The 129,077-nt window shown below is 43.0% G+C and overlaps 5 protein-coding genes, 1 long non-coding RNA gene and 1 pseudogene across 16 annotated transcripts; 3 read left to right on the forward strand and 4 right to left on the reverse strand.

Moving 5' to 3' along the window:
• The first annotated feature begins 413 nt into the window (after nucleotides 1–413).
• LOC124039118 (diamine acetyltransferase 1-like) lies at nucleotides 414–25,278 on the forward strand. Its single transcript, XM_046355003.1, has 6 exons — nucleotides 414–608; nucleotides 18,201–18,252; nucleotides 18,349–18,432; nucleotides 23,032–23,133; nucleotides 23,235–23,275; nucleotides 24,943–25,278. The coding sequence occupies exons 1-6, from the start codon at nucleotides 543–545 to the stop codon at nucleotides 25,117–25,119; spliced, it is 522 nt and encodes a 173-aa protein (XP_046210959.1). The 5' UTR covers nucleotides 414–542; the 3' UTR covers nucleotides 25,120–25,278.
• A 5,488-nt stretch (nucleotides 25,279–30,766) lies between these two features.
• On the reverse strand, nucleotides 30,767–34,207 carry LOC124039119. Of its 5 annotated transcripts, XR_006839510.1 has the most exons (7): nucleotides 33,792–34,207; nucleotides 33,653–33,690; nucleotides 33,228–33,379; nucleotides 33,029–33,095; nucleotides 32,758–32,925; nucleotides 32,470–32,521; nucleotides 30,767–32,309 (listed from the first exon to the last, which is right to left on the reverse strand). It is a non-coding gene; the product is annotated as an uncharacterized LOC124039119 (long non-coding RNA). The 5 variants fall into 5 exon arrangements; XR_006839511.1 differs by lacking the exon at nucleotides 33,653–33,690 and having other exon boundaries at nucleotides 33,228–33,298; XR_006839508.1 differs by lacking the exon at nucleotides 33,653–33,690.
• A 5,030-nt stretch (nucleotides 34,208–39,237) lies between these two features.
• On the reverse strand, nucleotides 39,238–50,080 carry LOC124039523 (acyl-coenzyme A thioesterase 9, mitochondrial-like). Of its 3 annotated transcripts, none has more exons than XM_046355588.1 (16): nucleotides 49,922–50,080; nucleotides 48,910–49,004; nucleotides 48,680–48,706; nucleotides 47,516–47,561; nucleotides 47,190–47,360; nucleotides 47,077–47,114; nucleotides 46,920–47,003; nucleotides 46,659–46,762; nucleotides 46,399–46,472; nucleotides 46,145–46,212; nucleotides 45,951–46,062; nucleotides 43,151–43,241; nucleotides 42,975–43,060; nucleotides 42,338–42,425; nucleotides 42,055–42,205; nucleotides 39,238–41,958 (listed from the first exon to the last, which is right to left on the reverse strand). In XM_046355588.1, exons 1-16 carry the CDS (start codon nucleotides 49,933–49,935, stop codon nucleotides 41,900–41,902), a joined length of 1,308 nt encoding a protein of 435 aa, XP_046211544.1. In that variant the 5' UTR covers nucleotides 49,936–50,080; the 3' UTR covers nucleotides 39,238–41,899. The 3 variants fall into 3 exon arrangements, with proteins under 3 accessions (XP_046211544.1, XP_046211547.1, XP_046211545.1); XM_046355591.1 differs by lacking the exon at nucleotides 49,922–50,080 and adding an exon at nucleotides 49,869–49,888; XM_046355589.1 differs by lacking the exon at nucleotides 48,680–48,706.
• Nucleotides 50,081–56,231: 6,151 nt separating this feature from the next.
• Nucleotides 56,232–58,948, forward strand: LOC124039524 (diamine acetyltransferase 1-like). The gene is made up of 6 exons (XM_046355592.1): nucleotides 56,232–56,490; nucleotides 56,772–56,823; nucleotides 57,042–57,125; nucleotides 57,887–57,988; nucleotides 58,090–58,130; nucleotides 58,472–58,948. Exons 1-6 carry the CDS (start codon nucleotides 56,425–56,427, stop codon nucleotides 58,646–58,648), a joined length of 522 nt encoding a protein of 173 aa, XP_046211548.1. The 5' UTR covers nucleotides 56,232–56,424; the 3' UTR covers nucleotides 58,649–58,948.
• Nucleotides 58,949–61,936: 2,988 nt separating this feature from the next.
• On the reverse strand, nucleotides 61,937–75,323 carry apoob (apolipoprotein O, b). Of its 4 annotated transcripts, none has more exons than XM_046355596.1 (9): nucleotides 75,281–75,323; nucleotides 66,324–66,440; nucleotides 66,004–66,126; nucleotides 65,823–65,855; nucleotides 65,536–65,590; nucleotides 65,351–65,446; nucleotides 63,870–63,961; nucleotides 63,180–63,269; nucleotides 61,937–63,074 (listed from the first exon to the last, which is right to left on the reverse strand). In XM_046355596.1, exons 2-9 carry the CDS (start codon nucleotides 66,399–66,401, stop codon nucleotides 63,039–63,041), a joined length of 603 nt encoding a protein of 200 aa, XP_046211552.1. In that variant the 5' UTR covers nucleotides 66,402–66,440; nucleotides 75,281–75,323; the 3' UTR covers nucleotides 61,937–63,038. The 4 variants fall into 4 exon arrangements, with proteins under 4 accessions (XP_046211552.1, XP_046211553.1, XP_046211549.1 ...); XM_046355597.1 differs by lacking the exon at nucleotides 75,281–75,323 and adding an exon at nucleotides 71,029–71,198; XM_046355593.1 differs by lacking the exon at nucleotides 75,281–75,323 and adding an exon at nucleotides 68,412–68,505.
• Nucleotides 75,324–75,900: 577 nt separating this feature from the next.
• LOC124039526 lies at nucleotides 75,901–97,431 on the reverse strand (annotated as a pseudogene). Its single transcript, XR_006839599.1, has 10 exons — nucleotides 96,854–97,431; nucleotides 96,612–96,699; nucleotides 92,827–92,965; nucleotides 92,540–92,728; nucleotides 89,776–90,000; nucleotides 89,423–89,584; nucleotides 81,825–82,034; nucleotides 79,637–79,827; nucleotides 79,267–79,526; nucleotides 75,901–79,175 (listed from the first exon to the last, which is right to left on the reverse strand). The product of XR_006839599.1 is annotated as a kelch-like protein 15 (transcript).
• Nucleotides 97,432–99,761: 2,330 nt separating this feature from the next.
• LOC124039527 (eukaryotic translation initiation factor 2 subunit 3-like) lies at nucleotides 99,762–109,187 on the forward strand. The gene is made up of 11 exons (XM_046355598.1): nucleotides 99,762–99,855; nucleotides 100,605–100,668; nucleotides 105,060–105,187; nucleotides 105,363–105,579; nucleotides 105,708–105,866; nucleotides 106,861–106,995; nucleotides 107,087–107,181; nucleotides 107,374–107,518; nucleotides 107,621–107,790; nucleotides 108,199–108,371; nucleotides 108,457–109,187. Exons 1-11 carry the CDS (start codon nucleotides 99,778–99,780, stop codon nucleotides 108,518–108,520), a joined length of 1,428 nt encoding a protein of 475 aa, XP_046211554.1. The 5' UTR covers nucleotides 99,762–99,777; the 3' UTR covers nucleotides 108,521–109,187.
• Nucleotides 109,188–129,077: the final 19,890 nt, after the last annotated feature.

Here is a 129,077-nt window from a genome sequence, read left to right on the forward strand (position 1 = left end):
TTACTGGTTGGTAGGTGATCAAATACTTATATCATGCAAAAAAATGCAAATGAATTACTTAATCATACCATGTGATTTTCTGGATTTTTGTTTTAGATTCCGTCTCTCACAGTTGAAGTGTACCTATGATAAGAAATTACAGACCTCTACATGCTTTGTAAGTAGGAAAACCTGCAAAATCGGCAGTGTATCAAATACTTGTTCTCCCCACTGTATACATACATACAGTTGAATTCGGATGTTTACATACACTTAGGTTGGAGTCATTAAAACTTGTTTTTCAACCAGTCCACTGTGTAATGAAGCCTCTCTGACGCATTTATGACAGTACAACAGACACGCCTTGTGTAAAAACAACCCGCGCGTGGGCTGGCTCACACAACAATGGGATAAAAAGGCGCTCCCAATCTAACCTCTCCACAATGTCCTTCAATATATCTAGCGAACATTTTGCTTAAAGGGACTTGGTTTGAATAGAACCAGCAAGGTAGCTAACTAACTAGCTTTTAAGTCGACTGTTCAGCTCTTATTAATATAAGAAAATGACAGATTTTATAATACGGAAAGCTGAACCCAAAGATGTGCCTGACATACTGCGACTGATAAAGGTAAGCCGCAAACTAAAATCACTGCTTGCTTAGCTAGAAAATTGACTTGGTTTCACCCTTCGTCACTCTTCTCCGGCGACAGTATTTCCGTGTGTATCGTTGATTTGCTATCTAAAGATGCTTGAGAAGTTAGCTAGTTAAATACCAAAATACAACTATCTATGAAAAGCTTGTGATTTTAATTTTAATTTTACCTTTATTTAACCAGGCAAGTCAGTTAAGAACACATTCTTATTTTCAATGACGGCCTAGGAACAGTGGGTTAACTGCCTGTTCAGGGGCAGAACGACAGATTTGTACCTTGTCAGCTCGGGGGTTTGAACTCGCAACCTTCCGGTTGATGGATGAAGCAAATCTTGCCAAGAGAAACGGGACAATTGACAGCAATTAAAATTGTACTTCCTTCGGGACGTTTGACATGCCTGTACATACCGTAATGTTAATATAAGTGAGCAATTATCTTTGGAATATAACGTACGAGTAAAAGCGCTCTCAAATTCGTGGTTGTGATGGGGAACCATAGTTGAACTTAACTCATGAGGCATTTCAAAGTTATGTTCTTCACGAATCAGCAGTGGCGACCTATTTTTTTTTCAGATTTGAGCCCCACATTCTTGGAAAAAAACAAGAAAAAAAGATTTATCTATCGGTGCTCATCGGCCATAAACATTACACAACAAGTTGGAAATCGCTAATTCAACAATGAGGGGTTTGGAAGGTATCATTGGCAACTGCAAGCATTGAAAATCAATCATTGCTATTCAGTGGAGTGGCTGTGGATCCCAAGTCTGAGGGTCTCTTTTCCAAATTTAAAATGATAAACATTCAACATTGGCCATGCTGTTAATGAAGCATGATTTGTGCCACGCTCAAAACAACTCAACTCAGAACTGCAAAATTTGACTTTAGTGAGTTCAAGACAACTGGGAACTTGGGAAAAACGAGCTACAACTGGCAAAATAAGTTTTGAACTTTCATCCAACTTGGAATTGTAAATCCGGAACTCGGGCCTCTTTCTAGAGCTACGACCTGAAGATCACTGACATCATAATGATTGGACCTTTTTTTTCCCCCGAGTTCCCAATTTTCTTGAAAGCACCATAAATCCAGGGAATGCCAGACTTTGATAAAGTTTGACAAAATCTGCCCACGAAGGACTGCCACACCACCTTTACTGGCATGCATCCCACTCATTTTTTTTTTTTTTTTTTTTGACGCACCAGGATTTACTTTCTAAAATCAGTAGGGTATTTATTATTCATTTGAAGATGTACTATACAAAAGGCACTTGCACATCTGAGCAATCTAATTTGCAGGTGCATGGCGACAATTGAACAAGATGAAGGAAAAGGGAAACTGCACACTGCTCACAATGCAGTTATGTTGTGAATTTGAGCATGAAATATGTGTCTCTTGTAGATTATTCTGACGTTTTTCGTACGATGTACCCAGTGACTAATGAACTTGCTATGTCCTCATTGAGATTTTACACACGTGTTTAATACGCCTTACTTATACACTTTTGTAATATTTATGAAATGCATATTGTTATATTTGGTAGCACTTGTTTATTTTCCCTTTGCCACCAACCCCCTTCGATGTGTAGAACGGATGTGGGTGGGGCCAGGTGCAACTTTCAAAAAATCCCCAAAGCTCTGACGAAGGCTGTGTGGCCGATTCGTAAGCTTATTAAAGATCAGTGGTACTATCAAGAGCAGTGTGCGGTTTCCTTTTTCCTTCAAGATGCACTATACAGAAATATCTCCGTCATTTCCTGGTTGTTCAAATTCTAATAGTTATACTGAAATTAGTTTGTGACAAAATAAGCAAGTATACTGTACAGCAGCGGTCGGCAACCTAAGGCACACGTGAGGGTATTTGCCTTGGCTTGCCAAGCACCCCCTATTTTTGACAGTTAATTGTTTTTATAAACTGGAGAAAATAATTGCATGTATTGGTTATGAAATTGCATTGATATTCAGTGCAATGTTGTACAGTAATTCAAGGTATGTCAATCCTGATTAGCCATTGGGCTTTCATGATTTTGCAGGAGTTTCATGTTATTAGTTAAGCACAAGACAACCCTCCTCGCCTCTACCTCCAAATTCAAAACCATGTCGGCACTAAAGATAAGATTAGTTTTCACATGGCTAGCAGCTAGCAAACTTTCTGTTGTTATTTAAAAAAAGTTCAGGGTGCAAAAGGTCATCAGCCAAGAAAAATAAGGTAGATGTCCACTCAGAGCCGGTCCTGACCTCCCTGGGGCCCTCCTACCTGACCCGTGTAAACCATTTGCCATTGTCACACCTGTCACAGTCACAACTGACACCCCAGTGCTCCCACTACAATCCTCCCTCCTTTAAAACAGTTTGCTCCATCTGTCGGTCTAAGAACAAGTAAACCTATACAGAACAGAATGGGGTATAAACAAACAATATTTCTTGGAATATAATATTTTCTATAGAATCTTAAGATAAGAAATTGTAGAAAATATAACACTGAGCTTTGGCTCTACTGCCTGGTAATTAGTCCAGTCCTCACAATATTATACAATTAGCTTTGTCTATACGATGTAAACATAAGCCTATAGGCTATGGCTACAGCTGTATGTCTTAAAATAGCAAAATAAGCTGCAGCTATATGTCTTAAAATAGCTAAATAAAATGTATACAGCTGTGTGATTAGCTTTGGTTCCCTCTACAGCCTGGGCATTTTCAGCATCAGCATGGGAACCAGTCTGTCTGGAAGAAATGGAAAGTATGTCATGACAGGAAAGTATGACTGCTTAACTAAATATTGTTTAGTTAAGCAGTCATTTACACAAATGCACTTCTGCCATACAATCTTAAATGTTACTAAGTGTGTAAATATTTGAATGTTTGAATTAAAATCTTCCTCTTCTGCACTTTCTTGAGGCAAAATCATCAATGATGTCATCATAGGACATGTGTTTCCCCACATCATGATTTACACTGGGGCGGCAGCGTAGCCTAGTGGTTAGAGTGTGGGACTAGTAACCGGAAGGTTGCAAGTTCAAACCCCTGAGCTGACAAGGTACATATCTGTTGTTCTGCCCCTGAACAGGCAGTTAACCCACTGTTCCTAGGCCATCATTGAAAATAATAATTTGTTCTTATAACTGACTTGCCTGGTGAAATAAAGAAAAAGCTCATGATGGCCAGACCACTCAAACGTTCCTGTGACATGGAAGACCTCGGTAGCTTTTGATGAGCTTTTATGTGAAAAGCTCCTCTGCCGACGTTACTGGTAGGGTGACTGCAATTCTTAGGGCTATCCAAAGGCTAGGATAGAGTTCCTCCAGGTTTTTCTCACAGAGAAAGGAAAGCAGCTCACAGGCAGTCATCTTATCTGATGGCAGATCAGGTAAATTCTGAATCTCGTGTGCCAGATCCATTCCACTGATGTCAGTCATCGCTGAAGGTTAGTGTCTTCCATGCAGTGAGCCTTTAAAGATGCACTGCTCCCTCCCGGGTGGCACTGCATCTCAGTGCTAGCTGTGCCACCAGATACTCTGGGTTCGCGTCCAGGCTCTGTCGCAGCCGGCCCGTGGGGCGACTGGGAGGCCCGTGGCCGGTAGGGATATCTTTGTCTCATCGCGCACCTGCGACTCCTGTGGCGGGCCGGGTGCAGTGCACGCCAACCAAGGTTGTCAGGTGCACAGTGTTTCCTCCGACACATTGGTACGGCTGGCTACCGGGTTGGATGTGCGCTGTGTTAAGAAGCAGTGCGGCTTGGTTGGGTTGTGTTTCGGAGGAAGCATGGCTTTCGACCGTCGTCTCTCCCGAGCCCGTACAGGAGTTGTAGCGATGAGACAAGATAGTAATTACTAACACTTGGATACCACGAAAAGGGGGTAAAAAATAAAAAAGATTCACTGGACATCTGAGAGGCAGTGCTGAAGATCAGTAGCACTCCATATTTGGTTTTCACCTGGTTGAGTATTTCAAATCTCTCATCCATGGATGTCACAGCAGAGTCGACCTCTCAGTGTACAGTTCAATATAATGAAGTACTTTGTCTCTTACTTGAGTCACTACAGCTTCCAGAATCTTGTCACTCACAATCTGTATCAGCTCATTCTGTGTGCGCTTCCTAAAGTAATGAGCATGTGTCTCGCCATCTTTAATTTTGCTGAGATTTTCCATACAGGTCAAATTTTTGCCAATAATTCAACCTTTTTTAGGATGTTTCCATTGTCTGGTTGGAAGAGTTTGTCTGAATGCTATGCTTCTTTCAGCCAGAGGCTGTGTGATCCTTATTAAACGTGTAAGGACATCCTGCCATGTCTTTCTTTCAGCCTCCAAAATTGTCATTTATATTTGGTCAAGAGTCTGTCCCCGACTTAGGAGCAGATCAAGTTCTCTTCACTTAATCATATTTTCTGTGTGTTCAGGACTACCCTCGTGGTGTTTCAGAATGGTGTTGATATTTGACCAGTCATTCACACCTTCCTTTATTATTTTGTAGTCTTCTGTAGAAAAGAGCTTACAGCTAAAACAATACACAGCGTTGTTTTAGATTGTGTTTTTGCTATCAATTGTAAATAATACTTGTAGGCCTATGTAGCCAAATTGTATTTATGATCTTATGTTATCCATTCATGTTTTTTTTATATCTCTAAATCAAGCCACAGCCAGCCATGATTACAGAAACCTGTGTCCTTTCAGACTATATAAACTAGTGACATGCAGCGTTTGTCATTATACCCTGATGAAGACAGCTTGGCTTTTGAAAAGATGGTTATATAATGATTGCTTCTGAGCTCCTAGTGTGCAACTCTATTTTTTCCAAGGGTTCTACTCTGCTAGCTATCACACCACTCGCGTTAGGTGTGCAAGCGTTGCAAAATAAATGAGTTCATTCGGAAAGTATTCAGACCCCTTTACTTTTTCCACATTGTGACGTTACAGCCTTGTTCTAAAATGGATTCAATAAAATGCATCTTCAAATCTTCCCACAATACCCCATAATTATGACGTGAAAAAGGTTTTTAGACATTGTTGCACATTTTATAAAAAATTAAAAACAGATGCCTTATGTAAATAAGTATTCAGACCCTTTACTATGAGACTCTAAATGGAGCTCAGGTGCATCCTGTTTCCATTGATCATCCTTGAGATGTTTCTACAACTTGATTGGAGTCCACCTGTAGTAAATTCAATTGATTGGACATGATGTGTAAAGGCACACCTGTCTCTATATAAGGTCCCACAGTTAACCGTGCATGTCAGAGCAAAAACCAAGCCATGATGTTGAAGGAATTGTCCGTAGAGCTCCGAGACGGGATTTTTGTCGAGGCACAGTTCTGGGGAAAGATGCCAAAACAATTTTGCAGCATAAGAAGGTTCCCAAGAACACAGTGGCCTCCATTTCTTAAATGGAAGAAGTTTAAAACCACGACTCTTCCTAGAGCTAATCGCCTGGCCAAACTGAGCAATAGGGGGAAAAGGGCCTTGGTCACTCTGACAGAGCTCCGGAGTTCCTCTGTGGAAATGGGACAACCATCTATGCAGCACCATCCACCAATCAGGCCTTTATGGTAGAGTGGCCAGATGGAAGCCATTCCTCAGTAAGACACATGACCGCATGCTTGGAGTTTGCCAAAAGGCTCCTAAAGGACTCTGACCATGAGAAACCAGATGCTCTGGTCTGATGAAACCGAGATTGAACTCTGGCCTGAATGCCAAGCGTCATGTCTGGAGGAAACCTGGCACCATCCCTACAGTGAAGCATGGCAGTGGCAGCATCATGCTGTGGGGATATTTTTTAGGGATTTGGAAGCTAGTCACGATCGAGGAAAAGATGAACAGATAAAAGTGAAGAGATATTCTTGATGATAATCTGCTCCAGAGCACTTAGGACCTGACTGGGGCGACGGTTCACCTTTCAACCAGACAACGACTCTAAGCACATAGCCAAGACATCGCAGGAGTGGCTTTGAGACAAGTCTCTGAATGTCCTTTTTTTGGCCCAGACAAAGCCCAGAATTTAACCCGATTTGGCATTCTGGAGCGATCTGAAAATAGATGTGCAGCGACGCTCCCCATCAAATCTGACAGAGCTTGAGAGGATCTACAGAGATGAATGGGAGAAACTGCCCAAATACAGGGGTGCCAAGCTTGTAGCATCATACTCAAGGTTGTAATAGCTGCCAAAGGTGCTTCAACAAAGTACTGAGTAAAGGGTCTCAAGACTTGTGATAATTAATTTTTATATTTAATGCATTTGTATAACCTTCGTAAAAACCTGTTTTTGCTTTGTCATTATAGGGTATTGTGTGTAGATTGATGGGAAAAAATATTTATTCCATTTTAGAATAAGGCTGTAATGTAACAAACAACATGTCTAAATACTTTCAGAACACATTATATATGAATTCATTAGGCCCTAATCTATGAATGTTCTTGACTGGGAATACAGATGCATCTGTCATAGATACCTTTAAAAAACGTAGGGGTGTGGATCATAAAACCAGTCAATATCTAGTGTGACCACCATTTGTCTCAAGTACCGCAACATCTTCTTCGCATAGAGTTGATCAGGCTGTTGATCGTGGAATGTTGTACCACTTCAATGGCTGTGTGAAGTGGCTGGATATTGGCGGGAACTGGAACACACTGTCGTACACGTTGATCCAGAGCATCCCAAACCTGCTCAATAGGTGTCTGGTATGCAGGCCATGGCAGAATTGGGACATGTTCAGATTCCAGGAATTCTGTACAGATCCTTGCGACATTTGTTTCTCCATAAGAATGACCATTCAGTTTCTGAGGTGAGCCATCCTTACCTTTTTACGCAACGACAAATCAGACTTACAGATGCTGTCCATGTTCACTTCATGGATCTCTTTTCTTGCCACAGTCATTTCATTTTTAAGGAGTTATTATACACCCAGTGGATTATGTTTGTGTGCTTATGTGTACTATTTAGGTTGAGTGTGCTTTTTCAGTGTAGGCCTGTTATGAGAGTTAGTGATAAAGGTTGTTGAGCCTACAGAGTATGTTTCCTTCAGTATTATGCCCCACCCATTCCGGTGTCTTGTAGGATCCAGTGAGATTCCACCATTCAGTTATGTAGTGATGCACTAGTCATTGTGTTACTACTCCCACCTAGTGGTGCTTTAGATTAGGCCCTTTATGTGTTTACCTGTTACAGTGATGACACCACTTACAATAAAGGCAAGTAACGTCATTGTATAATTGCTGTATATTTTTTCTGGTTATTGTTAATGGCCGTCTGCTTCCTCCTATAGGACAACCACACAAATAACTATCCCCTTTCCACAGTTATGGTTCAGAGGTACAAGCAGTAGCTTTTCTAGGGTTCAAGCCATAGCCCTGCACATATTGTGGTGTTATTTACACTATTCCTTCAGTGAACTACAAGCCAACCGTTCACTGTGTCTTTCCATCATTGCGTTATGACCAACGCCCAGAGGGGAACACACCCAAACTAGAAACCTAAGAATATTACAGTCCTTTAGCCCTCCACTACACATATTTGTAAACTGACCATCATTTCCTTATAACTATACGGCATAAAATGCTTACAATTTGGAGTCTGAAAATGACCTCCCTAAACATTGGTCCTTCTTGACTGTCAGGTACTCATCGCAGCTGGTGATATCACCAAGATCGAAAGAATAAAGGGAAAGTCAAGAAGAACATAGGACCCAATGCCAAGAACACAGAACATTGAGACAGATTTCAACGGATGTATAAATGTGAAGCATCTGTTTCGCGTTTTCCTCTCACTACCAAATATGGTAGTGAGAGGAAGCCCTTTGGGCGGGAGTGGGAGAAGATGGCGCGAGATGGATTTTGACATTCTGAACATTCTCATCAATGAAACATTTGATTTCCTACAGTTTTCTGTTTCCAAAACTAGAATCAGTCCACTCTGTTACAAAGTTTGGTAGACTTGACTTACCTAATCGTTTATAGAGAAGACTTTGTTTAGGATAAGTGCACTAGATAGTGGGTGTTTTCCAATGAACGTCATGCATATTCAAATGGTCCTCATCCTCTTCTTGGCGATAGCTAGCTAGCTTGCTTCTCCCAAGTAGATATCTAGCTAAATCACAACTCCCAAAGAACAGAAAAAAACATACTTGGCTTATATAGCTAGAAATCGATGTTTTGCCACTATTAGTACTGCGTCTGTGAATCAACTTTTTATAACGATAAGAAACATGTCATCAATAAATACCTTGTTTAGTGTCAAATGTTATCAGGGATTTTGTTTAGGGCGAGGAGAAGCAATAAATAAAACACATCATTATGCAAAAGGCTCATTTCCAACTTGATTATTACATTGTTGAGCTGGAATCTCCTGTTTCTTGTCAAAGATACTGATAACTACTGCAATTATTATGAATATGAGGCTATGTGTAGCAATCGGCTGCAATGCAGTCAAGAAAAAGGGAGAAATCCTTTTTCCAGTTTCCAACAGATGTTGAAAGGTATGTAATGTTTTTATAATTTACATTTTTTACTTAACCTTTATTAAATGGCCAAACCCGGACGACGCTGGGCCAGTTGTGCGCCTCCTTATAGGACTCCCAATCACGGCCGAATGTGATTCAGCCTGGATTCAAACCAGGGACTGTCGTGTCACCTCTTGCACTGACATGCTGTGCCTTAGACTGCAATGCCAATCGGGAAGGTAATGTATAGGTGTGTAATAAATAATGAGACAATGCATTTTGAAGTAACTATTGCATGGTGAGGCACACGTCATTGATTGTGCAATCAGTAGTGTGCTGTATTCATGACTACCCATCGAATCGATCACAAAAGCAATTAAAACATCTTTGCCAAGAAGGGTTATGGTTGATTTACCTTAATGTTTCACAAGAGTGAGACAGAGAAAGATGAGCAGACAAAGAGCGTGCATGTAAGAAAGAGGCAGGCAAAGAGAAAGACACAAAGCGAGATGGAGAGACAGCCAGAGAGAGAGACTGAGAACGAAAAACCGAGAGGGAGCGACAGATCCAGAGAGCCAAAGCAAGAGATTCAGAGAGAGAGAGCCAAAGAGAGAGATTCAGAGAGAGAGAGCCAAAGAGAGAGATTCAGAGAGAGAGAGCCAAAGAGAGAGATTCAGAGAGAGAGAGCCAAAGAGAGAGATTCAGAGAGAGAGAGCCAAAGAGAGAGATTCAGAGAGAGAGAGCCAAAGAGAGAGATTCAGAGAGAGAGAGCCAAGAGAGATTCAGAGAGAGAGAGAGAGAGAGCCAAAGAGAGAGCCAAAGAGAGAGATTCAAAGAGAGAGATTCAGAGAGAGAGAGAGAGAGAGCAAAGAGAGAGATTCAGAGAGAGAGCCAGAGAGAGATTCAGAGAGAGAGAGCCAAAGAGAGATTCAGAGAGAGAAAGAGAGAGATTCAGAGAGAGAGAGCAAAGAGAGAGATTCAGAGAGAGAGCCAAAGAGAGAGATTCAGAGAGAGAGAGCCAAGAGAGAGATTCAGAGAGAGAGAGCCAAAGAGAGAGATTCAGAGAGAGAGAGCCAAAGAGAGAGAGCCAAAGAGAGAGCTTAACACATTGGAAAGAATACAAAAACCGAGTAAACTAGAATGCTATTTGGCCCTAAAGAGAAAGTACAGTGGCAGAATACCTGACCACTGTGACTGACCCAAACTTAAGGAAAGCTTTGACTATGTACAGACTCAGTGAGCATATCCTTTCTATTGAGAGGCTGCCATAGGCAGACTTGGCTCTCAAGAAAAGACACTGTGCACACTGCCCACAAATGAGGTGGAAACTGAGCTTTTATTTTATCTTTATTTTACCAGGTAAGTTAACTGCGAATACATTCTCATTTACTGCAATGACCTGGGGAATAGTTACAGGGGAGAAGAGGGGGGATGAATGAGGCAATTTATACATTTGGTGATGATTAGGTGTCCATGATTGTGTGAAGGCCAGATTGGGAATTTAGTCAGGACACCGGGGATAACACCCCTACTCTTACGATAAGTGCCATGGGATATTTAGTGACCACAGAGAATCGGGACACCCGTTTAACGTCCCATCCGAAGACGGCACCCTACACAGGGCAATGTCCCCAATAACTTTCCTGGCAACCAGTGAACCATAATGACATTTGAAATGGATTTTATTATTTTGGAACTTTTGTGAGTGTAATGTTTACTGTTCATTTGATTTCACTTTCATTTTCTGTTTCACTTGCTTTGGCAATGTAAACATATGTTTCCCATGCATATAAATCCATTTGAAATTGAGAGCCAGAGAGAGCAAGCCAGAGAGACAGGCAGCCAGGCAGAGAGAAAGCCCAAGAGGGATATACAGGAGAGAGAAAGAGACAGACCGACAGTGCAAAGCCTCACCTGTTTTGAACCCCACATTTTTAGCAAAAAAATAATAAATAAATAACAGGTCTTGCCTGTTTTGCATGTTATTTTGGCAGTAATACGTGTCACATCAGTTTGTAAACAATGTACAAAATAATATATATAATTGAGTTAATTAAGCCGCATACAAACATGGTCTCTTATTTTATTTCTTCTTAAGGCAGCTCAAAAATGCCGGCGTTTCCGCCTAGCTCAGTGCTTTCTGTGGTGGCGGGGCAAGCCAGCAGAAAATACAGAGCTTTACCGCTGTGATTGGCTCTGTGTTCTGTCACTCATGGGGAAGCTACATCACCGCAAAGTGTAAGGTGATATATCTCGGAAATTCTAGCCCTTTGGCTACTGACATAGCGTTACATTAAAGTGCCCATCCAAGAAGGCTCAAGGTCATTGGCCACAGATAAAATTACGTCAAATCACGTTATATGTACAGTAGCTTTGATTGGAATGATCATGTCAAAATCATAGCTGGCAGTCATCATGAATCAAGTCGACAATCTACTGGCAAATCCTTTTCAATCCTTGTCATATGAAGAGAAATTATAGATAAAACGTATTGGTGCTCATTGGTTTAAGAGTCTCTTTTCATTGTTTAAAATGATAAACATTGGCCATGCTATCAATAAAGCACAATTTGTACCGAGCTCAAAACAACTTAACTAGGAACTGCAAAATCTGACTTTAGTGAGTTCAAGACAACTGGGAACTCGGGGAGGAAAAACTAGCTACGACTGGGAAAATATGTTTTGAACTTTCATCGAACTCAGAATTGTAAATGGGGAATTGGGCCTCTTTCCTGAAGATCACTGACGTCGTCATGAGTCTAGATTTTTTGTCTCCCCCTGAGTTCCCAGTTGTCATGAAAGCACCATAAATCCAGAGAATGCCAGACTTTTAAAAAGTTTGATAACAGAATTTGCCCACGAAGCACCGCCGTGCCACCTTCCTGTTCAAGTGAACACAGCACAACAAGGTGAGTCCAAACATGTATTGTATGCTGCTGCATAAATTATGTAATATGCCAGGGAGATATGTATACTGTAGCTAAGAAATTAATACTAAGTGTATGTTGTGTAGTAAGCTGTTAGTAGCCCATGTGCCTCACCCTAACCATTTGGTCTATTTTTCACCTCTTAATTTCGCCTACTGTTCTGATTTGGTGCACAAGTACCCTATAAACTGTTTTTGAATAATGTAATCATCGACTATTGTAAGCTTTCATTGTCTGCTTATATGCCCCCTTTATTTTATTTATCCCACGGTTCTGACTTGGTGTACAGGAAGAACGGTCCATGTTATGAAATTTGTCGCTGTAAATTTCAAAAGTGCTGAACAAATTGTCCTATTGACTACGTCCGTCCTAGCTTGCTCATTGTCTTGATTGAAATTACAGATTGCCTTTTATCCACTTGTCGTCCCCTTATAACATAGTTTGTACATCTCAATTGTCAGTAGAAACCACATTTGTTTAAGCAAGTCAGTCATGACAGGTTTTTTTTTAAAGCAGTAAATGAGGCTGAACTGTTTCGCTGCCAGAACTGTTTCGCTCCGCTGATAGCCAGGTGTAGCAGTGGTATAGTGCAATTAATGTGTTGTTTAGTGTTGTTGTGTAGTGGCTTTGCTGGCATGCATCCTACTTTATCTATTTTCTTTTGTCCCACCAAGATTTGCATGCTAAAATCGCAACTGGTTAAGACTACTGTATCATTGTAGATGTATCTGATGAGCAAGGTGTCTGTGGCTCTAGTGGCAATGAGTCAGATGTCTACAGAACAGGTCTATACTAATACACACACACTTCTCTATCTTATATGATTTAGTTTCTTTAACAATCTCAAGCCCAATGCCTAGGCTTAAAGAGGATATTTTAGTACACAAGCATTAGTAAGGTTTAATCGAAAATGCCCTCACACTCTGCAGCAGCACGTCAGCCACGCCTCTGTGTTCGTTCTCGCAGACATACGTCAGCTCTGTCTCCCGTCGGCTTGGACATTGAGCAAACAGTTCGATGTCGGCCCGGCCTTGATGAGGAAGTCGACCACCTTCAGGGTACCCCATCAGCAGGCCAGTCAGGGCGGTCTCCTGGGCCTCACCTGTCTGACCATTGATGTTGGCACCTGCAGACAACAGAGGAAGGATACAAGAGGGTTCTGCTTGGAACACACTTTAAAGTACCAATCTATTCCCACTGTTGGCTATTTCAATCTGTTTTGGAAAAGCCAAAAAGCCATCAACTCAATAAGTTTGAAACTGTATCTGAATATAACTGTATTTTGTTTCCAAGAGAGGGGTTTGATATTTTGCCTCAACACTGAGCTTTGATAGTAAATATGGTAGGTAAAGTCGTTCAACAAATGCACTGGTTTATTTCAAACCCACACAGAGAAGCCCATACCTCTTGCCAAAAGCAGGGGGCTAACTAGGATAGGAGTGCGTGACTGGCAGGAGGCTACCTAGGATAGGAGTGCGTGACTGGCAGGAGGCTACCTAAGATAGGAGTGTGTGTGACTGGCAGGGGGCTACCTAGGATAGGAGTGCGTGACTGGCAGGAGGCTACCTAAGATAGGAGTGCGTGACTGGCAGGGGGCTACCTAAGATAGGAGTGTGTGTGACTGGCAGGGGGCTACCTAGGATAGGAGTGCGTGACTGGCAGGAGGAGCTTGTGGAAGGCTACCTGAAACGTGTGACCTAAGTTAAACAATTTAAAGGCAATGCTACCAAATACTAATTGAGTGTATGTGAACTTCTGATCCACTGGGAATGTGATGAAAGAAATAAAAGCTGAAATATATAATCCTCTCATATTATTCTGACATTTCACATTCTTAAAATAAAGTGGTGAGCGTAACTGACATAAGACAGGGCATTTTTACTGGGATAACATCAGCTTTCTTTAGCTTTCTCTTGAAGTCAGACTAGGGTCGCTAATGTTAGCTAGCTAGCTCTGGATGAGGGAAATTGGAGTAGTTGTCCACAAAGCAGCACTAGAGCTGTCTAGCTCCCGCCTATCCTTTTTTTTGATTGGTGGATACATCTCATTATTGTAATACTTATTTTGAATATTCAATGAGGGTTGTTGACGTCAACGGCCTATATTCAGTGGAGAGATGCTATGCTACTAGTCTCATGTCATGAATATGCATAGCCATCTCAGGACCGCTCCGATGTAAAGTGTCCTACTAAAATCAGTACACTCGTAACAATTTAAGCATTACAAAACTTATATTGGCTCAAATAAACCTAACATATCAAATAAGCAAGTTTTGGGGTGACCAAATTCAACACTCTTAACTCTTCCTCAGTGATCTCGTACACCCAGGTACTTCTCTGCAGCTACCACCTACACCCATTAAAAACCCACATCGCCATTCCACTGGTTGGAAGTACTGCCAAATCGCCGGTTGGAAGTACATCGCCGGTTGGAAGTACTGCCAAATTCTCTAAAATGAAATTGGTAGTGGCTTATGGTGGACATTCCTACGGTCAGCATGCTCCTTCAACTTGAAACATCTGTGGCATTGTGTTGTGACACAACTTCACATTTTAGAGTGGCCTTTTATTGTCCCCGGCACTTTTTTTTGTTTTTTGTGTGTACTCACACACTTGATTTTATATATATATATATATATTTTTCCCCCCTAACCCTACCACCCCTCCCCTAACCCTACCACCCCTCCCCTAATTAGAGTAAAATAATGGACAACACTTAGGCTTCTATTTCCAGCTTATACATACTACATACATTTTACAATAGTTATATTTTGTTTGTTTATTGTCCCATCTTTCAGCTACCCTTAACTTCTATCTATATCTAAAGACCATCTAGTTTTGATTTAATATTTGCCGTATAAACTCAGCAAAAAAAGAAACGTCCCTTTTTCAGGACCGTCTTTCAAAGATAATTCGTAAAATCCAAATACCTTCACAGATCTTCATTGTAAAGGTTTTTAACACTGTTTCCCATGCTTGTTCAATGAACCATAAACAATTAATGAACATGCACCTGTGGAACGGTCATTAAGACACTAACAGCTTACAGACGATAGGTAATTAATGTCACGTATGAAAACTTAGGACACTAAAGAGGTCTTTCTGCTGACTCTGAAAAACAACAAAAGAAAGATGCCCAGGGCCCCTGCCTATCTGCGTAAACGTGCCTTAGGCATGCTGCAGATGTGGCCAGGGCAATAAATTGCAATGTCCGTACTGTGAGACGCCTAAGACGGCGCTACAGGGAGACAGGATGGACAGCTCACCGTCCTCGCAGTGACAGACCACGTAACACCTGCACCAGCTTTGCGCACACTTGGCATTCTCTCAACCAACTTCATGAAGTAGTCACCTGGAATGCATTTCAATTAACAGGTGTGGCTTCTTAAAAGTTACTGTGTTTGAGCCAATCGGTTGTGTTGTGATAAGGTAAGGGGGATATACCGATGATAGCCCTATTTGGTAAAAGACCAGGTCCATATTGTGGCAAGAACAGCTCAAGTAAGCAAAGAGAAACAAAGTAATGATGGACTGTCAAGACATGAAGGTCAGTCAATAAGGAACATTTCAAGAACTTTTAAAGTTTCTTCATGTGCAATCGCAAAAACCATCAAGTACTATGAAAACTGTCTCTCATGAGGACCTCCACAGGAAAGGAAAACTCAGAGTTACCTCTGCTGCAGAGGATATGTTCATTAGTTACCAGCTTCAGAAATTGCAAACCAAATGATTGCTTCAGAGTTCAGACACATCTCAACATCAACTGTTCAGAGTAGACTGTGAATCAGGCCTTCATGGTCGAATTGCTGCAAAAAAACTAAAGGACACCAATAAGAAGAGGAGACTTGCTTGGGCCAAGAAACACCAGAAATGGACATTAGACCGGTGAAAATGTGTCCGTTGGTCTGTAGTCCAAATTGGAGATTTTTTTTCTCCAATCGCCGTGTCTTTGTGAGATGCGGTGTGGGTGAACGGATGATCTCTCTGAATGTGTATTTCCCCATTGTAAAGCATGGAGGAGGTGGTGTTCTGGTGCTTTGCTGGTGACACTGTTTGATTTATTTAGAATTCAAGGCACACTTAACCAGCATGGCTACCACAGCATTCTGCAGCAATACACCATCTGGTTTGGGCTTTTTATTGTTTAACTAGGCAAGTCCGTTAAGAACAAATTCTTATTTACAATGACAGCCTACCGGGGAACAGTGGGTTAACTGCCTTGTTCAGGGGCAGAACGACAGATATTTACCTTGTCAGCTCAGGGATTCAATCCAGCAACCTTTGGTTACTGGCCCAACGCTCTTCCTACCACCCCAGCAGCTTAGTCCAACCATAATTTGTTTTTCAACAGGACAATGACATAACACACCTCCAGGCTGTGTAAAGGGCTATTTTTACCAAGGAGAGTGATGGGGTGCTGCAGAGTAGACTGTGTGATAACTTGGCTTCCACAATCCCCTTACCTCAACCAAATTGAGATGGTTTGGGATGAGTCGGACCGCAGAGTGAAGGAAAAGCAGCAAACAAATGCTAAGCACACTCCTTCAAGACTGTTGGAAAAGCATTCCAGGTAAAAGCTGGTTGAGAGAATGCCAAGAGTGTGCAAAGCTGTCATCAAGGCAAAGGGTGGCTATTTGAAGAATCTCAAATATAAAATATTTTTATTTTAACACTTTGGTTACTACATGATTCCAGGTGTTATTTCATTGCTTTGATGTCTTCACTATTATTCTACAATGTAGAAAATAGTAAAAAGAAAAACCATTTAATGAGTAGGTGTTCTAAAACTTTTGACCGGTAGTGTATTTTTCAACTGTGCTGTGATGTTTCACAAAAGTTCTGAACCTTTCCAATGTCATAGTTTCTAAAGATTGTAAAATAAAGAAACATTTTTGCTTAAGTTTATTATATTATTGATCGATTGACTAGTACTTCAAATCACCCAATAGTGCTATTTGCAGAGTTAGCTCCAGGTAAATGTTGCAATTCTTCAGCCATTCCTGAACCTGCGACCAAAAACAAGCAAATGATCTAATGATTCTCTTTGCAGAAAAATCTGCGGAGCTGGGATGGCTGTGTCCTCCATATTCAGAATCTAACATTCTATTGTTTGCAAGAATTTTATATAATAGCTTACACTGAAACTGTTTTGCATCTGGCGTAGTTTTGTGTATCAGTTCATAAACCATGTGCTATAGAATCAGTATATCAAAAATCTCTTCAACGACTTTGCAATCTATATGGCACAACTGTCAATTTTTAGGTCTTTTAAATAGAGAAGTATACCAGTTTCATTTATCACAATCCTCTTAAACCAATTTTGATCTTTAATGCAGGGCCGACAGACAAGTTCCTTACTTTCCCCCTTCCACTTGCCTCGTCCATTTTTGCGGTAATGCTGCAATTAGTTAGTTGTAAATTTGGGTAGAGCAGACGTTTCCATATATTGTCGTTATAAGCTTTTTGTGCGTATGGAACATTTCTGGGATCGTTTATTTCAGCTCATGAATCATGGAACCAACACATTTTATATTTTTGTTCTGTGTAGTTTAACACCATCTCCTCTCTAATTTGCTCATGAAACAGCAATTCAATAAAATCTAAATGCATATTCCAATTTAAACTGATTGAGACCATGCAGACGCAGTTTGAATATTTCACTGGTGAAACCTGAATAATTATCATTCACGATTGACAGTGATGATGCCATGGACTATTTTGAAGTTAAGCCTAACTTAGTGTTTGCAGATATAAAAAAAATAAAACGTTTTGAGACAAAAGGCAGATGATGAATTGGAGGATGAATTGTATGCATATTCAATATGTCGGTACAAATGGAGAAATGTGATTTATTTGCATTGCCCTACGGGTGGTGGTTACAATGACCAGGGAAAATCCAGCCTGTTGTCCCCCATTTGGGTTTTTTAAATGTGCTCATCCTAACTGCATTCAGAGATCAACTCTGCAAACTTGTCTGTCTTGAAGGTGATAAAAACAGACCATTTTCGCTGGATATCCGTCTGTATCACAGTTAGCTCTGTAATTTTGTACCTTTTTGTGTTTATTACGTTGGCAACAGGTCCGGTTTCCTCCATTTGATTGTGTTTTATAAAGTTAAATGCTGTTCTCTTCGTTGACTGTCACTTATCTCAGTGAACGATAAACTTTCCCTATTGACTCGCTGTTCTTGGTTTTGAATCTGAAATGTTTCTTCTGGCCAGGAACTGGCTAAATATGAGGGAATGGAAAACCAAGTGAAACTGACTGAGGAAGGTGAGTCTGAATGAAACTAAAGCATTTCTGTCTCGGTCACCATGTGATTGACTTCAGTGCATAGATTACAAGGCATTTCTAACGTTGCAAAAACAGATCTGCTCGAGGACGGATTCGGTGACAACCCATTATACCACTGCGTCATGGCAGAAGTCCCCAGTGAGCCGCAGAGCAACAACGGTAAGGAGATTCTGTATATCAAATGATCTTGTCTATTCCCTGGAGAACACCTGTCCATCTCAGAGGATTGGATGGATGTGTTGAGTGTGACAGACAGATATTGTATTATAGCAAACTATATCTGATGGGCTTGACTGAAACGGTGCCTCTCCTAAGCATAGAAGAACGTGTCTGCCCCATGGGGATCCCTGGTGTGTAGCTACTGACCCTATGCCAAACAAATCAAACCTGTAATTAGGGATGTTACGTGACCATATTACCGCCACACCTGCAGCCATGAGTCATGATGGCAGTCAAATTCCATGTGACGGTATTTAGGCTTCTCAAAGCTCTGATGCTGATGGTCATTAGAAGCCAACCAAACTTGCTAACTGCCTGGTACTCGGCAGTCTATTGTCCCTCTAACCATTCTGACATCAATGCAAATGTAATCGGAAATCTAATCAAACGCTTCATGAGAGCCCATGAGCTCATGTTTGCGCAACATTTCTATAGGCTACGAACCTGCGTGAGAAAACAGAGTGCTGGCCTCTACTGAAAAGAGGAAGATCAGCTTTCTATAGGCAATGCCTACTATATTTATTTCTCAACATTCCTAATATCAAGTGCATTGCTTCTCTGTACAACAGGAGTATAGCCTACCTGGCTGGCATGAAAATGAACCATGGGAAATGGTCCTCCATTCTCTATTTAAGCCCCCCCCCCCCTGTTTTGAGAGGGGTGCATGATAATGGTCCATTCTAAATCAAAACAAATTTCACAAAAATACTAAATGTATGTAAAGACTAAATGAAATCAAGAAGAGTCTGATAGGTGACACTATTAGCCTATCACTTGTGAATGATGCCCAGCTTGTATGCAGTAAGGCAATAAACTGTGCATCCCTTTTTTTGGGGGGTGCAACTTTTTCAAATCCTACTGTAATTGCACACCTCATGTAGCCTAGTTCATAGGCCCATATGTTTAAGGTTTGTATCACAACTAAAGTGGCCAAATAATAACTTCTTTACAACGTGTGTAGAGCCTAACTGGCATGCATACGCAGCGCTTGAGGAAGAATCATCACCATAAAAATGCACCTTTCAGTTGGTAGAGCATGGCGCTTGTAACGCCAGGGTAGTGGGTTCGATCCCCGGGACCACCCATACGTAGAATGTATGCACACATGACTGTAAGTCGCTTTGGATAAAAGAGTCTGCTAAATGGCATATATTATTATTATTATTATTATAAAATAAATACATGCATAATTGCAATTTGCGGTTACTTTTGAGAATTGAATTTTGGAACATTTGTGCTTATAGCCTACTGCCATCTGCACATTGCTGCACTTATAATGTAATGAAATAAACTATTAGGTGATAGCATTTTAAGCTAAACATTTTGATCTGTTGCATCCGCCTCATTGCTTAAAGGTTTTTTTTATGCTAGTGGTTGTATTCATTTGGGATCTATTGCATCACACAACTGTCCCAGGCTATGTTTGGAATATTTTTTTCTCACAGGTCAACCTTTGTACTATGGGGGATAGTAGATTGATATAGGCTAGTGCTTTTGCGGTTTGTTAGGCCTACTCATCTTGCTGGCTGACTAAAAGTAAATGTGGATAGTTCTTCCTATATCTTCAATGTGCGCCTCGGAATTGGATAAGGATGCACGCGATTGTGTGCCTGATGTGTGTCTTCACTTGTAGCCTCTGAGAAAGACCCGATCACGTGATAGGCCGAGAGAGCCATGTCAGTGAGAGGTGCTTCGGAGCACGCAGCCGGGAGAAGGGAATGATAATTATTATATTCAGCCCAAGGGCACAACGGCCTCAGGCCGCAAAAGGCATGGATGTATTTAGGGTGTATTATGACCACCGAATGTGGAATCAGCCGGGAAATTTGAGGCATTATCAAGTGTTTGTCAAATTGTCAATGAGAGGCTGATGAAATGTGTGCAGCCTGCACAAATAACAAAGCAGAACTCATGCCTTTTAATGGAACTTTTTTCAAATCATCATTAGTTGCTTCATGCAACCTTGGAATATATCAAAAATACAAACGTCGAGTTATATGTTTTCATCACAACTAAAGGTTAATTAAAAATATATAAATTAAGCATATAGGAAGACCTGTTTTTGTTAACAGCTCAACACAGAATAGCCACATGTCCTCCAGAAATCTTTGAGAAAACATTTATTTTATTCAGCTATGTTCAATTGAATTTCAAATTTATAAAATAAAATAATGCCATGGAATTCTAAGCAAATCTTGTCTGCTAAATGAACTAGTGTAGCCCAAAGCCATACCAAGGTCAGGACCTTTTTTAATTTTTAATTTATTTTACCTTTATTTAACCAGGCAAGTCAGTTAAGAACAAATTCTTATTTTCAATGACAGACTGGGAACAGTGGGTTAACTGCCTGTTCAGGGGCAGAATGACAGATTTGTACCTTGTCAGCTCGGGGGTTTGAACTCGCAACCTTCCGGTTACTAGTCCAACGCTCTAACCACTAGGCTACCCTGCCGCCCCAACCTAACATAAGGGCAAGGTGTATGCTAATCTGTTCTTTTGAAATAGACTACATTTTCTTCATATCATGTTTCTTTAGACCAGTCTAAAATACATAGATGTATTGTGATGGTGTACACTATATTACATGGATTTGTTAGACTTTTTAAAATGTAGATGTTCTTAATGTCAGCATCAGTGGCTTGCGTGGAAGCCAGGAGATGCTAAATTTGTTTGTTAATTAACGGTCAAGTACCAGTTATTTGCTTGACAATGACCAGCTGATTTCATGACTGCCACAGTCCTTACTGTTAGCCCAGTTTGTACTGCCCTTACTGTTAGCCCAGTTTGTACTGCCCTTACTGTTAGCCCAGTTTGTACTGCCCTTACTGTTTGCAAAGTTTGTACTGCCCTTACTGTTAGCCCAGTTTGTACTGCCCTTACTGTTAGCCCAGTTTGTACTGCCCTTACTGTTAGCCCAGTTTGTACTGCCCTTACTGTTAGCCCAGTTTGTACTGCCCTTACTGTTAGCCCAGTTTGTACTGCCCTTACTGTTAGCCCAGTTTGTACTGCCCTTACTGTTAGCCCAGTTTGTACTGCCCTTACTGTTAGCCCAGTTTGTACTGCCCTTACTGTTAGCCCAGTTTGTACTGTCCTTACTCGATACAGAGACACCTTTTTCCTTACAATAGTTCCAGTGCATTCGGAAAGTATTCAGACTGCTTGACTGCAATACCCCATAATGACAGTTTCTTGGAAATTTCTCACATGGAATAGCCTTAATTTCTCAGAACAAGAATAGACTGACAAGTTTCAGAAGAAAGTTCTTTGTTTCTTGGCCATTTTGAGCCTGTAATCAAACCCACAAATGTTGACGCTCCAGATACTCAACTTGTCTAAAGACCCGTTTTATTGCTTCTTTAATTAGCACAACAATTTTCAGCTGTGCTAACATAATTGCAAAAGGCTTTTCTAATGATAAAGTAGCCTTTTAAAATTAAAATTATAAACTTGGATTAGCGAACACAACGTGCCAATGGAACACGGAGTGATGGTTGCTGATGGGCCTCTACTCCTATGTAGATATTCCATAATCAGTCGTTTCCAGCTACAATCGTCTTTTACAACATTAACAATGTCTACACTGTATTTCTGATCAATTTGATGTTATTATAATGGACAACAAATGTGCATTTCTTTCAAAAACAAGGACATTTCTAAGTGACCCTAAACTTTTGAACGGTAGTGTGTATATGTATTTATTTATATAAATGTGCAAAGATGTATAACTTGGTTTTGCTTAGTGTGTGTGTGTGTGTGTGTGTGTGTGTGTGTGTGTGTGTGTGTGTGTGTGTGTGTGTGTGTGTGTGTGTGTGTGTGTGTGTGTGTGTGTGTGTGTGTGTGTGTGTGTGTGTGTGTGTGTGTGTGTGTGTGTGTGTGTGTGTAGATTGAAGACATTTATTTATTTAATCCATTTTAGAATAAGGCTGTAACGTAACAAAATGTGGAAAAGGGGAAGGGGTCTGAATACTTTCCGAATGCACCGTATATTGATGTGATGAACAATGACATGACAGGGGGTGTCTGGGAGGAGACAAACATTTCAGTTACACTTTGGCACATTCTCTGAGAAGTAACTAGATGTCTTGTTTGAAATGTTGTTGCTGTACACACAGAAACACATACAAACGCACGTCTCTTTGATCGAAAGGCCGGTGTGTATAGTGTCTAGGCCTACTGCTGTTGTGGATGTCACTCACATGTAGGCCAGACACACTTGTATGACACACACCCGCTACAACTGCCGTTGGAAGCTTCTCTGAGCCAGAGCAGCCTGTCTCCACGCGTCAGTTCTCACAACACAACCAACATCTCCTCTTTACACAGTCCCCTGGCAACCAGACTGAGTTAACTGCTGAAAGTACAAGTTAATCTTAACCATGGATATATGCGCAGCTCTGCCCCTCCAAGTCCTAAACACCCTTAAACATTTAGGGAAATGCTCAACTGACCATAGATTAGCTACCCGGGTAACTCCGGTACGAGCTCTGTTATATTAAATCTGGCTTGTTTTTATGTTTGTGGGTTTACTTCTGTGTCCAGCTCCTGTGGTGATTGGGTTTGCCATGTACTACTTCACCTATGACCCCTGGATCGGCAAGCTGCTTTACCTGGAAGAATTCTTTGTCATGGAAGAGTACAGGGGTAAGCAAAGTAACTCTTTTCCTCTCCTACTCTGTCGCTCTCTTTCCTCTCTGACCTGACCAGTAACCATAATCTCTCCTTCTCTGTCATCCTTCCACCAGAGATCGGCATCGGCTCAGAGATCCTCAAGCTCCTCAGTGACGTGAGTAATTGTGGAGTTATGACTCTGTAAACATAGTAAAAAACTAGATGGGCGCTGTCAGTCAGTTGTTACATGGCTCTGGCCAGAATCCTGTTGTAGGTCAATGCCTCTAACAGAATCCCATTTTGAGCCCATTTCAGTGAGTTATGATTTTTTTGTACATACCGTTGATTCTGTTCTTCTTCTGTGTGTTTTGTTTGGTTATTGCTGTTGAAATAGTCAATGAATGTGCGTTGGGAAAAGAGAACATGTACACTATATATAAAGGTATGTGTAAACCCCCTTCAAATTAGTTGATTCGGCTATTTCAGCCACACCTGTTGCTGACAGGTGTTTAAAATCGAGCACACAGCCATGCATTCTCCACAGACAAACATTGGCAGTAGAATGGCCTTACTGAAGAGCTGTGTGACTTTCAACATGGCAGAGTCATAGGATGCCACCTTTCCAAATGTCTACCCTGCTAGAGCTGCCCTGGTCAACTGTAAGTGCTGTTATTGTAATGTGGAAAGGTATCGGAGCAACAACTGCTCAACTGCGAAGTGGTAGGCCACAAGCTCACAGAACGGGACTGCCGAATGCTGAAATCGTCTGTCCTTGGTTGCAACATTCACTACTGAGCTCCAAACGGCTTCTGGAAGCAACATCCGCACAAGATCTGTTCGTCAGAAGCTTCATGAAATAGGTTTCCATTGCTGAGCAGCCGCACACAAGCCTAAGATCACCATGTCCAATGCCAAGTGTCAGCTGGAGTGGTGTAAACCTCACCACCATTGGACTCTGGAGCAATGGAATCGTGTTCTCTGGAGTGATGAATCACACTTCACCATCTGCCAGTCCTACGGACAAATTTGGCTTAGACGGGTGCCAAGAGGACGCTACCTGCCCCAATGCATAGTGCCAACTGTAAAGTTTGGTGGAGAAGGAATAAGGGTCTGTGTCACGTTCTGACCTTTATTTCCTTTGTTTTGTATTTATTTTGTATGGTCAGGGCGTGAGTTGGGTGGGCAGTGTATGTTTGATTTTCTATGATTTGGGATTTCTATGTTTCGGCCTAGTATGGTTCTCAATCAGAGGCAGGTGTCATTAGTTGTCTCTGATTGAGAATCATACTTAGGTAGCCTGGGTTGCACTGTTTTTTTGTGGGTGATTGTCTATGTTAGTGGCTTGTGTCAGCACAGGTCTCATTTGTAGCTTCACGGTCGTCATTGGTTTATTGTTTTTGTTACTCTTTTGTATAGTGTTGCAGTGTTCTCTTTATTAAAATTCACTATGAACATACCACGCCGCATATTGGTCCTCTGATCCTTCTCGCCTCTCCTCTTCAGATGAAGGGGAGGAAGACCGTGACAGTCTGAGGCTGTTTTTCATGGTTCAGGCTAGGCCCCTTAGTTCCAGTGATGGGAAATCAACAACACAGCATACAATGACATTCTAGACGATTCTGTGCTTCCAACTTTGTGGCAACAGTTTGGGGAAGGCCTTCTCTTGTTTAAGCAAGACAATGCCCCCGTGCACAATGCGAGATCCATACAGAAATGGTTTGTCAAGATTGGTGTGGAAGAACTTGACTGGCCTGCACAGAGCCCTGACCTCAACCCCATCAAACACTTTTGGGTTTAATTATGTGTGCTAACACCTGCTCTCCCTTCCTCTCTCCCCCTCAGATGGCATTCGAGACTCGCTGCAACAGCATGCACTTCGTCGTCGCCAAGGACAACCAGAAGTCAATAGAGTTCTACAAGCGTCGTGGGGCGGCCGACATCACTCTGGATGAGGGATGGAGACTCTTCAAGATCAACAGGAGCTCCCTCTTCAAGATGTCCTCCGGCTCCAAAGAGTGAGCTGGCCTCAAGACACATAGAAAGATGGACAAGAGTGACAGACTTGGTCAATTTATATTACTTAATTATTTGCCTGTCTTTCACTTCAGCGGTGGGGGGTGTGACTTCTGACAGTAGATTATTATTAAAAGGGGCATTAAACATGTGTGTGTGCACCAACTTTCTCAATCTAGTCACTCATTTACGTCACGTATTTTATCTGAAGCCATCGTTTTAGTAGTTGTAGTTTTTAATCAACACACCTTAGGATTCCTAGCGTTCTCTCAGTTCTGCTAATCAACACACCTTAGGATTCCTAGTGTTCTCTCAGTTCTGCTAATCAACACACCTTAGGATTCCTAGTGCTCTCTCAGTTCTGCTAATCAACACACCTTAGGATTCCTAGCGTTCTCTCAGTTCTGCTAATCAACACACCTTAGGATTCCTAGTGTTCTCTCAGTTCTGCTAATCAACACACCTTAGGATTCCTAGTGTTCTCTCAGTTCTGCTAATCAACACACCTTAGGATTCCTAGTGCTCTCTCAGTTCTGCTAATCAACACACCTTAGGATTCCTAGTGTTCTCTCAGTTCTGCTAATCAACACACCTTAGGATTCCTAGCGTTCTCTCAGTTCTGCTAATCAACACACCTTAGGATTCCTAGCGTTCTCTCAGTTCTGCTAATCAACACACCTTAGGATTCCTAGCGTTCTCTCAGTTCTGCTAATCAACACACCTTAGGATTCCTAGTGTTCTCTCAGTTCTGCTAATCAACACACCTTAGGATTCCTAGTGCTCTCTCAGTTCTGCTAATCAACACACCTTAGGATTCCTAGTGTTCTCTCAGTTCTGTTAATCAACACACCTTAGGATTCCTAGTGTTCTCTCAGTTCTGCTAATCAACACACCTTAGGATTCCTAGTGCTCTCTCAGTTCTGCTAATCAACACACCTTAGGATTCCTAGTGTTCTCTCAGTTCTGCTAATCAACACACCTTAGGATTCCTAGCGTTCTCTCAGTTCTGCTAATCAACACACCTTAGGATTCCTAGCGTTCTCTCAGTTCTGCTAATCAACACACCTTAGGATTCCTAGCGTTCTCTCAGTTCTGCTAATCAACACACCTTAGGATTCCTAGCATTCTCTTTTTCATTTATTGACCAATATATATATCTGTAGTTTGATTGTGTTTATGTTGGTGGTTATTATGTTCTATGGTGACTGATTTCTGTGGGGCTAGGAGGGAAGTGGGGTGAGTTCATTGCTTTACAATGAAATCCCTGGCCCCCCATTAAGGTAGGCTTAGGTCAGGGGTCAGATGTTATGGGTCATGATAGTGTGGGAGGGGGCGGCTTTACAGAACATGCATCACTCCATATGCCCTCCCTCCCCGTCATCCTCCGTCTCTCGTGGGAGTAATTTCAGAATGGTGACGTCATCAAGAAACTTAAATAACAGCCTTGTCCTCTTTCTCCTCCATCTCTCTTGTCCCCTCTGTCATACCTTCTCTTTGTGGAAGGGGGATGTGTGGTCTGTTATAACAGTCTATGGAGAGCAGAGGAGTGGAACACTTTTAGTTACTGCACTGACCTTGGAAAGGCGCCAAACTGTCACAGTATCTAATGCTCAGACACACACACACACATCTTAGTCAGATCTAGCAGAAACCAGGGATGTAGAAATGCATATCAGTGGGATGTCTGGTGTTCACTGACTGTATTTTGAACATTCACTGCAGCAATGCCTAAACAACAAACACATCCAGAACCCAACCCTGTAGTGGCCCAGTAGAGTTTAGATAATATTAAAAACACTGTCTCCTGTCCTGTCCTCTCCTCCCCCAACCCCTTGCCCAGGCAGAGACAGATCCTCTGTGTGCTAGGAAGTGCGGAGAGTATAGGGGAGTTGAGAAGAGACAGCATCCTTTATCCCCAGACAGGCCATAATATTTTCATTCTAGACTCCCATGAGCCTCGCTGAACTTCGAAACTGACTTGTTTATGTCCAGAGCTCTAAACGGTGCCCCGTTACTGACTAACCATTGGCATTTATTTAAAGACACACCAAGGAGATTAACTTTTTTATTTACAGAAGAACCTTGGTAACCTTCTATTCTAGGACACACAGGTGTTCATCACTCTGTTGTACAAATAGACACATAATCATGACCCCAGTGAGTCACAACCCCCACTGCATAATGGTCAAGGGTCAAGTTACACTCAGAGACACTCCCACCCCCACCTCTGTACCAACTTGCCTTTCCCACAGTAAGTGTTGGTCGAGGAGTTGGCTAAAGCACGTCAAGATGTGGGACCAGGCCAAATAGTAACTTTCCATGTTTTTTCTATGGTTAAATGTATTTTTTTTAAATATATATACACACCTACTCATTCCAGAGTTTCTTTATTTTTACTATTTTCTACAATAGTGAAGATATCAAAACTATGAAATAACACATGGAATCATGTCCAAGCAAAATATTTTATTTTTGAGATTCTTCAAAGTAGCCCCCTTTGCCTTGATGACAGCTTTGCACGCTATTGGAATTCTCTCAACCAGCTCCGAGGTAGTCACCTGCAATGTATTTCAATTAACAGGTGTGCCTGGTTAAAAGTTCATTTGTGGAATTTCTTTAATTCTTAATGCGTTTGAGACAATCAGTTGTGTTGTGTCAAAGTAGGGGTGGTATACAGAAGATGGTCTTTTACCAAATAGGACTAAGTCCATATTATGGCAAGAACAGCTCAAATAAGGACAGAAATGACAGTCCATTATTACTTTAAGACATGAAGGTCAGTCAATCTGGAAAATTTCAAGAACTTAATGTTTTTCTTTGAGTAGGTGTGTAAACTTTTGACTGGTACTGTATTTTTCCAATATGTAATTTATAAACAATACAAAACATGACTACATCATACAAACATTACTCCTGCCCACTAGCCCACACCCCTAGCACCCTTATCATGTTCTGCCACATGGCCTCAAACTACATGATTTTGTTTCTTTGTCGCCTACACACTTTCATATTGGAGGTAATAAAGCATTTGAACTTTCCATTGGGTGAACGACAGAGGATTGGCTGATTTTCAGTTTGAGTATTGGGACCCCTTACCTTTCCCACATTTTGTTACATTACAGCTTTATTCTAAAATAAATTCAATAGTTTTTTTCCCCCTCGTCAATCTATACAGAACACCCTATAATAAAAAAGCAAAAACAGGTTTTTACACATTTTAAAATAAGAAAGATTGCATTTACATAAGTATTCAGACCCTTTACTCAGTACTTTGTTGAAGCAGTGATTACAGCCTAGAGTCTTCTTGGTATGACCCTACAAGCTTGGTACACCTGTATTTGGGGAGTTTCTCCCATTCTTCTCTGAGGATCCACTCTAGCTCTGTCAGGTTGGATGGGGCACGTTGCTGCACAGCTATATTAAGGCCTCTTCAGAGATGTTCAAGTCCGGGCTCTGGCTGGGCCACTCAAGGACACTCCGAGACTTGTCCTGAAGCCACTCCTGCATTGTCTTGGTGGTGCTTTGGGTTGTTGTCCTGTTGGAAGGTGTACCTTCGCCCCAGTCTGAGGTCCTGAGCACTCTGGAGGAGGCTTTCATCAAGGATCTCTGTACTTGGCTCTGTTAATTCTTTCCTCGATCCTGACTAGTCTCCCAGTTCCTGACGCTGAAAAACATCCCCTCAGCATGATGCTGCTACCACCATGCTTCACTATAGGGAGGGTTCTAGGTTTCCTCCAGACGTGATGCTTGGCATTCAACCCAACGAGTTCAAACTTGGTTTCATCACACCATAGATTCTTGTTTCTCATGGCCTGAGTCCTTTCGGTGCCTTTTGACAAACTCCAAGTGGACTGTCATGAGCATTTTACTGAGAAGTGGCTTCCGTCTGGCCACTCTACCATAAAGGCAAGATTGGTGGAGTGCTGCAGACGGTTGTCCTTCTGGAAGGTTCTCCCATCTCCACAGAGGAACTCTGTTGGTCTGTCAGAGTGACCATTGGGTTATTTGTCACCTCCCTGAGTAAGAGCATTGAGCATCAGTAAGAGCATTGAAGATGGGTCGTGGCTGGGTCTTCCAGCATGACAACGACCCGAAACTCACAGCCAGGGCAACTAAGGAGTGGCTCCGTAAGAAGCATCTCAAGATCCTGGAGTGACCGAGACCGTCTCCAGACCTGAAACCCAATAGAAAATCTTTGGAGGAAGCTGGAAGTCCGTATTGCCCAGCGACAGCCCCGAAGGATCTGGAGAAGGTCTGTATGGAGGAGTGGGCCAAAATCCCTGCTGCAGTGTGTGTAAACCTGGTCAAGAACTACAGGAAACGTATGATCTCTGTAATGCTTTTCTGATGTATCAAATACTTATGTCATGCAATAAAATGCAAATAAATTACTTTAAAATCATACAATGTGATTTTCATTTTAGATTCCGTCTCTCACAGTTGAAGTGTACCTATGATAAAAGATTACAGACCTCTACATGCTTTGTAAGTAGGAAACACTGCTGATTTTGCAGGTTATCAAATACTTGTTTTCCCCACTGTATGTGGTGCCAAACTGGATCAGAACATGTACTGCTTTCTCAGTCCGGCAGGAGGCCACTTCCTGCTGTTGATGATCAACCCAGAACTGTGTGAGTGTTTGCCTCAAAAAGCATCTTGCTTCAATCAGCTTATTCCAGAATAAAATAATTACTTCCATTTTAACAGCAACAGTTCCAACCTTGACTTGTTTTCAACAATAACTTCTACAGTAAGATGTACAGTAGGCCAGATCATTTTTCATCTTCATCTGTACTGTTAGGGTTGCACTAAGTACAGTAGCTCACTTGCTTTGGCTAACGTTAGCTAGCTATTGGCGATAGTACTGTACTCCCTTATTTCTGCTTATCATCACCTGTTAGACAATTACAACAATGCTAGCTGACTTACTTTTCCACTGTCGAAGCACTGTTTCCTGAAGCATTGTGCCCAGACAAAGAAAGTGGAGTGGTATACACCTTCAGCGATTGTAAATGGAGCTTTGTAGTATTCTATACCCTGAAGGTGAAGTATGAACCCACCCACACCCGTGAACACCTACTTATAACCTTGAACCTTATTCCCATCATCAGCTCATATGCGGCTGATGTTTCTGTAGATATAGTTGAACTAAAACATTAGATTGTGATTATAAAGACCGGTTAGAGTACACTAACAGGCTGACTACGCGAGCTCGCGTGCACTGCAAAATAAATGTAGAAATCTATTTTATTCAATTGTTGCACACACACTGGTCGCCAGCACCAACTCGTGTCTGCGTTGCCAAGGGCTAAAATAGAAGTCAGTTCTATTTGTGACTGCAGATCGCGCTGCAAGTCCTGCTTCTCCAATCTCCTCATTGGTTTATGGAAGCAGGTACCCAAGTACCATCTCCTCATTGGTTATACCCACGTGGGTGACTGAAAAAACAAATGGGTTGGTGGCTGTAATGCACATAATTTATGAAAGTTGCCAATCGCAATATAAAGTCAAGAGAAGAAAAATCCTGGAAGGAGAAATGACTAGAAACGATTCGGTTGACCGTTTTATGTGTGGATTAATTGGTGGAGTAGAAGACCTTGTGCATTTCAGGTCAAATAACAACTCAATGTTTATCCCTGGACAAATTCGCTATTTATCCTTTGCTGCCTGACGGGCAGTAATTAAACTTTGGTCAATTTATGTTGTTCCTACCCAGTGTGTAGGTGTTCTGATTTTAACTCCCTGGGTTTTACCGTCATGCTGTGGAGGTTTGGTCAGGACATGTCGTTTTAATTTGTTCGTTTTGAGAGAATAATTACTAAGCACATCCCCGCACAAAACACATTGTGGTCGCTCCTCGTTATCTCTCAAAGTTTATATGAAACCAAGAGACAGCGATGAGTTTATGAGCTGAATCAGAACTTGTGGTTAGCTTGAGTCCATGTGCTGACAGCGGTGAGTGATGGCGAGTGAAAATGACGTCAGTGGCTGACAGCACATCATCTGCTGCTGGCTGATGAACGACAGCGCTGCAGCGTGTGGGTCGCGAGTGATCTTAAATAAAACTGCAGAAAAACGATCCGGTAAACCGCGAAGCACACGGGCTTCTCTCTCCCACTCACGCAGCTACCATATTGAGCAGTGACACTTCTATGGGGAATGAAAAGTGCCATAAAATACCGCCATGAATTAACGTGAACTGTCAATGGAAACAAGTTTTTTTCCTAAGGCATCAAACTGCCGACGTGTACACGTCATGTACATGTAGTGTTCACATCGTGTAATGTGGCATCGACCACCTCACGTCAGTTTGCTTCTAAGGTTGTTATGAAAGATCTTACCGTGGATGCCTTAAACGACTACATCTGTTATGAGTCACGTGCTTGTTTGTCTGTTTAGTTTAGAAAATATCTCACCATGAACACCTTACAAACATCTACATGATTTTGTCATATTTTTCATTGCCAGAATAATCTAGTCAATTTCATTTGTCGATTTAGCTAAAATAGGCCTATTACCTCGCTACAAAAAATATTAGCCTAGTTGATATCACAGACATTCACCTTTACTGTGTAGATATGATTATTTCTCACATCAATACAGACACAAGGACTTCTTTGTAGGAGCTAGCCATATTCAGAGATAAGAAGTACACTAGGTCTCTAGGGGCACAATCAAAACAACTCAGAACTTGGCAATCTCTGACTTCAGTGCTTTCATGACAACTGGGACTCCAAAACAAAATAAACTCTGGGACTGGGATTTTTGGTTCTTGTTTTTAAGTCATCCAACTTGGCATTCCAATTCAGAAACTCTGGCATCTTTCTCTGACCTTAATCACTGATGTCCTGATATGACTTCATTTCCCCCCCTGAATTCTGGTGTGTGGAATAGAGAGGACGTGGGTGCTGTGTGGATGGGAGCTCACTTGTTTTCAACAGGCAGTCAGTCTCGGAAGGGAGACTATAAAGTCAAGGTGCTGCTGCTGGCTTTGTTCTGAGAGTTTGCAGTGCTAGTGTTTTTAGTTAATCTGTGCGTCTCACATTATGTGCCCAGTATGATAGTTTTCTTGCTCTTTCTTAGCAGATAATGACATGACAATAACAGTAGCTAATGTAATGAAAAGTTGGAGGGTGGTGGGTAATGGAGGACATCAGGTGGCTCCATGTCTGGGTGTTGGGCAGAACCCCTAGGTTCTGGAGAATAGGAGCAGAGTAAAGGGAACAGGGTAGTAGACATGTAAACAAGCAAACACACAGGTTACAGGTATGTCAAAATACAGTTACCGAATTATTTAATTTAAATGTTTGGTTAGACATGCGATATCGTTAATGGCAGACAGAAAATAAAGAATACCTGTCTGTAATTGTTTGTCAGTGGGGTTGATGAGGGAGGTAAGGGATGGTCCCTGGAAAATATAGATTAGTTGTGAGAAACTCCAGGTTGATGTCGTGACCACCGGAGTCATACACCTTAACAGTACCTACCTGGAAGCAGTGGTTACTTAACAAGTCCCAGTCGTTAGCCTTGAGATTGACTATTTGGAGAAACCCCTGGGCCAGTACTGGTACTGCTGACAGCATGGCGATGCTGCCCACCACAAGGAGGCAAATGCAAATAGTTATCTGAGATGTTTATATTCACCTTAACAGATGGTGAGCCCAGCTTTGAGAAACAGAGCAGCAAGGTTTCCCAGTTCTCGCCTTCCTTTCATCCTTCTTCCAAACCATTCACCCAGATTTTGAAACACTTGGTACCCTTGATTCTCCTCCAATGGCAATCCTGTTTCTCCTGCGCTATGTTCAGTCTCACCTTGATTGGTAATAGAAATCAATTATATTTCATATTACTACAAATACATCTTATATCGCTTGGAAGGCCAGAAAATAAATTGACAGCGGAAAATAATTTCTACCTGATCCACATCCTTCTCAGCCCATGCCTGAAGGTGGTCCTCGAGGCCTTCTGATCTGGTTTGACAACTTCCACCACATCAGGTGGAGTTTCAGTGATCTCAAAGTACGTTATACAAAAATAGCAATAGACACTCACTAAACACACATTTTTTATACTACAGTATATGCAATAATTGTATATACAATTGCATTGTTTACCTCAGTAAACAGCTGCAGCTCCCGTCCGTACAGCAGGCGATAGGGTGAGTACTCTGGAGGCCTGGACACTGCTGTTGTGTGCGAAGATAATTACCTTCAGATTGGCCTCCCACCATTCCTGGTACCCGTCAAGAGACTTGCCCATGGCAGTCCTGTTGGTCCGTTTATACAAACCTGGAGTCACCATACATCTACACATTTTATATAAACTCACTGTACTATCAGTGTCGAAAAAAATATAAATTACTGGAGGCCTGTGAAACAATTCTACAACCATTACATGTTAGCTAACATTGACTCAAACCAACTAGCCTAGCGCTAACTAACGCTTAGTCAAGCTACATTTGGTTAGCATCAAGCTAGTGAACTGTTAAACGCTATTTTCATACAAATATTAACACTAACACATTGTGACATCACATTACCTGAGCATTTTTTTCATAGGAAATAAAACAAATTGGATCTAAAATATTGTTGGAAAAAAAAGTACAGAGTTCGGTCGCCATCTTAATCCCTTCTCTTACATGTAAACCATTAGCAACCTAGCCAAACTCCATTACTTACAATGGGGAAAAAAAACAACCCGTTTTTCACTCGGTTAAAAATCCCTTCAATTGCCTTCAAACATGAAACTCGTGGACTAGGTAATTAACCATGCTACCTCAATATTTTGAATCATATTACACAACTGAATTAATAGGGTAAAATGATGAGACGCAGAAACGTTTGTCTTCAGTAGTACTCATTCTCCGAGATTGAAGAAATCTCCAAGGCACTGTTGCCAACTCCTCAGGAAAGGAAAGTAGCTATCCTAAAAGTCGCTAAATGTCATAATCGCCTAATTTGCATAATTGTCAATGTGCATGTAATTGTGATGGACGCTGTGGGAGAGACAAAAAGGGAGTAAAAACACCCTAAATATGTTAAGAACTACAAATGAACTTTCTTCTGTCGATTCTTGTATTTTTTAAATGTCACAATTCCACCCCTCCTCCTTTATCTGGATTTGGGACTGGCAAAAGTGACCCAAAAGAGACACTCTGGTGGAGTTACTTTGTTTTTTATTTAATTTTTTGTTTTTTGTTTAGTTTTCTTAATTTGGTTTGGTTTTTAACCTTATGGTCCACTTAGGAGCCTACAAGTCACAGTAAAACATTTTTTACATTTTTTTGTATACAATTTAAATGGACCAAAAAGAGACCATAGAAAAAAACTGTCAATGGCAATGTGAGAAAATTATGGTAACTAGTCTGGCTCTAATTCATTTTTTTGTTGTGTTTTATTAAACTATGCAGTCTGGACGCGGAGGGGTGAACATCTCCTGCTCTGACTGCAGCGTGAGGACTGGGCCTGTGAGTGCTTTGGTACGGGGGTGGGGCCCACTGCAGCACCCGCTGCTTGTTGAGAAGAGTAAGAGTGCTTTCACGTCAGTCTCCAATAACACCAGAAAAGGTCGCTAGATTTTTCCCAAGTCGCTTTTTTGAAAATGTGTCGCTAGAGGGGTAAGAATACTCGCTAAATATAGCGACTAAGTCGCTAAATTGGCAACACTGCTCCAAGAGCTCACTAAAACACTCCAAAGACGTCACAGCTCCCCTATCAGCAGTAATTATATACATACATTAAATGTAAATACCTGAAAGGCCTATAAAATGATAAAAGAGATGGCTCCATAAAATAAAGTAAAACATTGAAAATATGATCATACATATCTGTGTGTGTGTGTCACATATACACATGGCATATGCTTGGGTACCACCTTAACATCTCTGATCTGCTTGCCTCAATAAATTAATGCTAGAACACATTATCATTTGTTTGCATGTGAGCTTGTCTTTTATTTGTCGGTCCTGTCAATGTTGAGTGATCACACATAGAAGGTTACTTTGCCTGCTTGCAAATGTGTGCTAAAAGTGGAGATGTTTCATAGTATTTCTGATTATCTTAACTCCCCACCATCAATGACATATTTGATTATTTTATAGAAAAACACGGAGTCTACACTCAGATAAAAAGATGCTATCTACAAACTAAAAGGATTCTTCCACTGTCCCCATAGGAGAACCATAACCTTTTTGGTTCCAGGTAGAACCCCTTCTGTGTTTATGTAGAACCCTTTTTGGCTCCATTCCACAGAGGGTTCTACAAGGAACCAAAAATACTTCTACTTGGACCTAAAAAGTGTTCTCCTTTGGTGACAGCCAAAGAACCCTGTTGGAACCCCTTTCTCAAAGAGTGCACTCAACAAGTTTAGCCTGTTTAAAAGTTTACACCATTTCATTCTGTACTCAAACATCTGCCTGGTACTCAAGATAACACGCAACATAGCACCAGCACCTTTGAAGGTTTTCGTCAACCTCGGCTCAGAATTAAATAGCAGTGTTCCAAGAATCTCCACCAGAGGTGCCTGTAGTATCCTCAAACGGACAAAAATGGGACACGAGGGCACCCCACACTCATTTTAGATCCCATGGGGTCTTTATTTTAAAACTGTATGCTCTCACTCATCTCCTTTGCCATCTTCTCATGTCTTTTCTTGGAACTCCATCCACACACATACATACTACTGTAGCATCTTGTTTACATTTCTCACATTTTAGGCATCCAGCTGAGGCCTTGGATGGATCACGTTGCAATAAGATGGGCACATGTACAGTCCTTTTCAGTGTGGCGGAAAATTAGTTGAACAGGAGAAGAGGATGTGGTTGCTTGTGGAGGGCGAGCACCACTGTGAAATGTATGCTCTCGTTGGCTGGCCCTCGCTTCATATTCATCACCAAGCCCACTGGCTCCAGGTCATCTATAAGTCTTTGCTAGGTAAAGCCCTGCCTTATCTCAGCTCACTGGTCATCATAGCAGCACCCACCTGTAGTATGCGCTCCAGCAGGTATATTTCACTGGTCACCCCCAAAGCCAATTCCTCCAGCTAACAGATCATTGCACCTGTACATAGCCCATCGGTAAATAGCCCATCCAACTACCTCATCCCCATATATATATATATATATATATATATATATATATATATTTGCACCTGTGCACCCCAGTATCTCCACTTGCACATTCATCTTCTGCACATCTATCACTCCATTGTTTAATTGCTAAATTGTAATTACGTCGCCACTACGGCCTATTTATTGCCTTACCTCCCTAATCTTACCTCATTTGCAGACTGTTTATAGACTTTTCTATTGTGTTATTGACTGTACGTTTGTTTATTCCATGTGTAACTCTGTTGTTTGTGTCGCACTGCTTTGCTTTATCTTGGCCAAGTCGCAGTTGTAAATGACAATTTGTCCTCAACTGGCCTACCTGGTTAAATAAAGGTGAAATAAAATGTATAAAAATAAACATACAGTTATTTACATTAAGGCCTCCTGAGTGGTGCAGCAGTCAAAGGCACTACATCTGTGTTAGAAGTGTCACTACAGACCCTGGTTCGATCTCGAGCTGTATAACAACCGGCCGTGATTAGGAGTCCGGGGAGGCCGTCATTTCAAATAAGAATTGGTTCTTAACTGACTTGCCTAGTTAAATGTAAAAAATATTGTAGAATAGGCTACTCCTGTATCCAAACTAGATTAGGACACCGTTATGATTTCATTGGTCTCGTCAGGCATGGTTTTAAGGTCTTCAATCAAAGTTTTATGTCGTACCTCGTTACCTTCTTCAGTGAAAAGTAGCTATGCACCCCCCATTCGGTTCGCGTGTGAATGTGTAGGCCTAGTGACAGTGGAAAAATAAACCCATAGCTCCAGCACAATGTCATGTAGGGGTAGTGTATTACAATGTAAAATATGTATGTGGTAGAGTTAAAATGGTTATTCCATCAAACTTCATATCATTAGAATAGTACACAACGCAGAACAGAACAACCAGGTTGAGGGTCAGTGGCCAAAGCCCGCTAACAGGAATATTCCAAGTTCAGACAGAAGGGGGAGTCAGATCGCTATGATCGCCAGGAACTTTACTTTTGGTGTCTATTTTTAATTGTTGCGCTACTGGTGCTGCCTGTTGATGTTAGATAGGCTGCAACAGTAGCTGAATGATGTTAACATCTTCGGGTTTTGTTTCATTAAATATTTGATTTCATCTGGGTGCTTGTGTCACCTACTAACACCCTGGTACTACCTGTAGCTCCCGTTCTCCTCAGTCCGAGAAAACACTGAGAGAGAAATAACAACTTGTCAGATGGTGCATTGGAGACTGATGTGTTCCTGTCCTGTCTTTTCACAATACTATTGCAGATCAACATAAAAGCTTAAAAGACAGCCGTGGTGTCGCTCTTCATTTCTTGGTTCTCCTGTGGTACATATAAGACCCGCTACATGTATATATCCATTAGCACCACGTGTGTATATTTTCATGTATAATTGAATTAATCCATGAAATAAATAATACTATCACATAAAATTACGTTATTGTATACTAGCCTACTCCCCTATCGACACAGTATGTAAATAATATTGCCTACGTGCTTTCGACAATACGTTATCAACTCGTTATAAACAAAAAGTAATTATTTTCAAATAAACCAAATGTTCCTTTTCAATACAGTTGGCATAAAAAAATCCGAACGATATCACAACTTAAATATAGACTACTTACTACTCAATCGGATCAAGGACATCTTGGTAATTATTTTCAGTCTCTAGGAAACTATCCGGGGCAGATACTCTCGAAGCGTCTGTCGCTTGTACATATATATTTCATGAATTTCATATGAATTTCTGTGTCGCGGCTGAGCTCTCAAATACCGTGTCCGTCTCTCACTCTATGACCGGTCACTGCTATCCGGATGCCTTGGGACATCTTTACCCTAAACTAATACTAAACTTAACCATTTTACATTTCTACTTGATTGAGGAAGACCCTCACGGAAAGCCTATGAACTCCTCTATTCGACAGAAAGCCATGGACACAACTGTTATTGGTTGTCCGATGTAGGCTACTGGGAACTGGTAACACAGTCCGTGTTTGGCTAACAACATTTAGATCTGTATACACCTATAGATTGGAGATAACATTTTCTAGGCAATTGGCGATAACAGGAAATACAGAAGCCGTACGGCCATACTATAGCTCAAGGCGGCTACTTCGGAATGTCTGCTTGCATGGTAAAAACTGTAAATTTCTGACATTTGTGGTTGAAATGTAATTTACATTGAATTAAACCTATGCACCTTGTGACTTTCATTAACACGCAGGCGTTGGTATGACAACATGTTAGTTTACACGCAGGCGTAATGCAGACGTTAGTAAGGCGTTGGCGTTGTCAGACGCTCAATGGTAAACGACAGCCACACGGTGGTACGGTCGCCTAGGCTTAATTCTGGCCCATATCAATGTTTATAGCATATTTATTTGCTGTTATTGTATTTATAAGTAGCAGCCATATAACAAACAGCCAAGGAAACGAATTGTTTTCACTTTATGACAGAACATTCATAATCTGCCAGACTGTGGCATTCTACCTGATTTGTTTAGGATTTTCTTGTGACAGTGCCCCACAATTTTGGACCCCCTAAATGTGGAGTATGAAATAATTTTCACATAACTAATTTTTGCTATCGTTCCGTTATTAGACAATGGCAGCAATGATGATTATGGAACATGGTCTTTTGCCTGCAATGCAGTGAAGAAAACGATATGACAACAATAACATCTAATGTAACTGGTCCCTCTAACAGTACAACTGGCCCCAGCTTGGCTCCCCCAGTTGAAATGGTCTAGAACCGCCACTGTCTCCCTTTACCTACTACCTGCCTGTTTCTGCTGCCACTGGTTTTTCACTCACTCCCCACACACCCAGAAACTTGAATATCATTAATTATCATTTCGTCTTTATGAAAAGCCCTCTGACCAGTGTTTTTTACTTTCTCTATAGTCATTATGGATATTGTCTGAGCCTGCTGGCCATTAATACTGGTATTGTGCTTTCTTTATTGAAATGGGAATTAAGGAAGACTGCTTTAATTTTCAATTAAGATACATTAAATCTAACAATGTCTTAATTGTATGCTTTTATATGGTCTGTATTACAAGTTAAATAAAGATTTGTGCAAACTGGAAGTGTGACTTCTTTCCCCAAGGATTTCCTCAGGCTGAGGTACTTGTCAGTTATGAGTTATTCCATACAAAGGCTAGATGGGGCTGAATGGAAACAACACCACACAACTGCAATGCAACTAATTAATCTCATTGGAACATGGAATATTCAGACTGAACAGTCATCAATTAAAATATGGATTTCTTGGCTGAATTAAAGTTGAATTAAACCTTCAAAAAGGGATACACACCTACACAATGAAAGTAATTTACTGCATCAATTATAGTCACAGCCTCTCCCCTTCATTTGATTAACTAAAGGAAAGGGATGGATATTTGATTTATTAGAATCCCCATTAACCGACAAAAGACTACATACATTAACATGTAGTGTGTGTGCATCTATTATTATCAGTTCCACACACATGTCAGTACATGCACACAACAAGTAGGGGGTGTTGTGCCGTCAGTGGTGGTTTTGTTTTTTGAAAACAACTTTGCTGTTCACTTGCACTATATAAGATAGAAGGGAGTTCCATGCACTCCTCTCTGTATAATACTGTACGTTTACTTGAATTTGTTCTGGACCTGGGCACTGTGAAAAGACACCTGGTCGCATGTCTGGTGGGGTAAATATGTGTAAGTTGACTACGCAAACAATTTGGAATTTCCAACAAATTAATGTTTCTCAAACTATCTTCAACTCTCAGCCAAGAAAGACTGGCATGCATAATATTAATCTTTGCCCTCGGATTACAATGAAGCAAGACGTGCCGCTCTGTTCTGGGCCAGCTGCATCTGAACTAGGTCTTTCTTTGCAGCACTTGAGCATATAAATGGACAATAATGAAAAGATTAAACTAGGGCCTGCAGGACTTGCTTTGTGGATTGCGGTTTCAAAAAAGCAGTTATCTTTATTACGGACAGACATCCCTTTATCTTTACAACCATTGAATATATCTTTTGACCACGACGGTTTACAATCTATGGTAACACCAAGTAATTTAGTCTCCTCAACTTGTTCAACAGCCACACTATTCGTTACCAGATTCAGCTGAGGTCTAGAACTTAGGGAATGATTAGTACCCAATACAATGCTCTTAGTTTTAGAGATGTTCAGGACCAGTTTATTACTAGCCACCCATTCCAAAACAGACTGCAACTCTTTGTTAAGGGTTCCAGTGACTTCATTAGCTGTGGTTGCTGATGTGTACATATATGGTTGAATCATCAGTATACATGGACATCTATGCTTTGTTTTAATGCCATTGGCTGTAAAAATAGTAGAGCAAATTGGGCCAAACAGCGCAACACTCCAGGCAGAAAACGGAATGTTCTATTCTCAACCAAACCCATCTTTTCAAAGAAAACGTCATTTAATTATCCTGTATCTGTATTTCTAATGTATTCCAAACGCAGATGGTAACCAGATGATCCCAATCATTTAGGCAGTAAACGATGCCCCAGCCTGGTCTGTTCTATTGTGAATTGTCTGGGACTCATTGTTTTCCTGTTCACCTCTCAAATATATTTGACTTAATGTTAAAGACGAAATTAACTGCTACACAGAACCACAGCGGACCCATATTAAAGTAAGTCTTTATCCTATTCCTTTTTATAATAACTGTGTCCCTGTGCAACATGCTGAGCTCTGCCCACTGGGGCGTGGCTTAAGGAGCGCTTTTTGAAGTAAGCGTTTGTATCATGGGAGGCTTGATATATAAAGCAGGCAAACAGGCATCCCGCTACTGTTTCGATTGAACATTAGAATGGGCAAAACGAGTGACCTAAGCAACTTTGAGTGTGGTTTAATTGTCAGTGCCAGGCGCTCTGGTTTCAGTATCTCAGAAACTGCGGCCTCCTGGGCTTTTCGTGCACGACATTGCCTAGGGTTTCCTGAGAATGGTGCAACAAACAAAAAACATCCAGTCAGCAGCAGTCCTGTGGGTGAAAACACCTCGTTGAGAGGTCAAAGGAGCCTGGCAAGACTCTAACAAGCGGGCCACAAACAGGAAAATAACGACGCAGTACAACATTGGTCTGCAGAACGGCATCTTGGAACGCACAACTTGGCGGTCCTTGTCACAGATGGGCTTACTACAGCAGTCGACCACACCGGGTTCCACTCCTATCAGCTAAAAACAAGAAGAAGCGGCTCCAATGGGCACAAGATCACCAACACTGGATCATTGAGGAGTGGAAAAACATCACCTGGTCCAACGAATCATGCTGATGGTAGAGTCAGAATTTGGCGTGAGCAGCATGATTCCATGGACCCATCCGGCCTGGTGTCAACAGTACAGGCTGGTTGCGAACTGTAATGGTGTGTGGAATGTTTTCCTGGCACACGTTAGTTCCCTTGATAGCAATTGAGAAACGTTTCCATGCCCTGAAGAACTCAGGCTGTTCTGGAGGCAGAGGGGGGTCCCGACCTGGTACTAGATGGGTGTACGTAATAAACTGTCACTAAGTGTATATAGTACATAGTGAGAAACAAATGAAGACATATTGTTCATGCAAATACACACACACACACACAGCGTACAGTAAGGATGGCGGTTGGAGTGGCTGGACACTAGGGCTTTGGCAGGCAGTTGTTGTGTTGGGTCAGGGTTCATCTTGTCTCACTGAGACTCCAGGGTCTGGTTAAAGTGTCTCTTCCCATCCAGGTACAACATGGACTCTATAGAGACAGATACACATGAGACCAATGTTAGACTGTGTGGAATCAATAGACGTTAACTTTAACCTCTTTGTGTTGGCACAAACGTAAGAGTACCTCCGTAGCTCTGCGGTACTATGTTGGGGACGTCTTTGTCTGTGACGAAGGTGAAGTGGAAGACGTTAGTGGTGTTGTGATGCCGGGTCAGGGGGTCAAGAACCTCTGTATGAACTCTGACCTGGATGTAGTTCCCCTCTGTGTAACACACCTGGAGACACAGAGAAGTCGCTCTGGATAAGAGCGTCTGCTAAATGACTTAAATGTAAATGTAAGGACATGTCAGCACTGAAACTGGAGCAGATCAAACAACACACCAATGCATATGCACACACACACACACCTGTGATGAGAGCAGTAACAGGGAGCCAATCTCTACAGGCTTCTGGAAGAGGATATCGTCCACGGCAACCAGGTTAGGCCGACACCCCCTGGAGGGAGGGAGGAACACACACACAATGAGGATGCACAGGTGTATGTGGTGCACCGGGACAAATGTATATCTTCTCTAACAAACACACACAATCTAGCAAATCAAAATTGGTTCTGTGAATGTTCAGGGAATGTTATTGGATAAATGTACATTTACATTTGAGTCATTTAGTAGACGCTCTTATCCAGAGTGACTTACAGTAGTGAGTGCATACATTTTCATTTGTACTGTTCCCCAGTGTGAATCGAACTTGGCGTTGCAAGTGCCATACTCTACCATCTGAGCCACCCGGGACCAATTATGTATGTCATAACATCACACTATAACTTTATGAGTCTTGTGGGAACGCTCCTTGCTTGTTGATATGGGAATTTTGAATAACATCAACATTAATAGGACATTCCTGTAATATTTTCTCATAACCAATTTCATTAAATACAGACATAATTTCTGAGGTGTGTTTATGGTAAATGTTTCATGTTACAACATCGCACTGTAACTGAGAATGTTCTTGGTTTGCTGGGAACAGACTTGCTCACTCACTCACCCGTAGGTACATGCGTTAGCCCAGCCCAACTCGTAAGCTTTCCTCATCAGAAACCCTCCAAAGATCCTGTTAAAGATATTCCTCTCCTGAAAACACACATCTTAGTCAGCACAAATTAGAAAAGTTTCAGGTTGTAAATCTCGCTCCCTCCCTCCCTCTCTCCCTCTCTCTCTAACCTGTGGATGGCAGATCTCCAATCCTTTGACTTTGGCGTCCTCCATCCATACGGAGTTAGGAGGCAGAACTCTGCTACGGAAACTCACTGTCCTACCAAACACACACACACACCATCACTCACAAAAAGGTTTTCCTGGATTATATGTGTCATAATTAATTATTTGTCATAATTAAGATGTAACATTCATATTCGGACAGTGAAGCTAAAAAATGCAGAATATTTTAACAGCTTATGTTTCAATGAGGTAGAGTTTGCTATTGTAAATAGTCTTTCTTCCTCTCCTGTGGCGGTCCTCATGAGAGAGTTTCATCATAGTGCTTGATGGTTTTTGCGAATGCAGTTGAAGAAACTTTAAAAGTTCTTGAAATGTTCTGGATTGACTGAGCTTCATGTCTTAAAGTAATGACTGTCGTTTCTCTTTGCTTTCAATAACTTTTAAAGTTTCTTCAAGTGCAGTCGCAAAAACCATCCATCACATATGATGAAACTGGCTCTCATGAGGACCGCCACTGGAAAGGAAGACCCAGAGTTACTGCATAAGATGACCTGGCCTACACAATCACCCGACCTTAACCCAAATGAGATGTTTTGGGATGAGTTGGACCGCAGAGTGAAGGAAAAGTAGCCAACAAGTGCCTAGCATATGTGAGAACTCCTTCAAGACTGTTGGAAAAGCATTCCAGGTGAAGCTGGTTGAGAAAATGCCAAGAGTGTGCAAAGCTGTCATCAAGGCAAAGAGTGGCTACTTCGAAGAATCTCAAATATAAATATTTTTTAATTTGTTTAACACTTTTTGGTTACTACCTGATTCCATATGTGTTATTTCATAGTTTTGATGTCTTCACTATTATTCTACAATGTAGAAAATAGTAAAAATAAAGAAGAACGCTGGAATGAGTGTGTGTGTGTGTGTATATATATATATATATATATATAGTGGGGCAAAAAAGTATTTAGTCAGCCACCAATTGTGCAAGTTCTCCCACTTAAAAATATGAGTGAGGCCTGTAATTTTCATCGTAGGTACACTTCAACTAAACTATGACAGACAAAATGAGAAAAAAATTCCAGAAAAATCACATTGTAGGATTTTTAATGAATTTATTTGCAAATTATGGTGGAAAATAAGTATTTGGTCAATAACAAAAGTTTATCTCAATACTTTGTTATATACCCTTTGTTGGCAATTACAGAGGTCAAACGTTTTCTGTAAGTCTTCACAAGGTTTTCACACACTGTTGCTGGTATTTTGGCCCATTCCTCCATGCAGATCTCCTCTAGAGCAGCGAGGTTTTGGGGCTGTTGCTGGGCAACACAGACTTTCAACTCCCTCCAAAGATTTTCTATGGGGTTGAGATCTGGAGACTGGCTAGGCCACTCCAGGACCTTGAAATGCTTCTTACCAAGCCACTCCTTCGTTGCCCGGGCGGTGTGTTTGGGATCATTGTCATGCTGAAAGACCCAGCCACGTTTCATCTTCAATGCCCTTGCTGATGGAAGGAGGCATGATGTTTCCACCCCCATGCTTCACAGTAGGTATGGTGTTCTTTGGATGCAACTCAATATTCTTTGTCCTCCAAACACGACGAGTTGAGTTTTTACCAAAAAGTTATATTTTGGTTTCATCTGACCATATGACATTCTCCCAATCTTCTTCTGGATCATCCAAATGCTCTCTAGCAAACTTCAGACGGGCCTGGACATGTACTGGCTTAAGCAGGGGGACACGTCTGGCACTGCAGAATTTGAGTCCCTGGCGGCGTAGTGTGTTACTGATGGCAGGCTTGTTACTTTCGTCCCAGCTCTCTGCAGGTCATTCACTAGGTCCCCCCGTGTGGTTCTGGGATTTTTGCTCACCGTACTTGTGATCATTTTAACCCCACGTGGTGAGATCTTGCATGGAGCCCCAGATCGAGGGAGATTATCAGTGGTCTTGTATGTCTTCCATTTCCTAATAATTGCTCCCACAGTTGATTTCTTCAAACCAAGCTGCTTACCTATTGCAGATGCAGTCTTCCCAGCCTGGTGCAGGTCTACAATTTTGTTTCTGGTGTCCTTTGACAGCTCTTTGGTCTTGGCCATAGTAGAGTTTGGAGTGTGACTGTTTGAGGTTGTGGACAGGTGTCTTTTATACTGATAACAAGTTCAAACAGGTGCCATTAATACAGGTAACGAGTGGAGGACAGAGGAGCGTCTTAAAGAAGAAGTTACAGGTCTGTGAGAGCCAGAAATCTTGCTTGTTTGTAGGTGACCAAATACTTATTTTCCACCATAATTTGCTAATTAATTAATTAAAAATCCTACAATGTGATTTTCTGGATTTTCTTCACTCATTTTGTCATAGTTGAAGTGTACCTATGATGAAAATTACAGGCCTCTCATCTTTTTAAGTGGGAGAACTTGCACAATTGGTGGCTGGCTAAATACTTTTTTGCCCCACTGTATATATTTATATATATATACACACATTTCATTTTTTGTGACATTCTTGAAAACAAGATGGTGCATCGAGATAAATAATTGTGTTCGTTCAACGGGGTGCACCTCTCTCAAGTGTCTTGTTTCATATCGTCTCAACATTATGAAGTCAATTAAGATCGACACCTTCAGTGAACTGCTCTCATTTTACAGGGAACATCAATGTGACAACAATGTGATATAACTCCCAATAAGTCCTTTATGGTGATATTTGTTCTAAAAATGATAATTGTGATTTAAAAATACTTTATTGAAGTAAAGTTGCTAATTGTTCATGTCATCATTTTACTGACGCGCGTGTGTGTGCATTTGTGTCATACTTGGTGTCCAGGGTGTTGAGGAACAGGCTGTGTACGATCTTCCTCTCCTCAGCAGTAGGGGCCACCTTCAGTAGAGACGCTGTACTCAGCTCTATACGACGCGTCTTATTGACTGGCAGGACACACACACCGTAAATAATAGAAACAAACACAGTAATATATATATATATATAAACGCATGTAATGTGTCTTACTCTCTCCCTGCTGAAACAGTTCCTCCTCTTCAGGCCCCTCTGGTTTCAGAGGATTAACAAACGCTGCCCTGACAGACAAACAGAGAGAGCCAGACAGATAGATAAACAGAGAGAAACAGAGAGAAGACAAACAGAGAAACAGAGAGACAGACAGAGTAATAGAGACAGTTAATAATGGTTGGATACTATAGATGGATGAATGGCTGGAATGACGGATGGATGGTTGGGGTGATGGATGGATAGTTGTTGTGTACCTCTTGTTCTCAGGGTCTCTGGCCACCATAACAAACGTAGCATCCAGAACTGGAGTGTAGGCCCCATCATGGTACTATACATACACAGAGACATAACATCACCATTGTGGACTTTAGTGTGTGTGTGTGTGTGTGTGTGTGTGTGTGTGTGTGTGTGTGTGTGTGTGTGTGTGTGTGTGTGTGTGTGTGTGTGTGTGTGTGTGTGTGTGTGTGTGTGTGTGTGTGTGTGTGTGTGTGTGTGTGTGTGTGTGTGTGTGTACCTGAGACATGTGCATCTTGGCTTCGATGGAGGTCTTCCCCACCCAGGTCACGTGACCAGTGAACTTGATGTCACAGTCAGGGTGTATGACTTGTTTCCTCATGTCTGTGACATCACATACAGGGAAAATAAGCCACACCTACCAGAATACAACAGCAACAAACTATTCAATGATACTGGGAAATGTATCCCAGGATTAGACTTGAGAAATCCTGGTCTACGCAGTACATCCTGGTGTTGTATCAGCATTGTTGTGTCATACCTATCTTGTCCACCAGGGCAGTGACGATGGACAGAGGAGATCTCTGAAGTGCCTTGTTATGGGTGTGAGAGTAACAGATCAACACTGAGGAGAGAGAGAAATAACACTATAATAACATGTACCAGTGTACATTGTGGTTGAGGTGATGATGTCATACCTGCTAGACTGTCCAGATCCTCCAGGATACGGCCAAACCTGGAATAGAGAAACCGGACTGAGAGGGGGGAAAGGGTGTGTGTGTGTGAGCATGTGTTTGTGAGCATGTGTTACCTGACACCTTTGTGGTAGTTAAGGTATTTCTCTCTAAGGGTAGGGTCTGTGCCCAGGGGAAGGTGGACCTCTATGTAGCTGTCCTTCATCCTGCGGACAGGAAGCTCATCTTGAGAACCAGCCAGCTGATTGGACAACGACAAACGGTCAGCTAACGCCTGCTGGTGGTCCCTACAGGATGGGAGGAGAGATAGGGAAAGAGATTCATCAGGAATGAGCTGTGAGTTTAACAAAGTCATGAACATATCTAACAGTCAACACAGGTCTTCCTTGTCGTGGTATCACTATCTCAATACAAAATAGGTATACTGGTTCTGTTATTGTACCTCCAGTTAGTGGACGCTCCCACAATCTCCCTCAGCCGGTTGCGCACTGAAAAACAATCCACACAGTTGATCAGCTCTCAGTGTTTGTATGTACTGATACTGTTCTCAGAACAGAACATTCTGGTTAAATGACGAGCACAGGAATGAATTATTTTGCAGACAGGGCGTATTTGATGAGAAGACTTGGTTGAGTGCGCTGTGGCGGAAGAGTTCAGAGCAGCGCTACGGTATTTAATATTGCTCAATTTATTTTTAAAGCCTGGGGGAAAAGGAGAAATGTGTTTATATAATGTGACAAAATGGTAAATTGCGAAATGTAATTTTGTTTTTTTGCACATATTACAGCCAATGTGGGCTGGGCACCAATAGGTGTATGACACTAAAATGAATCCTAATCAATCAAAATACAACGGGAAACGTATGATCTCAGACAGAATGATAGCAGCAAGCTCCAGAGAGTAGAGAGGTCTGGATGGGATACTCTACATCAGTTCTACTGTTGTTCCAGCTGGCACATGGAACCACAGTGGCTCTGCACTGCAGCCTGAGGGTATGTGTGCAATGGGGAGATGTCAGTACTGTACTGACAAGTTAATACAGTGTAATTTGAGATTTGCCCATTAGTTTGTGGCCCACCTGACTGGAGTCGCTGTGTTGTCATAATGTTGAGACGATATGTACCCATATGAAACAAGACGCTTGAGAGAGGGATAGCCCTAAAATCACCAAGGCAGAAGCCACCTCAAAACATGGGTCCATCTCTGAGGAACATACAGTAGTGTAGATACAGTACATAATGCAAGTTTGTATAGAGAACATTAAAGGTCTGTCTACTAAAATATACTACAGGAGGGTTGCAGCATCTGTAAGAAGAGCTAGCCACTGCCACAGGCCAGGGATGCATTCACAGTTCAGTGTGTAGAAAATGGAAGAGGGTAACAAGCCCGTACAACCAGGCCAGCTCAACACAGAAGGCTGCTGGATTTAACAACAGAAAGTGACAGGGTGCTGGATATCACAAGAGAGATTGACAGTGTGTGAGAGTTTGTTAGCAAGACAGTGTGCTTGAGAGACAGTTAGCTAAGCTACATGCAGGCAGATTTATGTTGAATTAAAACATAATTAAGAAAGTGCTTTAGGATTCAGGTTTGTTTACCAACACACCATTTGACACTAGCAAGTGAGCATTCCCTGTGGAGACAAGACAAGTCATGGGTCAGAGGTAACAAAAGGAGACTGGATTGAGACTCAATGTCTTGCCATCATACCTCACAAGTAGTTCATGTTAGGTTCATAACACTGCGTGAGGCAGCTAATCAATCCACCAACCAATATATCAAACACATTTGATATATTGGTCAGTCAGTCAGTCAGTAAGGTGGGTATGGCTTTACCCTCAGACATGTCCAGGGCCTTCCCCTGCAGAGACACAGGGCCCAGGGAGAACGCCCTCGTTGTCAGAGATGCCACCGATCTTAGAAAATGGAACCTGTGGAATGGAATGAACACCGAAATGTCAACACAACAAGCCCACAACATTCTAACTCAAGAGTTCCAATTGCAACACCCCTGTCCCGTAAACCCATTAATAGACGTGTATGGGAATCCCAGATGTCTGTCAAGTCCCTGGCACATAGCCCACTGATAATGCCAGTTACAGCTGCTCAATGGGATATCTGGTCAGTCAGAGGGTGCATCTCAATACTCTGGATGTTGCCGTCAACAAACATAATTTTACAGTAACGTTTAGGTTACAGTCGTAGCTAGTAACTAGACAGACTTAACAGTCTATAGCAGCCAAGTGGTTAGATCGTTAGGCCAGTAACTTAACCGAGCTGACAAGGTAAACATCTGTCAGTCTGAGAAAGGACGTTAACCCACTGTTCCCCGGGCGCCGAAGACATGGATGTCAATTAAGGCAGCCTCTGTGATTCAGAGGGGTTGGGTTAAATGCGGAAGAAACATTTCAGTTAAACAGTTGACTAGGTATCCCCCTTTCCCTTTATATAGCCAGGGGGGTGGAACGAAGCCTCTAATATATTTATGACAGTAAAACACACGCCTTTTGTTAGGGTTAGGGTTTCAGCAATGTATCTAACAATATATTTAGGTTAGGACTAACGTTAGCTACGTAGCCAGGCTAACTAGCTAAATGTTCTGTCAAATCGTCTGTTTGACTCTTATTAACCTAAAAGAAAATGGCACATTTTTAAACACGGAAAGCAGAACCCAAATATGTGATTGACATACTGCGAGTGGTAAAGGTTGGCCGCAAACTAAAATCACGGTTTGCTTAGCTAGAAACCAACGTCGGTCAATAGCCTTAGCTAGCTAACGTTACTACACAAAATACCATAGTTAGCTTTTCTGTCAAATCGACTGGTTTAACTCTTCTCCACCCCATACCTCGGCAACAACATGTCCGTGTGTATCGTTTGTTTGCTATTAAAAGACGCTTGAGAAGTTAGCTAGCTAAATACAACTCTGAAAAGAGAGGACAGATGAAGCAAATTTTGAAAAAAGTGGCAGCACTGAAAAGTGTACTTCCTTGGACATTTGGCCTGCCGGTGCATACCGTAATGTTAAAAATAAGTGCGCAATTATTTGGGGAATATAATGCACGGTTTATAAGCAATATATATATATGCCATTTAGCAGACGCTTTTATCCAAAGCGACTTACAGTCATGTGTGCATACATTCTACGTATGGGTGGTGGGGAATATACCCTGGCGTTACAAGCGCCATGCTCTACCAACTGAGCTACAGAAGGACCATATCAATATCAAATTCGTGTATTGTGATGGGGTACCACTGTTGAATTTAAAGCTCATGAGGCATTTCTAGGTTATATAACATTCACATATGAGCCATCATTAAGACTCACTTAGATAATTTCATTCATTATAGAACAGTAGCAATAAAATGATATAACATCTATATTGAATCTTTATTCAACTAGGCAAGTCCGATAAAAACAAATTCTTATTCATAATGACTTCTACACAGGCCAAACCCGGACGCTGGGCCAATTGTACGCCTCCATATAGGACCCCCAATCACGGCCCGTTGTGATACAGCCTGGATTCGAACCAGGGTGTCTGTAGTTACGCGTCTAGCACTGAGACCGCTGCTCCACTCGGGAGAATATAGAAGGGACAGGAATGCTTATGGGGAAAGTGTTGCTATGTTTATTCAGAACCATATCCCAGTAATGCTTAGAGATAGATTTAATGTCAAGTGTTATTGAAGTACGGTGGCTGAAGGTTCACCTGCTTCATCTATTTGAAAAGAAGATCGACGACATCCGATCCTCGTTTGCTAAGTCAAACAACACCGCTGGTTCTGCTCACACTGCCCTACCCTGTGCTCTGACCTCTTTCTCCCCTCTCTCTCCAGATGAAATCTCGCGTCTTGTGACGGCCGGCTGCCCAACAACCTGCCCGCTCGACCCTATCCCCTCCTCTCCTCTCCAGACCATTTCCGGAGACCTTCTCCCTTACCTCACCTCGCTCATCAACTTATCCCTGACCGCTGGCTACGTCCCTTCCGTCTTCAAGAGAGCGAGAGTTGCACCCCTTCTGAAAAAACCTACACTCGATCCCTCCGATGTCAACAACTACAGACCAGTATCCCTTCTTTCTTTTCTCTCCAAAACTCTTGAACGTGCCGTCCTTGGTCAGCTCTCCCGCTATCTCTCTCAGAATGACCTTCTTGATCCAAATCAGTCAGGTTTCAAGACTAGTCATTCAACTGAGACTGCTCTTCTCTGTATCACGGAGGCGCTCCGCACCGCTAAAGCTAACTCTCTCTCCTCTGCTCTCATCCTTCTAGACCTATCGGCTGCCTTCGATACTGTGAACCATCAGATCCTCCTCTCCACCCTCTCCGAGTTGGGCATCTCCGGCGCGGCCCACGCTTGGATTGCGTCCTACCTGACAGGTCGCTCCTACCAGGTGGCGTGGCGAGAATCTGTCTCCTCACCACGCGCTCTCACCACTGGTGTCCCCCAGGGCTCTGTTCTAGGCCCTCTCCTATTCTCGCTATACACCAAGTCACTTGGCTCTGTCATAACCTCACATGGTCTCTCCTATCATTGCTATGCAGACGACACACAATTAATCTTCTCCTTTCCCCCTTCTGATGACCAGGTGGCGAATCGCATCTCTGCATGTCTGGCAGACATATCAGTGTGGATGACGGATCACCACCTCAAGCTGAACTTCGGCAAGACGGAGCTGCTCTTCCTCCCGGGGAAGGACTGCCCGTTCCATGATCTCGCCATCACGGTTGACAACTCCATTGTGTCCTCCTCCCAGAGCGCTAAGAACCCTTGGCGTGATCCTGGACAACAAACTGTCGTTCTCAACTAATATCAAGGCGGTGGCCCGTTCCTGTAGGTTCATGCTCTACAACATCCGCAGAGTACGACCCTGCCTCACACAGGAAGCGGCGCAGGTCCTAATCCAGGCACTTGTCATCTCCCGTCTGGATTACTGCAACTCGCTGTTGGCTGGGCTCCCTGCCTGTGCCATTAAACCCCTACAACTCATCCAGAACGCCGCAGCCCGTCTAGTGTTCAACCTTCCCAAGTTCTCTCACGTCACCCCGCTCCTCCGCTCTCTCCACTGGCTTCCAGTTGAAGCTCGCATCCGCTACAAGACCATGGTGCTTGCCTACGGAGCTGTGAGGGGAACGGCACCTCAGTACCTCCAGGCTCTGATCAGGCCCTACACCCAAATAAGGGCACTGCGTTCATCCACCTCTGGCCTGCTCGCCTCCCTACCACTGAGGAAGTACAGTTCCCGCTCAGCTCAGTCAAAACTGTTCGCTGCTCTGGCTCCCCAATGGTGGAACAAACTCCCTCACGACGCCAGGACAGCGGAGTCAATCACCACCTTCCGGAGACACCTGAAACCCCACCTCTTTAAGGAATACCTAGGATAGGATAAAGTAATCCTTCTCACCCCCCCTTAAAATATTTAGATGCACTATTGTAAAGTGGTTGTTCCACTGGATGTCATAAGGTGAATGCACCAATTTGTAAGTCGCTCTGGATAAGAGCGTCTGCTAAATGACTTAAATGTAAAAAAATGTAAATGTAATCTAAAGCCTATAATTTGGGGGCGTTGCTATTGGCTAGCAGTCAGTATCTGCAGTACCAGTCAAACGTTTTGACACACCTACTCATTCAAGGGTTTTTCTTTATTTTTACTATTTTCTACATTGTAGAATAATAGTGAAGACATCCAAACTATGAAATAACACATATGGAATCATGTAGTAACCAAAAGTGTTAAACAAATCTAAATATTTTATTTTTGAGATTCTTCAAAGTAGCCACCTTTTGCCTTGATGACAGCTTTGCACACTCTTGGAATTCTCTAAACCAGCTCCATGAGGTAGTCACCTAGAATGCATTTCAATTAACAGGTGTGCCTTGCTAAAAGTTCATTTGTGGAGCTTCTTAATGCGTTTGAGCTGATCAGTTGTTTTGTGCCCAGGTAGGGGTGGTATACAGAAGATATTTGGTAAAAGACCAAGTCCATATGAGGGCAAGAACAGCTCAAACAAGCAAAGAGAAACAACTGTCCATCACTACGTTAAGACATGAAGGTCAGTCAATCCGGAAAATTTAAAGAACTTTTAACGTTTTTCTTTGAGTACGCGTGTCCTAACTTTTGACTGGTACTGTATGTTTCCAATGTGTATTTTAGAAACAATACAAAACATACAAATGACTACATCATACAAACATCACTACACCCCTCCTGCCCACTAGCCCCCACCCACTCTCTAGCACATGGCCTCAAACTGCATTTAAAAAAAATCTTTGTTGATATTATGGCAAGAACAGCTCAAATAAGCAAAGAAAAACAACACTCCATCATTACTTTAAGATATGAAGGTCAGTCAATCCGGAAAATTTCAAGAGCTCTGAAAGTTTCTTCAAGTGCAGTCACAAAAAACATCAAGTGCTATGATGAAACTGGCTCTCATGAGGACCACCACAGGAAAGGAAGACCCTGAGTTACCTCTGCTGCAGAGGATAAGTTCATTAGACTTACCAGCGACAGAAATTGCAGCCCAAATAAATGTTTCACAGAGTTGAAGCAATAGATACAGCTCAACATCAGCTGTTCAGAAGAGACTGTGTGAATCAGGCCTTCATGGTCAACTTGCTGCAAAGAAACCACTATTAAAGGACACCAATAAGAAGAAGAGACTTGCTTGGGCCAAGAAACAAATCAATGGACATTAGACCGGTGGAAATCTGTCTTTCTTGGGACCTGAATACTGGTTTTCATCAAGCTGTCTGCTCAAGAGGAAACTTCTCAACGTAACTAGTGCCTGTAATCTCGTTCAGGTTATTAAGCCTGAATGCCAAGCGTCAAATCTGGAGGAAACCTGGCACCATCCCTACGGTGAAGCATGGTGGTGGCAGCATCATGCTGTGGGGATATTTTGCTGAGGCAGGGACTGGGAAACTAGTCAGGATCGAGGGAAAGATGAACGGAGCAAAGTACAGAGAGATCCTTGATGAAAACCTGCTCCAGAGTGCTCAGGACGATCAGACTGGGGCGAAGGTTCACCTTTCAACAGGACAACAACCTTAATAAGTGTAACAGGGATGGTTATGTTTCCACTTGCCTCTAAAGAAATATGTATTTAATGTTCAAGCATTCTTATTGGTTAGTTCAACTCTGATGACAATAAGGTGTTTTGTGATTGGCCCTGCTTGCAGATAGCGGGAGATCGTGAACGTCAGGTCGTCAGGTCTTCCCAGTATGAAAATGTGATGCAAGGGGTAGGTCACGTTCTGAATATTGTTTTCTATTTTCTATTTTACAATGTGTACAGGTTTGCTGTACGTTACTGATTTATACATGTGTGGGTATATGGTATCTGTTAGGGATTGAGGGGCTTTCTGGGATGTGCTCTGGCATATAATTGCTGTAAATAAGTGTGTTAGCTAGCATACACCTATGTAAGGGTCACATAAGCCACTACTAACACAGTTGTCTTCATGCTACAGATTTTGCCATCAACAGCCATCAATACCGTTAAGCCTTGCACAACTAACCTGCTGTTTCCCATTTAACAACGGGTATTTACACATGTTATATTTTGTATTATATTTTTGTATTTTGTTCACCCAGTATGAAAATGTGATGCAAGGGATTTTGCCATCGACAGCCATCAATACCGTTAAGCCCTGCACAACTAATGTGCCGTTTCCCATTTAACAACAGAAATCAATTATGCTCAACTGGGACCACTGGCCAAAGTGATTTATTTTGAGAAAACACAACGCATGGAGAGTACATATACATCTGTTACATAAGCACACAGCCAAGACAATGAAGGAGTGGCTTCGGGACAAGTTTCTGAATGTCCTTGAGTGGCCCAGCCAGAGCTCAAACTTGAACCCATTCTAACATCTCTGGAGAGACCTGAAAATAGTTGTGCAGCGAAGCACAACAGGGTAAAGCATTATGGGGTATTGTGTGTAGATTGATGGGGGGAACAATTTAATCCATTTTATAATAAGGCTGTAACATACATTTTGGGGTGGGAAATGTCAAAGGGTCTGAATACTTTCTGAATGCACTGTACATAAATACATGTAAAAAGGAGTAATATTGGCCAGTTGCAGGATAAATAGATTAATGGTAATGGAAATCAATCATCAATCATTTAGAGAGTTACATCAGACATCTATTGTCTCCATCACATAGATCATTTGTAATTACCATCTAAATCTCCTCATTATGCCTTGGTCATGAGGCCTTTGTCATAAATAGTAGTTATCCACATTCAATGAGCTATTCCGGGCTGGGCTCATTATCATTCTATGGTTCCTCACTTGCTACCAGAGGTGACACATAGTTAATTACAACTACTCTAGTTACAGTAATGGATTTACTTTTCTGAGTACTTATATTACTTATAATATTTTTCAGTAACTTTTCCTCTACTTGAGTAGGATATTTCAGTACTCTCCAACTCTGGTAAGTGAGTGAGTAAGTGAATATTTAATAGTATATTTAATTTTTAAATGAGCTACTATTAATTTTTACTTTAGTCGTTTTTTTAACCAATAATTGTACTTCTACTTGAGTCAAATGTAATTAAAGTAACATTACTTCTACTTGAGTATATTTTCGTACTCTTTCCACCCCCTTATTTACAAACACTTGAGAGTAAAGTCTGAATTGCATTGGCTACAATCCAGTAACAACATCCGGTCCTTCATTTCACATGTACATTTCACGTTTTATGTCATGTAGCAGACGCTCTTATCCAGAGCGACTTACAATTAGTACATTAGTATTAAGATAGCAAGGTAAGACAACAACACATCACACAATCTTATCAACTACCTTTTCCCTCAACAAAGGGAAACAATGAGCAGGCCGTGACTACATTCCACTGTAGTCAAGGCCTTTGCGAAATTTACCACATTTATTTAAAATATTACAGTAATTATATTATAGTAATTACATTTAAAAACGTGCTCAAATACAGAGTAGGCTAGATACAGTTAGTAAACTATAATTTGTTGTCAATATCTCGTGACCGGAGAAAGCAACCAATGAAAACAACAGCGAAACTCGTGACGTCTCCTAGATCCCTCATTCCAATTGGCCAAAAATGACCGAGTTCCGGTTAACCGCCCCAACCCCCACGAGCCCCTATAAAACCCTTGTGAGAGACAAAGAACGATCTAGTCCAGCTGATCCGACCCAGACAGGTCCCTGCTGCATGAAAACTCTCCCGACATAGGCGTCAGGATCCCAGACTGACTGCGGAGGTTTAAACTCCTGGGACGCGAATGAAGAAACTTCTCCTGCTTCACTTCACATACAGAGGTTTAGTGAGAAAAGGGAAAAAGAGTAAAAGAAGAAAATGGATCGTTTTAAATTGCGAAAAGCTGAACCCAAAGATGTGCCTGACATACTGCGACTCATAAAGGTAGGCCTAACCCCCCCCCCAAGGAGTTGACCCGTACCTTGTTATCTTGTAGCCCTGGCTAGACTAAATACCGGCAATTTCTGCTGCATATCCGTAGGTATCATAGTTCGCGCTGTAGTTTTGTACCTTTGCCTTTATTACATTGACAACGAGCCAGTTTCTCTGTTTGTGGTTATAATGTTAAACGCTTTTCTCTTCGTTGCCGGTCAGTTCTCTGACTTTTAAACTCCTCTTAATGACCCTCTCTTGGGTATTGATTTTGAAATGTTTCTTCTGTTCAGGAACTGGCTAAATACGAAGACATGGAAGATCAAGTGATACTGACTGAGAAAGGTGAGCGTGAATTATAGCTAATAATTTCTGTCTCGAGCACGGTGTGACTGCAGAGTTTATAAGGCGTTTTTTGTTTTACGTTTGTGTTAACATTTGTAAGTCGCTCTGGATAAGAGCGTCTGCTAAATGACTTAAATGTAAATGCACACATGACTGTAAGTCGCTTTGGATAAAAGCGTCTGCTAAATGGCATTTATTATTATTATAAATGTTAACAGATCTGCTCGAGGACGGATTCGGTGACCATCCATTTTACCACTGCATCGTGGCGGAAGTACCCAGTGAGAAGCAGAGCAACAACGGTGAGATTCTATATCTCCAATAATACCATCTATTCCCTGGAGCACACCTGTATATCTGAGGATTGGCTGGATATGCTGAGTGTGACATAAAAGTAGTATAGCAAACTATCAGATGGGTGTGACTGACATGGTGCCTCTCATATGCATATGTTCCTGCGCCATAGGAATCCTTAGTATGTACCTTCCCCTATGCCATACATACATCAAACCTGTTAGCCCAGTTTGTACAGGACATACAGTAATGTTCTGTCCTTACTCTATACAGACACACCCATTTCCTTACAATAGTTATGATGTGATACATAATGATATGACAGTTGTCGTCTTTGAAACATTGTTGCAGTACGCTCTCACATTTCTCTCAGCGAAGGCTGGTTTGTATGTCTAGGCCTACTTCCTGTTATGGTGTGGATGTCACGGTGATGTAGGCCAGACACACTTGTGTGACACACACCCGCTAACCAACTTCCGTTGGAAGCTTCTCTGAGCCAGAGCAGCCTGTCTCCACACGTCAGTTCTCACAACACGACCAACATCTCCTCTTTACACAGTCCCCTGGCAACCAGTTAACCGCTGAAAGTACAATTTAATCTTAACCATGGTTATATGTGCAGCTCTGCCCCTCCAAGTCCTAAACACCCTTAAACATTTAGGGAAATGCTCAACTGACCATAGATTAGCTACCTGTGTAACTCCGGTACGAGCTCTGTTACATTACATCTGGCTTGTTTTTATGTGTGTGGGTTTACTTCTGTGTCCAGCTCCTGTGGTGATTGGGTTTGCCATGTACTACTTCACCTATGACCCCTGGATCGGCAAGCTGCTTTACCTGGAAGACTTCTTTGTCATGGAAGAGTACAGGGGTAAGCAAAGTAACTCTTTTCCTCTCCTACCCCTTCGCTCTCTTTCCTCTCTGACCTGACCAGTAACCATAATCTCTCCTTCTCTGTCATCCTTCCACCAGGGTTTGGCATCGGCTCAGAGATCCTCAAGCTCCTCAGTCATGTGAGTAACTTTTGAGTTATGACCCTGTACAAACATGGTAACAACTGGGAGCTGTCAGTCAGTTCCACATCTCTGGCCAGAAATCCTGTTGTATAATTAGGTAAATGACTCAAACAGAATCCCATATTGAGCCATTCCAGGGAGTTATTCTTTGTAAAGACTTCTGTTCTGTGCGTTTTTGGTTATTGCTGTTGAAATGATTCATTAATGTTTTGGGGGGAAAAGAGCTGTAGGTATAAGATGGTGTTTGCAGGAAATGCTGATTAAGATGTTAGGGGGAGGCTCGCTGTCAGATGCATGTGTGCTAACACCTGCCCCCCTTCCCCTCTCCCCCCCCTCAGACAGCAGTCAAGACTCGCTGCAGCAGCATGCACTTCATTGTCGCCGAGGGCAACCAGGCGTCGATAGAATTCTACAAGCGTCGTGGCGCAGCTGACCTCTCTCTGGAGGAGGGATGGAGACTCTTCAAGATCGACAAGAGCTCCCTCCTCAAGATGTCCTCCGGCCCCGAAGAGTGAGCTGGCCCCAAGACACATAGAAAGATGGGAGTGAGAGACTTAGGCTAAATAAATTGACCCGTCTCTCACTTCAGCAGTTGGGTGGGGTGGTGTGACTACTGACAGATTACTATAAAAAGGGGCATTAAACATTACTAATCATATGTGTACTAACTTAATTTAGGATTCTGTTTAGATTTTATCTGAAGCCATCGTTGTAGTAGTGGTATGTATGTAATTTTTTTCTGCTAATCAACACCTTAGGATTCCTAGCGTTCTCTATTTTGAATGTTTGTTGGTGTAATTAAAAGTTTCAGAGCACATTTGTGTGTTGACTGATTTCTCTAGAGCTAAGAGGGGAAATTAAATCCCTGGCCCCTAATGCAGGTGAGGTTGGGGATCATGATGGTGTGGTAGGGGAGGGCTTTACGCAACATGCATCACTTCATATGCCCTTCATCCTCCGGCTCTCGGGAGTCATTTCAGAATGTCAAGACACTTGTATGCAGCCTTGTCTTTCTCTTCCACCTCTGTCATACCTTCTCTGTGAAAGGGGATGTATGGTCTGCACCGACTGTGGCAAGACACAACTGTTGGTGTCTAATGCTCACACACACATCCTAGTCAGATTTAGCAGAAAACAGGGGTGTAGAAATGCATATCAGTGGGATATCTATTGTTCAGGCATTGCTGCAGTGAATGTTCAAACGGTCAGAAGCCAAACCTGTAGTGGCCCAGTGGAGTCTGTAATTTTTCTCTAAACACTGTCTCCAACCTCTTGCCCAGGCAGAGATAGATTCTCTTTACTGTAACCCTGTCAATCATCTAGACACGTGTACTCCACTCAATCTTCCTAAGAACTCAAATAGCTCCTGGAAATGTTTCTTTGGCGTTACTCCATTAAATACAACGAAGGACATCAATGGGGCAGGACCAAGTGTGACTTAGTTTTCCCACATTTTGTTACCTTAGCGCCTTTACTCGAGTTGCGTAAATTCAATTTTCTTCAGTCTACACACATTACCCCATAATGGCAGTGAAAACGGGTCTTCAGAAAATGTGGCAAACAAAATTTCAACAAACCTTACTTGCATTAGTGTTCAGATCTTTTACTATGAGACGCAAACTTGAGCCGAGGTGCATCCTTTTTCCATTGATCATCCTTGATGTTTCTACAACTTGATTGGAGTCCACCTGTGGTAAATTCAATTGATTGTACATGATTTTGAGGCACAGTTGTCTGTGTAAAAACCAAGCCATGAGGAAGAAGGAATTGTCTGTATAGTGCCGAGACAAGATTGTGTTACGGGAAGGATATTGAAGGACCCCAAGAACACTGGCCTCCATTCTTAAATGCAAGTTTGGAACCAAGACTGTTCCTAGAGCTGGCCGCCCGGCCAAACGAGACAATCGGGAGAATGGCCTTCGTCAGGGAGGTGAGAAAGAACCTGATGGTCACTGACAGCGCTCCAGAGTTCCTTTGTGGAAATGGTTCTTCTGGAAGGTTCTCTCATCTCTGCAGTACTCCACCAATCAGGCCTTTATGGAAGAGTGGCCAGACAGAAGCCACCCCAGCCCGCTTGGAGTTTGCCAAAAGCCACCTAAAGGACTGACCATGAGAAACAAAATTCTCTTTGGCCTGAATGCCAAGCTTCAATTCTTGCGGAACATGGAACCATGCCTAAATTGAAGCATGGTGGTGGCAGCATCATGCTGTGGGGATGTTTTTCAGTGGCAGGGACTGGAAAACTAGTCAGGATTGAGGGAAATATGAACAGACCAAAGTACAGAGATCCTTGAAAACCTGCTCAATATCTCAGACTGGGGCAAAGGTCTGTTGTCCTTCCAACAGGACAACGACCCTAAGCACACAGCAGTGGCTTTGAGATGAGTCTTTGAATGTTCTTGAGTGGCCCAGACTTGAACCCGATCTACCATCTCTGGAGACCTGAAAATAGCTGTGCAGCGACGCTCCCCATCCAACCTGACAGAGCTTGAGGATCAGCAGAGAACAACTCTGAGAAACTCCCCAAATACAGGTGTGCCAAGCTTGCAGCATCCTACCCAAGAAGATTTGAGACTAATCGCTGCCAAAGGTGCTTCAACAAAGTACTGAGTAAAGGGTCTGAATACTTATGTAAATGTGATATTTCAGTTTATTTTTAAAAATATCTAAAAACCTGTTTTTGCTTTGTCATTATGGGCTATTGTGTGTAGGTTGATGAGGGGGGAAACAATCAATTTAATCAACCTTAGAATAAGGCTGTAACGTAACAAATTGTGGAAAATGTTAATGGGTCTGAATATTTTCCGAATGCACTGAACATCTGAGACAGAAGAGAAGAGGGAAAAAGAGACAGCATCCTTCATCTCCAGACAGGGAATAATATTTTCATCCTAGATTCCCCATGAGCCTCGCTGACCTTTGAACCTTACTTGTTTATGTCCAGAGTTCTAAACGGTGCCCCGTTACTGATTAACCATTGGCTGAGGCTGAGAGAGAGCCTGTGATGTTTCCATCTATTTAAAGACACACCAGGGAGATTAAACACTAACTCCCCATGAGGCCTTGAGAGCTTTTCTAACCCTTTTCAAACTAAACACAATGTTCTATTCTAGCACAGGTGTTCATCACTCTGTTGCACAAATAGACATGATTATACACAGGCATTCACAGCCACGCAAACATGACCCCAGTGAGTGACACATGCCAAGGCATGATGGATAAGGTTGAGGGTCAAGTCATACCAACCAACACTCCCACCCCCAACTCACATATCACTCACTCGCTCACCCTCACTGCAGAGTTAAACTGGACTGTCTACATCAAAACAACTAGTAAACATTGTGTAACTCCCACCACAGGGTTACAGCAGATTCAGTACGTTCAGTAGTGTTGTTAACCTGGTCCCATCAGGTAGTGTTGGAAGAGGAGTTGGCTAAAGTACATCAAAATGTGGGACAAGCTAGAACTGCTGTAGTTCCTCGCCGTATCTTTTTCTCCGGATGAACGTTTTATGGTTAAATGGTTTTACAGGCAGGGAAGATAAATCCCTGTTTGAATAACCAATAACACACATCTGGAAAAATAGCCTTTGGACATGACCCACTTTGTGAGAACACCAGAGGCATACACAGACCATGACTTTCCATGTATCCAGCACCAGTAAGTTGGTGTTTTAGGGCCATATCTGTTTATAGACAGTAGTTTTCTGGGAACAGACAATCAATACAAAAAAAAATCTACCAATTCAAAATGAAAATCATCACCTGAAACACAAAATACTTCAAATATACACCACATTTAAATATTCTTCAGTAGAAGTACATCTTTAACTTTTTTAATAATTTATGCAACATTATCGTAGTGCACTCTGTGGTGGATCAATGATGGAGGAATGTCTTTAGAAATAAATACATAAACATAACCAAAACAAACATGAGCAACAAGATGTAGACAAACACAGAAACGAGGTCAGAGGACAGCTGACAGGAGTCTCCTGTGTCCATTGGCATGGTTACAACAGGTTGGCATGGTTAGTTGGCAAGGTAACTGAGCAAGAGGGAATGTGATGTATCATGTTACAGGAGAGACAGCGGTATGTTAAGGTGCTCTGTCTAGGGTGTGTGTACACCATGGAGGCGCGGTGCATTTAGGAGTGTTGAATGTGATTTCTATCTACACTGTTGCAGCACACCCAGAACTACAGACTTTATATCACCTCTAGTAAGCCAGGTTATATCACTGAAAACAAATTGTATTTTTACGACAAGAGCCTGGTTCCAACCAATTTAGACATACAGTAGATTATGGTAATAACATGCTCTCACCACTGGTGGGTGTGATGACATGATGTAACGTCCTTCAAAATTCAAATACTTTTCTGTTTTGTGTGCCAACACTACGTGCACCGTGAGGAGCTTTGTGTCACACCGTTGCCACCTAGGGAAACACACTCGGGAAAAGAGGGCTGTTGTGAATATAGGTGATTCTGTCAGAAGTTGCAGTCCAACTCCTCTGACAACCGTTGTTATCATGCCAAGAATCCTAATCCCCTATATTAACATCAGTCATTGAGGATTTCACAATTTCATGAAACAAAAGGCATAGGAGAACAGGGCCAGCAACAATCCACACCTAGGAACACCACATGATTGAACATACACACCCAAACACACTGACACAACATTAGGCCCACAACATGAACACACACAGTCAAATAAAAACGCCCTGGGTTTTACGGCCAATATAGATGGATAATATCGGTGAAACAATATACCGGCCGGGCTCCAATTATAACCTATCCTCTACGTTTGAACCAAATGTTCCATGACGCAACAAAATGTGATTGTTTTGGGACCTTTGATGCCATTAACTTTAAAAACTCATGCGATGTGTCCAGGCTCTGTCTCAGCTAGCAGTGCTCTTGTCCTCGGTCTTCTCAGCCTGCCTGAGGGGAAACAGGAAGCAGGAATACACATCATTATTACTGAACACACCTCAGCTGAATCTCAAACATATTTTTTTCGATTCTTTGTAATGATGACTAACCTTGCCCTTGCCAAATGGCAGGTCCTTCCAGAGCGTCTGCACAGCATCCCGACCCTGCTGACTCCAGCTGTACACAGAGTCCCTGCTCACCTGAGATAGAGACAACCACACACACACAAAATTGAAACACCTTCTATGAAGTCTGACCTCAATCAGATAAACCATGTGACAGATTTAGTGCACAAAATGTCATTTAAAAACACCCAACACACACTAATCACTCATTAAGTGTCTAAACTATTCATAACTCACAGAAATACAACCATTAAACCCCCCCAGTCAGCAGTCCCAGCTTTCCTCCCTCCCTCTGAACGGCTGTCTCCTCATCACTTTCCTATCCTGCTGCTGTATCATACATCCTGTCTGTCTGATCTGGCTGTGTTGTGGCACACAGAAACACACACCTGTATCCTCTCTATCTCTGGGTGTGCCTCTCTCAGACAACAACATTAAACAGGCCTAAAATATACCAGGAATCCACACCAGAATAGGGCACCCCGCTTTGAAACCAAAGGGCAGACTATCAATCACATACCCTCCCCACACACAATCGCTCTTATTTCACAGCCAGAACTTCCTACAGGAAACCACAGCCTTTCCCGTTAGAGAGAGGGGAAAAAGGGATGGAAGACACACACTAACATTGTACCCCACACCCACACCCACACCCACACCCACACCCACACACACCTTGGTTAAGGAGGCAGCTTGCTGGGGGTAGAACATGGAAGCACTAAGAGCCATCAGCCCGACAGGAAACACCAGCCTCTTCACCCTGGAACCTAGAGACACAGAGTAGTGCTGAGCGATTAGTGCTTTTGAGGTCAGTTCCAGTTCGGTTTTAGAAAAATAGTCCCGGTTTTAGATGATTTATTATTACATTAAATGCATTGTGGGTTGAATGCTGTAACAGAAATAAACAATGAATAAAAGTCCCATGATGGTTGTGACTGCCCATTACTGCTTATCACTTAATAACAATAATTTGTTCACCTTAGTTTAAAGCTAGAATCCTTAATTGAAACATTAAAGTGGACATCCTGCCTCATCTGTGGTAAAAAGCTGAGGGATGGGCCTGGATGTGGACACCTGCTCTTCGAACATCTCATTACAAAGTCATGGGTGATAATATGGAGTTGTTCCCTTTTGCTGCTATAACAGCCTCCACTCTTCTGGGAAGGCTTTCCATTAGATGTTGGAACATTGCTGCGGGGACTTGCTTCCATTCAGCCACAAGTGCATTACTGAGGTTGGGCACTGATGTTGGGCGATTAGGTTTAGCTCACAGTCGGCGTTCCAATTCATCCCAAAGGTCTTCGATAGGGTTGAGGTCAGGGTTCTGTGCAGGACAGTCAAGTTCTTCCACACCAATCTCAACAAAGCATTTCTGTATGGACCTTGCATGCGCAAGGGGGCATTGTCATGCTGAAACAGTAAAGGGCCTTCCCCAAATTGTTGCCACAAAGTTGGAAGCACAGAATAGTCTAGAATGTCATTGTATGCTGTAGCGTTAAGATTTTCCTTCACTGGAACTAAGGGGCCCGAACCATGAAAAACAACCCCATGACCATTATTCCTACTCCACCAAACTTTAGTTGTCACTATGCGTTCGGGCAGGTAGCGTTCTCTTGGCATCCGCCAAACCCAGATTTGTCAGTTGGACTGCTGAATGGTGAAGCGAGATTCATCACTCCAGAGAACGCATTTCCACTGCTCCCACGTTGAAAGTAACTGACCTCTTCAGTAAGGCCATTCCACTGCCAATGTTTGTCTATGGAGATTGCATGGTAGTGTGCTCGATTTCATACACCTGTCACGACTAATGTGAAGGGGTCTTCACATACCCGTGTATATCAATGGATGTGGCAACTAAGGATTCTAAGTAATCATCACATCTCTGCTCAGGCTGTAGCAGCCAGCCAGCCATCTACAGACTTGCCAGGACAAGTGGCAGCAGTTCGCAATGAATTCTGGTCATTGTAGTTAGTGACTATGTTGAATATTGGCCTGCTGAAAACTACAACTTCCTACTACATGGCAGAGTTCTTCCTTGATCTGATCTCTCTCTAGAGTAATGGCATATCGAGCTCACAGAAGAAGAAAAAATGACATGGATTTCAAATAATTGAACCGACGTCAATAAATTAGTTGTGTGTGCGCGTACACATTACCTTTGGCCAGGTACAATCCTAAGAAGCCAGAGAAGCCAACCACCCCGACGCTGGGATAGAGGTCCGGAGGAGGATCATTGAGGAACTCATATGTCCCTGAGAAAGAGAGAAACAGAGAGAGAGGACACAGTTTTGTGTATGTATGTGTATATAAAGGTATCTGCATGATATGAGTGTCTTCTCACCTCTCACTGTCCTGGTGGAGGCGCTCACAGTGGGCTCTACAGTCCTGTAGACCTCCTGTTTCACAAGATATGACATCACAAAGAGGAGATAGAGAACTTTAATCTATGCTTCAATCATAAGAAGCTGCTGAGCGGAGGACAGCTCATAATAATGGCAGGAATGGAATAGTCTGGATCAATGTGTTTGATAGCATTCCATGTATTCCGTTCCAGCCATTACTATGAGGCATAACTCATTGAGTGTATGTTAGTGTGTCAAGTCTTGGTAGACAGTGTCTGTCACCTACCTCAGCTTTCTCCAGGGCAACCAGACCCGTTACCTACAGGAAAACAAGAACCACAAACCTTAAATCTGAGGATTCCAAAATAAAATTAGAGAGGTGCCACATGAGACTGCCTAGATTCACCCATTGTGTTCCAGTTGACAGGTAAGTAAGAGGCATACATCTCTGAGGAAGAGGGGTGTACCTGACACTGGTTGGTGTAAGGCTCGGCCCATTTCCTCAGCTTGGCCACGCCCTGTTCCACTGGCCCCACCTCTGGCTCCACATACCGGAGCTGCGGCTCTGGAGTAACATAGAGGGACGGGAGCTGCAATACACACACACACTTTTCAATCGAGCAGCCTACAGCAACGTTGTCCTGTCTAAGTCATTTTATCTGCAAAGTGCAGCTCTCCCAAACAGCTCTTATTAGCAGATGAGCTTGGACACGCATGTCACCTGTCCCTTCATATAACTGCCAAATAATTGTTCTCGGAGAGGAGACAGAACAGCCATACTAGCTACCTCTTCAATACTGAGACTTAGAGCTGCAGGTTTCTTCTTCACCTCGCTGGTGGCCAGGACAGTCGCAGTGCCCGTCATCAGACCCAGGACCCCTGACACAGCGGCAAACTGCGGCACCTGGCATTGGTTACACATCATAATGCAGGATCATTACTTTATGGTAAATGGGTAAATGTATGGCAAGAGTCAGGACATTCATGGCAGGTATTCAGACCCATTGACTTTTTCCACATTTTGTTACATTTACAGCCTTATTCTAAAAAGGATTAAATTAAAAAATGTCCTCAATCTACACACAATATCTCATAATGACAAAGCAAAAACAGTTTAAAAAAAATGTTTGCAAAACTATTACAAATAAAAAACAGAAATACCTTATTTACATAAGTATTTAGACCCTTGCTATGAGACTCGAAATTGAGCTCTGGTGCATCCTGTTTCCATTGATCATCCTTGAGATGACTTGATTTGAGTCCACCTGTGGTAAATTCAATTGATTGGACATGATTTGGAAAGGCACACACCTGTCTATATAAGGTCACACAGTTGACAGTGCATGTCAGAGTAAAAAACAAGCCATGAGGTCGAAGAATTGGCCGTAGATCTCAGAGATGGAATTGTGTCGATGCACAGATCTGGGGAAGGGTACCAAAAAATGTCTGCAGCATCGAAGGTCCCCAAGAACACAGTGGCCTCCATCGTTCTTAAATGGAAGAAGTTTGGAACCACCAAGACTCTTCCTAGAGCTGGCCACCCGGCCAAACTGAGAAATCAGGGGAGAAGGGCCTTTGTCAGGGAGGTGACCAAGAACCCGATGGTCACTCTGACAAAGCTCCAGCGTTCCTCTGTGGAGATGGGAGAACCTTCCAGAAGGACAACCCTCCCTGCAACACTCCACCAATCAAGCCTTTATGGTAGTGGCCAAATGGAAGCCACTCCTAGTAGGAGTCACATGACAGCCCGCTTGGAGTTTGCCAAAAAAGGACTCAGACCATGAGAAACAAGATTCTCTGGTCTGATGAAACCAAGATTGAACTCTTTGGCCTGAATGCCAAGCGTCGTACCGGGAGGAAACCTGGCACCATCCCTACGGTGGATGGTGGTTGCAGCATCATGCTGTTGGGATGTTTTTCAGTGGCAGGGACTGGGATACTAGTCAGGATCGAGGGAAATATAAACAGTTCCAGACTGGGGCGAAGGTTCACCTTCCAACAGGACAACGACCCTAAGCACACAGTCAAGACAATGAAGGAGTTGAGAATGTCCTTGAGCCAGAGCCCGATCAAACATCTCTGGATACTTGAAAATAGCTGTGCAGCAACACTCCCCATCTAACATGACAGAGCTTGAGAGGATCTGCAGAGAAGAATGGGACAAACTCTCCAAATACAGGTGTGCCAAGCTTGTAGCATCATACCCAAGAAGACTCGAGGCTGTAATCGCTGCCAAAGGTGCTTTAAAGTACTGAGTAAAGGGTCTGAATACTTATGTAAGCCTTATTTTTTATTTCTACTAAATTTGCAAAAATGTCAACCTGTTTTTGCTTTGTCATTATAGGGTATTGTGTTGAGATTGAGGGGGGGAAACAATTGAATCAATATTTGAATAAAGCTGTAACGTAACAATATGTGGAAAGACAAGAGGTCTGAATAATTCGAGTGCACAAAATAAAGAATAAGGCTAATATATTAAGTAGATTTAGAAACCGGCACATACCCGGTTTGTCCAGTAATGTCATGGCCAGATTTATTAATAAAAATACGTTTTACGAGATTAACTATATTTTTGATCGCGCATTAAGATCGTAAAACGTCTTCTCTTTTAGCTCGTCATACATATGGCTAGCTAGCTAGCTAATGTCGAATATTGAAACCATAAACAGAAGGGGTTAGTTAACTTCATTGACCCTGGCCACACTTGTTGTAGTGGTTTGGTTTGCTGACGTTAGCTAGCTAGCCTATGCTCAGCCCAACCAACATCACTCTTTTTAAACAGTATTTTACGGTTGTCATTTTGTAGTCTGTACTATTCTAAGATAACCAGAATGTATCATACAAGATACAAAAAAAACAACAGTTTAACCGTTACCAGTTTCCAAACGTTTGACATTTCTCTTCCTGGTGACTTTGCTTTTGTACGGCAAGTCGGACGGCAATAAAAACACTATTTCGGCATTGTGGAACGATCTCAACAGCGACATCTGGTGGTGGAACACTATAGTGAGCATCACAGGTGAGAGCATACGACACACTTCCCCAACACAGTGGTGGAAAAAGTACACTTTTGTCATACTTGAGTAAAAGTATAGATACCTGAATAGAAAGTTACTCAAGTAAAAGTGAACGTCACCTAGTAAAATACTACTTAAGTAAAAGTCTAAAAGTATTTGGTTCTAAATATACTTAAGTATCAAAAGTAAAAGTAGAAATAATTTCATAAGTATTGTATTAAGCAAAGGGCTTGTCTCTGTCATAGCTCAGCATTTATAATCAGCCCTCAGTCTCAGTAGGATAAAATTATAGAATATTGTGGATAAAAACACCCTGTACGATGACTATTTCTAAAATATAAAATCAGATAAACAATGTATTTACTATAATCTGAGTAGACACTGCTATTTCAAACACTTTGTAATTTATATCCAGAAATAAATGTTCATACTGTTAAGCTTTTCTGCTTTACTTGAGTGTTTTATTGAGTGTGTTGGCAGTGGTGTAAAGTACTAAACTAGGTCGTTTTGGGGGGTATCTGTACTTTACTATTTATTTTTTTAAATAAATTTTACAGTGCCATCTCCTTTGCTTAATATAAGGCATTTGAAATTATGAATACTTTTACTTTGATACTTAAGTAGATTTTGGACCAAATACTTTTGGACTTTTACTCAAGTAGTATTTTACTGGGTGACTAACTTTTACTTGAGTAATTTTATATAAAAGGTAGCTATACTTTTACTCAAGTATGACAATGAGTACTTTTTCCACCACTGTGTTTGGGAAAAGTGTCTGTCGTGTGCTCTCACCTGTGATGTGCACTATAGTTTGCCACCACCAAATGTCGCTGTTCCACAATACCGAAATCTGGTGTTTTTATCCCCGTTCGACTTGCGGTACAAAATAGTGATGTTGGTTGAACTGAGCATTGGCTAGCTAGCTAGCTAGCTAACGTCAGCCTCAGCAAACCAAACCCCTACTACAGTAGTGTGGCCAGGGTCAATGATATTAACATAGACCGAAGGGGTTAGTTATAAATAGTCACTACAGTCCCTGGTTTGAATCCAGGCTGCATCACATCTGGGCGTGATTGGGAGTCTCATAGGGCGGCACACAATTGTCCCAGCCTAACCCTGGTTTGGCTGGGGTAGGCTGTCCATTGTAAATAAGAATTTGTTTACACACACACACACCACACTGACCAAAAAGTTATTTTGTTGGCATTTACTTATGTCCCCATTACCAGTAAAATGTCCTCAAAACCTATTTCTTTCATTGACTTGCTGTGCTGTTTCGTTGTTAATTTGTTCTGTAGTTTCATTCTCAACCAGGATTTCTATGGAACGCCTTTTGGGTCTTTGCGTGTCAAAAAATATACTATTTAACACTATTAGACGTGTCATATGACTGCACGTAACATAATTTAACGCGTTCATACATTTTTTACGTAGTTATTACACATTGATTACACTATCACTCGTATATGTCACAACGACTCATCGATACGTATGCTATGATGCTGGTAAAGTTGTCTCGCACACCTACAGTGCTGGTCATAAAAAAAGTTAGCTAGCTCATGGATGCAAACAATGTTCTTCCCCAAAACATAGCAAAACGACATCTGTTTCAGTAGCTATAGTTAGCTTGCTAACTATATAGCTAGGTTTCATCATCTAAAATATCCCTAATTTGAGACAGTTCTTGTTTGATTAATGGTGGTCTATGTGAGGCTAGCCACAATAAGGATTAGCCACAATAGTGGACTTTGCGTTTAGCCTTCAAAATGAAAGAATGGCATAGTTCTACTATTTGTATTAATTTGCATCACTGTCAATTACTTACTTTTATTTTGAAGGCAAACTGCAAATTCTACTATTGTGCCTAATCCTTATTGTGGCTAGCTTCACAACCCGATCCGGTCGAGCGTCACTAGCCAGATGAAGCTTTGGGGAACAGAGTTAAGTAGCTGGCTAGCTATTTATTTTCATGACCTGAAGTTCAATTTAAATAGGCAAACAACAAGTGGCAACCAAGCTAATACGTACTCACAAGGATTCCTAAATCATTACTAAGAATAATGAAAATGACTGCAGTTTCTACTGGTCATTGTTTTCAGGCTGGTTGTAATTTGTGCTAGCTAGGTACCCCAGAAGTCGAACTAATGATACTTTATTACCAAAGCGGTATTGTAAATACATCGTTTGTGGCCGGTGTTTGCAGACTTTTTTGTACAGCTTTGACTGTGCTACTGTATCTTTTTTGATATGCAAAGACTCAAACGGTGTTCCATAGTATTGTAATGAAACAGCAGGGAACAGGTCTCAAACCCTCGACCTTCTGGTCCAAAGTCCAGCGCACTATCGACTGCCGCTCGAGTGGCAGTGGATCGATATCCGCACTTATAAACCCAGGGTCATTACACTACTCCTTCTTTTCAAAGAGTGCGTCCTCGCGCTAGCTTGCAACTCTATGTCTTACAGGAACACACTCACAGGCCAAGCTCACGCACAGTCGTGGATGCAAGGTCCGATCTCTTCTGACACCAATGTAATGAAACGGTGCTCGACCAGTCGGGGGAAAAGACATCACCCACGACAGAGAACGGTTGATTGCTTTAATGAACTTCGCCCTTGAGTTGTCTCGCTGAAATATTCATACCCTTTTAAATGACTGCTCGAACCACACAACAGACGTGGGCTAGGTTAGGGATGCTGTGTTGCACGTGCAGTGCAACATTTTACGTGGCGTCATTACGTCATGTTATATAGGTATGCACGTCAGGTTTGACATAGGTTTTGCACATCGGCTGATACCGATGTTGACATTTTTAGCTATTATCGTCCGATTCCGATATGTTCACCAATATATTTGGGGTGGCAGGGTAGTCTAGTGGTTAGAGCGTTGGGCTAGTAACCGAAAGGTTGCAAGTTCAAATCCCCGAGCTGACGTTCTGTCGTTCGTGCCCGTGAACAGTCAAGTTAACCCACTGTTCCTAGGCATTCATTGAAAATAATAATTTATTCTTAACTGACTTGCCTAGTTAAATAAAGGTAAAATAAAAAAATCATGCATCCCTAATAAATATCTTTGGCATTTAACTTTAGCTATCTAGCCATATTTATGACTAGCTAAAAGACGTTTTATGGTCTGAATTTGAGAAGAAAAAAATTTCTCACAATTTTAATTCACAAATATGGCCATGGCATTAACGTTACTGGACAAAACGGGTGTCACATTATTTAAAAAAAAATACTTGTAGCTAATGTTAGCGTTATTTTTTGTTTTGTGCTAAACTTTGCCCTTGTTATGTAAGCTAACGTTAGTGTAACTTACTTTCAATACCTGTAAATAACATGAGCAAGTCTACTTCTGATAAGCTTCCCAGTAAAGCATTAAAAACTATTTTGTGTATGTCCATTACATGAAATCCAAATGAAATCCATTCAAATTACAGGTTGTAATGCAACAAAATAAGAAAAACACCAAGGGGCGTGAATACTTTTGCAAGGCACTGTATGTTCGTCAAAGTGTTGACATGCTTGTCAAATCTTATCTACTATTAAGAGCTGTTTGGGTGGGTGCAGGCTCCCACAAGGCACTTTGCAGATAAAATTAATTACATGACAAAGTTGCTGTGGCCTGAGTCTCAGTATTTAAGAGTTAGCTCGTATGGCTGTCTGGTCTCCTTTCCAGGAACAATTATTTTGCAGTTAAATGAAGGGACAGATAACATGTGTGTCCAAACTTATCTGCTAATAAGAGCTGTTTGGGTGGGTGCAGGCACTTCGCAGATAAAATTACTAACAGGACAAAGTTGCTGTAGGCTGCTCGATTGAAATATGTGTGCGTGTTGCAGCTCCCGTCCCTCTATGTTACTCCAGTTACAGTCAGAAGTTTACATACACATTAGCCAAATACATTTAAAATCAATTTTTCACAATTCCTGGCATTTAATCCTAGTAAAAGTTCCCTGTGTGGTCAGTTAGGATCACCACTTTATTTTAAGAATGTGAAATGTCAGAATAGTAGTAGAGTGATTTATTTAAGCTTTTATTTCTTTCATCACATTCCCAGTGGGTCAGAAGTTTACATACACTCAATTAGTATTTGGTAGCATTGCCTTTAAATTGTTTAACTTGGGTCAAACGTTTTGGGAAGCCTTCCACAAGCTTCCCACAATAAGTTTGGTGAATTGTATCCCATTCCTCCTGACAGAGCTGGTGTAACTGAGTCAGGTTTGTAGGCCTCCTTGCTCGCACACGTTTTTCAGTTCTGCCCACAAATGTTCTATGGGATTGAGGTCAGGGCTTTGTGATGGCCACTCCAATACCTTGACTTTGTTGTCCTTAAGCCATTTTGCCACAACTTTGGAAGTATGCTTGGGGTCATTGCCCATTTGGAAGATCCATTTGCAACCAAGCTTCCTGACTGATGTCTTGAGATGTTGCCTTAATATATCCAGATCATTTTCCTTCCTCATGATGTGATCTCATTTGTGAAGCGCACCAGTCCCTCCTGCAGCAAAGCACCCCCACAACATGATGCTGCCACCCCCGTGCTTCACGGTTGGGATGGTGTTCTTCAGCTTGCAAGCATCCCCCTTTTTCCTCCAAACATAACGATGGTCATTATGGCCAAACGGTTCTATTTTTGTTTCATCAGACCAGAGGACATTTCTCTAAAAAGTACGATCTTTGTCCCCATATGCAGTTTCAAACCATAGTTTGACTTTTTTATGGCAGTTTTGGAGCAGTGGCTTCTTCCTTGCTGAACAGCCTTTCAGGTAGTCTATATAGGACTCATTTTACTGTGGATATAGATACTTTTGTACCCGTTTCCTCCAGCATCTTCACAAGGTCCTTTGCTGTTCTGGGATTGATATGCACTTTTCGCACCAAAGTACGTTCATCTCTAGGAGGCAGAACACGTCTCCTTCCTGAGCAGTATGACGGCAGCGTGGTCCCATGGTGTTTATACTTGCATACTATTGTTTGTACAGATGAACGTTGTACCTTCACAGGCATTTGGAAATTGCTCCCAAGGATGAACCAGACTTGTGGAGGTCTACATTTTTCTGTTTGAGTTCTTGGCTGATTTATGTTGATTTTCCCATAATGTCAAGCAAAGAGGCACTGAGTTTGAAGGTAGGCCTTGAAATACATCCACAGGTTCACCTCCAATTGACTCAAATGATGTCAATGAGCCTACCAGAAGCTCCTAAAGCTGGCATTTTCCAAGCTATTTAAAGGCAAAGTAAATTTAGTGTATGTAAACTTCTGACCCACTGGAATATAGCAAATAAGTTAAATAATTTGCCTGTTAACAATTGTTGGAAAAATTATGCACAGGGTAGATGTCCTAACCGACTTGAATTTGTTCTTAAGCATCTCCAATCCAAAATTAAATCTAGAATCGGCTTCCTATTTCGCAACAAAGCATCCGTTACTCATGCTGCCAAACATACCTTCGTAAAACTGACTATCCTACCGATCCTTGACTTCGGCGATGTCATTTACAAAATAGCCTCCATCACTCTACTCAGCAAATTGGATGCAGTCTATCACAGTGCCATCCGTTTTGTCACCAAAGCCCCATATACTACCCACCACTGCGACCTATACGCTGTCGTTGGCTGGCCCTCGCTTCATATTCATATTGGGGCGGCAGGGTAGCCTAGTGGTTAGCGTTGGACTAGTAACCGAAAGGTTGCAAGTTCAAATCACCAAGCTGTCGTTTGGCCACTGTTCCTAGGCTGACATTGAAAATAAGAATTTGTTCTTAACTGACTTGCCTAGTTAAATAAAGATAAAATATTTGGCTCCAGATCATCTAAGTCTTTGCTAGGTAAAGCCCCGCCTTATCTCAGCTCACTGGTCATCATAGCAGCACGCGCTCCAGCAGATATATTTCACTGGTCATCCCCAAAGCCAATTCCTTCTTTGGCCGCCTTCCTTCTAGTTCTCTGCTGCCAATGACTGGAACGAACTGCAAAAATCACTGAAGCTAGAGTCTCATATCCACCTCACTAATTTTAAGCACCATCTGTCAGAGCAGCTCACAGATCACTGCACCTGTACGTAACCCATCCAACTACCTCAACCCCATACTGTTATTTATTTTGCTCCTTTGCACCCCAGTATCTCTACTTACGCACTCCTCTTCTGCATATCTATCACTCATGTTTAATTGCTGTATTGTAATTATTTCCACACTACGGCCTATTTGCCTTACCTCCCTTATCCTACCTCAATTGCACACACTGTATATCTAGACTTTCTCTATTGTATTATTGACTGTATATTTGTTTATTCCACGTGTAACTCTGTTGTTGGTGTCGCACTGCTTTGCTTTATCTTGGCCAGGTCGCAGTTGTAAATGAGAACTTGTTCTCAACTTGTCTACCTGGTTAAATAAAGGTGAAAAAAATACTAAATAAAATAAATAAACAGCCAACATTGTGGGCTAAGTTAGGAATGCTGTGTAGCACAACATTCATATGGTGTCATTACATCTTGTACCTATGTTATACAAGTATACACGTCAGCGTTAAACTAGACATCGGCCAATTCAGATGTTGGCATTTTTAGCTAATATCGGCCGATTCCAATATGTACACCGATATATTGTGCATCCCTATTTTAAACAGTATTTTACTGTTGTCATATTGTACTCTGCCATTAGCTACGTCTGTACTATCGTAAGATAACCTGGATGTATCATACAAGAGAAATGTTTAACCATTACCAGTTTCCCAATGTTTGATATTTCTCTTCCTGGTGACTGCTTTTGTACGGCAAGTCGAACAGGGATAAAAACACCAGATTCCTCAATTGTAGAACGATGATCATCAACAGCGACTTCTGGTGGTAGCAAACTATAGTGAGCATCACAGATGAGCACACACTTTTCAGCATCAGTGACGGAAGAGGTACCCATTTCTCATACTTGAGTAAAATGATTAGATACCGTAACAGAAAAATACTCAAGTAAAAGGGAAAGTCACCCAGTAAAATACTACTTGAGTAAAAGTATAAGGTTGTAAATATACTTAATTATAAATCATTTCATATTTCTTATTAAGCAAAGCAGATGGCACCATTTTCTTGTTTTTAAAATGTACGGATAGACAGGGGCACACTCCAACATAATTTACAAAAGTTGCATGCGTTTAGTGAGTCAGCCAGATCAGAGGCAAAAGGGATGACCAGGTATTATCTTTTAGAAATGCTGTGAAGTAAACGTCATAAAAATATATAAATAGTCAAGTACAGATACCCCCCAAAACGACCTAGTTGTACTTTAAAGTATATTTAGTACTTTACACCACTGCCAACACGCTCAATAAAACACTCAAGTAAAGCAGAAAAGCTTAACAGTATGAACATTTATTTCTGGATATAAATTACAAAGTGTTTGAAATAGCAGTGTCTACTCAGATTATAGTAAATACATTGTTTATCTGATTTTATATTTTAGAAATAGTCATCGTACAGGGTGTTTTTAATCCACAATATTCTATAATTTCATCCTACTGAGACTGAGGGCTGATTATAAATGCTGAGCTATGACAGACAAGCCCTGTCCCAAATAAAAACAGCAGGACTAATACATGTTGACCAGCAGAGGGAAACCGCTGTTTAAAGACTGAAGTTTGGCATAATATTGGCCCGTTTGCCAGACGCATACTATTCCTGGACTAAAAAAAAAACCACTTTGTGGAGATTCTCTATTGCTTTTTAGTCCAGAAGTAGATTTACCGTCTGGAAAACCAACTGGGCCTAAGTGTTCATGATATCGATAGTAATTTTTACATGTAAAAAATAGACAAAAGACACAGATGGGAGATGACAGAATACCTTATTACATCTAAGCTGCCTTAGTGATGTTAACAGTCCCTGTTTATACTCTACTGCACACATCTTATTCTGTCAAATGGAGCCACTGCCTGTGAGGGGGGTCTGCCTGGTATTTATACAGTACCACAAACCGCTCTGTGACTTGACTGGGGGAAAAGGCATGTTTGTATGCTACTGCATAAATACTGCACTGCAGGTTTGATTGAATAGAGTCGTGAGTGCAGACAAGAGGACGCTGGGTAGAGGAAAGGAGGGAGGGAAAGAAGAGGGAGATGTGGGATCAGAAAGAGTGACACAATCTCTCAAAGTATCATAAAGACTATGCTCTATTGAAAGGCAAATCACATCAACCCAACATCCCGACCACAATCACACAGAGTTAGCTGGTGGTGGATGGATCTCCATAAACACACATACAAAAAATGTCTGACAGACAGAACTGCAGAAGAACGTGCTTTAGCCCTTTTCATTGTTGTTCATTAAAAGAAGAACGAGAGAGATGAGCAGGTTCATATGCTGCAGCTGGCTCCGTCAGAAAGACAGACAGACAGACAGGACTAAGCCAGGGTAGGGCTTTACAAAGTAGGATCCATAAGTTAGCCAGATCACCTTTGACACTCAAAATATGATCAAGCAAAAATAGTTAATGTGTTACTGGGAGTTTTGAGCCTATTTCAAATTGATCTTTAATATTAACTCCTTTTCTGTATCAACTTATTTTGTTTTTTTGAATCAAAAGTTGTTTCTGGTTCATTTGTGGCCAACTCCGACCATCTAACACACCCTCCAGTCGTCTGCCACAGCAACACTCAGAGCAGATGGTTAACGTCAATAAATAAAGTGAAATCTTACATACAGTACTGCCAGAGAGACGGGGACCTTCACACTGCAGTCATCCCTGACCTCTGAACTGTTACATGGCTCTCTGTCAGCAGGACAGTGTTATTGCAGTGCAGTCATGACAATGCTAAATCATCACCATGATCATCTTTCTCACAATCCCAATAGTATGAGTGCATATTTTTTAAATATTTTGCTCATTCATGTATCTCACACACACACACACACACACACACACACACACACACACACACACACGCACACACGCTCCACAGACTAATGGTGCTTTCAAGAGAACTGGGAAGGTCAAATCATGACGTCAGTGACCTTCAGATCGGAAAATAAGACCTTTAAGATTATCCCAGAGTTTCCGACTTTCGAATTCCGAGTTAGAGGACCGTTCAAAACTATTTTTCCCCAGTCGGAGGTCGCTCCCCCCTGATTTCCCAGTTGTCTTGAACGCACGTCTTGAAGTCCTGTGTAGCTCAGTTGGTAGAGCATGGCGCTTGTAACGCCAGGGTAGTGGGATCGATCCCCGGGACCACCCATACGTAGAATGTATGCACACATGACTGTAAGTCGCTTTGGATAAAAGCGTCTGCTAAATGGCATATATTATTATATTTATTATTAAGTCAGAGGTAGGAGATTTCCGAGTTCCCAGTTGTCTTGAAAGCAGCATCAGAGAAAGGGTTACAGAGAGACTACATGACATCACATGAATATGACACAGCATGGTTGAGACATACAGACAGACATAGTTCAGACCAATGACGTGAATAAACCCTGGATTGCTGATGCTATCAATTAGCCAATAAAATTGACAAAATCACATGTATTTAAGTATTTCCTTGTAGTAGTGGGGACAGTAACATTAGTACTCTATAAAGTACTTACTGTAAGGAATATGTTATCAAACTTTTTTTTGTATTTTTAGTTCACATAATTAACATATATTATAATATACCAGTAAAAAACATGTAGACATTGAAACATTTATTTCTATAGCTTCCCACCCAAAATGGCTTCAATACAGCGCCCCACTGTCAGTCATCCAGGGTTTATACATTATTAGTTCAGTCAGACAGGGACTGTAGGCTGAAACGGAATCATAATAACAATATGAAACTGACCTCAGTCCAAAATAAACCAGCTGAATCATGAAAAATCTTCTCAATTTTTCCCTTTTTCTGAAAAGCTTATTTTGAAACAGATCAGCTTGAGTTGCCCACCACCACTGATCACTAGCAAAGCTCAATTTTCTGCCCGTGTGGACAGATTACTATGGCATGTCTGTGTCTAGTTGAAAAGCTTCTGTGTTAGAGAGTGTTAGTGTCACACCTGTAAACACCAATCCTCCACCTCCACACCTGGGGCCTGTAGGAGGAGTTGGTCTTAAAAGGGGGGCATTCCCAAACCTTAAAGGGGTGTGTCTGAACTGAACCAGACCTCAGCTGCAGCGCCGGACGTGCTCCAGGACGTACTCGGGGAAGTGCAGAGTGCAGACCTGCAGCCCATCCAGTTTGCAAGGCATCCTGGGATACTCGTCCTCCTTCCACTTGTTGTCATCGGGGTCAAAGGTCAGGATGGAGTCAGAGTAATGTCCGTTATAGCAGAGGCCCCCCAGTACCATGATCTGTCTGTCCAGCACCGCGACGCCATGCCCACTGCGCCCGATGGGCATCGACGCCAGGATGGTCCACTCGTCTGTCTCAGGGTCGTAAACCTCCGTGGATGGGCAGCCCTGCGACTCGAATGACGCCCGGAGGATCACACAGACCCCCCCCCGAACACGTACAGCTTCCCGTTATGGGAGATCATCTTGTGGAAGCAGCGAGCGTAATTCATCTTCGACTTGTTCTCCCAGCAGCTGGTGTGTGTGTTGGGGAGGAGGGGGGTGCGGGCTGAACGCGTCCTGTGTGTGTCCGTTGTTTCCACAGAGCCTGCTACACACAACCCTCCCCCTGCATCCCGTCCAGGGTCGAACACACACACCCCTCCCCCCGCGTCCCGCCCCGGGTCGAAAAGACACACCCCCCCCCCCTCATCCCGCCCCCGGGTCGAACACACACACCTGTTTGGAGGTGGATGAGGAGGTGATTCCTCCGGTGATGTAGAGTTTACCGTTTAGGACCGTGCCCTCGTGACCGTACTTGTTGACCGGGTACGGGTCCACAAACTCCCAGCGGTCCGCCGTGATGTCATAGCGTTCCGTGGAGTAAAATGTCTCATCCCGCGTCCGCCCAGCCACCGCGTAGATGAACTTACCGATGACCCCCACTGCAAACTCTGACCTTGAAGTGAAGACAAAAAATAAAACGTTTTTCCTCCCCTTTTCTTTACACCTAATAGATCTTGTAGAAACATGAAACCATGTCACAGCTGGGAAGTGACAAGTACAGACCTGGGCACAGACATGTCGGCCATGCGTAGCCAGGAGTTCTGGCGGGGGTCGTAGCGGTAGACTTTAGAGGAGGCGTGGAACTCCCCATCAGGCCCTAGCTCCTCCCCCCCCAGCAGGAAGGCAAAGTTGTTGACGATGGCCAAGCAGTCTGGTCGGAGAGGAACCTGGGGACCTTCCAACTCCCACCACACCTACGGACAGGTCATACACACATTACAAATATACATTATAGACACATTATAAACTGACATATATACATTAGACAGACATTAGGCACATTATCAACATATTATACACATTATAGACATTATAGACATAGCCACATTATAGACATAGACACAAGCAGTTTTCGAATACTCAGACTAACCGCACTATTTGTGACGTAAAATTAGTATGGATATAGTCAGTATGCTTATTGGTCATAGTATGGATATAGTTAGTATGCTTATTGGTCATAGTATGGATATAGTTAGTATGTTTAATGGTCATAGTATGGATATAGTCAGTATGTTTATTGGTCATAGTATGGATATAGTTAGTATGTTTATTGGTCATAGTATGGATATAGTCAGTATGTTTATTGGTCATAGTATGGATATAGTCAGTATGTTTATTGGTCATAGTATGGATATAGTCAGTATGTTTATTGGTCATAGTATGGATATAGTCAGTATGTTTATTGGTCATAGTATGGATATAGTTAGTATGTTTATTGGTCATAGTATGGATATAGTTAGTATGTTTATTGGTCATAGTATGGATATAGTTAGTATGTTTATTGGTCATAGTATGGATATAGTTAGTATGTTTATTGGTCATAGTATGGATATAGTTAGTATGTTTATTGGTCATAGTATGGATATAGTTAGTATGTTTATTGGTCATAGTATGGATATAGTTAGTATGTTTATTGGTCATAGTATGGATATAGTTAGTATGTTTATTGGTCATAGTATGGATATAGTCAGTATGTTTATTGGTCATAGTATGGATATAGTTAGTATGTTTATTGGTCATAGTATGGATATAGTCAGTATGTTTATTGGTCATAGTATGGATATAGTCAGTATGTTTATTGGTCATAGTATGGATATAGTCAGTATGTTTATTGGTCATAGTATGGATATAGTTAGTATGCGAAAAGTTCCCGGATGTCGTACTACATTCGCCAAAATATGCAGTATACAAACTGTGGACACTATTTCCGTGCTTTTAGGACCCATAATTAAATTCTTCAGAAAATGGGAAAGGCTTCACAACATTCAGATTTGAAGAAAATGTCTGAAAATATACAGCCGAAGTACGACGAGAGCGAATACAAATTCATTGCTTTAACTAATGACAATTGTTAAGAATTGAGCAATGTAAGAAAGTAAGGACTTTTCAAATATGTTACGTTATGCTGGATGACAATTTGTTAGCTATGCTAGCCTTACGGACCACATATCATTACAGCAGTTACTTGTATGTACCGGTACGTTAGCTAGCTACCTCGTTAGTTGGCTACTAATACACCAAACTTGGATATAAATTAACTACATGCTTTCTAGCATTTATTGACTTTATTATTCACGTCATTCTTATCTTAGCTAAGTGGTGTAATCGTTGTGCATTCTCAATGGACATTGTTAATGAAGTTGTAAGATGTCCATCTAGTAGTTTGTTAGACATGCTAACAAGCTAGAAAGAAGTTGCATAGCAACAGCATCAACTTCCAGTAGACAGGCGAAGAGCTAGTACACTCAACTGAAAAGACACGGTTTGTTTACAGTAAACTAAAATGAAATAGTATGTATTCATTAAGTATGTAGTATGTTAGTATGGGTATTACCACCCTGCATCCCACTGCTGGTTTGCTTCTGAAGCTAAGCAGGATTGGTTCTGGATGGGAGACCAGATGCTGCTGGAAGTGGTGTTGGAGGGCCAGTAGGAGGCACCTTTTCCTCTGGTCTAAAAAAAAGATCTCAATGCCCCAGGGCAGTGACACTTCAGTAGGAGCCTTGGTACTCCTCTGGTACCAACACAGAACCCTGCGGCTGTATCCTTGGGTCTGTGCGGCAGTAGGATCGTACCTTGGGTCTGTGCGGCAGTAGGATCGTACCTTGGGTCTGTGCGGCAGTAGGATCGTACCTTGGGTCTGTGCGGCAGTAGGATCGTACCTTGGGTCTGTGCGGCAGTAGGATCGTACCTTGGGTTTGTGCAGCAGTAGGATCTTGCTGTTGACCATGCTGTGTCCGATCATGCCCCTGAACACGGCAGTCTGCGGGCGGACCGAGCGGATGCGGTTGGACCGCGTCTCGACCAGTGGCTGCTCGTTGACGTCGTGGAAGTAGCTGAGAGCCTGGTCCACCTCCTGACGCAGCTGTCGAGAGTAACGATAGAACTCTGACGTCTTCACCTGAGGGAGAGGACGAATTAGTCAGAGGTGATGTCATAGAGGAAGGCAGAATGCTTCATCTTGCAACAGTATCAGTGTGTGTGTGTGTGTGTGTGATATATATATATATAACTCAGCAAAAAAAGAAACGTCCTCTCACTGTCAACTGCGTTTATTTTCTGCAAACTTAACATGTGTAAATATTTGTATGAACATAACAAGATTCAACAACTGAGACAAACTGAACAAGTTCCACAGACATGTGACTAACAGAACTGGAATAATGTGTCCCTGAACAAAGGGAGGGGGGTCAAAATCAAAAGTAACAGTCAGTATCTGGTGTGGCCACCAGCTGCATTAAGTACTGCAGTTCATCTCCTCCTCATGGACTGCACCAGATTTGCCAGTTCTTGCTGTGAGATGTTACCCCACTCTTCCACCAAGGCACCTGCAAGTTCCCGGACATTTCTGGGGAGGAATGGCCCTCACCCCCGATCCAACATGTCCCAGACGTGCTCAATGGGATTGAGATCCGGGCTCGTCGCTGGCCATGGCAGAACACTGACATTCCTGTCTTGCAGGAAATCTCACACAGAACGAGCAGTATGGCTGGTGGCATTGTATGCTGGAGGGTCATGTCAGGATGTGCCTGCAGGAAGGGTACCACATGAGGGTAGGAGGATGTCTTCCCTGTAATGCACAGCATTACGATTGAGCTTGTTGTCATTGCAAGCAGTCCGATGATGCGGTGACACACCGCCCCAGACCATGACGGACCCTCCACCTCCAAATCGATCCCGCGCCAGAGTCCAGGCCTCGGTGTAACGCTCATTCCTTCGACGATAAACGCAAATCCGACCATCACCAATGGTGAGACAAAAACGCAACTTGTCAGTGAAGAGCACTTTTTGCCAGTCCTGTCTGGTCCAGCGACGGGCCCATAGGCGATGTTGTTGCCGGTGAAGTCTGGCGAGGACCTAACTTACAACAGGCCTACAAGCCCTCAGTCCAGCCTCTCAGCCCATTACGGACAGTCTGAGCACTGATGGAGGGATTGTGCGTTCCTGGAGTAACTCGGGCAGTTATTGCCATCCTGTACCTGTCCCGCAGGTGTGATGTACGGATCCTGTGCAGGTGTTGTTACACGTGGTCTGCCACTGCGAGGACGATCAGCTGTCGGTCCTGTCTCCCTGTAGCGCTGTCTTATGCGTCTCACAGTACGGACATTGCAATTTATTGCCCTGGCCACATCTGCAGTCCTCATGCCGCCTTGCAGCATGCCTAAGGCATGTTCATGCAGATGAGCAGGGACCCTGGGCATCTTTCTTTTGGTGTTTTTCATAGTCAGTAGAAAGGCCTCTTTAGTGTCCTAAGTTTTCATAACTGTGACCGTAATTGCCTACCGTCTGTAAGCTAATAGTGTCTTAATGACCGTTCCACAGGTGCATGTTCATTAATTGTTTATGGTTCATTGAACAAGCATGGGAAACTGTGTTAAAAACCTTTACAATGAACATCTGTGAAGTTATTTGGATTTTACGAATTATCTTTGAAAGACTGTCCTGAAAAAGGGACGTGTGTGTGTGTAATATACACACACACACACACACACACACACACACACACACACACACACACACACACACACACACACACACACACACACACACACACACACACACACACACACACACGTGTGTGTGTGGGCTTGCCACGATACCAACATTTTACCAATGATACAATGGCAGGCCAAGTATCGTGATACCACGGTGGAAGAAAATCACTGACCCATCATGCTGTTCGTCCCGGCCCCCGGACGCTTGTTCCTGTTGTCTAAACCTTCTCCAAAAACCTGTCACTGAAATTCACACTCCTACTCAATACAACACATTCAATTTAACTTCACACGGTTCAGTGTATAATACTGTATAGATTGACTGATTTGCTCATATTTACCTGTGATTTGGAGGAATGGGAGGAAGGAGTATACATCAGTGGTGAAGGGAGGATGGATCATAATAATGGCTGGAACGTCACAAATGGAATTGTATCAAACACATAAGCCATGTGTTTGATACCATTCCACTCCAGCCATTACCACGAGCCCGTCCTCCCCAGTGAAGGTGCCACCAACCTCCTGTGATATATATGCATAATGATCTGCATGCCTCTCAGAACGATCTTCGTGAAGTTAACGGGTCACTCAACAAAGACTGCTCTCTGTGTCACGGAGGCGCTCCACTCCGCCAAAGCTGACTCTCTCGCCTCTGTTCTCATCCTCCTAGATCTAGCTGCTGCCTTCAACACCGTGAACCACCCGATCCTCCTCTCCACCCTCAGGGCTGGGCGTCTCAGGCTCTGCACACTCTTGTATTGCATCCTACCTGGCAGGCCGCTCCACCCAGGTGACGTGGAGAGGATCTGTGTCTGCACCATGTACTCTCATTACTGGTGTCCCCCAGGGCTCGGTTCTAGGTCCTCTCCTTTTCTCTCTATACACCAAGTCACTAGGCTCTAGAGGTCAACCGATTATGATTTTTCAACGCCGATACCGATTATTGGAGGACCCCCAAAAAAAGCCGCTACCGATTAATCGGACGATTTTTAAATGTATTTATTTGTAATGACAATTACAACAATACTGAATGAACACTTATTTTAACTTAATATAATACATCGATAAAATTCTAATTAGCCTCAAATAAATAATGAAACATGTTCAATTTGGTTTAAATAATGCAAAATCAAAGTGTTGGAGAAGTAAAATGGCAATATGTGCCATGTAAAAATGTTTGAGTTCCTTGCTCAGAACATGAGAACATATGAAAGTTGGTGGTTCCTTTTAACATGAGACTTCAATATTCCAAGGTAAGAGGTTTTAAGTTGTAGTTAATATAGTATTTATAGGACCATTTCTCTCTATACCATTTGTATTTCATATACCTTTGACTATTGGATGTTCTTATAGCCACTATAGTATTGCCAGTGTAACAGTATAGCTTCCGTCCCTCTCCTCACCCCTACCTGGGCTCGAACCAGGAACAACAGCCACACTCGAAGCAGCGTTACCCATCGCTCCACAAAAGCCGCGGCCCTTGCAGAGCAAGGGAACAACTACTCCAAGTCTCAGAGTGTGTGATGTTTGAAACGCTATTAGCGCGCACCCCGCTAACTAGCTAGCCATTTGACATCGGTTACACCAGCCATTAGGCTGATAGGCTTGAAGTCATAAACAGCGCTGTGCTTGCGAAGAGCTGCTGGCAAAACGCACTAAAGTGCTGTTTGAATGAATGCTTACGAGCCTGCTGCTGCCTACCATCGCTCAGTCAGACTGCTCTATCAAATCATAGAGTTAATTATAACATAACACACAGAAATACAAGCCTTAGGTCATGAATATGGTCGAATCCGGAAACTATAATTTTGAAAAAACTAAACGTTTATTCTTTCAGTGAAATACGGAACCGTTCGGTATTTTATCTAACGGGTGGCATCCCTAAGTCTAAATATTCTTGTTACATTGCACAACCTTTAATGTTATATCATAATTACGTAAAATTCTGGTAAATTATTACGCAATGAGCCAGGCTGCCCAAACTGTTGCATATACCCTGACTCTGCGTGCAATGAACGCAAGAGAAGTGACAATTTCACCTGGTTAATATAGCCTGCTAACCTGGATTTCTTTTAGCTAAATATGCAGGATTAAAAATATATACTTCTGTGTATTGATTTTAAGAAAGGCATTGGTGTTTATGGTTAGGTACAGTCGTCCAACGATTGTGCTTTTTTTGCAAATGCGCTTTTGTTAAATCATCCCCCAGCGTTGCATCGATTATATGCAACGCAGGACACGCTAGATAAACTAGTAATATCATCAACCATGTATAGTTAGCTAGTGATTATGTTTGATTGATTGTTTTTTATAAGATCATTTTAATGCTAGCTAGCAACTTACCTTGGCTTATTGCATTCGCGTAACAGACAGGTTCCTCGTGGAGTGTAATGTAAATCAGGTGGTTAGAGCGTTGGACTAGTTAACTGTAAGGTTGCAAGATTGGATCCCCCCGAGCTGATAAGGAGAAAATCTGTCTTTCTGCCCCTGAACAAGGCAGTTAACCCACCGTTCCTAGGGCGTCATTGAAAACAAGAATGTGTTCTTAACTGACTTGCCTAGTTAAATAAAGGTATACATTTTTTTTTTTTTTAAGGCAAAATCGTCGCCTGAAAATACCGATTTCCGATTGTTGTGAAAACTTGAAATCGGCCCTAATTAAATCGGACATTCCGATTAATCGGTCGACCTCTACTAGGCTCGGTCATATCCTTACATGGTCTCTATCATTGCTATGCGGATGACACTCAACTACTTCCGCCGCCTTCTGACACCCAGGTGGCAACATGCATCTCTGCGTGCCAGGCAGACATCTCAGCTTGACTGTTGGCCCACCACCTCAAGACAGAACTGCTCTTCCTCCCGGGGGAAGGTTTGCCCGCTCAAAGACCTCTCCATCATGGTTGACAACTCCAGTGTCCCCCTCCCAGAGTGCAATGAGACTTGGCGTGACCCTGGACAACTCCCTGTCGTTCTGTGCAAACATCAAAGCAGTGACTCGCTCCTGCAGGTTCATGCTTTACAACATCTGTAGAGTACGACCCTACCTCACACAGGAAGCGGTGCAGGTCCTAATCCAGGCACTTGTCATCTCCCGTCTGGACTACTGCAACTCTGTGTAGGCTGGGCTCCCCGCTTGTGCCATCAAATCCCTGCAACTTATCCAGAACGCAAGTTCTCTCATGTCAGCCTGCTCCTCCTCACACTCCACTGACTTCCAGTTGAAGCTCGCATCCACAACAAGACCATGGTGCTTACCTACGGAACAGCAAGGGAACCTGCCCCCCCCCCATCAGGCTATGCTCAAACCCTACACCCCAACCCGAGTACTCCGTTCTGTCACCTCTGGTCTCTTAGCCCTCCCACCCCTACGGGAGGGCAGCTCCTGCTCCGCCCTGTCCAAGTTCTTCTCTCTCCTGGCACCCCAATGGTGGAACCAGCTTCCCCCTGAAGTTAGGACAGCAGAGTCCCTGCCCATCTTCCAAAAACATCTGAAAGACTACCTCTTCAAACATGATAATGACAAAAATACACCCCCCCCTCCAGCTCTTACTCCACTGAGTTATTGAGGAACATTTTACTTTCTATGACTGTGATATGTGGTTGTCCCTCCTAGCTATCTTAAGAGCTTCTGCTAAATGACCAACATTTAAAAATGTAAATACAATTGTGTCAGTAAGGGAAAATTAAACCTTCTTTAGTTAAGACACACACTCTCCCTCCCTTCCTCACACACTCTGTCTCCACCTCTCTCTCAGTCTCCCTCACGCTCATAAACACCCCCCTTATCTCCCTCACAACCCCCTTATCTCCCTCACAAACACCCCCTTATCTCCCTCACAAACACCCCCCTTATCTCCCTCACAAACACCCCCCTTATCTCCCTCACAAACACCCCCCTTATCTCCCTCACAAACACCCCCCTATCTCCCTCACAAACACCCCCTATCTCCCTCACAAACACCCCCCCCTTATCTCCCTCACAAACACCCCCCTTATCTCCCTCACAAACACCCCCTCTTATCTCCCTCACAAACACCCCTCTTATCTCCCTCACAAACACCCCCTCTTATCTCCCTCACAAACACCCCCTATCTCCTAAACACACACCCCCTATCTCCTAAACACACACCCCTCTGTCTCTCCCTCCCACAAACACACACTTCTCCCAACTTTTTAAACATTTGGCACCAAACAGAATTGAAGGAGCACAAGAAATAAATAGATTTGATATAGTTCAAGCTTCCATTAGGACAATATGAATCCTACCTTTTGAAGCACAACTCATGAGTAGCAAACCCCTTTCCTTTCTTCCTGTATCAGATGTGCCTAAACCTACTGTCTAGTTACCAGTTGTTTGTTATCAAACCAATAATTAGTCAACCCGGATTAGTTTAAAATGGCCTGTAACATTTGTGAAATAATATAAAATGTGTGTGAATTCTGATACAAAGAAAGAAAGGCATCTCCTGTAATATGGCTCATATGTTTTTAACCGTTTCGAAACAAGCTGTTTTCTTTGCTGTACAGCATGCCTGTCGCCAAGCAGTGCTCCATTTCCCCTCTCTGACACGCAGAGGCTGAATCACAGTGAGCTTTCAAAGTCTATTCAGACTGGTCTGTGCTCTTGGTTAGAACAGGCAATTAAATGATACAATGTGTCAACACTGCTCGCTTTGCACGCTGCTCCAAAATAACAAATGTACAGCAGAAGAGTCAGAGTCTGGGTCTGCATCTCCGCTCGCCATCACGGCTAAATTATATTTTTCAAAACTGACAGCTGAATAGATGAGCTTGAAGAGCGGACGGAGAGAAGCAGGCGAGTGAGGGCAGGTAGGGGATGTGAAGAGCGGACGGAGAGAAGCAGGCGAGTGAGGGCAGGTAGGGGATGTGAAGAGCGGACGGAGAGAAGCAGGTGAGTGAGGGCTGGTAGGGGATGTGAAGAGTGGACGGAGAGAAGCAGGCGAGTGAGGGCAGGTAGGGGATGTGAAGAGCGGACGGAGAGAAGCAGGCGAGTGAGGGCTGGTAGGGGATGTGAAGAGCGGACGGAGAGAAGCAGGCGAGTGAGGGCAGGTAGGGGATGTGAAGAGCGGACGGAGAGAAGCAGGCGAGTGAGGGCTGGTAGGGGATGTGAAGAGCGGACGGAGAGAAGCAGGCGAGTGAGGGCAGGTAGGGGACGTGAAGAGTGGACGGAGAGAAGCAGGCGAGTGAGGGCTGGTAGGGGATGTGAAGAGCGGACGGAGAGAAGCAGGCGAGTGAGGGCTGGTAGGGGATGTGAAGAGCGGACGGAGAGAAGCAGGCGAGTGAGGGCTGGTAGGGGATGTGAAGAGCGGACGGAGAGAAGCAGGTGAGTGAGGGCTGGTAGGGGATGTGAAGAGCGGACGGAGAGAAGCAGGCGAGTGAGGGCTGGTAGGGGACGTGAAGAACGGACGGAGAGAAGCAGGCGAGTGAGGGCAGGTAGGGGATGTGAAGAGCGGACGGAGAGAAGCAGGTGGGTGAGGGCTGGTAGGGGATGGGGCTGGTTCATTACAGCTGCCACACGTGATATACACATGAAAGTGAAGTGGATATCATTGGACCTGTGCATACCAGAGAATAGTCAATGTTGCTTCAATTCAACTGACTTTATAAACATATTATAACAGGCGCCAGCAGGTTCTTTAGATCGGTAGGGCTGAAAAACTTGGTAGTATCATCTGAAACATTACTACGGTACTCTAAAATGTTGGTTTCATAAGCATCAGTACCGTGATACTACCGTAGTACCGTGTAACACTATTTGTGTGCGTCCTACCTTCTCGAAGACGTTAGCGGCGGTCATGAGGCAGAAGCGTAGAGACTGGACGACAGTGTCTGTGTGCCTCCAGCGGCGGCGGTCGTGTCGGAGCCAGGCCTGGACAGACTCATACAGCTCTATCTCTGGGAACCGACTCAGGGCATCACTGTCCAGGTACGCCTGACACACACACAATAATATATCACCTGTTTTAAAGAGCTCAAAACATCACTGTTCAGGTACACACACACACACACACACACACACACACACACACACACACACACACACACACACACACACACACACACACACACACACACACACACACAGAGTTAACTAGGGGGTGCCAGTCAGTTCATCCACCACACCTGCAGTCTCTCCAGGCTGAGGTAGAGCAGGAAGTCAGGTTTGCTCATCAGAGGAACAAAGTTCTCCAGCAGGAAGTTGTCAAGCTGCTCCTGCACGCCCTCCACCCCCACGCTGAAGTCCTCCAGAAGTCTCATCACCTCGGCACAGTTCTCCAGACAGATCTTAGACAGCAGGAAGGAACAGCAGAACTCTACCACCTCCGTCAGCTGGACATACATGGCAGCCTAGAGGGTGAGGAGACAGTGACGGATCTTAGTCAGCTGGACGTACATGGCAGCCTAGAGGGTGAGGAGACAGTGACGGATCTTAGTCAGCTGGACGTACATGGCAGCCTAGAGGGTGAGAAGACAGTGACAGATCTTGGTCAGCTGGACGTACATGGCAGCCTAGAGGGTGAGGAGACAGTGACAGATCTTAGTCAGCTGGACGTACATGGCAGCCTAGAGGGTGAGGAGACAGTGACAGATCTTAGTCAGCTGGACGTACATGGCAGCCTAGAGGGTGAGGAGACAGTGACAGATCTTAGTCAGCTGGACGTACATGGCAGCCTAGAGGGTGAGGAGACAGTGACAGATCTTAGTCAGCTGGGGCCAGTTGCACCAGTTGGTCATAAGCAGTGGTGGAAAAAGTACCCAATTTTCATACTTGAGTAAAGATACCTGACTCAAGTTAAAGTCATCCAGTAAATGACTACTTGAGTAAAAGTTAAGTATATTTAAAACCAAATACCTTTTAAGTATCAAAAGTAAATGTAATTGCTAAAATACACTTAAGTATCAAAATTAAAAGTATAAATAATTTCAAATTCTTATATTAAGCACAAACGGCATAATTTACAAGTTTTTTTATGGAGAGCCAGGGGCACACTCCAACACTCAGACATCATTTACAAATGAAGCATGTGTGATTAGTGAGTCTGCCAGATCAGAGGCAGTAGGGATGACCAGGAACGTTCTCCTGATAAGTGTGTGAATTAGACCATTTTCCTGTCCTGTAAGTATTCAAAATATACTTTGGAATGTCAGGGAAAATGTATGGAGTAAAATGTACATTATTTTCTTTAGGACTGTAATAAAGTAAAAGTTGTCAAAATTATAAATATTAAAGTAAAGATATCCCAAAAACCATTTAAGTAGTACTTGAAAGTATTTTTACTTAAGTACTTTACACCACTGGTCGTAACTCTACGCCCGGCGTAAAATGCGTTCTACACTGGACCTAAACATTATACCTGTTTACTTTCTGACGGGCCACTCCCAGGTGGTGAGGATAGGCAACAACAGGGTAGGCAACAACACACGCTTATCCTCAACACAGGGACTCCTCAGGGCTGCGTGCTTACTCCCATCCTGTACTCCCTGTTCACCCACGACTGCATGGCCGTGCACGACTCCAACACAATCATTAAGTTTGTCGACGATGCAACGATGGTAGGCCTGATCACAGATGACAATGAGACAGCCTATAGGAAGGTGGTCAGAGACCTGGCATTATGGTGCCAGGACAACAACCTCTTCCTCAACGTCAGCAAGACAAACTGTGAACTAGAGGAAACGGAGGTCCTTTCACATCGATGGGGCTGTAGTGGAGTGGATCGAGAGCTTCAACTTCCTGTGTCCACATCACTAAGGAACTATCACGGTCCAAACACACCAACACAGTCGTGAAGAAGGCACCCCAATGCCTCTTCCCCCTCAGGAGGCCAAAAATATTTGACATGGGCCCTCACACTCACTACACTGACACTCCAACACACACACACATAATGACGCCACACACTCACACACTCTTCACATACGCTGCTGCTACACTTTATTGTCTATCCTGATTACCTAGTCACTTTTACCCCACTTGCATGTCCATACTGTATTACCTCAACTACCACGTATCCCTCCCTGCACATTGACTCGGTACCGGTACTCTTTGTATATAGCCTCATTATTGTTATGTTGTGTTACCATTTCCTTTTTTATTTGGCAAATGTTTCTTACTTTTAAAACACTGGAATGTTGGGAAAGCGCTCATAAGTAAGCATTTCACGGTCTACACCTGTTGTATTCGGCACAAGTAACTTTCTCAGCCATTTTGTCTGGCTGATTTTCTGGGAACCCCATTTGTTTTGCAAGAAATTCTGGCAACCCCACCCCAAATTGTATGACAACCTTAAAAATCGTCCAATTTAGATGTCCAAATCAGTAAACAACCTTCAAAACGCTTACATTTTCATTCCTCTATAAAAAAGAAAACCAATAAATACATTTACTAAATTCTTTTAATATTTTTAAAAAGTTTGTATATTGTCTCATAAAATAAAATGTACTCTTAATGTAACCTCTAACAGTCTATTAGCTAGAAAAGTCACTTTAGACACAATAGCAGCTGTTTAACTGGTTAAACAAAGGTTAGCCATGTGCTGGAAAAAATATAGGTCCAAGAAGTTGCCGCGACTTACTAGCAGGTTCTTTTTCAATGTCACATACTCCAGTGAGTAATTAGCTCCAATGAGTAATAAGCTCAATATTAGGAGTTGAGAAATAAAGTTGATGTCATTAGAAGATATTCTTATTTTCTACTGTATGTACATAATTCATAATGTATTTATTCTCTTCTTGTTTGCGATATTCATAAAAACAGTGGGGGAATAAAATCACTTTTAAAAATATATTTTTGCGTACCCCCTACAGTACCTCCACGGACACCTAGGGGGCCCCAGTCCCCAGGTTGAATACCCCTGGCTCAGAGGGTTAAAGGTCTGTGTGTTACCTGTAGTATCTCCTGCACAGTGACCATGCTGAGCTCCAGTGAACCGTAGTACATGAACCTCAGGACGTGGCCGAAGCCGGCAGCCGTTAACCCCTTCATGTGGATCTTGTCCTGATCTCTCTCTCTCATGTCTGCTGTGAACATGACACGGAAGTAGTCACTCTGGGTCGCCAGCAGGGCCTTGTGTGCCTGGAGGAGGGGATAACATTCAATTACATGTTAGTGAAAGTGTGCGTGTGTGTGTGTGCGTATGTATATGTATGTGTGTGTATGAGTGTGTTGCTAACATGGAAGTGGTGTTCCTCTATCAGCAGCGTGACGTCCAATAGGAGCCTCTCCTCGTACAGCGCCCGGAACCCTGAGGACACGCTTCCATCATGAACCTGGGACAGGTACACCTCCACCTCCCCCCCCGACATCACACACCTGGAGGAGGAGATATGAGCTTAATAACACTTACCTCCAGTAAGGAGAGGGATCAATAACACACTGGTAGTATGACAGTACTAATGCTTTACCGTTCAACCACAGACCGATGAAAGAGTAGAAAACTATGTCACTCAAAAGGGATCCGTCACACTACAGACCAAACACAATGGTGTTTTTCTCTCTAACACGTGCGACGTAAGACGGTCTCTGGAATAACGTCAAGAACATTCAACACTCACACTTCAGCAGTTCAGCTCTCGCACACACAGGCACTGAATTTACACACCCACACAGAAATGGGTGCTGCGTGCGTACACACGCGCGTGCTTACGCTTCAAACACCCCGACAGCGTCTGAGCTAAATAGTACGCAACATCGGTATATGTGTGCAACAACATTTCAACATTCACCTTCTGCTACCATTTGTGTCAAGCCGTCTACGCATAGAGTTTGATGCATATGTTGAACAGTATGCACCACACTGAACGCACTGCAACTGCCTCTGCAACACAATGCTGCAAGGCAAATGCAGTGTTTCATTGGAAATTAATGTAATTCTGGTGTACCAAAATGCAATGACTGTCGGTGTGTTCGAAGCGTCACACACTAGCAGCAAACCCATCCACAAACAATCAGATACAAATGCATGCACAAACACACTATTCACTCCCACACACACACACACACACACTGCACACTCACCTCTGATTGGCCACGGGCATGTCAGAGGGGGTATTCCGAGCCAATCAGAGGACAGTGGCCCTTGTGTCCGGGGAGAAACTAACAACGCCCTTCTCTGAATCACCTGGACGACAAACCCAAAATTAAATTGTTCATCAAAACTGTATGTTGAAAATCAATACAAAAGATTATTCAAACCAAGCCGTGGCCTAGACCTAAAGCTACTGAGAATGTTTGGTCAGATGTGTGAATATAACTTTTTCCTGAAAGAGGAGAACGCGTACTGAGACTCCAAGGACCCCATTCCTATACTAAAATTATATTTCTTCCATTCTTTCCTCCTGTCCGGATAAAAAGGCTGCTAGAAGGCCAGCATCCCTGACTCTTCACTGTTGACGTTGAGACTGGTGTTTTGCGGGTACTATTTAATGAAGCTACCAGTTGAGGACTTGTTTGGCGTCTGTTTCTCAAACTAAACACTCTAATGTACTTGTCCTTTTGCTAAGTTGTGCACCGGGGCCTCCCACTCCTCTTTCTATTCTGGCCAGTTTGCGCCATTCTGTGAAGGGAGTAATACACAGCGTTGTAGAGAGATCTTCAGTTTCTTGGCAATTTCTCACATGGAATAGCCTTAATTTCTCAGAAGAAAGACTTTTGTTTCTGGCCATTTTAAGCCTGTATAATCGAACCCACAAATGCTGATGCTCCAGATACTCAACTAGTCTAAAGGCCAGTTTTATTGCTTCTTTAAATCAGGACAACAGTCTTCAGTTGTGCTTACATAATTGATAAAAGGGTTTGATCAATTAGCATTTTAAAATTATAAACTTCCATTAGCTCACACAACGTGCCACTGGACCACAGGAATGATGGTTGCTGATAATGGTCCTCTGTACGCCTATGTAGGTATTCCGTTTCCAGCTGCAATAGTCATTTACAACATTAACAATGTCTACGCTGTATTTATGAACAATTTCATGTTATTTTAATGGACAAAAATATGTGCTTGTCTTTCAAAAACAAGGACATTTCTAAGTGACCCCAATCTTTTGAATGGTAGTGTACATTATGGGAAACATTCCTCATTCAGTCATAATTAGCAGTAGAATAATGGATTGGCATGTATTTGCCATCGTCAACTTTTAGAAGATCAGTAGGAAAGTTAAGCTAATCATTTAAACCACCAACATTTATTCACATTCACTGAACATTTAGTATTTAAAACTCAAACATTCATTTTCCAGATGCTTTTTATATAATCCTGCAGACCATTTATCATTCTCCTCCATACTTTATATTCCAATGCATCCAACATTAGGCTTGCCCACCATGGTATTGGACAGATGGTGAAATTAGAAAACTAAACCTAGGGGCTCCCGAGTGGCACAGCGGTCTAAGGCACTGCATCGCATTGCTAGAGGCGTCAATACAGACCCGGGTTCGATCCCTGGCTATATCACAACCGGCCATGATCAGGAGTCTCATTGGCCCAGCGTCATCCGGGTTAGGGGAGGGTTTGGCTGGAGTGGATTTACTTTGCTCATCGCGCTCCAGCGACCCCTTATGGCAGACCGGGTGCCTGCAGGCTGACCTCTGTTGTCAGTTGAACGGTGTTTCCTCCGATATATTGGTGCTTCTGGGTTAAGCGGGCGGGTGTTAAGAAGCGCGGTTTGGCGGGTCATGTTTCAGATGAAGCAATTGAGAACAAGAGAACATTGAAATTGGGCATAATATATATATATATATATATATATATATGTGTAAATAAAATAATTAAACCCTGGTTATCTTATTGCAGCGCACATTGTATACATTTTGCCCAGCTGTTTTTAGAGAAGATTGTATTACAAGGTATGCGATATGTGTAGGCTGCGTTTATATCCTAGATAGAAGCAGGTCATTGGCTGCCTTCATCATGAGGGGAATGTACGGGAGTTCTGATTTGTTCTAAGCTTAGCAGTTCGGCAAATTTGCCTGAGCAGACAGTGTGAAAATATACTTTGTATTTAGGAACATATACACAAATAATCAGCTCCTCCCTCGTTTTTCAGCCCACCACCTAAAGTCATCGATCACATGACACCATTCAATCCTACATGAAGACTCAATAACAGAGTTTCTAAACCCAGAGCTTAAACATTGGGAGACTTCCAGGAACGCTTGCGAAACAGACCAGGTCGGGGTTTGAGAAGTCAATGAGAGAAGTGAAAAATTATTCCTTAGTTCACTTTTTCAAAATCTGAAGGCACAACCTAGATTCGAGCCAACGTCTTAAGTATTACTCCAACCGTTTTCATTTTTTGTCAAAAACAACTTTTTATGGAAGGAGTGGCTTTGATTTGACGCCCTGCACATGCGTAGTTCAGAGCGAACGACTGTTTATATGCATGAGCTTAGCTAGCCACGCCTACACGTGTGATCAGGGATTTTTATTGGAGAAGCAGTTTCTGATAGCGCACTGTCTTTGATAGCACATTGAAGCCACATTAAATCAGTTAAGACGGTGTCTCGTGGAGACTTAACATTCGCAGTTTGAGCTACTCCAGGAAGTGACGTTGCAGGCTAGCTCAGTACTGCCCTCTCTCATTGAGAAACTCCAGTTGAGGGCCGACAGGGGTACTGTTTTTTTATTTAACTAGGCAAGTCAGTTAAGAACAAATTCTTATTTACAATGATGGCCTACTATTAGCAACTCAATTATCTTTAACTTTTTCTGAGTGCGATTTTTTTTTAAATATATGTTTCAGAACATGTATTAGAAGCAATTATTGGTACCATGATTATCTTCTAAACTTTTTTTTTTTTACAAGATGATTGCCATTTTTCCATTCACTAAAATTGAGGGTTCCTGTTTTTTGCTAACAATGCATGCAGTATCGCAGTCGGAACTTCCGTGGCTTTAATGAAAGGGGACATTCGTTTTCCCCTGGAATGGATGTTATGGTTGTCATGGAGATGGTACCTTTTGGGGGCCTCGAGGCCAGTCTCGAGTTTAGCTGACAGCATGCTGAGGGGACGCTCACATTTCCTTTGTTTATGTTTGCCCTGATCTAAAGACAGACACACAGAGAGAGACACAGAGAGAGAGAGAAAAAATGATTTTCTTCAAACCTAGTTAGAAATAAAAAAAATTATATGAATTAAATCATGATTGTAATTTTGCTAGTGCATTTAATTGGCTCAAAAACACGTCTATAGACTCACCATGTAATCTTTGATCTAATCGTGTCGGCTAGCAAACTAACGTTAGCTAAACCAGTCATTTATTTTGTCAACTCTTGAGTTTAACCAGTGAGCTCGCGCAGTCGAGGGAATCACAGCTTGATTATTTTCCACGCAAGGCCATGACAGGAGTGTCAAATTGATAGTCAATGTAGCTATCCAACTTGCTAACGGCAATACACACTGAATTGCAATCTAAACTCTTCAAAATATAACGGTCACGAATAACAGTGACTGGTAGCTCACGACATCCCGTGAATTACCTAGCAGCTCGTTTAGCAGACTAAAATGTCTCTCACCTCGGCGCTGCGAGTCCCCACAACCCCTCTTCGACCAGACAGACTGGCTCCTTCTGACATGGGCTGCGGGTTTATAGCCGAGATCAAGAAAAAGGACAATAAAAAACCATCGCCGAAGATTCCTTATCGTCCATTTAGAATCCCCCTGCGGCTTCAATTTTTCGTTCTTTTAACTGGATATCAAAATACTGTTTGTCCATGAAGTCCATAGCCATTGCAGACGCCATATTATTCTCTGCACTGACGTAATTTCCTGAGGTATAGCCCATTCGAACGGAACTGTAGTGGCGTCGTTGTGCATTGAAGTGAGCCTGTCAATCAAAATCACCAAGCAGGTGTACTATACTGAGCCAACCTGGGATTATAGACCTGCAGTGCAGAATAATTGAGGAGCGATTATAGAGCTGCAGTACAGAATAATTAAGGCGTCTCTTCCTCATACTGACCTTGTAATGAACTATTCTCTCTCTCACTCTCTCGCTCTCTTTTTGTGTTGACCCTTGTATTTTATTTGTATTTCTTTCTATGCACACTCACTTGTCCTTACACACTAACACACAGTGACACTCCAACACACACACACAAACACTCACTATATAATTTGCTCATGCACACATAATATGCATATACATTTATACTGACTCTACACAAACGCACACCCACTCACATACAATCATCTTATACGCTGCTGCTACTTTGTTATCATATATCCTGATGCCCTAGTCACCTTACATATCTACCTCTAACACTCCAGTATCCCTGCACATTGTAAATATGGTACTAGAACTGACTGACCCTGTATAGAGTATGCTTACTTACTCTATTCTTCTTATTTCTTGTGTTTTTGTTCTACCTTGTTATTTGTTGTATTACATAATTATTGATAACTGCATTGTTGGGTTTAGAGCTTGCAAGAAAGGCATTTCACTGTACGTGTGCACATGAGATTAAAAAAAGATGAAACTTGGAAAGAGTGCAGTCATTGATCGAGGTTCAGAGGCCTCTTGGCAGAGGCAATAGCAAGTAGCATGCTCACACCCCATCTTCCATAATAATGTAGCGACCCACACAGACAGCTGTGTGTTATGTGTTAGACTATTAGTTGGTTGTGTTGTACCTACCAGTACCCAGTGCTCGCGGGGTCGCTATCTGCCAATCACGGGAATGCCTGGAATGTTCTGATGCCGGGCATCCTGATGGTTGGCAGGGCGGCGTGGCGTGGTGGTGGTGGTGGGGGGGGTTAGCCATTGTTCTCTCCCTTACCTCTGGCCTTCACAAGAGAAGGTCACGGTTGTTTTATAGGGTATCCTTCATTTATTTGGCGTGGGCTACGGTCGAATAGTAGCCTCTGTGAAGTTGGGTTAATAAACCGTAAACTCAATCCTCTGTCTGGACAATTGTTCCCTTATGATCTAGTCAGGTCATTAAAATAACAATAAAGGCAATTGAATCACTGCATGGTAGACATTCTTGTCTACAATAGGACACAGTGTTTATGAATCTGTCCCCAGACACATTTACAGGTGGGGAACAAAATTGAAAACTGTACACTACTGAGCAGAGCTGTAACCTACTGTTCTGGTCATACATATGCATCGATCACAGATTATGGAAACAAGGATATACTGTATATTAGTTTGTTACAGATATATGGTGGAAAGGAAAATGTAAAAATACAAAATAAACTTAGCCAGTATAGTTCAGATCAGCATGATAGTGTGAAAAGGGTCATATCTATCTATATAACTCTCCTTCCGTGGCCTCCAACTGCTCTTAAACGCTAGTAAAACTAAATGCATGCTCTTCAACCAATCGCTGCCCGCACCCGCCCGTCTAGCATCACTACTCTGCACGGTTCTGATTTAGAATATCGTTGTTTGTGCAGCACTGCTTTGCTTTATCTTGGCCAGGTCGCAGTTGTAAATGAGAACTTGTTCTCAACTGGCCTACCTGGTTAAATAAAGGTGAGAAAAAAAATCACATACTCATAAGTACAGCCCCATTGACAGCTAGAGCAAAACATAATGGCCTAGGGGGGATGAAGATGTTAAAAATATTTAGCCTTTCCCTATATGCAGGTGAAGGATTGAAGGGATACGGAGAATGATAAACTATGGATTGGCAAAGCGAGCGAGAGAATTTATAATTGTACCAGGGCGGACCCTATGAAAAAACTACAAATGGAAACATTATGAATGACGTCGTCAAGAAAGGACGGACCCAGGTATCTGAATTTCTTTCTATGTTATTTTGTGATGGAGGAATACATCAAACAAAAGTACAATGAAGAAACTGAATGAATTGTATACAGTTATTCACAGTAGCTGTCAACCGCAACAGTGGATATTGTGTAAGAGGGACATTGAATTGCGTGTGAATTAGAATATTGCATCATCCCTTGTAGGACCCTTTTCTTTTTATTCATTCATCAAAGAAAAACTAAATAATACATATCTATAGTAAAATTCAAGAGGACACATGATAAAACAGCTGATTGTTGATAACTGCAAAATTTTTACTAATGATCATACAATAAGAAACTCTTACTGCGTATAATTCAGTGTTAAATCATTCAGGCAATCTCCACAGCATACTGAAATTCCTTTTATGTTCAAGATGGCGGGTGATGAGTCTGGAATAACGCTGGGTCAGCCTCATCTTTCCAAACAAGATTTAAATTCGCTGGTGAGTGTTTATCTTTTCAACAGTGGTGATAAGGATAGTGATGGTTTGGTTCCCTAAAAGTCATCAGAAAAAAATGTGAATCATGTTGTTGCGGGCACCGGGAAAGTGGCTGTTCTACCGGCACATGCTAACAGTAACCTAACCTAACGTTAGCTTGGTTGTCAGCGTGGAGATTGTCCATTTTCAGCCCCGCCTAATGAGTAAATGCAGTTTCCTCTTTCAAATACAGAAATATTAGCTTTCTAGACCTACAGGTCTATTTGTTGTTTATGTGCATTTGTCTGTTGAATTATAACAGCTGTTCTGTACATCATATTCCCTGACTGCACAGGAAATGTCGCAGCAGCACATCTGAACAACAGCCCATTCATTTGTATGAACGACCTATAATCAACACAAAAAAACTAAGATAAGCGGGAATTCAAATATGTTTAGCTGTAAAATTTGTCGATATTATTGCTGTGGATGTCATCACTGTACCATCTGCACCTGATGGTCACATCAACAGAGTACGTCGTCAAGTAGGCTAAACTCGCAGCCTTTGCCAGGTCCCGTTTACTAATGCAGAATTTATTACCCTTTCAGGTTATAATACAAACGGTCCTCTTGTCTGTTTCACAATGTCTTAGCTCACAAAATTAATCATCCATTCCTTATTTCTCATGGCTACATCTCTCATTGTTATTTAGCCCACTCCAGAGTAAGTACCATGCCTTTAATTAATTGACCTGTGTGTGTTTTCTCAACAGGATGTGTCCATCCTGACCCCTCTCTCCCAAGAGATCATCAGCAGACAGGCCACCATCAACATTGGTGAGTGAACCAGTCCCCTATAGCAGCTAGTGTTGTCATGATACCAGTATTGTGATAGCAGAATTTCCTTGGCAAAAAAAAGTAAACACTAAGCAGACTCCACTCTATGGTCATTTAAATGTTATGTGCCGAATGCAACAGGTCTAGTAGATCTTACCGTGAAATGCTTACTTACAAGCTCTTAACCAACAATGCACTTTTAAGAAAATATTTACAAAATAAACTAAAGTGTAAAAAAATAAGACAATAAAATAAAAATCCAGTGATGTACTGGGCCATACGCACTACCCTCTGTAGCGCCTTACGGTCGGATGCCAAGCAGTGGCATACCAGGTGGGGATGCAACCGGTCAGGATGCTCTCGATGCTGTAGAACTTTTTGAGGATCCGAGAGACTACTGCCAAATATTTTCAGTCTCCTGAGGGGAAATGGGGCATTGTCGTGATACTTTTGTACAGTATCGTGTGCTATAGCTTGGAAAATAAACATGTGACAACAAGGCTGTTTTTTTACCAACTTTAGGATTGTTTTCCTCAAGAAATGAAGTCTGCTTCATGTTTTGTTGTTCTTTGCTTCCTTTCTAGTATTGCGACACTGGCATGGTGACAACACTAATAGCAGCAGTGATATTTTTTATTTCACCAGGTAGGCCAGCTGAGAACAAGTTCTCATTTACAACTGCGACCTGGCGAAGATAAAGCAAAGCAGTGCATCACAAACAGAGTTACACATGGAATAAACAAACATACAGTCAATAACACACTGGAGTGATAGATGTGCAAGTAGAGATGCAAAGGAACAAAAAATAAATAACAGGATGAGGTAGTTTGATGGGCTATTTACATGTGCAATGATCAGTAAGCTGCTCTGACAGTTGATGCTTAAAGTTAGTGAGGGAGATATGTCTCCAGCTTCAGTGATTTGTTTTTGTTTTTTCAATTTTTTTTTTTTCAATTCGTTCCAGTCATTGGCAGCAGAGAACTAGAAGGAAAGGCAGCCAAAGGAGGAGTTGGCTTTGGGCGTGACCAGTGAAATATACCTGCTGGAGCATGTGCTGCTATGGTGACCAGTGAGCTGAGATAAGGAGGGGCTTTACCTAGCAAAGACTTATAGATGACCTGGAGCCATTGGGTTTGACGGCAAATATGAAGCGAGGGCCTTTGGTTACAAAACAGATGGCTCTGTGATAGACTACAACCAATTCTCTGAGTAGTATTGGAGGCTATTTTGTAAATGACATCGCTGAAGTCAAGGATCGGTAGGATAGTCAGTTTTATGAGGGTATGTTTGGCAGCACGAGTGAAGGATGCTTTGTTGCGAAATTTGAAGCCGATACTAGATTTAATTTTGGATTGGATTCGCTGAATGCGAGTCTGGAAGGAGAGTTTACAGTCTAACCAGACACCTAGGTATTTGTAGTTGTCCACATATTCTAAGTCAGAACCATCCAGAGTAGAGCTCGGCCGATTATGATTTTTCAAAACCGATACCGATTATTGGAGGACACCACAAAAAAAACGATACCGATTAATCTGCCTATTTTTTACGTGTGTGTGTGTGTGTGTGTGTGTGTGTGTGTGTGTGTGTGTGTGTGTATACACACATTTTTGTAATAGTGACAATTGCAGCAATACTAAATGAACAATGAACACTTTTATTTTAACTTAATATAATACATATGGGCTTTTGGATGGGTGTTCTTAAGGTGATTCAACAGGTTGGTGGTATTGTTTGATTTAGCCGTTGCTGACCCCATGCTTACATCTTTATCACAAATAAGACACCTTGCTTTCCCTGGTGCCAATTCCATGTAATAGTCCCACACTGGTGCTCTGCTTTTCTCTGTCATCTGTAAAACACACACAGCTCTGAAGTGACAATGATACTGAAGAATCTGCTTAGGAGACAAATACTCTCAACTGTTTGAATAAAAATAGAGTTTAAGTTACCTGTGATGAATGTTGAAAACAAAAACTAATTTCTATATGCAGGAAATCCTATTTTAATAACGGACATGGTAAGAATTGACTACCAAAGTGCGAGTCATAATTCCCATGACACCTTCTAGCAAAATCTGAAAAGCGGTTCCTTCATTCATTTATTCCATAGGATATTTTCAGATTCACTTAAAATAAGGTCTGTGTTTCGTGTAGGCTTACACCAGCTTGCCAATTTTATAACTGTGTAGATATCCATAGGACAAGGTAACTCTGATCGATATTGGCTAAATATAAGCAAACATTTTTTTTGTAGAGTGGATATATGAAAATATGTTGACAAACGTTACCTTATTCTAGTGAGATTTACACGGGTATCAAAATGCTGAGGCGGTTTAAGCACGAAACACAGACCTTATTGGAAGTAGATCAAGATATTCTCTATGGAAGACATGATCTGTAAAATAACAAAGGAACCCCTTTCAAGTTCAGCCGCAAGTTATTACAGGAATTATAACGCGTCGACTATTTCTCTCTCAACCATATACCTTTGACTATTACGAGCCAGCTGCTGCCTACCACCCCTCAGTCAGACTGGTCTATCAAATATCAAATCATAGACTTAACTACAATAAACACAGAAATATGAGTCTTAGGTCAAATCTGGAAACTATCACCTCAAAAATTCCGTTCCGTATTTTATCTAACGGGTGGCATCCATGAGTCTAAATATTCCTGTTACATTGCACAACCTTCAATGTTATGTCATAATTACGTAAAATTCTGGCAAATTAGTTCGCAACGAGCCAGGCTGCCCAAACTGTTGCATATACCCTGACTCTGTGTGCAATGAACGCAAGAGAAGTGACACAATTTCACCTGGACTAGTTAACTGTAAGGTTGCAAGATTGGTTCCCCGAGCTGACAAGGTAAAAATCTGTCGTTCTGCCTCGTTCCTTGGCCATCGTTGAAAATAAGAATGTGTTCTTAACCGACTTGCCTAGTTAAATAAAGATTAAATAAAGGTGTGTACATTTTTTGTTGTTGCAAAATCGACGCCCAAAAATACAGATTTCCGATTGTTATGAAACCTTGAAATCGGCCCTGATTAATCGGTCGACCTCTAGTCTGGAGGTTTGTTAACGGTGTCCAAATAAGGGCCAGACGTATACAGAATGGTAGAGTTGGATCAGATAATCACCAGCAGCAAGAACGACATCATTGATGTATACAGAGAAAAGAGTCGGCCTGAGAATTGAACCCTGTGGCACCCCCATAGACTGCCAGAGCTCCAGACAACAGGCCCTCTGATTTGACACACTGAACTCTATCAGAGAAGTAGTTGGTGAACCAGTTGAGGCAGTCATTTGAGATAAGAATGCGCTGATTGATAGAGTCGAAAGCCCTGGCCAGGTTGATGAATACGGCTGCACAGTATTGTCTTTTATTGATGGCGGTAATGATATCGTTTAGGACCTTGAGCGTGGCTGAGGTGCACCCATGACCAGCTCTGAAACCTGATTGCATAGCGGAGAAGGTACGGTGGGATTCGAAATGGTTGGTGATCTGTTTGTCAACTTGGCTTTCGAAGACTTTAGAAAGGCAGGGTAGGATAGAGATAGGTCTGTAACAGTCTGGGTCTGGAGTCTCCCCCTTTTAAGAGGGGGATGACCGCGGCAGCTTTCCAATCTTTAGGGATCTCAGACGATACGAACGAGAGGTTGAACAGGCAAGTAATTGGGGTTGCAACAATTGTGGTGGATAATTTTAGAAAGAGAGGGTCCAGATTGTCTAGCACAGCTGATTTGTAGGGGTCCAGATTTTGCAGCTCTTTCAGAACATCAGGTGGGTGAAGGAAAAGTGGGGGAGGCTTGAGCAAGTTGCTGTTGGGGGTGCAGAGCTGTTTGCCGGGGTAGCCAGGTGGAAAGCATGGCCAGCTGTAGAAAAAATACTTTTTGAAATTATCGTAGATGTATTGGTGGTGACAGTGTTTCCTAGCCTCAGTGCAGTGGGCAGCTGGGAGGAGTTGCTCTTATTCTCCATGGACTTTACAGTGTCGCAGAACTTTTTTGAGTTTGTTCTACAGGATGCAAATTTCTGTTAGGAAAGCAAAGGCTAGCTTTTTCAAACTGCCTGTGTGTATTGGTTCCTAACTTCACTGAAAAGTTGCATATTGCGGGGGCTGTTCGATGCTAATGCCTTACGCCACAGGATGTTTTTGTCTAACTGGTGTCTTGTCGAACATGAGATCTGGGGACCTCAGCCATATATAGTCTGCCCCTTACCTGATCTCCCAATTTTAGCCTTTGATTAAATGTGCAAATTTGACATTGGGAAAATAAGGATTCAAAGGCTAAATATTGACAATATTATACTGTGAGTGTTGATTCCTAACACCCATCTCTACTGTCTGAGCACCTCCAGTAACACCCTCTGTTCTTTCCTGGCCTGTAGGCACCATTGGTCATGTGGCCCACGGAAAGTCTACGGTGGTCAAGGCCATCTCAGGGGTTCACACTGTCCGCTTCAAGAACGAGCTGGAGAGGAACATCACCATTAAGCTAGGTTACGCTAACGCCAAGGTAAGTAAACAACGCACTGTTTAGGTCCAATACATGAAGGTTGAGTACCCATAACGTAGGAGCACCCGTAACTGTTGGCAACACACGAGGATGGGGTGTGACATGGGTAGAAGGAGTGAATGGAAATGGTACAGTACCAAAAGCATAGATTATGTGGTTCCCCTCCCTGCTCTAGGTGTATAAGCTGGATGACCCCAGCTGTCCCAGGCCAGAGTGCTACAGGTCGTGTGGCTCCAGTACTCCTGATGAGTTCCCTACAGACATCCCTGGAACCAAGGGCAACTTCAAACTGGTCAGACATGTGTCCTTCGTGGACTGTCCCGGTCACGATATTCTGATGGCCACCATGCTGAACGGAGCAGCTGTCATGGACGCTGCCCTCCTGCTCATTGGTAAGACACACTTCTGCTGATCAATACTGTATAATAATCCTACTCCTGACATTACTGATTGAACAATAATCACACTCCCCATCACCTGATCAGCTCTCGGTAACTTAACCCACATCCCTCTCTTCCAGCGGGTAACGAGTCATGTCCCCAGCCCCAGACCTCTGAGCACCTGGCTGCCATAGAGATCATGAAGCTCAAACACATCCTGATCCTCCAGAACAAGATTGATCTGGTCAAGGAGAGCCAGGCCAAGGAGCAGTACGAACAGATTCTAGCCTTCGTACAGGGTCAGTGGCTGGAATAGCTCACTCTTGTAAAGCTTTGTGTGTGTTTGTCTGAGGGAAGTATGTCTGTTTGTTTAACCCCTCTGCCTTCTTAAAAGTGTGTAACCTCTCTCCTCGTGTGTCTGTGTGTAACCTCTCTCCTCGTGTGTCTGTGTGTAACCTCTCTCCTCGTGTGTCTGTGTGTAACCTCTCTCCTCGTGTGTCTGTGTGTAACCTCTCTCCTCGTGTGTCTGTGTGTAACCTCTCTCCTCGTGTGTCTGTGTGTAACCTCTCTCCTCGTGTGTCTGTGTGTAACCTCTCTCCTCGTGTGTCTGTGTGTAACCTCTCTCCTCGTGTGTCTGTGTGTAACCTCTCTCCTCGTGTGTCTGTGTGTAACCTCTCTCCTCGTGTGTCTGTGTAGGTAACCTCTCTCCTCGTGTGTCTGTGTAGGTAACCTCTCTCCTCGTGTGTCTGTGTAGGTAACCTCTCTCCTCGTGTGTCTGTGTAGGTAACCTCTCTCCTCGTGTGTCTGTGTAGGTAACCTCTCTCCTCGTGTGTCTGTGTAGGTAACCTCTCTCCTCGTGTGTGTGTGTAGGTAACCTCTCTCCTCGTGTGTGTGTAGGTAACCTCTCTCCTCGTGTGTGTGTAGGTAACCTCTCTCCTCGTGTGTGTGTAGGTAACCTCTCTCCTCGTGTGTGTGTAGGTAACCTCTCTCCTCGTGTGTGTGTAGGTAACCTCTCTCCTCGTGTGTGTGTAGGTAACCTCTCTCCTCGCGTGTAACCTCTCTCCTCGCGTGTAACCTCTCTCCTCGCGTGTGTGTAACCTCTCTCCTCGCGTGTGTGTAACCTCTCTCCTCGCGTGTGTGTAACCTCTCTCCTCGCGTGTGTGTAACCTCTCTCCTCGCGTGTGTGTAACCTCTCTCCTCGTGTGCCTGTGTGTAACCTCTCTCCTCGTGTGTCTGTGTGTAACCTCTCTCCTCGTGTGTGTAACCTCTCTCCTCGTGTGTGTGTGTGTGTAGGTACTGTGGCAGAGGGGGCACCTATCATTCCTATCTCAGCACAGTTGAAGTACAACATAGAGGTGGTGTGTGAATACATTGTCAAGAAGATCCCTGTCCCCATCAGAGACTTCACCTCAGAACCCAGACTCATCGGTAAGAACAGACACACGTGATGACTTGAACCCAGCGGTCTCTGTTATGCTTATAATAATGTGTTGATGTGGCGTGCGTTTACGTGTTTCAGTGATCCGGTCATTTGACGTCAACAAGCCGGGTTGTGAGGTGGATGACCTGAAAGGAGGTGTGGCTGGAGGCAGTATACTAAAAGGCGTGCTCAAGGTAGGACACCTGCTTCTTCCCTTTGCCTCAAAGCATCATGGGCAAGTGGTTCAATGGTGCAAAGTTCTTATGAAGCTCTCTGCTTTTCATTAACCTCTGCCATTCGTTCATCCTCTCTTTTCTCTCTCCTGTCTCTTCCTCTCTGTTCTCTCCCTCTGTACTTCCCTCCCTCTTTTATATCTGTCTCTCCAGGTGGGACAGGAGTTGGAGGTGCGTCCAGGCATTGTGTCTAAGGACCATGAGGGGAAGCTAATGTGTAAACCCATCTTTTCCAAGATCGTCTCTCTGTTCGCTGAACACAACGACCTGCAATATGCGGCACCCGGGGGACTCATTGGTATGAACCTGTGTGTGTTGTGAGTGTATGGTGGGTCAGGTGTGTGTTTCTAATATGAATATGAGTATAAACACTAAGGTGTGTGTTCTCTTTCCTATCCAGGTGTTGGCACTAAGATTGACCCGACCCTGTGCAGAGCTGACCGTATGGTTGGTCAGGTGCTGGGAGCGGTCGGAGCGCTACCAGAGATCTTCACAGAGCTGGAAATCTCCTACTTCTTGTTGAGGAGGCTTCTGGGAGTCCGCACTGAAGGAGACAAGAAGGCTGCCAAGGTCAGCACTGCACCCTGGTCTTGGTGTTGAACTGGTGTAGATGGAAATGGACTGGATTTTTTTATACTGATTAAAAAATATAAAAAAATTAGAGGAAGCATCTTTAGATTACTGAGACACAGTGCGAGGCGGCGGGCGGGCAGGCAGTGCGAGGCGGCGGGCGGGCAGGCAGTGCGAGGCGGCGGGCGGGCAGGCAGTGCGAGGCGGCGGGCGGGCAGGCAGTGCGAGGCGGCGGGCGGGCAGGCAGTGCGAGGCGGCGGGCGGGCAGGCAGTGCGAGGCGGCGGGCGGGCAGGCAGTGCGAGGCGGCGGGCGGGCAGGCAGTGCGAGGCGGCGGGCGGGCAGGCAGTGCGTCTTTTCTGTTTTTACTCAAGCTGTCTTTCCTGTGTTTGTCTTGTTCCTCCCCTCAGGTCCAGAAGCTGTCTAAGAACGAGGTGTTGATGGTGAACATCGGCAGTCTGTCTACGGGCGGAAGAGTGAGTGCAGTGAAGGCTGATTTGGCCAAGATCGTCCTGACCAACCCTGTCTGCACTGAGGTCGGAGAGAAGATTGCGCTCAGTCGTCGTGTGGAGAAACATTGGCGGTAAGATGGAAGAGGGGTTTTCACTGGATTTTGTGTGTTTGGCTGTTTATCCTTTTGTCTCATTGGTTCTCTTCCCTCTCTGCAGTCTGATTGGCTGGGGCCAGATCAGGAGGGGGGTGACCATCACCCCCACGGTGGACGACGACTGAGGAACTAGACCAGAAGTGTCTTCATGGCAACACCCTCTCAACCAGACGACATGCCCAATGTACTCTTTTTCATACACCAACACCTGTTCAAGTTGAAAAAGAGGAATACCTGCCCCAGGAGGGGGAAGGGAGGAGGCTGCATCGCAATAGTCTAAACTGGCTTCATCACCCTGTCTTCTCTCATCTGCACTGATAAATAAACAACTGGGGCAGGTGGAAGCAGATTACTCATATTAGAAATCTACTGCTTACCTGTCTTTTTTTTCAGATCAGTGCAGACGAAGGAGAATAGACGAGGAGAGGAAGCCACAGTAGAGTATTGAGATATGTCCAGGGAGGGTTAAGGGAAGGTAGCTGGTCAGTGGTTTTAAGATGAGTCTCCCAAAGCAGGACTGTGACTGATTGAACAGGGAGCAACACTCACAATGCTCACAACACTCACAGATAGAAATGTAATGGATAGAGCTGAGATGACACGAGTCCCTATTCATTCCATTTGATGGAAGATCCTGTCTTGCTATATTTCTATCTGACTGTACAGTAAGCGTTGCTCCCTCCTGAATAAGCCCTGCCACAGACGGGAGAGGAACAGAGGCTTCATAGTGCTGTGTGTTCTGCTGTCAACTGCTTTCAGTAGAATCTAATAAAATGGACATTTGGAACAAAAGCCTGTTAGTGTGTGTTTTTTTCATATGCTATAGAATGTGATTGGCCCCTTTTATTATTCAATGTTCTATTTAGGTATGTTTCTGTCCAATCGAAGCAGTCTTGGGGCAAGCATAAAAAGGGTTGTGAAATGGCTTCCATCTTTGAAGCTCCTGTCCTATTGTGGATTAGTCCCAGCTTCTGTAAAGCCTAAATTCAGCTACAGTATAAACACTAACGATTTACCTGTAAACTTCCCCGCTAACTCAATTTAGGGTGAAATTCAGCTCAGTCTGAGCCAATGGAGAGCTTAGATTAACAATTGCTGAGCAGGAGGACAAGACAGTAAGGAGATTTCAATAGTACCTGAAAAAAAGGGTGTGCTGGATGATTTTTGTCCCCACCGCTAGAGAATGCAGGGAGGGAGTATACAATGGGGAGGCCCATGGACTGGAGGGGGCTGTGGATATGATGAGGGAGGCCCATGGACTGGAGGGGGCTGTGGATATGAGGGAGGCCTAGGGACTGGAGGGGGCTGTGGATATGATGAGGGAGGCCTAGGGACTGGAGGGGGCTGTGGATATGATGAGGGAGGCCCATGGACTGGAGGGGGCTGTGGATATGATGAGGGAGGCCCAGGGACTGGAGGGGGCTGTGGATATGAGGGAGGCCTAGGGACTGGAGGGGGCTGTGGATATGATGAGGGAGGCCTAGGGACTGGAGGGGGCTGTGGATATGATGAGGGAGGCCTGGGGGCTGTGGATATGATGAGGGAGGCCTAGGGACTGGAGGGGGCTGTGGATATGATGAGGGAGGCCTAGGGACTGGAGGGGGCTGTGGATATGATGAGGGAGGCCTAGGGACTGGAGGGGGCTGTGGATATGATGAGGGAGGCCCATGGACTGGAGGGGGCTGTGGATATGATGAGGGAGGCCCATGGACTGGAGGGGGCTGTGGATATGATGAGGGAGGCCCATGGACTGGAGGGGGCTGTGGATATGATGAGGGAGGCCTAGGGACTGGAGGGGGCTGTGGATATGATGAGGGAGGCCCATGGACTGGAGGGGGCTGTCGATATGATGAGGGAGGCCTAGGGACTGGAGGGGGCTGTGGATATGATGAGGGAGGCCTAGGGACTGGAGGGGGCTGTGGATATGATGAGGGAGGCCTAGGGACTGGAGGGGGCTGTGGATATGATGAGGGAGGCCTAGGGACTGGAGGGGGCTGTGGATATGATGAGGGAGGCCTAGGGACTGGAGGGGGCTGTGGATATGATGAGGGAGGCCTAGGGACTGGAGGGGCTGTGGATATGATGAGGGAGGCCCATGGACTGGAGGGGGCTGTGGATATGATGAGGGAGGCCTAGGGACTGGAGGGGGCTGTGAATATGATGAGGGAGGCCTAGGGACTGGAGGGGGCTGTGGATATGATGAGGGAGGCCTAGGGACTGGAGGGGGCTGTGGATATGATGAGGGAGGCCTAGGGACTGGAGGGGGCTGTGGATATGATGAGGGAGGCCTAGGGACTGGAGGGGGCTGTGGATATGATGAGGGAGGCCTAGGGACTGGAAGGGGCTGTGAGGATCTCACTAGAGATCCTGAGGAATATGAAGTTCAACAGTCTTGCTGAAAGACTACAAATCGAAAGCCAAACAGGTAATGACTCGCATTATGTTAGTAATTCCATTTATTTCTACTCATTAACATTGTGATACACAGGTGTGACAAAGTGAAATGTTGGTGTTCATATTACCAATATTAAAACTGAAACCTTTTATTTCAGCCATAACAGAGGTGGTAACGAGTGATCAGATAAACAAACCTCAACCTTAGGAGGAAACTGCTTCTGAACCTCTTCCACCGGAGGAGAAAAAGCCTCCCAAACTGACTCTCCCAAAGGAGGAGTGCTCCTGTCCTGTGTCCCATGACATCTTCAGGGATCCTGTCATCCTGCCACGTGGTCACAGCCTCCTGTCTGCAGGAACATTGGAGAGAGAAGGAAAGAATGTCCTGTTAGTAGAAGAAGAGATCCAATAAATCCAACTAGCGATCCAAAAAGTCCTACGGGATTGGAGTAGTTCTGCAGTCTGCACAGTGAGAAACCATTCTGTCTGGGGGATAAACAGCTAGCGTGTGGTGTGTCGGATTTTTTTTTAAACACAAGTTCAGACCAATAGAAGAAGCTGCACAGGACCATAAGCTACAATTGGCTAAATATGTTAAATTTAACACTGAAGTTGTTCATATAGATTAACAAAAATACAGTGGTGTAAAGTACTTGAGCAAAAATACTTTAAAGTACAACTTAAGTCATTCTTTTGGGTCTCTGTACTTTACTATTTACATTTTGGATTACTTTTACTTCACTAGATTCCTGAGTAAAATAATGTACGTTTTTACTCCATACATTTTCCCTGACACCCGAAAGTACTAGTTACATTTGGAATACTTAGCAGGCCAGGAAAATGGTCATTCCTTGTCATCCCTACTGCCTTTGATCTGGCGGACTCACTAAACACAAATGCTTAGTTTGTAAATGATGTAGTGTGCCCCTTGCTATCTGTAAATTATTTTAAAAATATCAAAATAAAAAACAAGAAAATGGTGCTGTCTGATTTGCTGAATATAAAGATTTTGAAATGATTTATACTTTTGATACTTAAGTATATTTTAGCAATTAAATGTATATTTTGATACTTAAGTATATTGAAAACCAAATACTTTTACTCAAGTAATATTTTACTGGGTGACTTTCACTTTTCACATCAAGGATATTGAGTGAAGAGAGAATTCTGTGATCTCTACATACTGTAGATGCCTGGGATTACCTGATAATAACTACCATTCATTTCACTGTCTCCAGAGCACAAGCCCAGCAAACAAAGAGACAGATTAGGGAGGAGTTTGATAATCTTCACCAGTTTCGACGAGATGAAGAGGAGGCCAGGATAAAAATAATAATAATCAGGAAGCCAGTGTAGAGAGGCTAGCACTGAAGTAATCAAATCAAAATCAAATCAAATTTATTTATATAGCCCTTCGTACATCAGCTGATATCTCAAAGTGCTGTACAGAAACCCAGCCTAAAACCCCAAACAGCAAACAATGCAGGTGTAAAAGCACGGTGGCTAGGAAAAACTCCCTAGAAAGGCCAAAACCTAGGAAGAAACCTAGAGAGGAACCGGGCTATGTGGGGTGGCCAGTCCTCTTCTGGCTGTGCCGGGTAGAGATTATAACAGAACATGACCAAGATGTTCAAATGTTCATAAATGACCAGCATGGTCAAATAATAATAAGGCAGAACAGTTGAAACTGGAGCAGCAGCACAGTCAGATGGACTGGGGACAGCAAGGAGCCATCATGTCAGGTAGTCCTGGGGCACGGTCCTAGGGCTCAGGTCCTCCGAGAGAGAGAAAGAAAGAGAGAATTAGAGAGAGCATATGTGGGGTGGCCAGTCCTCTTCTGGCTGTGCCAGGTGGAGATTATAACAGAACGTGGCCAAGATGTTCAAATGTTCATAAATGACCAGCATGGTTGAATAATAGTAAGGCAGAACAGTTGAAACTGGAGCAGGAGCATGGCCAGGTGGACTGGGGACAGCAAGGAGTCCTCATGTCAGGTAGTCCTGGGACATGGTCCTAGGGCCCAGGCCAGTTGAAACTGGAGCAGCAGCATGGCCAGGTGGACTGGGGACAGCAAGGAGTCATCATGTCAGGTAGTCCTGGGGCATGGTTCTAGGGCTCAGGTCCTCCGAGAGAGAGAAAGAAAGAGAGAAGGAGAGAATTAGAGAACGCACACTTAGATTTACACAGGACACCGAATAGGACAGGAGAAGTACTCCAGATAAACAAACTGACCCTAGCCCCCCGACACATAAACTACTGCAGCATAAATACTGGAGGCTGAGACAGGAGGGGTCAGGAGACACTGTGGCCCCATCCGAGGACAAGTAATATGTTCTAATTTTGGGGTTCTAGTCATGATTCCAGCAACTGTATTTAGCACTAGCTGAAATGCATTTAGTGCTTTATCCAGGTAGACGGAGAGTAGAGCATTGCAGTAGTCTAATCTCGAAGTGAGAAAAGCATAGATTAGTTTTTCTGCAACATTTTTAGACAAAAAGGTTCAGATTTTTTGCAATGTTATGACAATGGAATAAAGGTGTTCTTGAAATATTTTTTACATTAGTCAAAAGAGAGATCAGGCTAGGCTTCAGAGTAACACCGAGGTCCTTCATTGTTTTATTTGAGTCGACTGTAAAACCTTTGAGATACATTTTCAGATCAAACAGAAGATCTCTTTGTTTCTTGGGACCTAGAACTAGCATCTCTGTTTTGTCTGAGTTTAAAAGTACAACATTTGCCACCATCCACTTCCTTATGTCAGAAACACAGCCTTTCAGGGTAGGCAATTCTGGGACTTCATCATGTTTACTCTAAATGTATAGCTGTGTGTCATCTGCATAGCCATCGCTAAGACATAGCATATATACTGAACACAAAAGTGGTCCTAAAACGGAACCTTGAGGAACACAAACTTACCATTGATTTTTCAGAGGACAACCATCCACAGAGACGAACTGATATCTTTCCGACAGATAAGAACTAGCAAGAACTTGTCCGCATAGACAAATTCGGGTTTCCAACCTCTCCAAAAGAATGTGGTGATCGATGGTGTCAAAACCAGGTCTCGGAGCACAAGGAGAGACACAGAGCCTTGGTCTGACGCCATTAAAAGGTACTTTACCACCTTCATCAGTGTGGTCTCAGTACTATGATTGGGTCTAAAGCCAGACTGGAGTGTTTTGGATACATTATTTGTCTTCAGGAAGGCAGTAAGTTGCTGAGCAACAGCTTTTCCCAAACATTATCTGACACTGATAACTACACACATTCACACACACTTTCACTGAGAGAGTATTTCCATTTATTGGTAATGGTTGTAGTCTCCATCCTCCTTACCAATGTAGGCCTCTGTGCAAAAGTACAGCACCGTTTGTCTCTGGAACCACATTCAAATTGATATATCAATTCTCCTGGTCACAAGTATAGATTCTGGCCTTTTAATGCAGAGATAGATTTTTGAATGTACCTTTATTGTACATTAGAAAGTTCAGGACCATGTGTGATGCATTGAATGAAAATTACATGTTTAATGTATGGCACAAAAAAAACTAAAACAAGAAAAAAAAGATACATTTGGTCAATAAGACCAATAAAAAATTGAAATATTTACCTAAAGTAAATATGTGGCCTTTATGTACAAATGTAGGCTACATAAATGTATCACAGGTTACCTTTGAGTAGTCTAATTGCCTGGTCTTTGAGTAGTCTAATTGCCTGGTCTTTGAGTAGTCTAATTGCCTGGTCTTTGAGTAGTCTAATTGCCTGGTCTTTGAGTAGTCTAATTGCCTGGTCTTTGAGTAGTCTAATTGCCTGGTCTTTGAGTAGTCTAATTGCCTGGTCTTTGAGTAGTCTAATTGCCTGGTCTTTGAGTAGTCTAATTGCCTGGTCTTTGAGTAGTCTAATTGCCTGGTCTTTGAGTAGTCTAATTGCCTGGTCTTTGAGTAGTCTAATTGCCTGGTCTTTGAGTAGTCTAATTGCCTGGTCTTTGAGTAGTCTAATTGCCTGGTCTTTGAGTAGTCTAATTGCCTGGTCTTTGAGTAGTCTAATTGCCTGGTCTTTGAGTAGTCTAATTGCCTGGTCTTTGAGTAATACGTCATATAATAATAATAACGTTGTAATATGAATGTTAATAAAATATTCATTGATCAATCCAAACATCTCAGCCTTATTCAACCCTCTCTGTTTGACCTTTTGACCTAGATGAGAGAATATATTTGAGTATTGCCTTTATTATGTTGCTAGCTGTCTTATTTAATAAAGCAGTTCCATAGTACACTTCCAGGATGGATGGCACACTGAGCGAATATCCGAAGAAGTCGCACCTAGATGCTAATCTAAGGTCAGTTTGGAGATTTTTTGAGACAATGGTTAAAGGCAGCGTTTGGTGAGAGCAAGCTGATCCTAGATCTGAACAGGACAGCCAGCCTCTATGCTACTTAAAACTGAGATAGGCTACACCTGCCACAGACGCTGTTCCGCGGTTAGGTGAGTACATGGATAAACTGGGTTTCAAAAGAAGGTTATGTATTGTAAACTTTAAATGCCAAAGAAAGTTCTGTTTGTCACGATAAAAGACACAAGACGCCAGCAACTTATGTTTCTTTGGGGAAGCGCCACTGCGTTTTAAAGATTTCACTGTTAAATTCGGCACACAGATTGATAAAGAATTGTTGCTCCTCTTCTAGTCAGAAAGTGTATTTGATAATGGTATCTGTGTGTATGATCTGTGCTGTCTGTGTACCCGTCTTACTACAGGCAGCTGCTGAGCTGCACTAAAGGACCTCAGGTATGGTGTTTTTACTCTACTGATCCAGGGTCAGATATTGATCTCCTAGCCTACTGATGATATCCTACTGATCCAGGTTCAGATATTGATCTCCTAGCCTACTGATGTTATCCTACTGATCCAGGGTCAGATATTGATCTCCTAGCCTACTGATGATATCCTACTGATCCAGGGTCAGATATTGATCTCATAGCCTACTGATGATATCCTACTGATCCAGGGTCAGATATAGATCTCTTAGCCTACTGATGATGTCCTACTGATGGTTAAGTTATAATAATATTTTTGAACGAGATTAGAACATCTGAATAATCAGTGGTTACATCACTCCTCAAATCAAATCAAATCAAATCAAATCTTATTTGTCACATACACATGGTTAGCAGATGTTAATGCGAGTGTAGCGAAATGCTTGTGCTTCTCCTGGACTCAATTGCTCGCTTGACTGGATAGTATGTGTGCTAGAGGCCGGCTGGAACAAAATCCTGCACACCCTGTAGCTCTCCAGGGCTTGGGTGGGGGGAGGAGGGTAAGGGACAGGGGTAAGTTTGATTTTAAACATAGCCCTAATCTTAACCTTAAACACACTGCAAACCTTATGCCTAACCCGAAGCTTAAATTAAGACCAAAAAGCATATTTTTGTAGCCAATTTTGATTTTGTGGATATAGAAGCTAGTGGAAACCGTCAATGTGGGATTGATAAAATGACTGCTCATGTCTGTTTGTGATTGGCCAGATGTCCAGAGGGGGCGGGCTGGTTCACCATCATGAACCAGATCCGCAGGAAACGCACAACCTCTGACAGGAAGTCAACGTCCGTCCGCAAAGAGAACAGGATGAGAGAATAAGAGCAGGTGAGAAGAGGACAGGATGAGAGAATAAGAGCAGGTAGAGGGGGACAGGGTGAGAGAATAAGAGCAGGTGATGAAGAGGACAGGATGAGAGAATAAGAGCAGGTGAGAAGAGGACAGGATGAGAGAATAAGAGCAGGTGAGAAGAGGACAGGATGAGAGAATAAGAGGAGGTGAGAAGAGGACAGGATGAGAGAATAAGAGCAGCTGAGAAGGGGACAGGATGAGAGAATAAGAGCAGGTGAGAAGAGGACAGAATGAGAGAATAAGAGCAGGTGAGAAAAGGACAGGATGAGAGAATAAGAGCAGGTGAGAATAAGAGCAGGTGAGAAGAGGACAGGATGAGAGAATAAGAGCAGGTGAGAAGAGGACAGGATGAGAGAATAAGAGCAGGTAGAGGGGGACAGGATGAGAGAATAAGAGCAGGTGAGAAGAGGACAGGATGAGAGAATAAGAGCAGGTAGAGGGGGACAGGATGAGAGAATAAGAGCAGGTGAGAAGAGGACAGGATGAGAGAATAAGAGCAGGTGAGAAGAGGACAGGATGAGAGAATAAGAGCAGGTGAGAAGAGGACAGGATGAGAGAATAAGAGCAGGTAGAGGGGGACAGGATGAGAGAATAAGAGCAGGTGAGAAGAGGACAGGATGAGAGAATAACAGCAGGTAGAGGGGGACAGGATGAGAGAATAAGAGCAGGTAGAGGGGGACAGGATGAGAGAATAAGAGCAGGTGAGAAGAGGACAGGATGAGAGAATAACAGCAGGTGAGAAGAGGACAGGATGAGAGAATAAGAGCAGGTGATAAGAGGACAGGAAGAGAGAATAAGAGCAGGTGAGAATAAGAGCAGGTGATGAAGAGGACAGGATGAGAGAATAAGAGCAGGTGAGAAGAGGACAGGATGAGAGAATAAGAGCAGGTGAGAAGAGGACAGGATGAGAGAATAAGAGCAGGTAGAGGGGGACAGGATGAGAGAATAACAGCAGGTGAGAAGAGAACTGGATGAGAGAATAAGAGCAGGTGAGAAGAGGACAGGATGAGAGAATAAGAGCAGGTGATAAGAGGACAGGAAGAGAGAATAAGAGCAGGTGAGAATAAGAGCAGGTGATGAAGAGGACAGGATGAGAGAATAAGAGCAGGTGAGAAGAGGACAGGATGAGAGAATAAGAGCAGGTGAGAAGAGGACAGGATGAGAGAATAAGAGCAGGTGAGAAGAGGACAGGAAGAGAGAATAAGAGCAGGTGAGAATAAGAGCAGGTGATGAAGAGGACAGGATGAGAGAATAAGAGCAGGTGAGAAGAGGACAGGATGAGAGAATAAGAGCAGGTGAGAAGAGGACAGGATGAGAGAATAAGAGCAGGTGAGAAGAGGACAGGAAGAGAGAATAAGAGCAGGTGAGAAGAGTGTGAGTACCTTGATAAGCAGAATGGGTACTTAATAGTCAAAACCATTTCACTGGAGCTGTAGTGTATCTTAGGATGACTTAATGTGTGATCATTTAAAAAAATATATATTTTTGTTTTTTTAACCTTTATTTTGACAGGGAGATAATGCTGAGAACAAGGTAATATTTCGAGATGAGCCCTGTTTAGCACAACAATACATCAAAATAACGTATACGGATTAAACTACACATCCATATAGACCCCTTTCTGTGTTCACAAACATTGCCAACGAGGCCGATGCCTCAACTGCATTATACCTTTCTTTTTTAAACACTAACTTCAACCAGTAAAATGGCTCTCAGGCTCTCAGCCTGTCAATGACATTTCATTCTAGCTAACATCTGCTGCATCCAAAATAGTTCTTTTTCAAAGATCACAACCAAATATAATCTTAGCAACTGTTCAAGCAATAATCAAAACATAATTGTAAGCGCATGAGAACCCCAAAAAGTTATTTTGTTTAGAAGTAATAAGAACGTAAATCTAGGCTATGGGCGCCGATGGCGATGGCGCACATCTGTGCGTGACGTCAGTGTGTCGTGTACTGGAAAGGAGTCTATACACATTAAAATACACAATACATCAAAAGCAAATGTGTTTGTGTCGTGTCCCAGGTGTTTATACTGACCCAGCAGAGTGTATGTGACATGGGATGGGGTTGTGTTTTTCCAGAGGCTGGGGAGGAGCAGCCAGGTCACCCGTGATTCAAGTCAGTATTCAATGTCCGAAGACGTCAGGAGGTGACATGGAAACTGGCCACTAGGGGCAACAAGAAGGGCAAGTAGGTTTCGGTTGGCAGATGGCCTTAAGCATCGAAGGTATATCGAAGGTTGCATCGATATAGTTGTTTTAAAGATTTTTGTTTTAAGCATTATCCCAAACTCGAATACCTAACATTAAGAGTTCTGAGGTAATGCCTGAATTTAAACCTAACCTTAAAAATTAAACACTTCGAAATTTGAGAAACATGGATGAACGTCTAATTTCGATGTGAGACTGTGAGAGCTAGTTGTGGAATCGAGCAGACAGCAGGACTGAGTCTGGCTCACTGTGACCTCACTGCTACTGATGTAATGGAACTGGGTTAGAACACGAAGACACACACACCGTTGTACAAGGCTAAAGGAAAACCCAAAAGCTATATTTTGGTAGTTGTTTCATTAGTCCATTGTGATATAGTCCCAAAATGTTTTGCATGTTGTATGTCAGCAATCAAGTTTTCAAGATATTTCAAAATACAAAAATATACAGCCGGTATGATGCGTTTTGCATCCTATGATGTGTTTTACATCCTATGATGTGTTTTACATCCTATGATGTGTTTTACATCCTATGATGCGGTTTACATCCTATGATGTGTTTTACATCCTATGATGTGTTTTACATCCTATGATGTGTTTTACATCCTATGATGTGTTTTACATCCTATGATGCGTTTTACATCCTATGATGCGTTTTGCATCCTATGATGTGTTTTACATCCTATGATGCGTTTTACATCCTATGATGCGTTTTGCATCCTATGATGCGTTTTGCATCCTATGATGTGTTTTACATCCTATGATGCGTTTTACATCCTATGATGCGTTTTACATCCTATGTTTTACATCCTATGTTTTACATCCTATGATGCGTTTTACATCCTATGTTTTACATCCTATGATGCGTTTTACATTTATGCGTTTTGCATCCTATGATGTTTACATCCTATGAGTTTTTTTACATCCTATGATCCTATGATCGTTTTACATCCTATGATGCAGTTTGCATCCTATGATGCGTTTTACATCCTATGTTTTACATCCTATGATCCTATGATGTGTTTACATCCTATGTTTTATGATGCGTTTTACATCCTATGATGCGTTTTACATCCTATGTTTTACATCCTATGATGCAGTTTACATCCTATGATGCGTTTACATCCTTGATGCGTTTTGCATCCTATGATGCGTTTTGCATCCTATGATGCGTTTTACATCCTATGATGCGTTTTACATCCTATGATGCGTTTTACATCCTATGATGCGTTTTACATCCTATGTTTTACATCCTATGATGCGTTTTACATCCTATGTTTTACATCCTATGATGCGTTTTACATCCTATGAGTTTGCATCCTATGTTTTACATCCTATGATGCGTTTTACATCCTATGTTTTACATCCTATGATGCGTTTTACATCCTATGATGCGTTTTGCATCCTATGATGCGGTTTACATCCTATGATGCGTTTTGCATCCTATGATGCGTTTTACATCCTATGTTTTACATCCTATGATGCGTTTTACATCCTATGATGCAGTTTGCATCCTATGATGCGTTTTACATCCTATGTTTTACATCCTATGTTTTACATCCTATGATGTGTTTTACATCCTATGTTTTACATCCTATGATGCGTTTTACATCCTATGATGCGTTTTACATCCTATGTTTTACATCCTATGATGCAGTTTGCATCCTATGATGCGGTTTACATCCTATGATGCGTTTTGCATCCTATGATGCAGTTTGCATCCTATGATGCGTTTTACATCCTATGATGCGTTTTACATCCTATGTTTTACATCCTATGATGCGTTTTACATCCTATGTTTTACATCCTATGTTTTACATCCTATGTTTTACATCCTATGTTTTACATCCTATGATGCGTTTTACATCCTATGATGCAGTTTGCATCCTATGATGCGTTTTACATCCTATGATGCGTTTTACATCCTATGATGCGTTTTACATCCTATGTTTTACATCCTATGATGCGTTTTACATCCTATGATGCAGTTTGCATCCTATGATGCGGTTTACATCCTATGATGCGTTTTACATCCTATGATGCGTTTTACATCCTATGATGCAGTTTGCATCCTATGATGCGTTTTACATCCTATGATGCGTTTTACATCCTATGATGCGGTTTACATCCTATGATGCGTTTTACATCCTACGATGCGTTTTGCATCCTACCGGCGGTATATCTAGAAAACTTGAATGCTGACATAATGGTCCAACACATTTAAGGGCTTTGCTATTGACATTTTATTTTTTAGATCAGGCACACAATAATCTTGTGATATTAAAGCACCTTCACTATACCTTCTGCACATGATCCCCCTGGAAATGACTTTGATTAAAAAGTAAGAACATTCCATCTGTCAAACTACTAACAGTGTGAGTCTACTGATCTGACCTGTTGGCTTTGACTTCACTCTGACATGCTGATGATTGTTTGAATACATGATGTGCCGGTACTTGAATAACAAGTTTGGCTCCTTTATGTGTGTCTGTAATACGTCTGCAGGCTGAAAGTAGAGAAAAAACAACAACATGCTCCTCTCGTTTATCTGTCTTGCTGGCGGGTACATTTTTCTCCTTCACTGCAAGTTTCTTCTCCCTCTCTCCTCCAGTCCCTTGCTCTTCTGTTCTCCTCAAGTTCTCTGAACATTCCAAGGCCCCTCCGCACCTTTAGCCCCCGCCATCACGCCTAGATCCGACCACAGAGAAACAGAATGTACAGTATGTATGTGTGTGACGAACTTTGTACTCCTGTGCGTCACAACATTGTGTTAGTTATAGTTAGTACGCTACAGCCTGATCTTCAGGTCTAGGGCAGTGGTTCCCAAACTGTGGGGGGCGCGAGGTTCGACCGGGGGGGCGTGAGGTTCGGCAGGGGATGTGTGGGGCCTCCCCCCCTCAAAAAATGTGTAGAATTGCAGGAAATAACCTTTAAACCGCAACATTCTCTCCACCAATAAGATGGGTGTGAACAGTTTGTGTCATAAACAGTGCTTGTGCCCACAGAAATAGACACGTGCACGCAGGGGGGGGGGGCGCGTGATGTTCCCCAATGCTGGAAGGGTGGCCCTGAGTGAAAAAGTTTGGGAACCTCTGGTCTAGGGCAATGGTACTACTCATCATATGAGGGGAGTGACAAAACTCCATTATTTGCATGTAAGACGTGTAAGTGTGTTTGTGTATTAGCTGTATGGCGTTGTGGAGCTCGAGGCCAGTCTCCTTTAGGTAGAGCATTACAGCCTTGAGGCCTAACTGACAGACGTGGTAGGGAGGGTCTACCAGAGAGTTGTCATTCAACTGTAGAACCACCAGGTGGCGCAGGAGAGGAAGCAATCTGGGCAGAGCAGGTAGATGGTTATCCTGCATATACAGTGGGGCAAAAAAGTATTTAGTCAGCCACCAATTGTGCAAGTTCTCCCACTTAAAAATATGAGAGAGGCCTATAATTTTCATCATAGGTACACTTCAACTATGACAGACAAAATGAGAAAAAAAATCCAGAAAATCACTTTGTAGGATTTTTAATGAATTTATTTGCAAATCATGGTGGAAAATAAGTATTTGGTCAATAACAAAAGTTTATCTCAATACTTTGTTATATACCCTTTGTTGGCAATGACAGAGGTCAAACGTTTTCTGTAAGTCTTCACAAGGTTTTCACACACTGTTGCTGGTATTTTGGCCCATTCCTCCATGCAGATCTCCTCTAGAGCAGTGATGTTTTGGGGCTGTTGCTGGGCAACACAGACTTTCAACTCCCTCCAAAGATTTTCTATGGGGTTGAGATCTTGAGACTGGCTAGGCCACTCCAGGACCTTGAAATGCTTCTTACGAATCCACTCCTTCGTTGCCCGGGTGGTGTGTTTGGGATCATTGTCATGCTGAAAGACCCAGCCACGTTTCATCTTCAATGCCTTTGCTGATGGAAGGAGGTTTTTACTCAAAATCTCACAATACATGGCCCCATTCATTCTTTCCTTTACACGGATCAGTCGTCCTGGTCCCTTTGCCGAAAAACAGCCCCAAAGCATGATGTTTCCACCCCCATGCTTCACAGTAGGTATGGTGTTCTTTGGATGCAACTTAGCATTCTTTGTCCTCCAAACACAACGAGTTGAGATTTTACCAAAAAGTTATATTTTGGTTTCATCTGACCATATGACATTCTCCCAATCTTCTTCTGGATAATCCAAATGCTCTCTAGCAAACTTCAAACGGGCCTGGACATGTACTGGCTTAAGCAGGGGGACACGTCTGGCACTGCAGGATTTGAGTCCCTGGCGGCATAGTGTGTTACTGATGGTAGGCTTTGTTACTTTGGTCCCAGTTCTCTGCAGGTCATTCACTAGGTCCCCCTGTGTTGTTCTGGGACTTTTGCTCACCGTTCTTGTGATCATTTTGACCCCACGGGGTGAGATCTTGCGTGGAGCCCCAGATCGAGGGAGATTATCAGTGGTCTTGTATGTCTTCCATTTCCTAATAATTGCTTCCACAGTTGATTTCTTCAAACCAAGCTGCTTACCTATTGCAGATTCAGTCTTCCCAGCCTGGTGTAGGTCTACAATTTTGTTTCTGGTGTCCTTTGACAGCTCTTAGGTCTTGGCCATAGTGGAGTTCGGAGTGTGACTGTTTGAGGTTGTGGACAGGTGTCTTTTATACTGATAACAAGTTCAAACAGGTGCCATTAATACAGGTAATGAGTGGAGGACAGAGGAGCCTCTTAAATAAGAAGTTACAGGTCTGTGAGAGCCAGAAATCTTGCTTGTTTGTAGGTGACCAAATACTTCTTTTCCACCATAATTCTTTTTTTCTTTTAATTTTTTTTTACCCCTTTTTCTCCCCAATTTTGTGGTATCCAATTGTTTAGTAGCTACTATCTTGTCTCATCGCTACAACTCCCGTTCGGGCTCGGGAGAGATGAAGGTTGATGCGTCCTCATGTGTCCTCCTTGTTTGTAGGTGAACAAATACTTATTTTCCACCATAATTTGCAAATAAATTCATTAAAAATCCTACAATGTGATTTTCTGGATTTTTTTCTCATTTTGTCTGTCATAGTTGAAGTGTACCTATGATGAAAATTACAGGCCTCTCTCATCTTTTTAAGTGGGAGAACTTGCACAATTGGTGGCTGACTAAATACTTTTTTGCCCCACTGTACAACTCCCTTAAAGCTGGGAGAGAGGAGACAGTTAGGTGTGAATGTGTATATGTGTGCTTGGAAAATGATGTTTCATTTTGATTGGAATCCAGCCAAAGTGGGGATATCTAACATATATTATTTACTCACAATCTGCATTCAGAATGACTGCCAGGGTTGGAATGATGGGTGAATGAGACCACCTAAACTGGAACAACCATATCAACAACAGGTGCATTAGTTTAAAAACATTTAAGTTATTTGTCTTAGTGTAGCATAATATAAATTAATTGATAAAATAAACAATCAATGTACATGCAAAAATACAGATATTGAAAAAAAACTATTCAAAAAAATCTAACTGCAATAAAGAATGCTGGGAAATATAATAATGTTGGGCCTGTTTTTACAGACCAGCTTGACCAGCTAGCAGGCCAGCCTAACCAGTTAGACCATGTTGGTCAGACCAGAATTGACCAGCAATTGACCAGCATGAACTAGCTTGAAATCTGGGCTGGCCTATGCAGTTGTTTTCAGCAGGGTAGCTGACTGAGGTCCATCCAGTGGGTTGTGGCTGAGGACAAGGGAGCGTAGCTGACTGAGGTCCATCCAGTGGGTTGTGGCTGAGGACAAGGGAGCGTAGCTGACTGAGGTCCAGTGGGTTGTGGCTGAGGACAAGGGATCGTAGCTGACTGAGGTCCAGTGGGTTGTGGCTGAGGACAAGGGAGCGTAGCTGACTGAGGTCCAGTGGGTTGTGGCTGAGGACAATGGAGCGTAGCTGACTGAGGTCCAGTGGGTTGTGGCTGAGGACAAGGGAGCGTAGCTGACTGAGGTCCAGTGGGTTGTGGCTGAGGACAAGGGAGCGTAGCTGACTGAGGTCCATCCAGTGGGTTGTGGCTGAGGACAAGGGAGCGTAGCTGACTGAGGTCCAGTGGGTTGTGGCTGAGGACAAGGGATCGTAGCTGACTGAGGTCCAGTGGGTTGTGGCTGAGGACAAGGGAGCGTAGCTGACTGAGGTCCATCCAGTGGGTTGTGGCTGAGGACAAGGGAGCGTAGCTGACTGAGGTCCAGTGGGTTGTGGCTGAGGACAAGGGATCGTAGTGGTTCTTTGAGGATTAGGGAATGACTGAGAGGTCCAGTGGGTTGTGGCTGAGGACAAGGGATCGTAGCTGACTGAGGTCCAGTGGGTTGTGGCTGAGGACAAGGGAGCGTAGCTGACTGAGGTCCATCCAGTGGGTTGTGGCTGAGGACAAGGGAGCGTAGCTGACTGAGGTCCAGTGGGTTGTGGCTGAGGACAAGGGATCGTAGCTGACTGAGGTCCAGTGGGTTGTGGCTGAGGACAAGGGAGCGTAGCTGACTGAGGTCCATCCAGTGGGTTGTGGCTGAGGACAAGGGAGTGTAGCTGACTGAGGTCCAGTGGGTTTTGGCTGAGGTCAAGGGATCGTAGCTGACTGAGGTCCAGTGGGTTGTGGCTGAGGACAAGGGAGCGTAGCTGACTGAGGTCTAGTGGGTTGTGGCTGAGGACAAGGGAGCGTAGCTGACTGAGGTCCATCCAGTGGGTTGTGGCTGAGGACAAGGGAGCGTAGCTGACTGAGGTCCAGTGGGTTGTGGCTGAGGACAAGGGATTGTAGCTGACTGAGGTCCAGTGGGTTGTGGCTGAGGACAAGGGAGCGTAGCTGACTGAGGTCCAGTGGGTTGTGGCTGAGGACAAGGGATCGTAGCTGACTGAGGTCCAGTGGGTTGTGGCTGAGGACAAGGGAGCGTAGCTGACTGAGGTCTAGTAGGTTGTGGCTGAGGACAAGGGAGCGTAGCTGACTGAGGTCCATCCAGTGGGTTGTGGCTGAGGACAAGGGAGCGTAGCTGACTGAGGTCCAGTGGGTTGTGGCTGAGGACAATGGAGCGTAGCTGACTGAGGTCCAGTGGGTTGTGGCTGAGGACAAGGGAGCGTAGCTGACTGAGGTCCAGTGGGTTGTGGCTGAGGACAAGGGAGCGTAGCTGACTGAGGTCCATCCAGTGGGTTGTGGCTGAGGACAAGGGAGCGTAGCTGACTGAGGTCCAGTGGGTTGTGGCTGAGGACAAGGGATCGTAGCTGACTGAGGTCCAGTGGGTTGTGGCTGAGGACAAGGGAGCGTAGCTGACTGAGGTCCATCCAGTGGGTTGTGGCTGAGGACAAGGGAGCGTAGCTGACTGAGGTCCAGTGGGTTGTGGCTGAGGACAAGGGATCAGTGGGTTGTGGCTGAGGACAAGCGTAGCTGACTGAGGTCCAGTGGGTTGTGGCTGAGGACAAGGGAGCGTAGCTGACTGAGGTCCATCCAGTGGGTTGTGGCTGAGGACAAGGGAGCGTAGCTGACTGAGGTCCAGTGGGTTGTGGCTGAGGTCAAGGGAGGCTGACTGAGGTCCAGTGGGTTGTGGCTGAGGACAAGGGAGCGTAGCTGACTGAGGTCTAGTGGGTTGTGGCTGAGGACAAGGGAGCGTAGCTGACTGAGGTCCAGTGGGTTGTGGCTGAGGACAATGGAGCGTAGCTGACTGAGGTCCAGTGGGTTGTGGCTGAGGACAAGGGAGCGTAGCTGACTGAGGTCCAGTGGGTTGTGGCTGAGGACAATGGAGCGTAGCTGACTGAGGTCCAGTGGGTTGTGGCTGAGGACAAGGGATCGTAGCTGACTGAGGTCCAGTGGGTTGTGGCTGAGGACAAGGGAGCGTAGCTGACTGAGGTCTAGTGGGTTGTGGCTGAGGACAAGGGAGTGTAGCTGACTGAGGTCCAGTGGGTTGTGGCTGAGGACAAGGGAGCGTAGCTGACTGAGGTCCAGTGGGTTGTGACTGAGGACAAGGGAGCATAGCCAGCAGAAAATACAGTGTTGCGCCTGATTGGCTCATTTTTCTGTCATGATTGTCTTCGTTTTCTGTCACTCATGGGACAGTATGTCATCCGCAATTCTAAAGTTAGAGCTCAAAATTTTTGCCCCTTTGGTTCTGCCATAGAGTTATATTAGAAGTGCCCATCCAAGAAGGCTCAAGGTCATTGGCCACAGATATAATGACATTAAATCACGTTATATCAACAGTAGCTTTGATTGGACTGATCAATATCTTACTTTCAAAGTCTTAGCTAGCAGTGATCATCAGTTGTCATCAAGTCGACAATCTACTGGAAAATCCTTTTTAATCCTTGTCATATGAAGATAAATAATTATGAGAAATTACAGATAAAATGTATCGGTGCTCATCGGCCATTGTACATAAAGATTACACAAAAAGTTGGAAATCGCAAATTCAACAATGAGTGGTTTGGAAGGAATAGTTGGCTTACTGCAAGCGTTGCAAAGAAACCACGAACATTAGCCTGCTATTCAATGGATAAGAAACCACTATCATTAGCCTGCTATTCAATGGATAAGAAACCACTAACATGAGCCTGCTATTCAATGGATAAGAAACCACTAACATTAGTCTGCTATTCAATGGATAAGAAACCACGAACATTAGCCTGCTATTCAATGGATAAGAAACCACTAACATTAGCCTGCTATTCAATGGATAAGAAACCACGAACATGAGCCTGCTATTCAATGGATAAGAAACCACTAACATTAGTCTGCTATTCAATGGATAAGAAACCACTAACATTAGTCTGCTATTCAATGGATAAGAAACCACGAACATGAGCCTGCTATTCAATAGAGTGGCTGTGTTTTGTCCCTGAGTTACCACCCTAAATCCAGAGAATGACAGACTTTGATGACAAAATTTGCCCACATAGGACCGCTGCACCACCTTCACAAGATGAGTCCAAAAATGTCTTGTATGCTGCTGCATAAATTATTAAATATGCAAGGGAGAAATGTATACTGTAGCTAAGAAGGTAATACTAAGTGTATGTTGTGTAGTAAGCCGTTAGTAGCCCATGTGCCTCACCCTAATAATTTGGTCTATTTTCACCAACACGGTATTGTAAACACATGTTAGTAGTTGTGGTGCTTGGCTTGCACGTACGAATTCAGCACACACAACATTCTATAATAGACTTGTGTTATTTGATGTGTCAAATTAAAAGCTTATTTAATGCGTCAAAGTGTTATATGACGTTTATATTTTTTTGCTGGCATGCATCCCATATTTTTTGTTGTTGTTTGCCCCAACAAGATTTACATGCTAACATCACCACTGGGTGCGCCTATGCCCTCCCATGGCTTCACCCCTGCCCAGTAATGTGAAATTCATTGATTAGGGCCTAATGAATGTATTTTAATTGACTAATTTCCTTCTATGAACTATAACTCAGTGAAATCTTAGAAATGGTTGCATGTTGCGTTTATATTTTGTTCGAGTTACGATCCAGGTGCGCAAAGCCCTTAGATACTTACCCAGAAACACTCATAGCTTTAATCACTGCCAAAGGAGCCTCTACAAAGTATTGACTCAGGTGTGAATGCTTTATGAAAATCAGATATTTCTGTATTTCATTTTCAAATAAATTTACAACAATTTCTAAAAACATGTATTCACTTTGGGGCATTGTGTGTAGATGGGTGAGATTTTTGAATTTATTTAATCCATTTTGAATTCAGGCTGTAACACAAGAAAATGTGGCATAAATCAAGGGGTATGAATACTTTCTGAAGGCACTTTAGCTACTCCAGTGTTTATAATTAATGTATAAATACATAAACTCTTGGTGATGTATTCATCTCTGTCTGAATGTCATCACACATAAGGTCCAGAGAGCGCAGACGCACATTCTCCTGACACAAATAGCACACAGGTTAATACACACCCACCCGTGTTCTCATCAACCTCCAATATATGTGAACAGTACCTCGAGGTCAGCGAGGTGTCTCTCCCCCTCGTCCGTGATGCAGTTGTACCTCAAGTCCAAACCTGTCAGTCAACAACACACGTGTGCATCTCAATATCTCGACTTCCTCTACCTGCAATGATCAGAGAACGAGACAGGTGAAAACATGATATCCTGATCATGTGCTTCCATGCGTTCACCTATCCTATTCACTCACTTCTCAGAGCAGATGAAGAGGTTCCCACTTGAGACTTTTGTTAGAATGCAGCCAATGCAAGCTATGTATTGTCTCAACGGTAAACATGACCTAGCTACCTATAACTGAGTCGTTGTCTCAGAGGGGTCTGGACAGAGTGAGTGTGATGTCCCTACGGAATGTAGAGACAGGCTGTGGTTGGTTAAGCTCATTTGTGAAGGAAGTGAACGCCAGTACAAGTAGAACATGAACTGTGCATGATACTGCGAACCTAACCGTCTTC

Source organism: Oncorhynchus gorbuscha, linkage group LG07 (genome assembly GCF_021184085.1).
Source record: "Oncorhynchus gorbuscha isolate QuinsamMale2020 ecotype Even-year linkage group LG07, OgorEven_v1.0, whole genome shotgun sequence".
NCBI lineage: Eukaryota > Metazoa > Chordata > Actinopteri > Salmoniformes > Salmonidae > Oncorhynchus > Oncorhynchus gorbuscha.

Excerpts from the sequence above, each read along its gene's own strand:
- LOC124039118 (XM_046355003.1), top strand. The coding sequence starts at position 543 with ATGACAGATTTTATAATACGGAAAGCTGAACCCAAAGATGTGCCTGAC. Across the intron at positions 18,253-18,348 it reads AGTGAAACTGACTGAGGAAG|ATCTGCTCGAGGACGGATTC; the intron begins GTGAGTCTGAAT and ends TTGCAAAAACAG. Across the intron at positions 23,276-24,942 it reads TCCTCAAGCTCCTCAGTGAC|ATGGCATTCGAGACTCGCTG; the intron begins GTGAGTAATTGT and ends TCTCCCCCTCAG.
- LOC124039523 (XM_046355588.1), bottom strand. Across the intron at positions 46,473-46,658 it reads CCAAGATGCACATGTCTCAG|TACCATGATGGGGCCTACAC; the intron begins GTACACACACAC and ends GTGTATGTATAG. Across the intron at positions 46,063-46,144 it reads ACTGTTTCAGCAGGGAGAGA|TCAATAAGACGCGTCGTATA; the intron begins GTAAGACACATT and ends GTGTCCTGCCAG.
- LOC124039524 (XM_046355592.1), top strand. The coding sequence starts at position 56,425 with ATGGATCGTTTTAAATTGCGAAAAGCTGAACCCAAAGATGTGCCTGAC. Across the intron at positions 56,491-56,771 it reads ACATACTGCGACTCATAAAG|GAACTGGCTAAATACGAAGA; the intron begins GTAGGCCTAACC and ends TCTTCTGTTCAG. Across the intron at positions 56,824-57,041 it reads AGTGATACTGACTGAGAAAG|ATCTGCTCGAGGACGGATTC; the intron begins GTGAGCGTGAAT and ends AAATGTTAACAG.
- apoob (XM_046355593.1), bottom strand. The coding sequence starts at position 68,432 with ATGTCAAACGTTTGGAAACTG. Across the intron at positions 66,441-68,411 it reads TGTCAAACGTTTGGAAACTG|GTGCCGCAGTTTGCCGCTGT; the intron begins GTAACGGTTAAA and ends AACCAATGCCAG. Across the intron at positions 65,591-65,822 it reads TTGCCCTGGAGAAAGCTGAG|GAGGTCTACAGGACTGTAGA; the intron begins GTAGGTGACAGA and ends CTTGTGAAACAG.
- LOC124039527 (XM_046355598.1), top strand. The coding sequence starts at position 99,778 with ATGTTCAAGATGGCGGGTGATGAGTCTGGAATAACGCTGGGTCAGCCT. Across the intron at positions 107,519-107,620 it reads GGCACCCGGGGGACTCATTG|GTGTTGGCACTAAGATTGAC; the intron begins GTATGAACCTGT and ends TTTCCTATCCAG. Across the intron at positions 107,791-108,198 it reads GAGACAAGAAGGCTGCCAAG|GTCCAGAAGCTGTCTAAGAA; the intron begins GTCAGCACTGCA and ends TCCTCCCCTCAG.